At 41.6% G+C, this 131,807-nt stretch overlaps 1 protein-coding gene across 3 annotated transcripts; it reads left to right on the forward strand.

Moving 5' to 3' along the window:
* Window positions 1–55,701: 55,701 nt before the first annotated feature.
* Window positions 55,702–115,977, forward strand: NUDT14 (nudix hydrolase 14). Of its 3 annotated transcripts, none has more exons than XM_027458513.3 (5): window positions 55,702–55,878; window positions 83,846–83,889; window positions 98,460–98,524; window positions 102,935–103,172; window positions 114,365–115,977. In XM_027458513.3, exons 1-5 carry the CDS (start codon window positions 55,798–55,800, stop codon window positions 114,603–114,605), a joined length of 669 nt encoding a protein of 222 aa, XP_027314314.1. In that variant the 5' UTR covers window positions 55,702–55,797; the 3' UTR covers window positions 114,606–115,977. The 3 variants fall into 3 exon arrangements, with proteins under 3 accessions (XP_027314314.1, XP_071894318.1, XP_071894319.1); XM_072038217.1 differs by lacking the exon at window positions 55,702–55,878 and adding an exon at window positions 79,865–80,026; XM_072038218.1 differs by lacking the exon at window positions 55,702–55,878 and adding an exon at window positions 80,090–80,155.
* The last annotated feature ends 15,830 nt before the right edge of the window (window positions 115,978–131,807 follow it).

Here is a 131,807-nt window from a genome sequence, read left to right on the forward strand (position 1 = left end):
CCAAAGGGTTTTAAGCTGTGTCAAACCTTCATGCAGCTATGGAGCCATTTCAGAGCTACCTTGGTGGTTGTGAGAACAGGGCTTGGCTCTGGTTTTTCCCAAATGCTCCCTCCCTTTGCACCAGCTGCCAACGCTGTATCTTTGTCGGTGAGATAATCCAACCATGTGCTTCTCTCCAACATTGCCGTCAGCTCTGTGACTTGTACAAAACACCTGTGAGCCGGTAGCTTCCTACGTAAGGTTGTGCCCATCTCTCCTAGGGAGCAGAGCACACCCTCTCCTGAACAGGGAAGGATGCAGGAGGGGTGACCAAGGCCTCTTGGGGCAACATCCCCTTTCTGGAGCTCCTCTCTGCCCTCCACCCCATCCTCGTGGATGGGGCAGATGCAGTTGCTCTGTTTGATCCAGCTGCGGTTGTGCCTCTTCACCTGGCTGCCGAGACGTAGCTCTCATTCTTCAGGTGAGAGCAGTTCTAGAGTACATCATCTTCCTTCTGCAGGCAAACCAGCATGTAAGCAACATCTCTGCAACTCAATAAAATGGGGAGTTCAACCCCTTGGTCCCTTGTTGTTCCCTTTTTATTTTTATTTTTTTCTTCCCAATGAGAGGCTCAATTGTGGCCTTTCATCTTGACAAGTGATAGCTTGGCTGCATGTCCTCACCTTCACCAGTGTGTTTGCTGTTCTGATGAAAATGGAGCAACTATTTTGACATTTCTGAGTGGTTTGGAAAGATTCAGAAGTTTCAAAAACATACTCTAGCATAACTGATATCAATACAGACGCAGTTTGGTCTATGTCCTCCCACGGTACTTGTAAAAGGCATCTAGAAAAATACATGAAACTTGTAAAGTCATTTCATGGTTTGATTCAACAACCTTTTCTATTCTCAGATTCATAGTTCGGCAATAAACTCAATGTTTGCGTATCACTGAGAATCTTTAAAATACACACGTAATAATAGTTTAGCAGCACTTTAACAGTATGAGACAGACTGCCTTCTCCTTTCACTTTCTAATCCCCTCTGCTCGTACATGATGTACTACCATAAAGCCACAGAGCAGTTTTTCAAAACATTCTAGTTCATTAAGATCTCCCATTAAAGGTTTAGGCTCAAGTAAAGATTGAGGACTTCATTCAGGTTTCAGTGTTTTTTTGGCCTATAGAAAGCACAGGCTAATGTATTATTAGCAGTGCTCTGGACACACAGAGCTCATTTCAACTAGCAGCAATATTTCCTTTGTAGTACGCAATCATAGATTTTGTTTATGTTAAAATCTGCAGAAAAGGCATTTTGGGGATGTTTTGCAGCATTCGGAAGCAGAGCAAAGAACATTATTTTCCCCCTTAGCCTTCAGAACTCAGATATCTAAGGGCAGCTTAAAGTGAAAGACATTGTGAGGATGTCATAGGGCTGCCCTCACTCTAAAATAACAATAATACACAAATAGTTCTGCTATTGAATAGGATTGGGTAATCCTTTGTACTTTTAGTATTTCACCATCTGCCGTGTCTAAAAAGAAGTACATGTAGCCAGGAGCACTGTGAAAGATAGGCAGGCGAGGGATCGCGACCCCTGCTTTTGACCTTGATGCTGAGAACTCACATCTCAAAGAGATCTAGGACTGCAAACCTGTCACTAGTCCTGCCCTTCAGAGGTAGACAATTGGCAGGGCATAGATTTGTCTCTGTAAAAATGAGAAACTGTTGTGGGGGTGCAAGGAGGGGACACCAGAGAACAACAACCGCATTTCAAAGTACCCAACTTACTCCTCGCAACCCTCCTATCAGCATTTCCCTTCTCTCATTTCCATACTGAAGGCAGATGTAAGGCTGTGAAAGATGTTCAAGATGTGGCATCCATTTGGAAACTTCCCAGGCAGTTGTACTAACATGTTTTTAAAGACTGCCTGTAGGTCTTTCATCTGGATTAGCTGCACATTCTTTCCTTGACTTTTTTTTTTTTTTTTTTTTTTTTTTGTACTGAAGAGCTCACTCACTTTTATCCGCTGCAGGACAAAGTTCCCCTTAAATCCCCACCTTAGAACTAGCTAATTTACACAATAGAAGAGGCTTGCTTACCGCGGCCTTTGCATCTGTATTTACACACGCAGGGCACCTGGATCCAAGTGAAGCTTCTTCTGGGGACTGACTTCCCTTTTGCCAATCAGAAGTACATTCCAGAGCTTCACTCACTTTAAGTTCACACCAAATATGCAAGTTCAGCTGTCTTATTCATGGGACTAAGGCAAGCAAGAGCTGGCCTCCTACTTGACTTCACATATGAACAAGACCTGTCTTTTTTTTTCTTTCTTTTTTTTTTCTTTTCAAGTGCTAGAACATGTAAGCAGAGGTTTCTGCTTTCAAAGAAAGCATTGGTGGATGCATCACACCACTCATGTTGTCCTGGGCTACTTCTCTTTCATTAGGTTGTTCTTTTATCATAGAAGAGGAAAATAAAATAGATGGAAAAAATTCAGGAAGATCTATGCCAGACACATAAAGCTGAGGTGTTCATGTTTTGCAAATTGTTTCTTCTCCTGTCTGCTCGTTGATAATGGAGTTTTTGACACTGAGCCACAAGAGAAAAAAAAATATTGCCTGCCTTGGCCAGCCTATTGAAACACATCATCTCCTCTTTCCGATCTGTTTCCAGTCCCCTCATTAATCCTTCTTTCCTGCCCAGCTTAACTCTCCCATCCTGTTATCTTTGCTCTGTGAGGTTTCACAAGACAAAGGTGATGCCTACCATCCTACATTCCTCCAAGAAACCTGGCAAAAGGAGAACATGGCAAGAATCTGCAGGTAGACAGAAACATGAATGGCTGGCCTTAAGCAATACTGATATTTCTGTAGTGATATATAAAGGAACTGCAACGGAAAGCCAGACCTTTGGCTCAGTGGGGCTAGTAACTTGTTTTTAGATGTGGCTGCTAATTAATCTTTCAAAATAAGATGAAAAGTACTTGTATTACATCTGAGCCACAGTGTAATGCTATACAGAGGAAATTTTTTGTTGACCTTACAAACTCAGCAAGATATGTCATTATTATTATGGTATTGTCTGAATCCAAATACCTACAAGTGTTATCAATCAACATCAAATAAATGAGTCCTACACAAAATCCAGGTCAACAGATTTGTGTATGAGACTATGTAATTGTGTCATTGGTCATGATATGCTGCCCCTTAAAAATTTTAATTTCCCTTCTTTTTGGAAAGATTGAAATAAATGATCTGATTGTCTTTGACCCAGCAAAGGGAAATGAAATAAGAACAGCTGGGTAGGTCAAAGAGATGAGTCATGCTACAGTCAACTCATCAAGAATGGCCAGAGATCTGGACTACAGGAATTTGGACAGCTGAGTGGGAGTAAAGCAATTTCAAGTGTATTAGAGTGTTATCCAAATCCCTTAAAATGGGCTTTGGTTCTTGCAAAGCACCGGGCCAAGTAGAATTCAGAAGAAAACTGGTGTTATTTTGTTGGAGATATTTGACTAAAGGGGAAAAGAAATCACTTTTAGCAAATTATTCAGTGGAAAATATCAATCCTTAATTTGAAAATATGGGCTGCTGTCTGAAAGCCTGGAATGTTTTAGCAAAAGAATTGCAGCAAAATCCAAACTAATTTTGGTGAAACCAACAGTCTATCAGAAATGGTTTCAAAAGATTTCTTAGTCTGCCTTGATGCAAACTTTTTGGATTGTTTTTCCTGAAATATATTATACAGATCTAAAAGAATACACCAAAATACTGGCAAGCATTGCAAATAACACATATGCTTTCGTTTAACTATTAATGGTATTAATGCTAGAAAGAGCAAAATGTGCTCTTTTACATATATCTGATTACTTCCACTTATAAATCTGGATTTGCTTTAATACTGATCTTCTAGAACAGGACACACCCTTGAATGCTTCACACTTTTTCCCCTATAAATCATGTGTGAACTCCTTCCTTTGGCCCAAATCATCTGTCTGCAACACTGTCCCTGCTCTCTTCCACCATTTCTGCTGTTTACCTATTAAATTCATGCTAGTGTCCACAAATAATGTCATAGTGATGTCTCAAACCAAAACAAAATAATTGAGGATGAGAGAAAAAAGCTTTTGAGCCCACAGGACCTCAGGTAATGCCATAAATACAACCATGCAGCATGCCAGTGGGATAGCTGAAAATTCTCTTCAGGTCAATGGAGATCAGGTAAAATTGGAGGCAAGCAAAGGCAGGCAAACAGTCTTTGGATTAAACACACAGTTTTTTGCTCCATGATTTTGCCTCAGGTTCATTTTCAAGTTTATAAGTTTTTTTTTAATTATAGCTGCACTGTTTGAGGTTTTATTGGGGCTTTTTGTGTCTCTCTTTTTTTGGGGGAGGGAGGGGGGAGTGGGTAAAAAGAATATCAAAATATGATAAACGTTCAGACAATCTGGTATGAAATATTTCCCAAAACCAAGAAAAACAAAGATGAAGAAAGAACTAGCATCTCACATTGCCCTTACTAGTCATTCCAGTGTCGAGGATAATTCTTTTTTTCATGAGGAACAAGAAGGAATGCACGTGCAACAGCAACATCTCTGAAGAACCAAGACATATCACTGTGTTGACCAGTACATGAACTCCCATTAGCTCATCAGATAGCTGCATGGTGGGCTGTATTTAAGTATCATGCAACTTCAAGAGAGCAATGAGTGATTCAGATCATTGACTTGTGGAGTCTCCATCGCTGGAACTACTCCAGTCTCAGCTGGATCCGACCCTGAGCAACCTGATCTAGCTTTGAAGTTGCATCTGACTTTGAAGTTGGCTCTACTCTGAGTGGGCATTGGACCAGGTAACGCTGAGAGGCCCCTTCCAACCTAAGTTTTTCTATGATTCTCTCCAAATCTGCTCAAATGAGTTACTTGTATAGCTAGAATGACTAAATAAGCATGGTAATAAGTGTTAGTACAGCAGCTATAGGCAGCATGTGAGTTCTGTCTCTGTTTCCAAGGGTGAAGACAAGATGAGAGAGTTGCTAAAGTCATGATGATCTAAGGATATAAACAAGGCAGTTGATTGGAAGGTACGATAGTATCTTTTTATTAAGCCAAGTGATAAGGATGGAAAAACAAAGATAAGATTTGGGGCATGTAAGCCTTTTTCAGGTCTGCTTTTTCATGTCAGGTCATCTTCAGTTGATCTTGTAAATAATCATAATTACTGCAGTGCTAAATTATGTAGAGATGGTGACTCTATGCATATAATTACTCAAGAAAATGAAGAATGTAAGCTTAGGCTTTAAAATCTATGTTAAGGAGATGTACAGCCTGAAGCAAAAGGAGCATTGAGTTAATTTTGAAATGAAATATAGTGTAAAGGTAAATTCTACAAGTTGGATTTCAAAAGTCACTTTAATTTACAGGTTGAAGCTGATTTTCCTTGGGATACTCTGCACAGACTGCAAAACTACAGCTCAGTTCATCGGAAATGGTGGTGTCTGCTAAGAGAGGCCCTGGTTTTGGACAGCAGAAGACACTTAGGTCAGAAGAAAAAAAAATCTTCACTAGTAGGGATAGGGTGCATTCAAAGAGCCTCCCAGTGCTGTGCCTACCTCATGCCAGCCCTGTGAGTCACTTTATACAAGCAACAAATTTATCCAGATTATACGTCTTTAAAGGAAGAAGACAGGCTTTTTTATTATTTATTTATTTTTAGAGAGATGTCCTTTTTCTTCAACTGTTCAACATTAAGACAAGTACTGCGTGGCAGCTGTGTGTATCTAGCATTCATAGAGCTGTCTGACCAAGTCAGGGCTGGTCTGTACCCTGGATAAATCCAAGCTTCCCATATTTTTGCCCTCATAACCACCCTTAGATTATTTTCTAAAAAGTCCCTGTCTTTCTGCAGCAGAGTTATTTGCCTAGACTCTGAGGGGAACCCCAAAGCTCCCTCTCCTTCTGTTTCCTGAATGCCTCCACCCCCATGCAGCTCAGTCTCCATCAGCACTCCTCCTGTGGCCCCTCATCCTGGGGGTTAACTAAAGGTGAAGTTACCTTGGGGAGGGGAGGCAGGGTTGTTGTATCTTGGACTTGTTTCTAAGTGATGGTATTTTTAAAGAACCCAGGGTTATAGGAGGGGTGTCCAAAATCAGACATCAATTCTGAGAGAAGTCACAACGTGGAAGTTGGAAACAGCACAAAGGACCCAAAGCCCACCGGATCAATGGAAGGATGTGCAACAGCCTAATCTGATGAAGCACAGGGCAATGAGACTCTCAGAAGCTGAAGCCTTTGATACATGAGCCCTGTAGCAAAGATTCCCTGGATGCCATCAAGGTGAACTGAGGTTAGCAGGGAGCAGATAAACACAGGAGGCTGCAGACTTCCATCCACCTGATGAGGGAGCACAGTTTGCTTTCATCTGAGCGGGGCCCTGTGTTTTCTAAACATTTCAGATGCTGTGCTCTTGTTTTGGTTTGGTTTTCATTATTAAAAATGCAGCAAATGAAACCCCCAGAAAAGAAGCGGGAGGGAGAGCTGCTCCCACATTTTCACCTCTAGGTGGATTGCGTGACCCTGCCCACTGCCCCACCTCGATTGACTAACGAAAACATAAATCCCTGCGGGACACGGGAAGATGCTGTTTTTATGTACCAGCAGAGCACGCCTCAGGAAAAGGTATGAAATCATCGCCGAGGCATCTCAGCATTTGTACGCAGCTCCAAAGTAATCTCCATTTTCTGTTTAGTGCCCAGGTAAATCCCTTTATTTCTTGGGTGCTGCATATTCGAGTTCCTACTTATCACAGACACAACAGACATTTTATTCTTGCAGCTGCATCCTGTACACTCAGAGGTGCCCCATGCTCTCTCAGATTTTCCTTTCTATTCTCTTTATTGGCATCACTTTCTTCACTGAAGGACTACAGCAATATTTTGTTTGCACAGGAAACAATGACATATACCAGAGCCACCATGAACATCCTGTTATCTGTAAGCAACGCTCCCTATGCTTATTTTTCACAAAGAATAGTTTAAAACTCCCAGACAAAAGTGGATTGAAAACTCATTTAGTTACCATGAATCTGTCCAGTTTTTATCAGGGCTGCTATTTCTCTGAGCCCTGTAAGCCTCTGAAATCCATTCTCGGTGAATCAGTATGGGGGCATCCAGGTCTCCACTGCAGGAAGAAAAGCTCCCCATGCCTTGCAGCTCATTATTTAGGCAGGGACAACTGTACCAGGTGCCTGGAGACCAGTCAAGCAGTGTACACGACTCCATTCCCTGCGTACATCTACTACATATGTATTTTTTTCAGTCATGCACCAGGTCAGCACATTTTCTGCAAAACAGCAGCTGATTGGGAGCACCCTCTCGACACCTACACAGGCTCCAAATATTTAATGCTCAGTTCGGTATGAGGTGAGAAACAGCACTTTTAACTGACATGTGACTTGTGGGTAGCACTTGGGACTGTCAGTCCTTGTGTGCCAAGACAAGTGGCATGCAGGCTGGGGAGCTGTGGCCATCACCCTGCAGACACCCTCAGTCCAGGCAGATTACCTGAGCTGAGGACATCATGGGGAGGATGTCTGTTCCTGTGAGCTATCCAGGGTGGACCTGAGAAGGGTCCCTAGGTGCCATGGCACAGCCCATGGCTGTACTCAATGTCTGTACATGGCTGCACTCCTGCTCATGCTCCTTTCTGTAGGTGGCATGACTGCAAAGTGTTGCTCAATACAATTCATGCCACCTGCAGTCTCCCTCTCTGACCCTGCCTTTTCCAAGGCACGAAGATAGGTTTGTTAACAGTGCTAGCTACCATGAGGTCAAAAAATCACACCTTTTGCCTTGTGCTGGGAAATCTGTGGGTGTTGGAGTTAGATATATACATATATAAATACACACATGTGTGTGTATGTATGTGTGTATATATATACTGCATATCTATGCATATATACGCATCTATATCTACTTACATATATGTGTGTATGTATAGCTTAAGCCTTATCTGTAGAAGCAGGTTAATATGCCCCTCTTTTTTTTTTGAAAAACAAACATTTATTGCTGACTTGTCAGGCATATTCCTTTTTTTTTTTTTTTTAACTTGGCCAGTTCTTAGAGTACAATAGTACATTGGCCATCTGTGCAGAGGAGAAGAGGGTTTTAATGAATAGACAAAGCAGCGAATGATTGACTGATTGGGACTGTTTCCCAGTCTCATTCATACCAGCCATACAATGGAATCACTCCCCATTTACACCGCCAGAAGTGAAAGGAGAATCACGTCTGTTTTGAGTTCATTCCTCAGAAGCTCGGATCATCCTCCTGGGCAAAAGACTTTAAAGCACGTGCTGCTGAAGCCAGGCTATCTAGTTTATTCAGTACATACCCAAGCCTTTTATACTTGCTAGTAAAATTAGCTTCTCCTCGGCCCCTCTGATGGTGTCACACAGCAGACGTGGCCTTTGTATAGGGCTAGGACAGTTTGTGTCCGGACAAACTTGTTTATGCAACCCAGTATGCCCCTTCCTTTTTTTGTCCCCATGTATAATGACAAAGTTCTAGGCACGTGGGCAGATCACTTTCTTTCCCCTTTTGTCAGAGTACAAATTTACAACAGCCTGTTTGCATACCGTGCGCTGGATTTTAATCAAGTTCACTGTAAGGAGAGATAATAAAAATGAGAACCATGATTACTTCACAGTTGATTTCATTTGAATAAAGAGCTGCTCAATGACAGATGGTTTCTAGAGCTGCTCTATATGTGAGCTGCCATGATGTTGAATAGTAAGAAGCACAAGAAAGTATGCTGCTGTGGTCTTTGGATCCTTACTTTGTCTTATCTATATTCATGTTTTATTCAGGGAGGAAATTAGATTCCACACCATTTTTTATTCAGAAGAGAAGGTTGGAAAGGGATAATACACAGTATGCAAACCTGCCAGCTTCTTCGGATCAGGTCCACAACCCTCTACTCTGCCAATACAGCTTTCAGAGTACTCTCCAACAGCAAAACACCTTGTAGTGAATGTAGCTCATATCAGGAGAACTGTGCTTTTTCCAGTGTGACTTGTTTCATCTGCACCCTCAGCCCAGGGGCAAATGTATTATCCCAAAAAAGCAAAGCGAGGGTGTCCTGTGTGAGGACAGGGCACCTCTCTGAACCGCCTGATGCGGCTGCACCTGCAAATCTTTGCAGCACAGACATGAACTGCAGGTCTGTATCCACTGGCTTTGCACTTGGGTACTTCTGACAGTTTATTTTGCCATATCTATATGCTCCAGTGTTACACAACATTCTTGAGGACTTTATTTCCAGAGCTTCATTCTGTGGCAGCCATGCCCTTCTGGCATACAATGAGGGAGTATGTAAAATATCCAATACGGACTGGTGCTTGCAAGTTTTCTTGTCTGTAAAACCACAGGTCTGCTGGTCACAACTTTCATTTGTTACCTCTTCTTGCAAAATCTTGGTGACATTCTTGTTGGAATGAGTAGCTTTCATCAGCAAATTAGAATAAAGTTTTTCTTAAACACAGTATTGTTAGCCCCCCATACACCCTTTCTGATTTCTCATTGACTGCATGACACATTATTCTGATTGACTGTCTTCTGAGCTGTAATGGAAAATTGTTTACTATATCAAAATGATAGACTTGCTTTGCATTTGGAACCATTTTCCCAGTAAATTAGAAAAAAACTTCAATTTCGGAACATTCAGTGAATTTTTAGGAAGGTCAAGTTTTGTAGGGAGAGAAAGCAGCTTTTACTAGAACAGCTGCTGCACTTGGAAGGGTTAGATACAAGTTTTTTGAGCTCACCACCAACCTGTTATTCAGAAAGTACTGATCTTCAAAATTAAATACAGCTGAAAACCATTGCTCCGAATGCAGGTAATACATTGGGAAGACCACTTGAGATAAAAGGTAGTTGGTGCCTGTGGCTTGTTGGTGTCAGAAGGGACTGCCAGTAAAAGCAGGCTGCAGAAGGGCGTTAGCTCATGGGGCTCAGGGAGAATGAGGCAATTCATCACCTGAGGAACACAGACTCACTGAGAATAGTTAGTGAGGGATTAGAACATGCCATAAAACACATGCATCTTTACTGCATCCACAAATTTTGCATCCAGTAACAATTAAATCCGAGAGGTAAATATTTCAGCTCCTAAGGCCTCATCAATGGGAGTCTTTCCAGTGGCTTTAACATGCTTTGAATTGCACTCACATAGAGCACATTCATCTCCTAGGCTTTTGGACAAAACTTTTTTGGCTGTTGAATCACGGGTTCAGCTAGTGACCACCTGTGACTCTTGAGATCACTGTGATTATTAGCTTAGGCAAATGCACTTGTCTTCCATTCCTCCTTCCTGTCTCCATTTATCCTACCGGGGCATTCACCTGTTGTACATCGTCTAAATCCTTGATTAGGAGGTCTCCGGGTCAGGGCCTGTCTTTGTGTCCTTTGTTAGATCTCTTCAATATTAATCCCTTTCACATTGGCACTATATGAAAGGTGGATTCCTCGCAAATTCTTATTAAGTACCCAATTAATAAGAGCAAGAGCGTGTTAAGAGCATAGCACAGAGACAATGCTCCATTCAGATGCTGCCTAAAATCTCGATGCTGATACTGTCATTTGAGTGAAGCCTGTCTAGGGCTGGGGGTGAATCCCATGGTGAGCACTAGGAGAGGATTATTAGCAGGACTGCATTTTTTGTTGTTGCTGTTTTGGAATTCAGGGGTTTTATGTGTGTGATTAAATAAAAATAACATTTTTTGTTTGTTTGTTTGTTTTCTCTGTGTAGCATTTATATAGATTTTATTTTAGAAATTTAGACAGGAAAAAAAAAAAAGTTTAATTGTCCTAAACATTAGCCCTCAAACCTGACCATAATGAGGAGCTTCATTCCGCTTTGCACCTTCTTCAGAAGCACACTACAGCACAGAGTCTTTTATTGTCACTCATGGCCCATTTGGGGAACAGCCCATCCAGCGTGCTCTCCTGGGATATCCGTGTTTCTAAGTGACTCATCAGCTCCCCTGTGCCAAAGGATTAATGAAGTTAGATGATGTCAGACCCCAAATTTGAGTAGAGCAGAATCCCTAGGAGCATCAGCAAGGAACCTCGTGGCAGATAGGCCCTGGTAAAAAGGGAGTTGTTTTAGTCTGACACAAGGAATTGTCAAGGGACAGCCAACCACAAGGGCAAGAAAGATGAAGGGGAAAGTTGTGGTAGGCCTGGCTGGGATGGCAGGTTGAGAGAAAACCCTGTCTTTTACTAAACTGAGGTGCCAAGAAACAATATTTTTTTCAGTGTAGAGGGCTCCAAACTTCTGGAAGGAGGCTCGTATCTGAAAAAAGTCTCCACCAATGCAAATGTCAGAAAACACAGGCATGTGTGGAGTGCCTTGAGCTTCTGGCTCCACCACAGCAGCGCCTTAAAAAACTATTCCCACGGTGCACCTCCGGCCATGGACACGAGGTGATAAAGGCAGGCTTCTGTGAGCTCCTAAAGATGCTGGGTGCTCATTTTGCCATTCATTACCCCGTAGAGCAGCCTTTAGGCCGCTCTGAATGGTAACAGGTGCTTCTGGCCCCATTGTGCCGTCCCAGCTGTCAGGGATTTCTGGGGACCAGAGAGTGAGATTGTGTAGGAGTTGCTTTAGTGGCTCTTTGCCATTCAGGAATTCTTTTGCGCCAAGGGAATCCTCCAACAGCTGTTTGGGCTGGCTTGGTGACAGCTTTGTGCTGCCGGAGCTGGGCAAAGCAGCCCCAGCTGGGCCAAGGATCTGGCTCCTTGCATGTAACTTGCTTATTTAGGCCTGTCGCCCTGTTTCGTAGGTAATCTCTGCTACTGTTAGTGAATGCAGCGAGCTGCTGAAATCGGTGGCCTTTGCCAAAGAGCAAAATACCAACTGATGTAATTGGAATGTGAGATCTGCAACGCTTGAAAATTCTGCCAGAAGCTAGTTAAATGGAGATGGCATCTCATTAAAGGGAAGAATGGGGTCTCTGTGCATGTTTTCTGTCCTCACTCTGGGCAATGGATCTCCAGCAAGTTCCCTCTGCAAACGATAAGCATCTGAAAGAGGAAATGTAAAAAAAGAAGCTGGGTCTCTGGGCGAGATGTGTAGGAGCAGGCCTACAGTGATCAAGGATGCGATGTCCAGGTGCAACAAATGAAGACCTGGCTGAGAGCTACACGTCCCTTGCAAACAAAGCTATGTTTTGCCACGCCATGCTCTTGGTTTGTGCATGTGCCCTGAATGTCTTTCCTCATCCCTTTGTGTCACTGCCTATTCAGGAGCCACGAGGAACATATCATAAGGCCAGCTAGCAACAGTGTCTCCGTATCTACTGAGTCACGACTGGCGACGCAATCTTCGAGGATCAGCTGTTTGATTATCCAGAGAGCATGTGGCTTTACTCAGCTGCTCCAAGCAAAAAAAGGCCAAGAAAGACAACTGACCAATTGTCAGGAAGTGTGGACAGTGAGGCAGGAGGGGGAATACACGTGACTGCTTTCTGAGTGTGGTCCTTCAGAATCCAGTCAAAATAGAATTTGCTTGAGCTGTCTGATGTCCTGCTTTATTTATGTATATAAATATTTTTATATTGTCCTTACTCAAAAGGGAGTGGGACACCATATACTGTGAATGGAACAATGCACGCAAGCACTTGGAAATCCAAGAAGTGCCTTGTAGCTAATTCATATGACATGATACATCTCCCCCAGTGCATTGTTGATGGGCTATCAGATCCCAACAAAGCTGTGAGGAAAGTAAGTGGCACGAAGCAAACCCCATGCTACTGAGCAAGCCCACTATTTGCCTGATGCTAAATGTGTAAATACTGAAATAGATTAAGCAACTTCAGCTTAGAATAAGATTTTTTTTTTTCTGTTCTTGCCTGTATTTTGTAGCCTAATGGATTAAAGTGCAAAGCTGACAAGCTGCTTTAAAGAGATGTTCCCTGTGGGACATTAAAAAGTCTTCATACGTTTCACTAGACAAAACAGACAACCACGTCCCTGTCTTTGCTCAGAGCAAAAACGGGGTTGTGTTTTATATTCTGTGCTACTAAAGGATATGCTTCATTCCAGTAACTGGACGGAGGAAGGATACTCAGTAGATAGGCATCATCTAGAAATTACAGTGTTTGCTGTTATTTGAAGTACATTCCCCTTGGGAGGATGGTAAGAGCATTCACTTCCCTCTGTTGTAAATGGTTGCAGAATTACGTGGCCTGGATCCATCCATGAAATTAATGCCATGAAGGAACCTTCCCAAGGGAAGAGAGGTAAACATGATCCTGTGGTTTCCATCTATTTCTTCCTGGCCCTTAGAGAAGATGCTGCTCATAGATCGTGCCCCAATGGGATGCCAGGTTGGACACCAAGGGATTTTGTCCCCCAGACAGCCCCCCAGAGCTCACCTGGAAAAGCCAGACAAGCCAGGAGCCCACCATGTGCTGTCTCCAGGCTGTCTGCTGGGGAGCGGGTGGCAGGCAGGGGGTGTTCCCTAGGAGTGGCCACATCCCCAGAAAGAAAACTCTTGGCTGTGAACCTCCCTCCTCCATCCCTCTTTCCTCCAGCACCATCACATGAGGCTTCCCCACATCAACCACATAATGGATGGGGCCTGGGCTTGGATGGGGGGCACCCTCCAGACGCTTGCTCGCCCGGGGCTTTGGCACCCCTGTTTCCCACTGCGGGGGAAGCGAGTGCCTGCATCCGGGGAGCTGAGCTGCGGGGCACTTTCCCACAGGAGGGAAGAGGCTGGGTGGGTTTGGAGCCAGGGCTTGCAGCTATGTGAATGCTGTCTGTGTCTACAGACTGCATCTTCACCCTGAGCCAGCACGTGGAGGGGCTGGCGGGAGGGATGGACTCCTCCTGGGGGTGATGTCCTCCCTGCGAGGGACTCTCCAGGGATTTTTAAGCGTAGGCTGCAGAAATCTTTTTGATTTGTAGATGCAAGTTGATCTTCTTTGAGAGAAAACAATCCTTTTTTTTTTTTTTCCCTCCCCAGGCTACTTTAAAATCTTCTCCCACAGGGGCTTTATCCAAAGAGAGAAGACACCTCGCTGCATTAAAGAGTGTGAGCCATTGCATTGAACCCAAAATAAACCTGGAAAACATTGCCAAAAATAATAATAATGAAAGAAAGTGTCTGTGTGCTGTGAGAAAATATTTTGCAAGTAAATTAAAATAGGAAAGCAAGGGGAAGCTTTCCTGAAGTGCAGCCCAGACAATCTTTTAGGGTGAAGCCTGAGAGATGCTGACCCCGCTTCTGCCCCTTCTGCTGCCGTGCTGCAAAGACCTCTCAGGCCTCATGGCTCTGCCCCATCACACATCACATCTCCTTTTCCATGACCCAGCATGCTGGATCCATCCTGCTGTCCCCCCTGCACTACCCCAGCGAACACGGCAGCTCTGTGCATGAAGCTCGGTGCAGGATCAGGGCCTGGATTTACCCAGCTCTGAGGTTGGAGCATAGTGCAAGTTAGGAAAAATATCTTCAAGCTCTTCTGAAAGTCTCAGCTTATGCCATCACGACCTGTTTAAACAGGAAGAGGGCCAGCTATGGCCTTTTCATGCAGCATTTTTTTGTCTGCTTGAGCACAAGTAACACCAGCTCATTGATATTTTTCACATTTTAATAAAATGCAACAAGCATTAGGAACAGCATGCTTTTACATTTTCTCTTTTGGTCTCAACCACCCTAACAATTAGCAGTGCAGAGTGCTAGGCAGTCACTAGGATTGACTTATAGTTGCTGCTGCTGATGGACCAGATAGGAGGGAGAATACTGTTTTCTCAACGCTACTTTTATCTCATACTTTAAACCCCCATCAAAGAATTTCATGCATATTTTTCTACATATTGCAACTTGTTGTAGGGGCTGGACTTGGATACACTTTTTAGTTAATTGCTGCTTCACTTTGTATTTTATTTAAAATACACCAGTTCTAAGAAGTTCTGCTAGGAGGTTATTGTCTTAGACACTGCATAAATGTCAGCTATGTTTTCATTTGCTCCTTTCTTTCTTTATATCTTTATATATATATATGTATATATATATATATATATATATATATATTTTTTTTTTTGGGGGGGGGGGGGAAGGGGGTGTAGGCTTTTTCTCTAGGCCATTCCCCTTTCTTATTCAGTCCTCAGACTTCTGTTCCAGCCCTCCTAGCTTCCAGCTGAGCATCCTCCTACCATTAGTGATGTAGTTCCAGAATGCACACATTTCTTAGGGCTGAGATAAGAATCTTTGGGGTTTTCTTTCAGCAGCCTCTCTTCCTCTGGCCTCAATTAGAAATGTTGTTGCTGACTGTCGCTGTTCATAAGCAACAGATCTGCACCACTTCGATTCACAAATTCATCTCCTGTGTCCCCGTGGAGCTAATCCTGTAATTGGATCCAGACACAGAAGCCACATGCACACTGATAAATTAAACATGCCCAGTGGTGCTCCTGGGCACTGCGGCCAGTTGGCATGGAGCAGGCAGCATCTGTGCTGGTGACCCACCTAGTTTTAAGGTGTTTGCATGGTAGCTGTGTACGGGAAATGGTTCCTGGGCTGATCTAAGAGCTGTGTCCAGGGTTAGTGTTAGAATGGGCCAAATTCTCACTGGGGATGCTCTAACAGGCTGACTGGCTCAGCACCTGGGAATGCTTCTGGCATACCTGGACTTATTAACACTGTCGTGGCTGCCTGAGTGACTCCAGAGGCAGTGCAAGCACACGGATCAGTCCCCTGCTTCACCTGCAGGAGCCATCAGCACTGTGGTGCCACCCACCCCTGCAGTTCGTAATGGCATAACACCACAACTGGTGGCTCAATTGCACGTCAGGGGACATTTCTCTTAAGTACTGTAAGATACACCGTGAAGCTTAAGGCACTGCTGAATGACACACATTATCTTGATAGGTAGGTAGGTAGATAGACACATAGATAAATAGACAGACAGACAGATCAGGATTTTACATCCTTTGTCTCTTCTCGGATGTCTTGTCAGAGAAGGTACAGTAGATGGGACCTCCAAGAGACCTCACACTTCACTGCAGAGTACTGACATAAAAATCCCTAAACAAAGGCAACCTGTGCCCCAGGACCCTGTCTCTGACAGTGACCTGAAGCAGGTCTGTAGCAAAGAGACTCCAAAACAGGACAGGCATAGTGACCCTCCCGTGGGCATGGCCTCCTCCCAGCTTTTATCAGTCAGTGACTGCCTGAGCCTTTGCATTCAATACACACTAAAGGAATTTTTCCTCATCAATGTTTCTGTTCCTTTTCTGAAACTAGTTATACTGCTGGCCTCCACAGCACCCTGGGCAAGGAGTTCCACAACTCCATTAGATGTGGTATGAAATCATATTTCTTTTTGTCTGAAAGAGTCTGCTGCTTGATCATTTCTTTGCATGTCTCACAGCTCTTCTATTGTAAGAACAGCTGTCTTTATTTACCTTTTCCATGCCATTTGGGATGTTAAACATTTTTTCTCAGATGTTGCCTTTCATCATCTTTTTTTTTTTTCCATCAGAAAGGTTCTAGTTTGCATGTTCAGCCTTTGCACAGAATTTTTTCATCCATAACTATCATTCCATATTCTGTCAGAGTTACAGATCTAATCTAGTGCTGCTCTGTGCTTCTGAGATGGGGAGGACCAAGCCTGCTTCAATGTACTTGGATTTAATTTATGGCTTAATAATCTTTACTATATTTTCACTGTTCTTTTCCTAATAATTACTAACATCCCATTTGCCTTTTTGACCTTTACTGAGCACTGCTATGATATTTTCATAGGACTGTCGCCAGTGGTTTCAGTGTCCCTTTCCCGATTGGTAACAGCTATATCTGAAGCCCTCATTTTGTATGTAATATTCAGGTTGTTTTTCTCTGCAGTGCATTACTTTGCACTTTCCAACACTGAATCCATTTGCTGTTTTATCACCCGGTAGCTCAGTAAAGCCAACCTCTTCTGCAGCTCTTTGCTGTCAGCTGTGCTTCTGGCAGCCAGGTGCCTGTGGATTCAGTGGAATCCCCTGTGCTGACCCTTTATTCCACTTTTGATTCCTCTCTGTTAAAAGAAGCCAATTCACACAGGAGCCCATCCGTCCCTTTGCTAATTCTCTGCAACCTATACACTTTGCTGTCATCCAAAGAGAAGTCTTGCCATAGACCTGCCATTCTTCTCCAACTGATGTTGAACTAATGAATTAAATCTCTTATGCATGTTGCTGGGAATGAGATTGGACTTCTCCCACTCTATAAGCAATACACTGTGCTCCTTTGGCCCCGTGTAGCAGTTTTCATCTCCACATATCAAAGTACTTGCAAAGATGGGGGAGTATCAATGTCTCCAGGTGACAGCCAGGGAAACTGATACCCCTTTTAGCAGTAACAGTATGCAGTGTTCTAGAGTGGCCTGAATGCTATTTGTTGAATAAATTAGTTAATGAGTAACAGCAATAGTTGCTAATTAACATACTCAATGAATATTTATGCTGGCATCTCGCCAGTTGTACATCTTATACAATGTGTCTTTCACTCTCACTTTCCCCTTATTTATTTCATACCATGGGCTCCCATCGGAAACGACCTATCCTGGCTCTGCCTCCCTGGCATCTGTCACGAGGAAAGCTGACTTCTTCCCACCCAGCAACAGCCAGTCACAATTAAACGTGAGCCTCAAAAGTCATCCCCAGCCTCATTGCATCCCTGCTTCCCAACATACCGGTCAATCACTGGGTCCCCCACAGCACCCCTAGGATTTACAGACTCAAATTTTATAGGGGAAAGAAGATCCCATCTTGTGGGATGAGACAGAACCAATGGACCAGCATCAGAAGAGATGTGCCTCCCTAACACAAATGTCATGGAACATTTAAAGCTTCACAGAGAAAAGCAATAGCTTAATTTCAACTTGGAATCCAATCTGCAGCCAGCATAGCTCCAGGCCCATCACTGTACCCCGCTGCCTGGATCAGCTCCAGTGCCTGGAATAGCCCCAGGCGTGTGCATTACACTCATCTCACTAATCAGGCATTTCAACTCAGCACTCCCTGTAGGGTGGCGAGGTAGGAACTGGTGTTTGTAATTCAAGAGGTGAGGGACTCTCTTGGTATCATCTCTCCTGTTGAGATGTCCAGCACAGTTTTGGTCCAAAGAAGAGCATCACACCAGCACAAAACCCAAACCCTTGTGTCCAATACCAACCTTAGTGGTGGGACTCTAAGCATTAGCCTCTATTAATCTTGTACAGATTAGTCAAAAGCTAATCATGACTTTGAGCAGTAAAAAAAAAAATGTAATTCTGGTTGTGCAGAGTCACAGAAAATCTCACACGGCCAATGACTGCAATCTCCCATTAGTGGACGATAAAGTAGCAAATAAAAGTTTCATGTCAACAAATGCAAACTCATGCTTACAGGGGAAAAACAAAACAAAACAAAATAAAACAAAAAACTGGCAATGTCTATGCAGTAATGGACATTGCATTAGCTACTACCACTCAGGAAAGACAGACTGCAAGCACTGTTGATAGTGCTATAAGTAATAACTCGGGGTGCAGCAGCATTCAGAAAGAAAAACTGAACATCAGGAATTATTAGGAAAGAAACTGAGAAAAAGGAAGGTGCTGTCTCCATCCCTGTGTTTCTGTGCACATTGGTGGTGCATGCCCTCTTCTTGCAGTGCCTTGGAAAAACAGATTACGACTAGAAAGGTTTGCAGAAGATCAACAGGAATGATCAAAGCTACGGAAAGCCTTCAAAATAAAGAACTATCATATGGGCTGGAACTGTTTAGCTGGAAAAGAGACCACTGGGACAGCAGATGAGAGGGGTATGTGAAACCAGGAATGGCCTGCAGAATGTGATAAAAATGCGTCTGTCCCAGCGCAAGAACTGGGGAGCCTTCACATGATTAAGTGTCAGATTCAAAGCAAACACGCCCAACACATAACCACATTGTGACACTCGTTGCCGCAGGATGTCGTGGAGGCCAAAAGTATAAATGGGTTCAAAAAGCAATTAGAAAATTCTTGAAAGAGAAGTCCATCAAAGGCCCCTAGACTGCAGAGATGAAGATACTGCCCTGGCTCAGGAAGTCCCTAAACTCCAGATTGCCAGAAACTGGAAGGATGAAGTGGAGGAAATATCGCTGTGCTTGCCCTGCTCTTGTACTCTTTTGCTGAGCATCCGCTCCTGGCTGGCCAGAGGCAGGATATGGGCTAGGTGACCCCTCGGTCTGACTCAGCACTGCTGTTCCTGCAGCCTGGCTCTCTTCCAGCTGGGCTAATTCACCCCATGGCTGCTTGGAGGCTGTGTTTCTCCATGGCCGGCTGTCCTGGGTTATCCGGAAGGGAGGACTGTCTCTACCAGCGAGGGCAGACCCTCGCTGGGATTGAGTCAGAGGGACATAAGGTGTAAGACACAATGACCAGAGCTGAGGAACTTGGTACTGTGAGGTCCTGACAGTAGAGAGGTGACAAGGACAAGGACAATGAGCCTTGGGTCTGCCGTGGCCAGACTAGCATCAGCTGCGAGCATCTGGTGGGACATCTCTGGGGTGTAGGGAACAGCACTCAGCTCCATTCCTTCTGAGACAGGCCCTATCTCCAACCCGTGCAGCACAGCGTGGGAACACGGCTGTGTAAGGGGTTTTGGATCCACGCCGTGCTTTAAAGGCTTTCTGCCGACTCCGACTTCCACCAGGGCGTAGCAGCTCTGGGCTTTGCATTGCACCAAAGAGACCCGGGGTGAGGGTTGCTCCGGGCTCCTGCCAGCCTCTGCTCCCAGCCTTCCCATGGCAGATGCACAGTGCTGCAGGAGGTTCAGATAAGGCCTCGCTCCAACTAAACAACAAAACAAAACAAAAAACAACCACTCGAGCACCCAGGTAATGAGCAGCACCTGTGCACCTCTAGGCACATAGGCACATGGCACTTCCCAGAGGAGCCCATGGAGCTGCTCCACATGCTGAAAATTGCACCCATACTGCAGGATTTTTCTGTATCGGGGCATTAAATTGAGCAGAAAAACCCTCCTTTGCCTCGTTTTGAAAAGCTGCAGTATTTGTGAATGCCTTGCTGCCGATAAGCATTTTAAGTGCATTGTAGCACTGTGGCTGTTTTTGAATTACTAAAAACCCAGCACCACAAGCTTTGTCTGTGATAAGGCTAATCTCCTCTTCTCAGCATTATCATGCTAGAAATCACGCTGCAGGCCTGTGTAATCTGACTTCATTTTGCATTAACCATAATTGTGAGAACTTGCTTTCTGCATGCGTGTTTGGGCAGAGATTGTTTGCCAATGCCTTTATACAATTATTTTACTCCCCAAAGTATGCCAGAATTAATTTCTTTTGCTCGACTTAAATAAAATAAAATAAAATAAAATAAAATAAAATAAAATAAAATAAAATAAAATAAAATAAAATAAAATAAAATAAAATAAAATAAAATAAAATAAAATAAAATAAAATAAAATAGTTATCCCAGGGGAAAAAGAAGAGAAAGAAGTCCCTGTTGTACAGCATGACTCTGAAGAATACAGTAATGGCCTTAATAGCACAAATCAAGAAGTCAGAGGTACCAAATAACCAGGCTTCACCAGTCAGTGTGGCAGGCATTGCTTCTGTGAATGTCACTGTGAGAGATGAAGTCCCAACACCCCAGCTCTCAGTGGGGGCAATGTGTAATGGCATGCATTGCAGATATACCATCATTGTTGTTACTGTAATTAATACAGATGCAGCATTGGGATCAGACCTCCTTTTTTATTCCTCCCAAAATCCACACTTTCTGTTCATTCATTTCCTTTTCCTGTAGGGACTGATCCTATTCCTATTCACCAAGAAGAGACCTCACTGGAGGTGTGGGTCAGGGCGGGAGTCGGGATGGGAGCCCTAATGCAAGCTCTGCCTGCAGACTGTGAAGACAGAGCACAGGCTAGCAGCTCTCCAGAGTCTCCTGAGAGCTACAAAGTGCAAAGATCACAGCGAATATTTGCAGCTGCAAAGCAGACCTGATGCTGATCCCAACCCTTATAGATCCTGGTCTGATATGAGAAAGAAAATGATTTCATAGTCTTTCAATTAAACACCTTATCAGTGATGTTAAAGCATCTGCAGCGACTGAGTGCTAAGGAGGAGAAACTCAGCATGAGAGGTTTATAAAGAGGAACACCTAGGAACATGAAACCAAAGGTTTTATTATGGCTAACAAAACAAAGGCATTTGATTAATTACTGACATTGCAGCTAAAGAATTACATTTTAAAAAGTGATTACTATGAGTAGAGATGTTGAGGGCGATAATATGCACGAAGCAGACAGTAGGGCTGTAGAAGATTTATGAGATTCCCCTGCACCTTGGCTGTAACAGGGTAAGCTTGCTGAGTCCCAGGAGCTCACAGGAAGAGACCTGAAGAGCTCTGATTCTTTTCCAAACCCCCAGAGAGACACATTAACCAACTGGGTGTCAGTGACATGGACAATATACCCTGAGTCATCTGAGAGGGCGAGAAAAAGGCAAGGGCATTGGGCAGAGGAGCTGTTCCCAGTGCAGGGGTACAGCGACTTGGCCCTAACCAGAGTGTGCAGGGGGTGGTCTAGTGGGCACGTGGAGGTTCCCATGGAGTTTGGAGGCAGCAGGGTGTTCTGCCATGGAGAGCAAAACCGAGTTTTCCTGAAGATGTTCATCATGGGAAAACCTACAAGGTGAAAACGTCTGCTTTCCACCACCTTGACCAAGGCATGGTGGCATCGTACTGCCTCCCTGATCCTCTGTGTTGTGTTCCAGCACAGTTCACTCAGGAAACACCATCACATGTGGGCATCATGCCCCACAGGGAAGGGAAGGCATCCCACCTCCATCAGCTGCTGCATCCCCAAAGGGGTGTGGAAAAAAACAGCCCAAGGAGGGGAAGACCTCTCAGAAAGGGGTCTTCCACCCTCCTGCTTCCAGATCAGAACACCTCTGAAAGCTGAGGGCTGTCACTCGTGTTGTAGATATAAGTGCTGGAAATTGAGTAGCTTTTCATCGACATCTTATGCATTGCCAGGTGCCACACCTGGGGCAGATTAGTCACTGGTGGCTAGCAGAGCTGTCTGGGGAAATACCACTATCTGCTGCTGTTATTACCCTCTTCCACTGCCACCAGTCCCTGGCTGCTCTCAGAGAGCACCAACACATACCCAAAACTCGGGTCCCATGTTGCACGTGTAATTTGTGCACTGATTTTGCTCTCCTAGCTCTATTTGTACTCTGGCTCTGAGCTTCTGTTCATACTCAGAGCTAGCCATGCATATTCAGACGTGGTGGTGAGGAGGGCAATGCTCAGGACAGGCAGGCAGCCCAGCCTTTAATGTTTCCACCAGCATTCACATTGAGGACAGCACCTAGAAACGCTGCTCCTCGCTGCACTCTGCACGGAAGTATGGCTTTATTGATTACTCATAGGGCCGCAAACAAAGCAGTTCTGGAACTGGAAACAAATGGTGAGCACAGAAAGAAAAACAACTTATAAATGTACACTAAAAAAAAAAAAATCAGATATAAAAAGGCAAGTTGCAACAGTGAGCACTGGGGATTTGTCTAAGGGCCAAAAACTAACCCAGTGCTGGTAGGTGCTCTTGGACAACGGCAGGGTAAAGGTTTGGAGCCAGGTTTTCTGCCGGGGTAAACAAGCGATGAAGTAAATTGCACTAATCTGATTTATAGCAGCAGAGAGTCTCTGCCATTAAAAGCATAGATCCCTCCAGAAGAGCAAGGGGCATCTTTTATGAGTTGCTGCATGACAGTAATTCCTCATGCACTGAAGGAATATCTCAATGATTTCACTGGCAGACATGCCCATAAGGATGTTTCAAAAGGTGAAAAAATAACAATATCCTTAAGCTACCTGCAACAATTGCTAATTTCCAGCTACCTTCTTTTTTCATCAGTGAGACAGGCATATGTTGACATTCCTTTATCACTGCTATTAATCAGATCTGAATATCTCTGTTTAAATACCACCTCCATATGCCTCATGGCACTTTTTTTTTTTCCCAATTTGTATGACAGCTCCATAACCTTAACTGTGTTGCCCTACACTAATGACACAGAGTGTAATGCGATAGCTTCAGATAAAGGTGCTAATAAAATACGTTTGCAGATGCCCTTAACATAATGACATGTAAGGAACATTATAGGTCCTGCCCTTGCCAGTAGAGGTCACTGCAGAATGGATGTGTGAACATTCACCCAGAAACCCTCTCACGTCTGATACACAGTAGGGGTTTTTTATTATTTATTTATTTATTAATTATTATTATTATTTTAAATTTAGACTCATAGAGATCTGGGTCCAAAGAGCGCTGAAAGACTCCATGTAGCATAGTGAATGTCCACAGTGCCCAAGTACCAGACACAGAGCATTTCTAAAGCTCTCCTTGGATAATAGTGGTTTTAGCTAAGGGTAACCACTGTAACCAGAAACAATAAAACATTTTCTCAAAATAGAAATATACTTTAATATAATTGCTATCAGATCAGTCACTTTTGATAGCAGACCTATTGTGTAAAAAAAAAAATAATAATAATGAAAAAAGAGTATTTTTTATTTATTATTGTTCTTTATCTCAGTTTCTGAGGCCCTATGTTGAGTGCTGTAATCTCAGTGAGATTTAATTCTGATTACCCAGTATGGAAACACTTGTCTCATTCATCTCTCTGGGGTGTATGAGCACAATGTGAATATGGACCGTATGGATTTCCCAGTGCACACAGGGTCACAAGAGGGCTGCCAGACTAGGGAAGAACAGGGTTCAGCATGGAAGATCTACTCTGCTGGAAATGCAGTTTTGTCATGGGAGCTGTCATGATGATCGTCTGACCTGCTGTATAACCCCAATGTAAAATTATCTCCCATGAACTCTTCTCCATCTTCAGACCTTGCAGAGCAGCTTTCGGGAAGTCATCCACCCTTGATTTAAAGAGAAACTGAGAATCCAACTTTACTCCAGTAAGTAGTGGTTAATTGCCTTCAATTTTTACTTTACTTCTGTTCTGGATGTGTCTAGCATCAACAACCAACCACTGGATTTTATTATGGGTTTATTTTCTGTTTGAAACATCTGTTGCATTTTCCCCGTGCTCGTACTTGCAGACCACAATCAAGTCACCCCTTAGCCTTGTTTCAAACAGACAAACTCCGCTGGCTTTTTAGTCTCCTATTATAAAGTTTTCCAGATCTCAGATTGCTCATGTACCTTTCCCTGATGCCTTTCCAACCTGTCAACATTTTTTGAAGCATGGACATGAAAACAGGACAGAACGTTCCTGCGGTAACCCCCTGCTTTTGCGCACAGAAATAAATCCAGGTCACATCTCCTCCTGTGCATGCTCAGGACATTCTGCACAGCAGGATCACACAAGGAGCTGACATTGATCTGGTTACTTCCCATCACCCCTACAACCTTCCAAGTCCCTTATGAAGTAGGAAATGGAGCCCTCCTTTTTGCAGAAGTATTTTTGACCCCCCCAGCTCCATATACTGGAATGAAAGGCTGGCCCTGAGCTCAGGGAAGAAAATGGCTCCCCTGCTCTTTGGACCATTTGGCTTAGGACCAAGCCCAGGTTTAAGTTAGAGCCTCAAGGGAGACTCCCCAGCTGCAGCAACACAAAAAGGATGGAGCTGGGAGCAAGGGTGGAGCCTGCATTCCTCAATCTAAAAGGAGACTTTTAGTCTCTTCCTCGCCTCCCTTTCTTTGAAATGTCTCTCAAGAGATGGTTAGAGAACAAAGGAGAGGAATGAATAAAACACATTATCAGCACTTTGCATGAGTCCTGCAGGGAAAGGTGGCAAGCTCTCTTCTTTTCTTCTCCCTTTCTTGTTCCTCCCTTCCCATAGTGACTCTCTCACTCTGTCTGGTTTGGCACCCTCCCCTTGCAATTCTTTGCAGATCTCCCATTGGAGTTGCAGGAGATGCTGGCTCCCTTCTCTGTGGGCCTTGCTGCTCTGCTGCCATTTATTAGCATCCCTGTTAGAAACGCCTTGATTGGAATGATACAAATGGCAGCAGCGGAGGGAAACCCACAAGAATGGGAACAAAATGCTGCACAATGTTCGATGAAAAGCCAAAAATGCCAGGGAGTGGTACATGCCACTTACTCACTGGGGAGCAAGGCAGAGCCATATCACTCTCCAGTGCCAAGAAAAACTGGACGGACCAATGTTAAATCCTAGATCAACATTTTAAAAATGAATATATTCTTCCATTACTGTCTACCTAAGCATACCTTTGAAAACTACATTATCTGGCACTGCACCATACTTTTTTTTCATTGAATTTTAATTGAAATGATTCCCTTCCGATCCAATCCAATCTGTAGAGCTTTACATGCAGTTTCTTTAAGTGTAAATCCATTAGTGTCATGCAATGGAAAACCAAGCCCTACATCTTGTCCTAATTGCTCAGAGTTATTTGCATAGGCCAGAAAGTCCTCTGAATGCATTCTTCTATTAGTTATTAAAGGTTTTGTGCCTTTTCCAAGCAAGTTCTGCAGAAGATAAGCGTTTGCTAGCCTGGAATATGTCAGCAGAGCTCCAGGAACAATGTAAAGCCAGATCTGAATAATGCTATTGGTGGTAATTTGCATGATCACTTAACATAATCACAGAAAAGATGGATAGGGATGGATTGTCTATTTTTTTTCTTTTTTTTTTTTTCTTTTTTTTTTTTTTCTATACAAGATATATATAATATTTAGCTAGGTTCAAACCGAACTAGAGGTGCTAGTTTTGCATGCAAAAGATAGTAATCTATGGAATTGATTGCCAAAGGATGTTGTGGATGATAAAAGTTTATAAGGATATAAGCAGCGACTGGACAAGTTCATGGTAGAGAAATGCACCGAGGTTGCTAAACACACAGAAACCACACCTAGCTCAGGGAGTCCCTGAACTGAGAATACTTGGATGCTGGAAGAGTATCATGGGAAAATATCTTATAGGTTTGCCCTTTCCTTACTCTTCCCAAGGCATCTGCTAATGATTACAGTCCAAAACTAGATGCTGGGCTGGATGGACCTTGGTCTGACCTGGTATGGCTACTCTTCTGTTTTTGTTTGTGGTACAGATAGTTGTGATAAGGCAGCTGTAGTTGTGCTTGCATTTCCTGAAGTGTTTAGTTCTTATGAGAAAAATGACCTAGAGATTTGTATTTCTTTCTACCATTGCAATATGGTTTAGGTTATGCATAGCTTTCAAGATGCAGAGTTGCTTAATGGCAGTATCATATTTTCTGTGCATGAGTTGTGTCTTCTTTATTCTCAATCATAGAAGAAAATCAGGACAGTAGGAAAAAAAAAAAAAAAAAAAAAAGGAAGAAGAAAAGAAAAGAGAGTAAAGGAAAAGAAAAAGAAAAAAAAAAAAAAAAAAGAGTACACATATTATCCTGACCCAAAACAAGTCCATGACAGCTTAATACACACAGACATTTCAACAGGCATGTTGGCTTTATAATCCATTTTTGGCGTCAGACTAAGTGATGAAAGGTAGCCATGTGTCCAGATAACTCCATATGAATGATTAGAAAACCTGGTCATTTTTTCCAGTGGCACAGGCCCCTACCTGCCTTTTTAAAGACAGCCTTCATCCAAGATGCTTGATGAATGCCAGATTTTTGTGGTATTATCAGTAATGTCATATACCTGTGAACGTGCAGCCCAGCCCTGCAAGAAGCTTGTGCCAGGGAAGAGGATGAAAAGCAGCCCCTAAAAGCCTCAATACTCCAGATGGGCAGACTGTCCCCGGGGAAGGGCTCTCCTCTTGTTTCTATTAGCAAGCAGAGGGAAACAGTTAAAAGAGACAGGCCTTGTTTGCATTAATATTTAGAGTGTTTTGGCCAAAACGTAGCTAAATAATGAATCTGAAGGTACTAAACACTGTTGTGTGAAGTTGGAGCTCAGACCAAACAGAAAACGAGAAGTGGCAGGAAGGCATCCTGGGGAAGCAGAGACTCTGCTTGGACCTGGGTGTCCTCAGGTACTCTTTGGAGCACCCCACATAGATCACACCAAACCTGACAACAACCCCATGAGGAAACATTGGTGCCAAGTTAATGGCCAGCAGAGAGGTTTTTTTGAAGCAGCAAGGGACTGCAGCTTAGCTGAGAAGATCTGGTAAAGACTTGTCTATCCAGAGAACCGGGATCACTTTGGCTGAATTAATCTTTGAAGCTTTGAAAGCAGGCAGGGCATCGGTTCCCTGAAGGGCTGGAGATTGCCTGAACTTCCCTAACGCCAGTCAACAGGAATGGCGAAGAGGGGCAGGATCTGAATCAACACCATCATGCAGGATGTTCAACCTACAGGTGGAGAACCAAGCTCAAAAACTACTGCCAAGAAGCTGCTTGGAGTGGGAAACAGTGAATCTCACTTAGCTGTCGCAGATTAGATCTAGATGCAGACACAGATATTGTCAGTTTATTAATGCACCTATTCTCAAACTGGGTGGCATGTCTCCCCGGGGGACAGCTGGAATGCAGAGGGTTGAATAGTTTACTTCTGTGGGGGAAAAAACGTGTCTGAAGCCAATCCCTCAACCCGCTCCCCTTCGTGTGGCTGCCGGGATCACCCAGGTTTGCCCCTGTCCCAGCCTCCACATCTGACGTCCCTAGGCCAGGCATGGCCGGGTGCTGAGTCCCTGGCTCTGCACCGCCTGTGCTACTGCTGAAGGGGCCTGATGCTGGGGACAGGCATGATTGTGGGGCCAGGCCTGATGCTGGGGACAAGCCTGCTGCCCTCACCATGGCCTCCATACAGGCCTGGCCCGGCCCCAAGCTGAGTGCCCCTCAGCCATTCCCCCACTTCCCCACATTCAGGTTTCATCTTCTCTGGGGCCTGCAGTCTGTGTCGGGTTTTCCCCATTGAGGCCATGCTAGATTTTCTTCCCCTTTCCTTTTTTTCACATGCTTATAACTCATGCTTTGTCCACAGGAAACTTTGCCTTATAAAAACACACTGAGTGTACTAGTTTTCCTATTTTAGGGCTTAGACTGATGGAATCCATCACACCTGATGAAATCATGGAGCATTTAAACCTCTCTCTGCTTCTGCCCGTGTCGCCTGACAGGAAATCTGCAATATCAGGTTCTGCAATAGCAGTTTATGACAAATGGCTGGTGACTGGCTCCGTGCAGGAATGCCCCTTGGGCCTCAGTCAGGATGCTCTCGGTGTTGTTGGCCACCAGTCCCCCTGAACCTCCCTTCCTCTCCTGGTCCTGCATGTGTGGACAGGGAGCAGCCCCCAGACACGGGCCTCCTGCAAGCAGCAAGGACCATTCAGGTCCCAGCTATGCTGCAGAGTGAAGATGATGGAGATGCCAGAGTGGAAATTTGGAGAGGGACAAAATCCCAGTGGGGCTTGCATCTGACCTATGCTCAAGGCGAGTAGGTTTTATTGGACAAAACAGCTAAATCACCTTACTCTCAACAAAGTCTTGAAAGAAGAGGATTTAATCCTTACCACTGCCATGATCCTCATGTGTCACCAAACAACATTGCTTCTCTAGGCATCAGTTCCTTCCCCATGGAATGAGGAATTTCATCTTCCTTCTCCCATCCTTTGCTTTTTTCTGTCTACTTACACTGCAAATTGTTTATGCAAGGGCTGTTTCCTATAGGGTGTGCATACAGTGCCTAGAGGTCAAAATGGGTATTTAGGACTGCTATAAAATGACAAATCCCAATAAAAATCCTGCTCATCCCCCAGGCTGCATCTACCAGGCAGCAGCATATGTGGTCAGTGCTTTGAGAGGTACTATTCTAATATTTCCTTGTATTCTCCATCTCTTTGACCCCTGTGTGCTGTCAGACATACAGGCTACAGCAAGTCTCCCTCATTACTAGCTGCTGGCAAGTACTCAATCAGTCACCAGCTACTTCTGAAGCATGCCAGACACGTAGTGGAATATGTGCTCCTCTCAACCCATCTGCACAACAGGCTACAGATGCCAGCTGCTTTGCTTGGAATGACATGGAAGACAGAGAAAGAAGGGAAAAGGACAAAACAGTAACCATGAACCATGTTCTCCACACTTTTTAAAATTCATTTCCCTCTTGCCTGAATAATCTTGTCATGTTGTTTCCTAAATTCTTCTCTCCTTACCATGTTTCCATTGTCTATTTAGGCTATAAAGTTAGTAAGTGTAGTGAGTTTTCATTCCATGACAACAAAGTATGAGATGTTCTTAAAATACCTCTATAATACTGGTCTTTGAATATACAGAATTTTTATTCAACTACTTGAATATTCAGTTAATTTAAATACACTATCAGGAGACACCAGTTCTGAGAAGCCTTTCTTCACAAAGAGAATTGGTTTTGCTTGGGAACATTTCTGATTCACAAAAGGGTAAGATACAAAAGAGCACTGAGGATAATAAGCCTAACCTTGTTCTCTTTTATACTTTCCCAAGGCTACTCTGGTTGACTGTGATGAGCATATTCCTGGTTGATGCTGGCCAGCAGCTGAAAGGGAAATTGGGTAGTCTGAAATGAAGATGAAGCTGGTCTACAGCAGGTACACAAGAAAATGCCAGTGCCAAGTTTTGAGGCATGGTGGTATGGCAAACTTGTATACAAGTCTATCCAGTAAGTAGTTGCTCATCAGGGGAAAAAAAAAAAAAAAAGTATACAAGGGGAAATTATGTCACCATGACTTTTGAGCAAGATCATATTTTCTACCAGCATTTTAGGAAGAAAATCTGCTTCTTAACATTTTCATCCTTCTGGTGCAAGTCTACAGGCAAATCCTTTTATTTTAGAATAAATATAGCTAGATATGGTTTCATGCACAAAGGCACATGAACATGGCTGTATTGCCTGAATAAATTCCTGTTCAATGTGATCGAAATGGCAATACAATAAATAAATAAATAAATAATCCATTGGAGGAGTTAGGCATAGGAAAAAAGAGCAAAGAGATCTTCACTGTGTGCAACTTTTCCTTTTGAAAACAAAATGAATAAAAGCAAGCAAAGGTTAATCATTCCAGGTGATTGGTGAAGGCGAGAAGTCATCCTGGGAGCTTCATTTTTGTAGCACACAAACTTTTGTGAAATTCTGAATTCCGTCAGCATCTACTACATCAAGCTCCCCAGCTTCTCTGGGAGCCCTACCGACCTCTCTGCCTGTGTAATGAATAAATAAGACTGTGAACAGCAGAAGCCCCATTTCTTCTGGGTGAAGTCTGCACAGACAAACCAGATGAATGAAACCATTTTCAATTCACAACTCTTATTAATTTGGTGACAGAGGGGGAGAACACAAGCCTGGTGGGAACAATGGGCTAATTGGATAAAAAGCATGTGAAAACACTATACCTATAATGTACCTTGTTAGCATATGCAAATGAGATAATTATATGGGCTGATAACAGTTAGGCACAGTAATACACAGTCCGTGTGAACTGTCCACAAATACTTCTGAGATCAAGAAATGAAAGTAAATTCTTTAAACATCCTAATTGGTTGCCAAAAGGAAATTCATTCCAGCTAGAACGTTATTCAGTGTAAAGCAATGTAACTCATTTGATCTCAATGAAGATCAAAAAAAGACAACCATATCCAGACAATCTTGGATTAAGGTGCTTTGTTTGTATATATTTACTACATAAAGTTGTTATGCAAAAACAACCTAAATGAGATGAAGGCTCTGAAATCATTCATTACTATTTCTCATGTGTTATTAGTAAGCTCAACAGTGTCCTGTTTGTGCAAGGAGCCTCTAGATCTTCCTAAAATCTGGGCTTGCATACAGGACTTGTACAAGTTTAAGTGGATAGTCAGACATTTCTTATTCCCTCAATTGCTCTTAGTGATTTTGCACTTCAAATGCTTTTTGCTTACATAAATTTAGGCCAGCTTCTCACCTCTCATACTATTAATGTACCTCAGAGACATTTTGTAGGGAATTATTCAGGTAGACAACATTTTTTCTACTTGATTTGCTATGAAATGACAAGCACTGTTAAACCAAAGGTTAATCATTGATTAAGTTTAATGACACTAAAAGAAACAGGTCATGTGAGAAAGCAATTGCACTTTCATTTTTGCTGTCACAGGTCATTTATAGCTTTTGATTCAAATTCCACCCCACGCAAAGAGTTGCTAACAACATCCTACTTCAAATTCTAATGTACTACAACTGCAGAGCAAGCATGTGAGCTGGCAGTAATCAGGCCATTTGTAAAGCACACACAGATTCTTTCATTCATCCTGGCCATTAAACTGTTTGAAAAGATTATTTTATTGTTCTGCATTAAGAGGCAGTGCTTTTGACAACTTGTTTAACAGAGAAGTGCTCCCTTCTACTTGCACACAAGACTGTTCTGTCATTTTGGTGCATTTAAGAACCTCAATTTCATTGTCACCTGCAGTTCTTCCCACCTTGCTATGGACTCAAAAAAAAAAGAGAAGAGGAAACAAGCTCAAAAAGAGAATATTGATTTTCTCTGTTACCAATACCCTTGTGCCCCAAAATATGTGTGGAGCTGAAAAGTCAATAATTTTCTGTGAATCTTTCAAGGACAGCTACATCAGAAGGGAGATGCTTTTACCAGTAATAGAGCTCACTTCTGGTCTCATCGTCCTTTGTATCACGGTGTTTCCATTTGGTTCCAGGACATGGCTCTTCCTTTACACCAGCATCAAGCTGATCAGAATCAAATCTTCCACCTGCTGAGGGACAGTTAATGGTGATTGTTAATCCAATATGCATCTATGCTTTGGCCTACTAGCCAAAATAATTAGTCCTCTAACAAAGAAAGGGCCCTTTGAAAAGTTGGATGTGGGCAGGAAATAAGCAATAGAGGTAGATCGTGAGGCTTATAAGGCTATATAAAGCTTTCTTTTCTTCCTTTTCATCTATGTAATACGAAAAAGAAGGACCCGTGTGAGGACCCACGTATTTTATGCACAAATGTTAAATTTCAAAACTGACCTAATTTAAAATAGCAGACATAAAGTCAGCAATATTAGTGTGCATGATAAAAACACTTCATAAAAGTCATGGTTTCTGTTGCAAAGAGCATCTGTAGGCAAAGAGGAGCTGTGCTTTGAAAAAACTAATGGTGGGACAAAAGAGATGAGGTTGCTGTTATGTGTAAAGTATACCGGAACTCAAGGATGAGTCCAGCTTTTTGGAACAAGACCATTGAACAGATGCAAAGCTCCTGAGAAGAGCTTGTCGTTGAAGCATAGCAATAAATTTGATGAAAATGGGCTGTTGGTATAGATTTATTCCAGCGTATCACCGAAATTGGCATAAAGAAATCTGCTTTAAAGTGATAGTACAACTGATTCAACAAAAGGAATGCCTCAAAGCAATAAGATATTTCCTTCTCAAAGAGTGCAGCAAACATTATTCAAGCACATAAAACAAGAAGAGTGCTCTAATTCTGGTATATTGGCATGATTTTTCCCTTTAAACTTAATTCAGTAACGATCATTAAAAAAGTCTGCATTAAATATTCTCATTTTCAGTGCTGCAGTGCTGGAGCATTTCCACAGCCTTTTTGAAGAGCCACTCCACATTCAAATCTATTTTCACCCTTTCATCCCAATTCTATATTGTTATTGCTGACCAGTGAAGTTGCCTTTGAAAACATACAAAGTAGGTGATTTTTCAATTGTGTAAAGCCATGTTTGGCTTTCGGCATTTATGTTCATGGGAATAGCCTTTCCAAAAGCCTGGTCCAAAGCATAGTGAAGTCAATGGAAAAACTCCAGGTGACTTCACTGGGCCTTGGATCGAGCCCAAACTCTGGAGCCTCTAAGTCTGGAAGTTTCAACCGGGCACGGAGTTAGCCCTAATTGTTCAAAAACAGAATAAGAATTTTGCAAGGTCAACCTCCTCCACACACGCTGCGTCTGATTTTACAATGAGTCTCCTAGAAGGCTGTAGGCATTCAGCACCTAGCAAAATGAAGTCCCATCTCAGGATAAAACTTCTTATGAGTAGATGTGCAGTGGATCCATCATGTTGTCTCATTCCTTCTCTGCCAAAATGCATCCCGCTGTGCTGTTTAGTCATCTTTAGCCACAGGTTGTGGTCACGACTTATCTGCTGAAATTAGAAAGCTGCATGGAAATTCACTTCTAGGAGACCATTCCCACCAGGAACCAGCTAAGAAAAATAAATAAATAAAACAAAAATACAAAAATTTAAATTAAAAGTGTGATCTGATCTCCTAAACAATTCTTTACCCATAAAGTTCCCACCCAAGGAACCAGTTACATTCGTGTTTCAAGGAACTATATTGTTTAAAGAAACTGTAAATGTCACACAGTTAAAAGAGAAAGAAGCAGCTAGATTTAGTTGAACAATCGGCTAATAACTCAGTCAACAATATTCTTATCCTAGGTAGTAGTTATCAGCTTAGACAGCTGTTACAATCTTTCACTGTAATACTTAAAAGGCAAACCACCAAATTCAATACCATATTGTTTGTGTAGTAGTGTTTGTTTAAAGGTAAATCACTCATAAAAGTGTAATTTCCTGCTGATACATAATGGCGGACAGTGACAGGAAGCTGGTCCGAGCCGACTGAAACCCTGAGATATGCAACTCCCGATCGCCGGCAGTACTTTACCCCCGCTTTAAAATGATTGTGTTTTTACACCCAGTCACACCTAAATTAGCACCAGCATATTAGGCCTTCTTGCGGATGCCTGTTTTCATTTGTACAACAGCATAAGATAAGAAAAAGTGCTACAATCGGCACAATGAAGTCATGTTTCTCCAAATAAAGATTCCCTTCCTGCCAAGAGACCCTGCTGGGTAAAATTCCTTTCCTAGTCTGCTTTTCTTACTGATATCTTACAGAATCATACTTACATTTTAGGTTTCCTTCTGCTTGCATTCTCTGCCTCTTAGGATTTCATCATTTTAGGAACTGCTAATTGAAGTTCCCAAACTCACAGTATTTCATTCACTGGTTTCTGGGCATCAGCAATATAAAGAGAGATCAACTGTTGGAAGAGTTACTCTATACTGATGTCAGTATGAACAAGAACCAAACTAACCTCTAGGCACATACTAACTCTTCTTTCAATGGCCCCTCAACCTTTACAGGGGCTGGCAGTATGAAAGTGATGGGGATGCTGCCAGGGATTAGTCCCTGCACACCGACTGCACCAGAATGGGAGGAAATGTGCCCTGAGAGGAATCACCTGTTGTTCCCATCTTGGTCCTCTGAGTGCAATGCCTTTTGCCCATCTTCTTCTGCCTAAATCTCAGCTTGCTGAGAGCCAGCACTCTGAGGGATATTGTTTAGATGATAGCCAATGGAAAGAGATGCAGAAGACAATCAGCATCCATCTCTCAGATAGTCCCCAGATAGTCCCCCATACAGGTGCATATGTATTTTACCTTCTTTCATTTTCCTAAGGAGTTATAATGGGAGATCAACATGCTTCAGCCTGGTGCCAGAGCACTCTCCATGTGCCATAAGAGCTCCCTGCATAAAATCTTACAGCCTACATCCCAAATATACGCAGAGCAGGGAGGAAAGGATTTGCACTGTGGCTCTCACCCTTTCTGTGCCAAGAACCTACTTGCTCAACCAGGAGATGGTTAACATTAAGCCAGGAGGTTAAGAAAGGAAGAACTACTTGCATCCTCTGTTATCTGAAGAGTCAGACCCAGGCAGAGCTGGACCTAAGCCACAGTGCTCAGAGGAAGTTTTGATGTGCTAAATTTAAAATCATAAAACATTAATAGAAGACAAAATTGGAAATCAGTTTCATCTTCGTCTATCTGCCAAGCGCTGATTTCTCAGCAGAAAAGCAGATAGCTCAGGGAAATTCTCCCATCTATCTCCATTAGGGTTTGAGGTTATCAGCTTTTTCCTGTCACATACAAAAAAATTACCTTTAATTTAATCTCAGTTTACACCTACACTACCCAGCCTTGGAAACTTGCTTTAGGATCTGAGAATCTAGTTGTCTTCTCAAGTGCCTTATGAATCATCATCAGCAATGAACACATCAAGGTCCTTCAGCTCAGATGGGCTGTCTCTTGCCATAACTGAGGCCAATACCTAGTCCTGAAGATGGAGCTCCATTGAACAAGCCATTCCTCATGCACAGTCCCCCATCCATTCTGGTTCAGCCATCACTGGTCCTAAGCTATCACAACACTGAGCGGAACAAGAGCAACAAACTGCCCTGCCTTCCCATGTCAACAAATGCATCCCAAATTATGACTTAGGTAGGTCTAGGAAGATCTACTTGCCTAAAAGTACTTTTTTTATTATTATTATTTCCTTTTTTTTTTTTTTTTTAAATACAAATGCTGTTAGGAACATGAGTTTCCAGTGTTGTGTGAGCTGTTCTCATTCCCTGAAGTTCATGTTGTTAGAAGCAAAGGGGGATTCGTTTCCTGATAAGCTGGATGAAATCCTTTTGCAGGTTGTATAGTTCACAACTAAATATAGCATTTGTCAATGCTTTTCTTGCCCAGAGGAAGAGAAGATTGTCTATTGGTTTCCTCTTCATTACATGGTTGCTAAAATAAAACATCTTTGTTTAATTGAATGCCTCTGCAGTCTCAGTCAGGTGCAACTCCTATTTCTTCAAACAACTGGATAACAAAGGAAGCATGCAACTGCCACATAACCTTGTCACTCGCTTTGAGGAGAGGAAGAGCTACAAGCCAGTCATACACTTCCCTCAGTGCTTCAAGGACAGAGGGAACAGCTGTCAGTCTGGGGGCAGCAGGGCGGAGGAGGATCACACCCTGTATAAAAGCAGAACAGGAACTGGAGCTAAGCTGCACTCAGTCGGGGAATGGGCTGGAAATGAGTGCGAGGGACATTCCCCTTGGTACCGTGGCAATTCTTGCTGGTGGGCCATCAGGTTTCTGTTATGGCAAGTGACTTCATTGAGGAAGTTCTTTTGAAACCAAGTGAGATATTATAATGAGCCTGGTGTGAGTGAAGACACCATAATTTGGCATCACTTGTACAAATGGATATCTTTGATAAATGAGGATCAAGTTACCAATCTGAGTTAAAGATTGAATAAGTGTCTCTCCTTTCAATAAATATTATTTTGTATTGTTTGGGCTGTAAAGCTGACTGAGAACAAGACCTGTTTGTGTTAGACCTGCTGCATATCCACAGAGGCAGACCCTCCAGACCTGCATTTGAAATTGGTGACAAGTATGTTGTGTGACAAGGGTAACAAAAATGGAAAGGAAAGGAAGAAATTAGGTGGTCAGAAATCACACAAGATGTTAGTGGAAGTGCCCGAATGCCAGTTTTAGAAAGCTAATGATAAATGGTAGGAATACTGGGAAATAATTAAGGAAATCTTCCAGGAGCTCGCTGCTTAGCTGATGATAAAATTCAGGCTTTTGGAACACCACTCTGTTATTCATAACAAAAGAACTCAGAATAATACAGTCCATGAATAACATCCCTAGATCCATGGCTCTGTGCTCTATCCTCTGAAGAAAAACATATGAATCTCAGGCTTGTCTTTTCTAAATTCATCAGGTCTGATTTCACTTGTCAGAAACTACCAAGTTCTACCAGAGTGGGATTCAGCAGAGAGACAAAGAAAAAAAAGTCACCTGCCTTGATGTCGTAGTGAGAGTCAGCATGCATTGCTCTTGTAGGACATGTTTGCTATCCAGTAAACTACTCCCACACAAACATGAACCCATCCCCTTTTCTCTCTCTCCATATCTAACGTGCTCCTCATGCTGAACGCTGGCTGTGGTTGCTCATGCATTCACTTCTCCTCAGGCCTGAATGCCTTCTCCTGCAGTAGAAAAGTAAGTCTGGGCAATGACTGCAATTCCCAGATTTGTAATCCTACAAGTTTTAAGGCCAGAGAAGCTGTCATGATCTCGTGATTGTATAGTCTGACCTCTGGTGTAACCCAGGGCAGAGAAATTCATGCAGAAGCTCCTGCACAGTGTTGTGGTCTCGATTTGTGGTTGGTGGCGGTTTAGAAACTACAGCTTGCTGCAGTCTCCTGATGACGGAGAATCACCACATCCCTGGTCAGGTATTGCAGTGGTTTGCTCACTCTGAGTCACCATAACACAAATGCTGTTGAGCCTCACAGGCCTCCTATGGTTACAATACATTTTGCAGTCTCTCTTTCAGAACAACACAAATAAAAATCTCCTATTGCGTCTATTGCTCAGTCTAAAGCATCCAACAGAAGTGAGAGCTGGTGCTCAGGATATACACAAATTGTCTATAAAGTGTCTGATGAGAGGAAAAGCTACTTTCTACCTACGTCACTAATTTACAAGCTGGTGTATTATCTGACCCAGACATTGTTTTTTAAACCTCTCTTGGCCTTAGAGAGAAGGCCTGGCTTTGCCAAGAGGCTCCTAAGGACATTGAAACAGAATTTCTCTTCCTATTTGAAAACATCTCTCGTTAAAACACCCTTTAAGGGAAATCACAAACGCAGGAAACAGCAGTTACAGTGAATCGTGTTTGTCCGAATAGAAGGAATGTGATGATATCATTTTGGAATGTGCTTTCTTTCTCAGGTTTTTGTTTTGGTGGCAGGAATGTCATTTTCTTAAAAAGTAAAGCACATTCTTGGCCATTCTCTCCCTCTCCCCCCCCCCCCCTTCCAAATTTTGCCTACAAATCAATATTCCCATCTCCTGCCATGTGTTTTTCCCAAATTGTCACATACTGTTCTCATGTTACCAGTACAACCATCTGATGTCAGGCATCCAGGCATCCCAACAAGCAATTATAAAAAGTCATTTACTATTACCTAGAGAGCTTATTTCCATACATAAAAGCTTGAAGATGTTCTTTGCTATTTTAACTTGAAGGTGTCATTTTTTGCATTTGGGATAGAGGATTTGACCATTAAAAAACATGTCCATTTCCATCATGCCATTGCAAAACCCCAGCTAAGATCTTGGCCCTCTGAAATGAATAAATACCTCAGATGGTCCATTTTCAGAGGAACCCAAAGGCATCTGGTGCCCCTTTCTCCATGAATCTGACTGGGCACCTCTCTTACAGCTCTGCCTGAAAGTGCCCATTTACCAGAGGACGTATCCCCAAAGCCAGATAACATTCCTCTGTGTTGATGAAAACATGGAGATCTTTGCCATGGCTTTTCTGTGAACCATATTTTTTTCCCCCATTCTGACCTAATCCATGTCCTATGCACTTCTGTTCCATCATGCTTTTATGTTTCTACTTCTGGTTGTTGACCTGATCAGGATAGAAATTAATTCAGTGTCCCATTGAGGAAACAGTACAGGGAAAGCTCTGTGTGGTTGGAAGATTCCCTTTCCACATGGGAAAGATGTGTGTGGCTTCCCCAAAAGACAAGGCTGGTGCCCCAGGAGCTTGTCCTGCAGCAGTCTGGGACCTCTTCAAATGGAAAGTGGATCCCTGCTGGTTGGAGGGACAAAATGAGCTGCTTGTCCACCCTAGCAGCCAGATTCAGTGTTTAATTTTTGATGTAGAGTAGGGTAATGTGTAATAAAATAGTGAGTTACAAAAATCGCACCAATAACAATTTATGAAGTGTGTGCTTCAGCAGTGAACATCCAGTACACAGTAGAAGAGTGGCGCTGCAAATAGAGGAGTCAAGTGAAATGTAAAAATATTGACTCCTGTGCCAATAAAAGCCAACCCCAGAATGCTGACTCTAAAAATTGCATTATCCTAATACATCTCGTGTCTCAGAGATGATGTGGTGTGTTTCCTAGGTCTTTATTTCTCAGAGATCATTAACATTAACAGGTGTCAAACTGCAATTTCTGACCAGGATCATCGTGTGTATAATAATGAGCTCAGCACTACTGAAACCCAATTCATTGTCCTTGCTCTTCAATGTTCCATCTGATCTCCAAGGTTGCTTACAATGAATGTTACTGCATTATTTATTTATTTATTTATTTATTTATTTTAATTCTAAAAGTCTTTTCTTTCACTAAGCAATGTTTAACAGAATGCTAAGGATCTGTAATTGGACAAAGAATCAAAATTATCCAAAACAATCAAGGACACTTAAAGATCAAACATTGACTTTACACTAGCAGAGCTGTCGCTCCAGAAGAATTAAGTCTGGCTGGGCAGATGTAATACTGCAAGCATCAGTTAATGTATTTTCTTATGTTTTTTATACTGGCTACAAAATGATTATGCAAAACCAGAGGCTTCCTACTGACTTAATTCAGGATTGTGTGTGGGTGTAAGGGTGTGCCTTCGCTGGAGCAGTTTACATGACAGGGGCCAGAAACCCAATTCAACACGTCTCTGTATTCTTTAACAATTAGATAAACCAGTAATAAGTTCATAATTGCAATTCCACAAGGTAATTTCATGTGCCTGGGAGATGACAATATGCATGCAATTAAAAGAAGAAAGCTTTTCATCCCTGCAAAGTACATTACTGAATACTCCGTCTTCTATTTGCATCATGCAAGCAGAAGGGAGGGCAGGGGTCACCCTGAGCACGGTGGAGGTACCAAGAGGGGAAGCGAGAATCCTTCTCGAAGCTGTAAATTCACTCAGCTCAGTTCAACAGAAAATATGGAAACTCAGCTCCCTGACATGCTTGCTCTTCTTACCAAGTTTCAGCTTTTCAGTTGTGTGCAAGAGGAAATATCTTGGGATAAGGCTCTTAGGTCTAGTACAACAAATAAGGTATAAAAATCCCTTTATCCTGACCATCTTTTAAATTAAAAAAGCAGCTCAATTTCTGAATTATTACATTTAAGCTGTCTTTCAACTTTCCTTTTTCCCCCGACAGCCTTAAATCTCTTTGTGGGTGGAGATCTAATGTCGGCACATGCAATTCTATACTTTAATCATTTTTTAACTACAAGATCAAAGCAAATCGGTTTTTATTACTCCAGTGTCCAATACTTCATAACTTAACTATTGCATGCCAGGCAACAGGTCTTCTCAATAAGCTGCATTAAAACAAATCTTTCCAGATGCATCTGCTTTCCACCAAGAGATGTATTAGAGGAAAAAAAAAATAATATTTTAGTAATCTTCAGGTATGTAAATTAGTAGCAGTACAAATGAAATATAACAACCTTGTTCCTGCAATGACTCTGGGGCTGTGTGAGCAGTGCACTGCCCAAGAAGAAACCCATTGGCAGACCTCGTTAGCATCTTCACCTCATTTTCATTTCTAACACTTTCCTTCACTTTCCCTACTCCCACACAGGAACACAGAAAAATTAATACCTGGCCCTTAGCCAGGCTGCTTGGGTGAACGGTCCCCTGCAGTGTGACTCCTCTGGCCACAGCACAGGAATGATGGCATCTTTTTCCACCCCGATGTCTATCCATCCCTAAAAATGCCTGAATCCTGTCTGTGTTACTGGTCTCACCACGATAATTCCTCCCATGTATTTGCCAGTGCCTCACTCTCATGGGTAGGTATGAGGGGAATAAGGTTTTCTGGGAGAACCTCATACTGCCTTTGGTGACACTGCTGGCTTCAAGTTTGGGACATTTCGATCACTCCTTTGTGCTTCTGGAGAGAAGATCTCACTTAACATACCACCTGACTCACCAACATGCTCCCTGCTGCTCACAGGGAGGTGACTCAAGCTTGCTCAGCAGCCCAGGGAAATTTCAGCAGCATCTCACTGTGACCAGGGTTTAAGCTCGCATGCAAACCCCTGCAGACCCACAGCTGTGCCACTTGCCATTCGGCTGTGCCAGACATGGATTCGCCGGGCTGCACTTCCAGGCGAGCAGGCGCAAGGCTCACGCTTTGTTGTTGGGTTGAAATCCTCCCAAATACTTCTCTGTCACAAGCCGTTCCAATTAAGAAGGCATGCAATAATGCCCCTAATTACATTTTTCTTTGATGAGAGATCTAGGCTATTTTTTTATTATTATTTTATTTTAAATGCATGTTGTATAGCGTTAGGAGAACCTTCATTTCAATTCTTTGCATACCTTGGCACCGGCCTTGTCTCCGCCCGACGGCGGGCTCGGGGCCCTGCAGAGGCACGTGCAGCTCCTCTGCTCTGGCAATTCAGGGTTTTGGGTGCCAGCGGCTGGCAGAGTGACCCGGTTTTGGGTTCTGCTGACTCACCCCTGTGCTAAGTCCACCAGCATTGCCTGCTCCAACACGAGAGGGAGAAAGACCCTTGGCTCTCAGGGAGCTTTGGTGGAAGGGTCTTGCTGCAGAAACCCTCTCTCAGTGCTGTCAGGTTCAAGCCAGTGCTGAGCAGGAGATTTATATTTTGTTGATTACAATGGTAATAAGCCACAAACACAAATTCAAAGAGTAAGATTCAACCAAACCCATGTTCTCTTTGAGCAAGATAAAATCTCTGCCTTTTACACGCCTATCTATTGATGTGTTCCTGGATAAAATGTGTAATTTTAATTAACTGAAAGTACCTGCCTTTTATATTGAACTTGGTGCTAAAAACAAAGAAAATCATACAGCAAAAACGCCACGCTGGCTGGCTGAGTGCAAGAGAGATCTTTCTTTTGTGCTGAGAAATTGGTATGTGCACTGCTTTCCTCTCGATCAATACACATTAGTGTGCAACTGATGACTACAGAAATACCCATATCACTTTGCTAATCCTCTTGCTAAGCATTTATATGTTCAGCTCCTCAGATGCAAGTTCCTCAGATGAATTTCTATTAGTGGAACAGCTATGGGGAATACAGTTATTGCTAAAGTAAGGAGAAAAAAAAAAAAAAAGAAAGAAAAAAAAGAAGAAAACCTAAAAACAAATGCATCCATACAGAACTGGAGTTAAGCACAAGGACATCAGATTCTTTGCTGTAACTGTTTAATGCTGTTCTAGTACAACATATCTGTCTCTATTACTTAAACTGTTGTGGCAAAACCATCTCCATTTAACACACATGTATTTAAGTATGGATGGAGGTGTAGGTATATTTACATATATCTCAAGAATGCTGTGCTTTTGATGGATCTCTTAGGATTATTTGGTCAGCACAGATCCTTTGATAATACTGGAGAAGAATTTTAGGTCAGGAATTTACAGTTACACTGAACTAAAACCCCGAGCCAATGGGTATTTCATTAGAGCTAACTTCTCATCTCCATCCAGACCCAGGTCTCAAACTCCCCTTCCTGGATATCCTCTGTTGTCTCTGCCCAAGGGTTTTGCCATCTCACTCTTTCTTTTGACACCACCCTGTTGTTTGGCTACCGGGACGCATTGTTTCTCTAACTAGATCAAGGATTTTGCCAAGTCCTGTTGCTTCCACTTCTGTAGCATATTTCGAATTCCTCCAGCCCTCTCTATCTCAAAATTCTTGGCCCTGCACAACTGTTTTATTTTGGCTGCTAGAAGCCCACAGTAACCTAACCAGATTTTGGCTGGCAACACAGATCTTTGTAACCATGTCTGTTTTTCCCTGGGCACATCTTTGTTTACCAAGTCTGGTGGTGGTGGAACCAGTACAGTAAAACTCAGTATACACAGACACAGAGGAAAATCCATGGCTGAGTCCTTAACACAGATAAAAGTGCCACAAAATAGAGCTGAGGACATGGCTCAGCCTAGGTCTCTGTTTTCAATTTTTTTTTTTTTTTTTTTTTTGTGGATACCTGTTTCTGTCAACTAACTACAGCCTCTTTTTAGTGTTTCCATAATGTAAGCATACGATGCGCTATTTTAATTTTTCATGCCCAGTTTGCACACAGGTGAATGCCCACAAGCAACTGTCTCTGGGTAATGGCAAACACGATGCAGAGACTCTCGGATCCTCTGATTGAATTAGGCTGTTGCGGCTAATAATGTCTGTTAATTACATCAGAGGATCACTAGCTTAATGTACACCGGTGGATAAATGTAGATGCTGATATTGGTGATGGCAGTGATAAAAATGTAACAGTACAAACCCACTCTCTTCTGCTGCAAATCACTTCCTCCTCTATAAACTTTCTCAGGGTTTTCAGTAAAATTCAGCTTCAATTTTTGTAGCAAACCCTTAAGCAAAGCTCAGATAAGATTTATCCTATAACCATTTGTATCAGTATTATCTTCCTCCCCTGGCAGATTAGCCAGAGCACTAACTACAGCAGTTTTCCTATACACAAAATGCACAAGATCGCTTTCAGGATTGCCTCAGTGGTTTACTAAAAGACAAAGTTCATCTTTTTCTTTAAGCTTTTTATAAAACCCATTTTGGCTGAACTCAGAAAATGTGACTATACAATGGGAAAGGGCAGGCCCTCCTATTTCTTTTTTTTTTCCTTTTTTTTTTTTTTTGTATGAACACAATGGCAGGATAAGGGAGGCACCGCGCATTGCGAGGAATACACTTTAATCAAGTTGCTCAGCACCAAATATTCGTCTTCTGCCACTCTAGATGCCAATGTTTGTTTTCTGTCTGGGAGAAGGAACAGACAACACTTTCCATTTTAATAAAAATCTTTCAGAACGAAGCAAACAGAATTTGGAGGATCTGCTTCTTTCCTTGGTTTGCAAGTGACTTAGGAGGTAAAGATGACTGCAGCCTCTCCCGTTACAGCCCGGCTGGAGGAGGTTTAACGCTTTCCTGCTCAGTTTGCGAGCTGAGACACGGGAGATCCATTGCGATAGTGTTTAATCCGACTCTTCCCCCCTTCAACAACACTGCCATTACTATCATATACAGCTTGGCTTGAGTGGGAGCTGCAAAATGTGCTGCTATGACTAAAACTGCAGTCGGGAGGGTGGAAATCTAGTTTTATTAAGCACATGTAGGCACTTCCTAAAATTATGAGTGCAGCTAAAATCAGGACTTCATCTTTAGTCTCACAACAGTCCCGTTCTATGATATAACAGCATCCAGCACTGCCAGTTTTAAGGACATAATCACAAGCCTTCTGAGAGGTTTCTTTAAAATTCCCAGCTCCTACAGCGCTGGACATGTAAGTATATCCAGGCAAGAAAACATAATCATAAGAAAGACTCATCTTTCACCTAAATAATTCATTTCCAGCCTCCAAGTTTGCACAGGAAAACATAAAAGCCTTAAAGACTCGGTGCAGTAAAACTGAAATGCTTATTTATTTATTTTGAACTCTCATTACATCATGGCCAGTCTCCAGGACTTTGGGGCTTGAGCATTACAATTTTTATATTGTGGGCTGACAGCACTTGAGCACTACAAGCATCTCATCCTGTCTGCACGTAGCATCTGATAACAGCAGACCGACTTTATTATCTGTGACAAGGTAGAAATAACGGCCTGAAGACTCCTATTTTGTTTGTGGATTCTTCTCCTCTGAAGCCAGATCTCCTGCCCTTTTCTTTCAGCAGCAATTAATGCCCCAAAACCAAGGGAAGAAGAGGTAAGAGGAAGGGTGAAGAGGCAGAAACATGAAACCTATGTCCTCCATCCCTAAAATTGTGCCCCTTGGAGTACCAGAGGAGCAGCCCTGTTGTCACTGAGCTGCAGGTAGACGAGATGCCAGCACTGTAAGCTGTCCTGACAAGACGCCAGGCTGGAGCAGAGCACAGGTGGGCTGCATGGGAAGGGGAGACAGCAGGCAGTGGGGCACTGCAACCAGCACCTTTTCTGCCATGTGCCTGTCCCCAGTTGCCTTGCCTGACACAGGTAGCATCTCCCCGTAAGGGTCAGTTAGGAAAAAAGGGGCACACACAGGTAATACTGCAATTTTTTTGTAAGCAGGAAATGGGGCCTGCTCTTCTGTTTTACCTTTGCTGTCCTTTAGGGCAGTTCCCCTCCATGGGTTCTGTTCATTCTGGCACCAGCTGCCTACCTGGTTTAGCCATCAGGTGCAACCAGGTCTGCACATTCACTTGGGAGAGGTTTCACTCCTGAGCAGGTTGTTATGGTCACAGGCATTTTCCTGTGCTGGAGGGGCCAGGAACGATGGTGCTTTCACATACTTTAGTCTCAGACCACCTCTGTTGACCACGGAATATGCATCTCCCTGAAACCACATCCCCTGTTCCCTGCTGACATCGGATATTCATCCAGATTTGAAGGTACAAGATGTAACTTAGCATGTACTTTTCCTCCCAGGCATTGTAAACCACCTTTCCTCTTGGGATTTTTTTATTTATTTTTTACCATTTCAGAAGTGACACACAGAAGACTGCAAGGATTCATCTTCCCCTATCAAAATCAGCAGCACTGTGAGAGCAGAGAGTTGCCCAATGAGCTGAACTGGAGCTGGCCATGCAGCACTCCTGGAGACATGAGCAAATGATTATTCTAGAGAGGTTCTGTAGAAATTGTGCCTTAGAAATCCCACCTCCAGGGAGGGACCAGAGACAAGAAACTGGGGCAAAGGCGTCACTGGCTGGTGACCAGAACTACGGCTTCCTGAAGACATCACAACACATAAAGAAGCCACTCTGTTTATCAGCTCTAACACCAGGTTTTCATTTAGATTGAAACAGTTGAAATCAAAAATCTCATCACTCATTAGACATGATGATCTCTTCTCTTTTTCTGCTGTTGTGAGAAAATGTTTTCCTTCTACTCAGAACTTCCAAAGCAGTTTCATTTAGCAGTCTGTTGTCCCTGCTTGGGAAGTACAGAAAACAAGAGACGAAACACAAATTCATAGATTGTAAATCTTTTTCTTTTTTTTTTTCGTTCTTTTTTTTTTCCAGTCAGCTCCGTTATTGAGTCAGCTATCTGTGTGCACTGCCAGAGGAAGTAATGGGAGTTGCCTATATAAAACGGAGGGAGCACAAATCAGCAGGAGAGAAAATTGGGTTTCTCTTGAGCCACAGTCAAAAGCAAACCCATTGATGATGTAAAACAAAGCAGGGATTGCTGCAGACTTGCAGATTCCCTGCACTGTAGAGATGCTGTCTATGTTGCATGACTGCTTTGCAGCTCTTTCTCCTTTAATCTAAATAGTATCAGCCGTCAGACTGCTTTTCGGCGTGTCTGCTTGCAGATATTACTGCACTGATTCCCATCTGGTGCATCTTTTAAAAGTTTTCTTCACAACCTTAAGGATTAACTGCCCTTTTTTATTATTATTTTTTATTTTTTAACAGAAATTTAGATTCTGAAGCTCACTAAAGAAAACAATCACTGCTAAGAAGTACCAAATCTCTTGCAAACTCTCCCTGCTCGTTGGGCATTCAAAGACCTACCAGCAGCTGTTAATGTAACGTTATGGGTGTTTAGCAGGGCTTCCTGTATCTAATGAACATAGCTTTTTCAGCGAGGAGACAAAGTGCAACGTTGTCCCAGGAAAATCAAAACGATGTAACATTCAGTCAGGAATGCACTTACTACACGGCCTGGAATCATGAATTCATCTCATGCTTCTCTAACAAAGATCTCATCTGTAGTCCCAGGCACTGCAGGCACTGACACGGCTTCAGAAGGGATGGGGTTATCCTGCTCCCAAAAGGAACTGATTAGGAGAGATGTTCCACAAGCTATTTGATACAGGCAGCACAATCCAGAATGACATTTGTACAGTGAGTCAATAAAAAGGCAGTAATCTCCAATATTTTTACGTCCAAGAATGCTGACAGCATTGTATAACTGACAGTGAAAATTAAAGCTTTTTAAATGCTCCGGATTTTAAGAGAAATTAGACGTGTAGGTGTTTTTAAAAAGCTGCTGTTTATTTCTCTATACCTAATTGTTCACAAGGATATGGGAAATAAAATATGAAGTTGTGAGGTGAGCCGGGGTATGAGGTGGAGGTGGTGTATGAAACGAGGACGATGCAACACAGGCGACCTGTAAGAAAGGCTTTCGGCATCTTTTGCCAAATATCCAACTCGTGGAAATTGTGTGAGCAAGGGAGTGAAAACGTACAAGGAGTTTTGCTTCATCAATACTATAAAATAAACTGAAGTTGAAATGGGTGTTGCCCAATCCAATTGTCAAACATTGCTGCCGCAATACAAAGACAAATGTTTATTGGCTTAGCTTTGAAACTGCAGTAAATGCTCTTCTATTCAATTAGATAAACAAATACAGTACTGAGTATATAATAGGGTCCTTTCAAGTAAATTATGCTTCCTAACTCATGTGTAAAAGAAAAATGACTTTTAATGTTTATATTCCTGTAAAATAAGAAACCATCAAGGCTCTCCTTCTGTTATATTCCAAATACATAAAAAAGGAGGTCTAAATGATGTCCATTTTATGACAACGTGAGTTAAGGGGAAAAAAAAAAAAAGTCAATCTGACATTGCAGCTTTTCTTCTCACTGGTATGAAAGGGAGGAGAAAAAATTCTCCATTCCGTTCTCATTTACAGTAGCACAAATCCCCAGGAACTGCACTGACTTCAGTTGGTTATTTTGGATTTAGGGCAGACTGAGAGAGATTAGAATTTGGTCACACATGAATGAAGAACAGAACATCTACATTCACTGGAAATACATTTTCCTTTCTTAGGTACACAGAAGAGCAATGCTGTCCTTAGCAATGACAGATTATGTGCTTTTGGTTTACCTAAGTAGTGAGAGAGATTTATCCAGTTACTGAGAGGAGCATCTCAGGGAAATAAGTACTTTGCCACTTTCTCCAGCAAGTGCTTCCATTTTATGTCCAGAAAGAGCCACATTCTCTGCAGGATCAGGGCGTTAGGCAAAGGCTAAGTGCATACATACAGCATTATGCATCCAGTGATGAGAACCACCTGTTTGTGAGTCTGTTCTATTGTTTCTGCCAACGATTGGCTCTCAGTCATGGCAATCTCTCATGCAGATATATTAGCATACATGGATTGTATATCTTTAAAATACCGAGTAGAAAACCGTAGTAGTTACTGTAGAACACTGTTGTTAAAACAACATGCAATTCTTGATCTTGATGAAGGAAGGCATTTTCTTCATACAGCATACCCAGTTATGAGAATCTCAAATCTAATCTCAGCAAAAAGAAAGCAATACAGCAAATAGCTATAGATCTACAAGCAATAATATCCTCTGCACAGCATGAGCCAGCTTCGGGTCCCAAAGTCCCTGTGCCTTGCCTTAGCCAGCCAAGGTGCAGCATTGCCCTGCACAAGCAGGTAGCCAAACAAAGTGTCTCTTGACAGCTACCAACTTTTAATACATCTGCCTCTTCCCTTCTGCAGGATTTCTAATGAGGAGGCTGCAGGCAAGGAAGAGGCTTTAATAGAAGGAGCACTGCAAAAGTAAGGTGAAAACAGACTGCTCCGGGAGATCAGCAGAGATTAGGGATGGATATCCTCGCGCTCAGTTCTGCTGCGAGCATGCTAATGCCCAAATCTCCACTTGAAATGCACTGGATACCTTCTCTGCAGCCTCTAAGGCCATAGTACAAAATAATAAATCCAGCAAGATGGTTCACAAATGGGAAAGGTGTTTTTTTTTAATTCTTTTTTTGGGGGGGAAAGTGGGGGTGGGTGCTGCTAACTAGAACCAAAGACTTGCTATTGTCTAAATGCACACAACATTTATTAAAAAAAAACACTGCCAAGGTTTCAAAGTCAAGCACTCAAAAGTTAGGAAATGTCAATGCCAACAGTCTTGAGAGTCCGATTTAAGACGGCTAGGATTTCTTTTTTAGAACTTCAGTTCTTACAGAGCCCTTCATGTGATCAAAGAACCGGTCTCTAACTTTCCGGCAAGCTCTCAACAACAGATCAGCTCAGCTACTTCCAAGTTCGTTGCCAAACCACCTGAATGTAATCAGTCTGACCCCTGTTTTGCTTCCTGACTTTAACTCTCCAGCACTTAAATCCAGCTGCCCACCTCCTCCACTGCTGCAATGCTCCCAGATCCCTTCTCTACGCTGCCTTTCACACACTCACACTCGGATGAAAGCTACGCTCCCTTGAATTAGGTTGTGCAGAGCTGAGCCTGCCCTTCCCCAGAGCCCTCCTCCAACTCACTTCTAACCACAAGAATCTCTCAAAAGCATTTCGGCTGTTTTGTTCCGTTTTGATACTGATGAGCACAATAAAGCTTTGGATTCCTAAGCACTGCTGCAATACAAATAAATATGAGAATATGATTGTACGCCTAATGAAGAAGAGGCAGGGAAATGGCCAGTTGTGACTCCTTACCATTCTCTCATAAATTACATAGATATTTATGTCTATATATGTCAGAATAAAAGCCAGCTACCTGCTCCCTACATCTGGTAGAAAAAAAAATAATAAAATAATAACTCTCCAACTATATTTTTCTTTTGGAATGTCTCAATTTACCGAAGAGAAATGTTTCATACAGACAAGTATTCAATTAAATTCCTTCGGAAAACAGGCAGGCTTCCACTGGAGCTATGCCAGCCCCCGGCTTCTGAGCAGCCCAGCTGGTAGTCTCCTGAGGACCAGGGCTTCCAGCTCCCACAGCTTCAACAAATCTTGCTAGGCAAACTGCCTGAAGATTAAGGACCCTTGGGCTTTTAATGCCTGCAGTCCAAGGCAGGCTACCAGGCACAGTGTCACGGTGACTGGAGAGCTCCGAGATACCACGGTCATGGCTGGAGCCACGGCCAACACTCAAGCATCCAACAGCTTGGGCTCCAGTCCTTTTCACAGACAATTTCCAGCTATTGGAACATCAAGGTTCCCGGAGAAATCAAAATACTTTTCTCCTTACAGCTCTATTGCATACATACGGGCCAAACAAAAGCAGATTCTTCTTACTCCTTTACCCGCCTTCAGCTGTTCCTTATTATGTTATGCTAGTCTTGTTTGTTCCTTTGTATAAATTAGTTTGTAGCTCTTTTGGGAAAGACACCATTTTTCTACCTGTATTTGCACAGTTTCTGGCATAATGAGACCCAGACTGTAGCTGTGCGCGGTACTGTAACACAAACAACAAGGTGTTATCATTTTCTTTTTTCCCTCATTAGAGAGGAGCTTATTGAAAAATCAAAGTCTTCTCTCTAATCATTCTCACTCTGCTAGCTGTAGGCAACATTTGTTGGATAGTAATTAAAATAATTAAAAAAGCATCTGATTTTTGCATGCATATTGTTTCTTATTTTTTCACAGGCTATGTGTTTGTTCTTCCCCCAGCTGAAAAGCTAGGAATCAGAATTTACTTCCCATGTTCTCACCTCCCTCTCTCTACTTTATACCATATTGCAACTTGTCATATTTTATTATGAATATCTTATGAACTGTCTTACTGACATATTAGTTACATATTTATGTTGAAGAGTTTTTTTCCCCCCACTATTTTTAGAGACCAATTTTACATGTCATGGTATCTGTATCTGTATTTATATAGAATACATGTCTTTTTTTTTTTTTTTTTTTTTTTTTTTTTTTTTTTTACTGTATTTTGTACAAGAATTTTAATGACAATATGCACTGAAAAAATAAAAAAAGCTTTGTATCAGCCATTCATTCCCCTGGGAGGTAGATAAATTCCAGCTGTTTTGGAAAATGGCGCTGTTCTCCTTGACACAGGTGAGCTTTCCACTATAGCCACAAGACAGTACTTGACTTTGCAAAGTACAGACCAAGAAGGTCATTTTCTCATTAAAAGAGACACATCTTGGTTTTCTGAAAGCAAACAGTAGCTAATGGTAAGATCTAAGGAAGGCAAACTGAAATATTCCCCTAGCTCGGCGTGGTGCACACCAGCAATACCACACACCGTTCCTGTCTTGCTCACGCATTCAGTCCTTATGAACCAAATTCTGCAAACCCGTACAGGAATAATTACTCTGGGTTCTTCTGACTGGGGCTATTCATGTGATTAAAGCACCTCTGAACCAACTGATGGTAAATAAAATGGTTGGAACATACTGTTATGTACTGCAGCGCGGACCTCTGATTTTATATTTAGTAATGGAAATGTAAATTATTTAAAACAGCACCAACAAAAAAATAAGTCTCTCAGAAAAGTTACTACTAAAATAAAAACAAATTTCTCTAGGGCTCTATTTACAATGCCAGAACAATTGCATAAGCACGATTCCTGACTTTCATGAATGTAACCAGGGTGGTTATGCCCCAGAACTGAATAATAATTAAAAGCTAGATATTGGCAGCTTCAGGCTTGCTTTTCTGCAGGAGCCTAGGGGGTAAACTTCAGAAGGCAAACTTCAGAACAGCCACTTCATTATGGAAAGAACCAGCATCTGATCCCTGGAGAGGTGCTCACAACTAAGCTCTCTGTGGCAACGCAAAGATGGCCCACATGAAGAAGACAAGCTTTCGTGATGGCAGCCGGAAGGATCCCCAACAAGAAATTACAAATTATACCGGATTTTGGACATTTTTATCCACCTGTTGCACTAAGCGTTTACAGCCAAGGTGTCCAGCCTCCCTGATACCATTATCTGATCTTAACAAAAACTGCATGCGGTCCAGGGAGCTGGGGAGGAGGGCGTTCTGGAAGTGGTTTCCAGGCAGAAGACAATGTCTCTGTGGGCATCCCAGCTGCCTGAGGCTGGATGGTGCTGAACCGGGCATGCAGCTGGGTCCTCAGCAGCCTCTGCTGGCTTTCTTCTGCCCGGAGTCACGGGCTCAGGCTATCTGTCACCCCGACATCAAAGCCTTTCTACTAAATACGTGCCATCTCCTTGGCACAGGACCTGCATGCAATGGCTCACAAACCATAGATTTACCGTAGTTTACATTTCCTGACTTTTTCCTGTAACCACGAGAGCTGGAAATAATTTATAAAAATGAGAGCTGAGAACTGCAAGTCAGCTGGCCTCTACTCGCTGAGGCTTTCATCCTTGCAGTATCTTAGTAACTACAGTACTCGCAGATATCAAAAGAAATATAAGATTGTATATATATAATGATACTCTGCAATATCTGGAGATAAAGAAAAGCTCTGGATGTGAAGTTTATTATTATTATTATTATTTTGTTAAGCGATGGCCATGTCATGGTGCCTGGTAAGGACAGCCTGAATTTACTAGCACACACACACACTCACACACCAAAATCACTATGGGAAATGTGCCACCTAACTGGGCACGAAGGAGCCCAGCAGCTCAGGCGCTTTGCTAAGCTCCAGCAGGAAGAGGGAAATACCACGAGGGACATTCCCCAGTGCACATGGCAAACAGCAGGGCTGCTGCCTGAACAGATGGGCTGGGGCAGGTGGCAAAGGACAACCCCAGCTCCCTGCACGCTGATCCCCAGGCACACAGGTGGAGAGGCTCCACGAGGTGTGCGTGGCTCCACGAGCTGCCACAGGTAGAGGGGACAGCAGCACCAGCCCCATGCAGGAAACATTCCCTGTTCCGTCCCAAAGCAAACAGCAATAAAACAAACTGCTAATAAGGATGCAACCTGACCCTCTGCAAAGTACATGCCCAAGGTCTGTGTGTGTTTAAAGGGAAGGGAAGGACTGTGTCTGCAAAAACTTCAACCTCAAGGGGATTTTTTTTTTTTTAAACAACAACAACAAAAAAATTTGTTTGGATATTTTGCTGGTAATAAAAGTTACTCACAATGTAACACAGAGCAAACATTGCTTTGAAGGAAAGAGAAGTCTGTTAAACAAAGAAGCTTACCCTGAGGAAAGAATTCCTTTTTAGCACTAATGTTAACATTTCATTTTTTATAAGAAATCCCAGTGAATCTTCCCTTAAGACTCTTTAGTTCCAGACAGGACACTTCTTTTTTCTTCTCTCTCTGTTAACCTAATCTGCTGATCTTTCTTTCCAGGAAAGAAATGAACTTGCACTCGTGTTTTTGCACTTTACCTGGCTGTTTGTCACACAGTCACACAAAATGTTCTCAGACCTGCTAAGGCCCATGCCCGTAAACCATCCATACTTTAGTAATTTACAATAGATCAGATCCAGGAAAACACTCATTGCAACTTTACATATGTTATTTAATAAGTGAGAAAACATTATATAGTACGGAAGCCACTTCTAAGGAAGATAAAGAAATATATTTGATGCAATGAAAAGCAACCTGTCATTCTGACACCTTCCTAGTTTTGGGGGGAGTCAAATTAACAGTAACTTAGGAAGGATGATGTGATGGCACAAGACAATCGGTCTGTGGAAGCATACCATCTGTACCTATTTTAATTAGGAGTCTAATGGTAAACGTGGGTAGTAATCTGCAAACAAACCGTGATAGCAAAGAGCAACCTAGGATGTAAGAAGTTTGGGAACCGATAATCTAGGGACAGTGTCAGAGAAAGGGAAATGATACTTTACAGGGTATTACTAATGGAAACCAAAAGTTTTTGCAAGCAGTTAAACATCTGCCTCAACTTAAGCATCAGAGTCATCTAACTGAAAGTAATAGACACGAGCACAGCACTTGAACACCTTGGAATTATGAATGTCTATTTTCTCAAGCTTTTGGAGGAATGAAACCACCAGTTTAAAACACAGACAAACATGCAGAGATGTCTAGTAACACACAACAGAGTAGTATGGAGATCTGCAAGGTGATAGTTATCTGAGGTAATAAATCCATATGGGGCAGCGCTCTGAGCAAACATGCCCACCCTCCCAATGTCCTTTGGAATCAAGTTACCCCAGCAAAAGTCATGAGCACATGGTGGGGGCACTTCTGCTCTGGTGGAGCTTTGTGTGCACCATGTGAGCAGAGCTATCCTGACCGCAGCGCTGAGCTGCTGTGCAGTATTTCTGCTTCGTTATTTGTTATTTGCTTCTTCTTGTGAAGTCAGTGCATTTACAGCCAGGTCGGAGTCACTGCACCGATTACCATAGGCAAGCTACATGAGCAGTGCAGGAAAACAGGAAAGCAAAAGTGCATCTCACCCATCGAAAGGTAAGTTATTCCCCTTGAGTACTGCTCACGGGAGTAAGTAGGAGCAGGTCATTCCCTTCTCAGGATTGTTCCTGGACTAGCAAAGTCAAAGCCACTTGCTATGTGGGATATCTAAGCATTATTGAAGAATTGTAACAAATTCATGTCCAGTTGCTCAACAGTAGTCTCACTGCAGGGCATATTTTTAATTTCTCATTCAGATTTCACAGGGCATATTTTTGATTTCTCATTCAGATTTCACCTGTAAAATGGTAGCACCAAGCCAGCTTCTCAATCTCAGACTGTCAAATCCTTAGTTCAGCTGTCACATTCAGAAAGAACACTGTCCGATAAAGGACTCTCTAACTTTCTATCATGATTGCAATGCTAGAGCACCCCAAAACGTTTTTTCCTGTGACACTGTGCTCAACTGCTCCAGGTACATTAGCAAGATCAGGTCTGTGACATATCACAACCCCAAAAGCTTCCCACCTAAGACTAAGAATGGAATAAAACATCCATCACACACTATGACATGTTCCCAAAAACACACACACACTGAAAACCTTAAAGTGGTGTCAGAATGTTTATTGAAGAGCACAATCTCACTGGCTGAGCCGACCTGGGTACTGGGTAACTTTTAACATAAGCAAACAGAGATACTGTAAACTTGCTATGCATGGAAACTGTGTTTATACTTAAATTGGGCTTGGAAGACTGAAATAATTTAATAGCAAAATATAGCTTAAGTTCCCAGGAGCTCTGAATGACCTCAAGATCATTCTGAAAAAAAAAAATAAAAATACAGGGACATATCCAATGACGCAAATATAGAATTAAACCAATATTTTTAAATAGTCAGATAATAAAATACATTTAGTTGTCTATTTATCATGAGAGATTTACAAATATGCTTTTTGGAACACAACACTTTTCAGTCCTACAAAACATTTTATTATTTTGTCACTTGTGTTATTAGAACCAATGGTAAACGTTCTGCAATGTAAGTGCTATCTCACTTACTTTTTATTGAGCTTTGTAATTGCTGAATATCTCCTTTTTAGCCATGTTGTTAAGATTCTGAGTGCTACATTGGAAAACAATAAACTTTCTTACTGGTGCAGTGGTAGTAGATTAGAAGAGAAAAAAATAAACAGGTGGGAGGGGTTTCAGATTATTCTCAGTGCAGTTAATATATTGACCAAATAATTAAATTTATACAGTAACTAAAATAGTTGTACACTGGAACTTCTGCATGTGAAGTGAGCACAAACCAGAGAGAAAATAACCACAACAAATTGTGGGCTCTGTTGCTCAGGAATCTATAAAAAACATTATCAGGAACATTAAAATACCAAAGGGAATCTAACCTAATGTTACATAATGATGATCAAACTCCAGAAAGTCCAGAAGACCAGAAAGTTATTAAATCTAATAGTGATTTGCTTAAAAAAAAAAAAAAAAAAAAAAAGGCGGAGAAAGTAATTATCTCATAACTTTGTAGCTAAAAACTGCCAGATGGGCCTAATAAGGTGGTTTTTGCTCTTATGCCATGGGCTGCTTGTGTGGCCTTGACTAGAAGCTGGTCATGAGGACAAGCCTAAGAAGCACTGCCTTATATGTTTTAAGGTACAAATGAGCATGTATTCATACCCATGCTTTCCATGGCACTGATATGATTCCATTTTGACACACAAACACCACACAGGTGAATGTAAGGGACTGGGCTTTTAACATCAAGGTCGGCACCCTGCAAAGCCTGACACACAGCCAGGACGGGGATGCGATTTGGGCAAAGTCCCACATTTATTTCAGTTCTCCAGAGGACGGGGCCCAGTTTCTGTTTAATGCCGGAGTCCCTCAGCAGTATCAATACCCCGTTTGGAGATAACTGTCACAAATAGTTTGAGAAAGCACCTTTACAAACAGGTATTTTAATATGTCAACGCGACAAGCCCCCTCTGCGCCCCCGTTTCAGGGGTGAAACCGCTCCCTGCCCTGCCTGCTGCTCCCAGGCCGGCCGGCAGCGGCTGCGCACGCCTCTGCCCTTCCTCCTCTGCCCTTCCTCCTTTTCCTCTTCCTCCTCCTCCTCCATCTCCTCCTGCCGGCCGCTGCCCCCGGCGGGATGGAGGCCATCGAGGAGCTGGCGATCCAGCCCTGCACCTCCTCCCTCTACCTACGGCCCTTCCGCCTCTGCTACCGGCAGGTGAGTGCCGCCGGGGGCTCAGGCTCGCCCTGCCTCTTCCCCTCACAGCCTGCCCGTCTCTCCTCCCCTTCCCTCCGCCCCACCGAGGCGGGAGAAGCCCGGCCGGAGCGGAGGGAGGCCGGAGGAGAAGGGCAGGCTGCCTGGGGGGCCCCTCTGGTGCCGTGTCCCCCCCTTCCCCACCCGCCGCCCCCGCCATTTTGGGCTCGGAGCCGGGTGCGCCTCAGGCTCATGGCGCCCTCCCCGCCGCCTGTGCAGGGCATCGAGCCCCGGCCCTCCCGTGGCATCCTGCCTGCCTCAACCCCTCTCTTGGGGGTTGACCTGCAGCAGGGCACCCCCTAATTTAGGTTTCGCTTCCCTGCCGAGGGTTGCGAGCACAACCTGTTGGTTGGCAGCCCTCGGTGTGCAGGGTTATTGACGTGACTCCGAGTTGCACAACTGCGCCTTACGGCCAGCCTCGCCGCAGGCACGTGGAGGTGGTGGAAGGAAATCCTCTTCCTTATAATGTTTATATCAACATGAATCACCTTCCAGGGGATCCCAGAGAATGGGAGCCTTCAACAATGGAAGGAATGCGAGGCGTAACGTGGAAGTCCTTTCTCGTGGTCTAAAATGCCGAATTTTCCATGAGGGACGTTTTCTGCAAGCGAGGTCGTGCACAGAACTGGTTGCTTCTCTACTTCACAGTGGGGGCTCCAGTGTCACAGAAAGGGAGGTGGATGAAAGTGGAAATACAAAAGAGCTTGGACAACCCTAGAAATAAATGTGGACCACGTTTCACTCTCATTCACATTTATTTGTTTTTTTCTTTGCTCCTGAACACATCAGTTGGAAAGGTAGAAGAAGGAATGCACACAGCAGAGGTGTTTAAGCCCAACAGTGAGATGAGATGCAGAAAAGGTTGAGCAAGGGTTGAAATAGTTTGCATCAATACAGGTTAACTGACTTTTTTAACTTGTTTTATATTTCACCACATTTCCCTAGAGAAATCTCTCTTCTCATTGATTGGTGTAATGAAAACAGAGATTTGCAAACAGCTGTACATTTTACACCAAGTTAACTGTTTCTTTTTAGGTATTAGAAGGAAACTTGACCATTTTTTCATATTGTCAATTTCTGCTGGCTTAGCCAGCAGAAATTGACAATAGTGACAAGTCTTACTTGTTAATGTTGATTTCATTTTTGTTTGAGTTGTGCTTTATTTATTTGGAAAATGGGATTCCATTAAAATGTACGGAATAGTATTGTAAAACTAAATTTAGTTGAATACAAGTACCTTAAACATGATGACTCTGTTAAGAAATAAGGATGTACTTGTTTGCATGCTGTGATCTGACAAGAGATGGCATTGCCACCAAAACTTGCCCTTTCTGCAAGTCTTGCTGCTTGCTCTGACTTCCTCTCTTTTCCTTGTGCAAGAGTTTGTGCAGCAGCACGAGGAGCTGGGCTGGGGAGCTGGTCCAGATCAAACCTAATCTGACCAAAAAAAACCACGTTAACTTTTTCCTAAACAAGCGCTTATGCTGGCAGAGGGGAAGTGGTAATATGGTGGTTAGGGATGAATGTTTGGGGGCTGGTTGAGGGCAGAGATTGTTTCTCTTGGCCTCAAAACTCTCCTAAAAAGAAGGTGAAAGTACTGGTTATACGGCACTTGTGCAGAAACTGCCTTGGGCCCAGCCTCCTGAGAGCATGAACTGAATGAGCACACAACTGTCTGCACCTGACCCAGGAGACAGGCCCTACTTTTATTAAAAACACATTTTGTATTTAAAAACTGACTTACTAACCAAAGGAAATGTGAAATATTTTTAGTTATTTGACTAATTGTTTCAAAGGTGTTTGGGCCTGCCAAAAACCCCAGTAAATACCTAAACTGTTTGCCTAAAATGTAAGGGAGTTTGGTGCCTGATCTGCTTAAGAATTTTGAAAATTCCACCGCTTATCTAAAGCTGAAAATGATTTCAAAAAATAAAGCCCTTGATCTTAATGTCTTAATGGTTTTATGATGAGTGGATCTTTTCTTTCTCCAACTTTTTTTTTTTTTAATCACCATCTGGAAAAAGTAAATTTAAAAAAAAAAAAAAAAAAAAAAAAGAAAAAGAAAGAAAACCTTTCATTTTCCCAGTTCTTAATTGGTGCTCTATCTTAGAGTAAATTAGTTACCCCTCTCCACAAATTTCCTGCACCTGCTTGCTGAACTTAACCCAAATCTAATAAAAAAGTCTTTGTGAATAACAGAATAATCTAAGTGAAGAAAGTTTAAATAATAGCATTTGTTACATTATGAAAACCGAAACCAGTCAGATTCTTAATGCAATACATGGCATAGTGCTGTAATTGGAGGTGGTCTTTTGGGTGCTGTTTACAAAACAATAACACGTCCCCTGTAATTCATTGTAAACTGAAGAAGATTCATTGATGCTTAATTTTTTAAATATAATTTTGATGAACGATATTTTAGGCCTTACAGGTCATCATTTTGTAATCTATTCTCAAACAGATACATTCCTGTAATAGATATTGATATTTCAACAAAATCCTATGTCTAGGGAGGTATACAGATAGAATCGGTGTTTTTTACTTTATTTGTTTGGGTTTTTTACAACTATTTTTTCTGTACAGTGAGGAAATTGAAAGAATTTTTACAAACAGTATATGACTTGAAGATTATTTGTAAACATTCATAGATACTTAAGTAATAGCATGGATTCTTAGATATTTCATCTGAAAATTACACTACTTGTTCAGAGGTGATTTGGATCGCATCACAATACCTAAAACAGTTAAGTCTTTAAAAGTTAAATGTAAAATTTAAGTACAGATGAGTCATATCACAGTTAATTCTGCAAGTCTGGTTTTATCTATTAAGTCTGTAGCCAACTGAGTCGTAGGCCACCATTGCTGTAGCTGGTTTGCAGACCACCAGAAGTTTTCCAGAAAGTGATCCATGAGAGGGGTTAAATCTAAACTGGTGAGGAAATAATGATTGTAAGCATGTCCAGGTTGAAGAAGATTGTGTCACACCTGATGGAGAGTAGAGCCAGAGGCTCAGGTGGCCTTCATCTGTTCATCAGAGGCACTTAACGCATGCAAAACCGTAGGCCAAAAGATCTGATTAGTGTTCTGGCCAGGTGAATTTTCTGCCTGGGTATCTGGATGTTCAGACAAGGAGCTGTGGACACATGCAGGAACAGAGTTATGTGTGCTTAGAATCGGGCCTGGTGGTTACTTTCATGTTACTTTCATGTCAACTTCTTAGACTTGTGTGCTAGTCCTAAATCCACCTGTGTTCTGAAGGCTTGAATCATCTTTTGGATTGAATGTGTTATATTTGGTTATATAGAAATACTCTTCCAAAAGATCAGGAGAAGAATGCAGGATTCTGGATGGAGAAGGGTTTGTCGTAATTCTTAGCAGTTCCCAAAATTACCGCAATTTGTGCCCGTGGCGGATCTACTCTCCCAACGGAAGGTCATGAGATGTTTTTGTTTTCATATGAGGTCTTTTTTCTTCTTCTGCCTGCTGATAGTGTTTTAAATGAAAGGAATGGTCTCTGCATGTTTCTCAAAGAGAAGACAAGTTTTGAAAAAACTGTAGGCTTTGAATCATGCACACATAGAGGCAGCGTGGTGCTAGACATCCACAGTGTGGGGAGGAGCCTGGCTCCAGACACATCGCTGTACCAGCCACTTTTTTTAAAGGATTTGTTCTGTCTTCGTACAGTGCAAACGAAGAAATAAGTGCAGCAAAGGAGTCACAGAAATCAGCAAACTGTAGGCAGGGTTGGCTAGGACCGATGCAGAGGGGGAAAGTAAAGTTTAAAAGGATGTACTTCAGAATAGGCACTTACCACCTCTGAACTGAACAGACCTCACTTTCTGCTTGGGATTTTCAGCTGTAAACCCTCTTCTTGACTGGGGACCCTCAGTCAATTAATCCAAGTTACTTTAAGGGGGATGTGGTGCTTGGAGAAGGGTAAGGCACCTCATGCAGCCTAATGAATATGCTGTATGTTTTGTCGGTAGGAACCCTGTTTACATATTTTTGTTCTGCTTGGTGCTGAAAGAAAAGAATTCATTTATCTCACATATAGGATAGCATCTGGCTGTTATTAATGCATACTTGCCCCCAAAGTGCAAATTGATTTGTTGCCTAAAATGGCCCTTTTTTTTAAACATATATCACCTCCCAGAGAATTGGCTTCTCTACCAGGAACTCCATGGTAAATCTCTTTTCACTTTTTCCTATTGAAGTTTTTCTGCTTTTCATAAATAATTTATTCAAGAGACCAGAGGGATGGCTAATGAGAGATTAACTCTATGCCCAAGGGCTAGGGCATTTCCCTGGGATGTGGTAGAGTCAGGCTGCAAGATCTTGCTTCAATTAATATCGCTTCCCACATCACAGGAGAGTGTTCTCACTGCTGGGAAACACATTTGTGTGTAAATCTTCAGCTCTCTTTTGTGTAGGTTAGCCAGACACTGGCCTACATACCAGATAGACACACGCATGCACACAAAAGGTTAAGAATCCTGCCGAGTCTCAGGGATGAAATAGACCCTGAGTGGTAACAGTTGAGCAGTTGTCAGGATTTTGGGCAACTCTGAGTACCCAAATGGGAATCTGGATTCACTGTAGTCTTAATAAATGCCTGAGCAGAGACTTTAGTAGTTCTGAGCTGTAGTAAATCTTCCTGTAGTAATAGAAGATGCTACTGCACGCGTTTGTTTGTCTCTGCGCTAATGGTTATTACCCTCTGAGGCTTAGCAGAAGCAAAAGTGTTTTCGCTCCAGTTCTTGCTCTGCTGTTCTGGTTCAAACCCACCTTCATTAGCCCTTTAAGCAAAATTACCAAGCTTTGCACAGGACTAAGTGACATGGCATGTTCCTGTTGGTGACCTCTGTGCTGGGGACAGCATCCTTCCAGGGGAGGCAGAGCATCTTGCCGGGGGAATAACACCTTGAGCACTTAAAGAAACTTCTGCCCAAAGCTCACATACCAAAGCCTTTGTGGATCTAGCCCAGACTCCTATAGCCTTGTTTTTTGAAGGTTGTTCTGGCAAGGGAGCTCTTGCCACTGTTTCCTTGCATTGTGTAAACATAAGCATTCATTCTGTCCAAGAGCTTTTAGAAGCTTGCTACTAGGCTAATAGCAACTGTCATTAATTCTCCCAGCATCCACATGAGTGAGGCTCTGTTCCAAATCTTTGGAATGGTGAATGGGCATCTGCTTCACTGGTGTAGGATAAACCTGAAAAACTCTGCATATAGATTGAAGAGATGACCAATAATGGTGAACTGAAGCTCTTTGCTCCTGCGAGCCTCATGTCCCTTCTGCAATTCAGTCCTGCTCAGTGCCTGAGTATCGCGTTTCTTCCGTCAATTTAATGTTTAGAATAATTTATTTTGAAGTTAGACACGTGAAAAGTGCTCCCTTTGATTTCATTTTAATGCAAGGTGTTTTCATTCTGTGTTAACAAAATTAAATTATAATCTCAAAGTTTTATGGTCATTCTAAAGTAATTTTCAAGACTGTGGTAGATTTTAACACACAATGAACTGTATCATGTACCTCAGGAGTAGCGTGCGATTCATCAGTGAATAAGGAATGTCTTATTTCTAATCTTAGATTTGATACGTCTTTCTTTTGTGACTATAAGCAACCACTCTGCTACCGTGCCTTTACAATTCAACTGACTTGGAGATGTCATGAAGATTAAGCCCCTGATTCTGTGATAAGCTGTATACATGCAGAGGAGAAGCAAAGGCTGTATCATTTATGTCATGAAAACTTTGAAGATGAAAAGAGCAAAGCTGTGCAGTGTTACAGCAATAATAACAATCTGATTTTACATTCAAAAAATTTTTACATGGTAATAGCAACATGAATGTGCCCAGCTGCCTGAAATATTCTCTGGAACTTCTATCTGCTTTTTTATAAACATTAAACATTCTTTCCTATTTTGACAGTTAAAAATGATGCTGTTGAGGGAGTAAACAGATTTTTAAGTTACCTGTTCAAACAAGTAAGTCTGCACTTGAATCTTCAAAAGGCTCTAGCAGTAGGAAATAAGCAACCCAGTAATACATTTATTTTGCAGTTCATTTTTTCAAAGCAGTAGTGCAATAAAAGGTGGTGCTGTTTTTGCTGCGAAATTTGTCTTGTTTTCTTCAGGTTGTCAAGTCTAATATGTCAGTATATAATATTAATCTTAAACATACTGCTGCTAGCTCAGGAAGTTCCTGAGCTGCAAATTGCAGAAGGCTGAGTGTGTTTTAACAATATATTCTTCCTCAGGCATCTTGGCTTCTGTCAGAGGTAGGATCCTGGATGAGAAAAATTTTTGATCTGGCTGATATGGCTGCTGCTGTTTTGACCGGGAAACTATGCTTAAAGTGCAGAATGATTCTTCTGTATGGGTGGAAGAAAAGAATCATGGAGTTTCTGCAATAACAGCATTAGGGAATTAAAATACTGAGGGAATGTAATTTGCTTTGAGAGGAGCAGTTTTCTTTGCAACTAGGGCACAGGTTTAAGAAAAGAAATTAAATTAAGGAATTCAGGTGTATCTGCTTCTGGCTGAGCTATGTACATGGAGTTCAACTCTGGAAATTTGTACAAGATATTTTTGAATGAGGTGTTTATGAATTACCACAGCGGGAAATGGGAAGCATTAGTAAATAAAAGCTAGAGTTGAAAAGAAAACCAGTGCTTCTTTTTGTTTCAGTGAATATTGTGCTATATTAGTCTTAACATCTTTATCCAGCATGCTTTGAGAAGTGAATATAGGGTTGTTTGAAGTAAATACATTAAAATTATTTGGCAAAACTTAACATTTTTTGTTGCGTTAATGAATTTATGGCAGCAAATATCACTGGGAAGAATAAGATTGTGTTGCGCATCTTTTGTATCATCCTCGCACAGGGCTGAAATGTTTGCACCTAGAGAAACGAACATTAAACCAGAATGGCGCAATTTAGTTGGAAGGGACCTACAAAGACCATGGAGTCCAGCTGCCATGAGATTAAAATCTCATTTAATGTCATCAGTGGGTATGCTAGGTGGTTTACTGTGGAATAGCAATGAAGTTGAGAGCAAGTTTTAGGAGGAAGTCCATGGGGTGTAGTTAGCTTAAGGCAGTGCTTCTCAAGTTCTCGTGAAGTGCTCAGTGAGGGCCGTTGTGCTGCACGTGGTCCATGCGTCAGCTAGGAGAAGCAGATCAATCACCAGCAGGTTTTCATGTGCTACCAAAGGTGTGCAGCTTCACTGGAAGATGTTTCCAGGTTTCCAGAAGATGAAGAGGTTGAAAACCACTGGCTTTGACAGTACCACTCCAGTAGCCTCATCTGCAAGGGCTTGTCTACACAGGACCTTCCCGATTAACTCCACGTCTCATTCTACAACAAAGAGTCTGGTACTGTTTACATTAAACCACTTTCAAAGTACCACTGCACTTTGAATTCATACCCTACCTTAATCCATGTTAACTTTCCCGTGCATGCCCTAAGGGAGCAGTAAACTCAACTGAATGACTGTGTCCACACAGGGGTTTAATGGGGTTTAACTAGCAGAATGCAAGTTCATCAAGGTGCTTGTTTCAGATGCGTTTTCTTGATGTCCTGGTAGAGACAAGCCCTAAGAATTAAAGCGGTTTAGTTCTAAGTGAATGAACCGCGTTATAAAATCCATCATTGAGATTTTATTTTTATTTTTATTTTTTTTACATGTAGAATATGGCGTATAAAGTGGGCTTTTTTGACTTGTTTGGTAACGTTTCTTTTGTAGTAATTGCAGTTAGATCTGAGAAATAAAATAGTGTTCATGTAGTTCAACAACTAAATGCTGTATTTGTTTTTCAGTTTGGATCAAAATACATATGTTTGCTTAAATAGCAGATATTTCTTTTTCCCGGTACAAAAATCTGTCATCTGAATCATTATTTCATTCAGCTATGACATTATGTGTATTTGGTATGTTTTAAAGCAGATGAACACTGTAACATTTTAAGTGTTTACAGCAAATCTGAATATTATGGAAATGAGACATTCTCCGTAAGTGGGAATATTCTCTAAAATGGCTTGGTTTGATGGCCTGTATGGGATGCTAGTATACTTTATTATATTCTTAAAATACAATTGCATTTTAAATACTGATTTTACCTCAACTGCTGCTGTATTTAGAAAATATTTTTATCTTCATCTATAACTCGTGAATGGTCAGCTCCTGTGCTTTGAAAACTCTCTACAACAAGCTGATGTTGCATAAATAAGCATGTTTTACACTGTGGGCATATAAAATTCACCGCCTCTCTGCCTTGCATTTGGATTAATTACTCTTCAAAACTTTAAAACAAAGCTTTATCATCTCCAAGCTTGGCTTCTTGGTATTGTCCTCCAGACATTGATCAAAGTCTTGTTAGTATAGTAATACTGAAGTTTACTAAAGTTTAAACAAAGTAAAGCTCAGTTTTTCTTCGTGGTCAGCTCATGTCACACTAAAGCCGCGATCGCTGCTCAAAACAGCATTAATTATTGGTTTCACGTCGTGGTTGCTGTGTCAAAATCCTTTAAATACCTCATGGAGCTGAGAGGGAATCTTAAGGCCTGTGACAGAGCAGCTGGCCTGGACATGGGCTGATGCCCCAGTTGACAGGTTGTTGGATTAGAAAGAATATCAAAGGCAGCGAGTAAGATTAGGGATAAGTGAACATCTGACAGCAGTTTGCAGCAGGGGAGAACAGATGATAAACAATGGGAGCGGGCGGCGTGGGGGGGGAGAGGTGAGAAGGCCATGGGAAAAGTGTGGCGGCAATCACTAAAGCTCCAGGTTGCTGGGCCTCATGAATAGAACAGGAAATGGGATTTGCTAGGACAGATGTGCTGAGTGGTGATGAATACATTATAGGGAAATGAGGCTAAACTCCTAAAGGTGAGGGATGTGCTGTCCCTGAAAATAGAAAATATGGGAAAAGAAAAGTTTGCCCTCCCGGAGACATAAGCGTGAATACTTTAATACAGAAAGGAGAAATGTTAGCAGTAATTCCAATGAAATGGTTATCCTGTGGTAGCATTTGTGACAAACTCTAGGTCGTGTACTTTTAGCATAACAACAGTACAGTGATACTACATATATAGCATAGAAACTATTAATTTTAGACCAAAAATTGCAGAAATAACTGAATAGTTTCAGTGACAGAACAGCCTGAACGGGAGCTCTGGATGAGGAATGCTCAGACACACGCCGTATCTGGCATGTATTATATAGATCTCATGTAACATATGTCTGATCCTGCCACCGTTAAAAGAGAGTTGAGCTGGGTGATCTTGTGAGGTCCTTCCAGCTTTACGTTCTTCTCATTTTGTGCAATGATTGCATGCTTCTGAGAAATTACACCTAACTGTTGGTGTTCTGAGAATATTGCTTCTGGTGTCGTGAACTTCTTTGTTTTCAGGTCTTGCTGGATCCTTTTCCTATATTTATGATACAGTTATCTCAGAAAGCTACACTTCTTGTGTGTTCACTGATGGGATTCTCTGTCAGTTCACAAAATTTCTACAGTGTTTTCTATTCTGTTTTTGATCTTCATTTTTAAGCAAACTTCAACAAAGAAAAAAGTAGATCTCATTAGCACTCTTGGTGTGTTTCTTTAGCAGGAGGAGATGCAAAAAGCCTGACTGGTGATGTCCATCTGACAAAGCACTGATAAGATCTGTTCTCAGAGATAAAGGAGGTTATTCCATGATGCATTTTCATTTGTAAGAGGAAGTAAGAGCTTGCTAAAATGAAGTAGAAACACAAACTGTAAGAGTCACCAACTGTAAAACATAGAGCTCAATGTAAGGACAAGAGGTGACAGAGCTGCAATGGAAATGCCCACCATCTGTCTTCCCTGACCTCAAATCTCTCCCGAGTGCTGCCTCAGTCCTAGAAAACAGGGTAGAACGGAGATCTGGCCTCCTTCAGACCCAGTTTCTGCCTAGCCCTGTGTACTGTAACTGTACCTCTGATTTTTAAGATGGGCAACTGTAACTAGAATCGGGGCTGCTTGGGTCTGTCCCGTGCCCTAACACCAGGTGCTGTGTTTGGACCGCAGCACTATCATCCAGGTATAGCAGCTGCACTACCAGGAAAGCGCTGGAGTTCTTGGGCCCAGAAGTTTCCCAAAGTCAGTAATCAGCAAAAAATGTATTTCAAGTGGCCACAATAAGGAAACGAAATGTTTGCACAACAAAACATAGATCAAAAAGAGTATGCCCTACTGATTCTGACTGGCTTAAATACTATCCTAATAGTTCTGTTTTCTGTAAAACTAATTTCTACATTTGCATGATGCTATAACCAAAGAACTGAACCATCTGTTACAGGCGGTTCCCATTTTTAAGGAAAGGTTAAAGATTATCTGCAGTTGGCTTGCATAGTTCTTTGGTTTAAATCATAAGTTTTAAACTGTTCCAGCGTTGCTGTCATTATGAAGGTTTCCAAAATAAAGTACTAAAATGCAGAACTGTGTGTAAATCACCAATCAACTCAGTTAATCGCTAATTAATTCAATTAATTGAATGTGAGTTGTATGTGGCTTTTAAGCAACAGGTACATTTCTCTGTACCCAGTGCTCCCTTCAGAATAGTTGACCAGTTAAGAGATGTTTTGGAGTTTTTGGAGTTCTTCGATTTTTTTTTTTTTTTGATGGGGAGGGTCTGGCCACTGCTATAATCCCATCTCAGTGGAGTCTTTCTCAATTGAGAGGTAAAAGTGAAATTAAGAAAACAGCAAAACCTGGAGCTGGTTGCATCTGTCACTTTGAACTAATATTTGGGGGGTGGGGAGAAAGGAGAGGATGAAAAGCCCTGAAGATCTTTGTGAGGAGGGTCTGTGAGAAAGTCTTAGGAGAAAAATCTAAAGATTGTTACTAAGCCTTGGCTTCTATTAGCCCCCTGCTGCTGTTCTTCATCAAGTTATTTTAATGGCTTTCAAAGCAAGTGAGTGGAAAATGGTTTCTCTGGAACTTTAAGGAGACTGAACTGAAAACTGTCATTGCTTTATAAGTAAAACACATCAAAGATTGATGGAAGAATTGCTTGTTAAACACGTAGATTTTAATTAAAAAAAATGGGAGATATCATAAAAGAGACATCAAATCATCATAACTACCTAAAGGTGAAAGTTTAATGGCTTGTCATCTGCTCAGGATCCTATGTGAAGTATCTCTTTCATAGCTTTTGTGACCCTCTGTGTGTGTGCATGTGTACAAGATTGGTTGATTTTTTTTTGAAGAGTTTTTTTCTTGTATGCAGAAAAAAACACACTGTAAAAAATGAAAGTGGAGGTTATTATGCTTTCTAATTTTATTTTGCCTGCGTATATGGATGTCTTCCGATATTTGTAATATTTAGTATTTCAAATCCTTATGTCTATCTTAAATAGTTTTTTTTTCTTTGTGCGGTAATATATTCTCTAAAAATACAATTTATTTTTTTTGTGTGTGTTCAGTTGATGAAAAATACATTTGTGTATCACATAGGAATTGCAAGAGCATCTCTTCTGGAGTCTAGTCCTCTCACTTTCTTCTCCTTTCCATACCTTCTTTTCCTTCCTTAGTCTTCCCAGTCGATAAATGGTGTGGATTTTAGAGTTGTGTAGATTTTCTTCCATAAGATGGGTAAAAAAAAAATGAGTGTGCATAGAAAACAACATAAAACACAGCATTTCCACTAAGACTTTGAGCTCTATACTTTCAAGCCAAAACCTTGTTCTGGTATGTCATGCTGCTTGTGATCAAGGTACATATTTAGTAAGCAAAACAAAGAGTTGTTTTCAAAGACTAAAGGAGCTCCTCAGCAAGCTGATACAGCACAGAGGGCATTATTTACTAGTCCATCTTAAAATTTCAGAAATGTTCAATGATGTTGTTTCATGAGTTCTTTCTGGAGTTAAACAGCTACATCTATGCATAATTGGGACCCTAGATCTGATTTATAATGAAGAAAATTGTTTTTCGCAAGAGCCTAGTACGTGATTATTGCAATTACTTGATTTTCTGAATGATAGCATAGAAATGGTACATAGCATAGAAATGGTATGTATCATCAAAAAATTTAACTTTGTGTGAGTTTGTAAGATGTTCATGATGTACAAGATCATTTTAGATTAGGAATAGGAATATTGACTATGCAATTAACTGCATAGAATTTGATAACTTGATGTTATTATTTTAATAATTCTTCTCAATTAATTTTGTCGTTTTACCTGGTGTTTTAGTTAGCCATAATAGTTATTGTTATTTGTGTACTTGGAGTGGTTATAACATCATGTTTTGCTGCATAAAAAGGTTCTAGACTATAAAAGGCTCCAGGCTATGAAAGGCCAGGTATAGAAATCTTTGGTATGTGTTTTTACAAACTTTTAAAATTCTGACCTTGTTGAATGCAATGTTGGTTTTGGTCCTTATATTGAGGAGGCCAGGTCTTTACTTGCATTGTTTCTGCTTGATCCTAATTTAGGCGAAGTCCAAAGCAATTTGACTAATGTTGTTTTTATGTAGAAAGTAAGGTAATTGCAGCTGGAGCAATTTGGTGCTTTATGACCAGAAATTACACATTTTGACAAACTGAGTTGGAAGTCAGGATGTGGAAAATGCAGGGGGAATAGATAACTTTGGGTATTGTGTGTAACACTGTAAGTGATTGCAAAATTTATTTAGTGTATGAACCTATATAGCTCTTATATATGTGCTTATCTTGAGTTGTTGAAGTAAAGTATGGCTGCGGGCTTCATTAAGTCCTGCTTTGGCTTTGGGACATGTCTTTGTTTCTGTTTGGCCAATTAAGCTTGGTGACCTTGAAGCAGCAGCATTGGAAGAGAAGCTGGTCGACAAGTTTTGCAGCAAGTTTATCTTAGAATTTCATGTGTATGTCTGTGCTTAGCACTGCTTTCAGCATTGCAGTGTTTCTGGCACTTTAAAATCTTGAGCACAGGTGCAGTTTCTGTAGGTATGTTTTTAGCAGAAAAACATTTCGGCAATGCTTTAAGGAATTGAGTGATGCCTCCAAATTGAATTTTTCAGCTTTTAAATGGCTGTGACTTAAGAAAAGGAAGTGGATACCAGCATGTTTTGCCTGCAAGGCTTGTGTTGCTCTTTGAAATGACATTTCATAGCGCTGCAGTGAGTATGGCCTGAAGTTCGATCGGTAACTCATCCCACTTACACTGCTCTGTCACGTTAAAGACGAATGTGGGAGCACTGGCCTCCTGTGCCGTGAAAGCAGTCAGTGATCATCAGTGAAGAGCTGACTGCTGTAGTCCTGTACAGGATAGTTCCTCCAAATTTGACACCTGCTTGTTCCTGTAAGCCACCTTTTCTGCCTCGCTGAGGGTGGGTGGTTGACCTGTCAGTGTGGAGAACCCTGCTTCTTTTAATCTCCTTATTTTCTGCTTGATCTGTCAAGAATCACTGGAACACATGAGCTTCCCTAGAGCCTCCTGGTGCCCTCCACAGAGAAAGATTAATTTGTAAAAGTAATAATATAGATGTCCAGATTTAAGTGTAAAAGTTATGCTCAGAGGGGAGTAGAGATTTAATCATACCCCGAAACGGAAAACATGGCAATCAGTGAAATTTTTTCCCTAAACAGAAAAACATTGAATTCTTGCTTTTGAAGCGTTTCTCAAAATAAATTAATAAATAAATAAAACAAAATAAAAACACAACGAGTGAATGCCATTTGGTGGTGTATCTTCCCTCCCCTCTGCATGTTTGTTACAGCCCTTGTGATAGAGGAGTGGGATGACAAACCATTCCTCACAGTTGTGCCTTAGGGAGAGGGTGTAAAGGAAAAAAAGCAACTTGCTGCAGTGCAAGTTTTGTGTATTTATTATTTTTTTAGTCATAACAATGTGTCTTGCTCTTGCAGTGGAAGACTTGTAATTGTAGTATTTGTGGAAGGTAATTCTTCGTTGTCAGTCCAGCCCTGCTGAATCTGGGGAGTGGATTTATGAACTTCATTGCTTGTCTAAGATTTTAGTCACCTCTGTGTGTGGTGGGTTCCTGCCATCCCATGTTTGGGTTAAGGTCTTAGAGCTTATGGTGGCCTGGTATTCTGTTGAAGGAGCCAGCAGAACCAGCAATAAATAGATTTAAAAAGCTTACAGTGCTCAGTATTACTGAGGTGACATGCTAAAGCACCTGTAGACCTTGTCTACAAAAACACTTGCGGTAAGTGGTAACCTTGAGCTCCTGTGAGCCTTCAGTGGGTAGGAGGCGTCCTTTCCTACTTCTGCTTCACCATGGAGACACCACAGTGCTGCACCTGGCTTTCTTCCCAACTCTGTTGAAAGTTAGGATCTCCCGAGCGCTGCTTGCTAACCTTGGTTAATCTTGTTAATGCTGGTTCTTTGTTGGCATGTACCAGATTGGTGTGTGATGCAAGGTGTACAGTTCACTGAGCTATATTGTTCCTGCATTGACTTGACTTCTGCATCAGAAGTATGTTGTCCTTCGTAAGTTATAAATAAATGAATAGATTTGTTAATTATATTTTAAAATCATATTTATGTGATCTCCATTATTGCTTTACAGATGTATTTGTAAAACCAAGTAACTGAGTTTATGCATAATGGATTGTTTTCTGTGTTACTTTATTTTAATCTAGTTTTAATGATACAACAATCTAATACATACACCAGCTATTTCTTATCAGTGTTCTGCTTCAGGTGACATAGTTGGTAGGTTTTGTTTGGTTTTGAAATTAGAATGGCATTCATCTAGTGCATGGCTTTTAATGCAGCTTTATTATCTCTCTGGAAATGGAGTGGTCCGGCACGCGGTAGGAAAGGGCTCGGTTCTTTTTCTGCTGGCCCTTTGTCAACCAGAGAAGATTTTAATCAGACCGCGTGTAAGTTGCAGTGGAATTTGTTAGAATGACTAAAGAGGTAATGAGAAATATTAGACAATTGATGGTGGTGATTAGCATTTGGCTGGAATACCAGTGGCAACTTACACTGTGGTTTTATGGTGTTGTCAGTGTTGTTTTCCTCAGTGGCATAGCTAAAATAATGATGAAAGGACAGTGTCTTTCCTTCCTCTTTTGGATGAGGGTCATGACCTACGGTAGCAAAGAAGAAATTACACTTGTAGGCGTAGTGGTTGCCTTGGGACTGATGATTTTAAGATTCATTTTCTCTGACTACTCTTGTGTTTGCCTCTCTCTGCTGTACCTGCAGAGATGTGATGAGAGCGCTAAATCCTGGCCAAGTCAGTGGGGTAAATGTCTCCTTTTGATTAGGGATTCTAAGTTAGCTTGTTTTCAGCAGTCCCAAATCCTTCAGGATGGCTATACCTGTAAAGAGGGGAATGGAGAATTGCAGGAATGTGATTTGGACCAAAGCAGTGCTTGTCCACCATGTATTTTTAGAAGAGTCCTCTCCCTCAGGGGTGGAAAGAATATTTTGAGTAGTGAATGCACAGAATGAGTAGAGGAAAGAGTACAAGAGTGTGAAGTGAGATTTCTTATCTACTGTGGGGTGTCAGACTCTACAGACTTGCAGTGGGTCCTGTATGTGGAGTCCCACTCTATCCTGAAACCACCGCTGCAGGCATAACAGGCCCAGGCGTGGTAGGCCGAGAGCAGGCTTACGTGGTAGCTCTGGGGCCAAAAGAAGTCAGCTGCCAACGGACCAAAAGAGGTGAAAACAGATTTCCCAGAGACATTTTCATTCTTTCAATCTATTTAAATTTTTAAAACAAAGGTTTTAATAAAGATGTTTCAACATTCAGGGATTCAGGTGTTTGCCTGAAATGGTTCAAGTAAAATCCTTAAATTCAGATCTTCTCTTTCTGAAGTGCCTTAAACTGGAGGTTGTTGAATGCTACAAAGTGCTTTCTTAAGTCTCCTCTTCTGGAGGTGTTCAGGAAATACTAGAATTGGAGAAGGGTTTTGAACGCGTGTCTCTTGCTCCCCACATTTGTTTCTTTGTTAGAGAACTACAAAGGCCTCATGTGTGTGTGTTTGTTCCTGACTCAATGAATATGTAACGATTTATACAAATCAGGAAAACTCTACAAAAAGAAATTAAATGCGGAACACCTAAGAGTTCCCTGCAGCCCTCTGTTTGGGTATTTCCCTGGCTTTTAGTCTCTGAGCTGAAGCCAGCAGATGTGCCTCCTGTAGCACCAGAGAGTGCCATTAGCATCTGACTGTTTGTGCTGATGAGCAGAAGTTTGTATGGTTTTGAGTAGAAATGCTGTTCTGAATCCAGAAAGAGTTTTGATGAAACCTAACTTTATCCTTTTGTGGTTTAAAAAAAAAGGGTGGGGGAGAGGAGGGAGGCATTATTTTGATTATTTTCAATTTCACAACTGTCGAGCTGAAAATCTGAAGTATGGTATTCTCCTCAATACTGAATTAATTTTGAAAAATTGGATCTGTGTTTCTCAGCCTCTTATGTCGTTTGGGGAATTTTATTTTTAATTTCCTTTAATGTTCACTGAATATGTAAAGTGTACAATAAACTAATCAAATACTCTATGCTGTTTCTGCACAGGGATGTGCATTTAATGGTGGAAACACTTTTGCTTGTCCCAATAAGAATCGAGGAGACAAAGTGTTAACAATTTCTGATCATGATGTACCCAGGACAGTTGTCTCAATTGCTTCTAACATCTGATTCTCTTTAAGTTACATATCTTAATCTCATTGAACTTCATAAAGTCTAATATGTCTTTAATTATTTGGTAGATCAGGACTGCAGAATGTGAGAGATGAAATTGTGGTTACGCTGGTTCCCTCTTGTGTGGCACATACCTTTATGCAGGGGCAGCATGACTGGCGATGGAGAAACTTTTTTTGTGTTGAGGTGCTTTAACCAGCTTACATCTTTAGTGTGGCTCAGTGTGTGGTTGCAGAAGTGTTTGTGCTGTTTGCATGCCGGAGACCATGCAGGAAGCAGAGAAAGGGAGGGTGATGCTATTTTGTTGGAAGTGCTGACCTAGGTCATACTGGGCAAAAGAAATCTTAGCGGTTTAAATTTCCTGAGCTTTTCCTTTTGTCTCTTTGATAGTGATTTTGAAAAAAAAGGGGGGAGGGAGAGCAACAACAACAAAAAATAAATCAGGCAACTATTGCAAATTGTGTGATTTTTTTTTTTATCAATAACATAAAAATACAGGTAAAAGATTCTAACGATATTAGTTAAATGACATTTACTTTGTAGATTTTTAACAAGTATGGGTGTCACTGGCTGTGTGAGATGTGTATTAAGTTTGTTTCAGAATACAGTGCTTATTTACAGGAAAATACTTAGCTGCCACATCAGCTGAAAACAAAAATTGCAAATGATACCACTTTCATGTTTAGGAAGCTATTTCTTAACTATGCCCAGTCAGAGTTTCAGATTTCATGCTTTACTATAGCTTTGTGAAGAAGTAGTGTTAGTAATTTTGTAAACGTGGAAGGTGTATAGTCAGCTTATCCCTGCAAAATAAGAAAAAGTGTTACAGACTTCTAATTTAACGGTATCATAGGAATTTAGGTAAAACTTGGAGCATTTGAATACTTGCTTTAAATGTAGTCTTCAAAATATTCTAATAGCTTATTTTAAAAAATCTACCTAGTAGATTTTTCTACCTTTCAACAGAACTTACTGGAATCAACTTGGTACTGGAAAAAGCCCCATCTGTATCTCAAGTTATAACCTTAAACTATATGCTGACCTGGCAGTAAAATGATGTTAGTGAGAAAAGTCATAAATTTGACCTTTGTGCATATTGTGTTTCCTAATGCAGGCACCGTATCCTTGCTCTTTGTAGTGTAGATTTCAGTATACTGAAAATACACTATAGCTACTACATATTTGACTTCTAATAAAGCACATTTGATATGTATATGTAATTGCTCTTTGTAATAATGTATAATAAAAATGGAAAAAAAAAAAAAACACACAACCAAGGACAGAAAGGGGATTTAACTCAATTTAGTGTATTCATATATGCTTAATTCTCGTGTTTCATAAATTTCATTCAAATGTAAGTGATCTTACTGATAGCTGAATGCCAAACTAGACTGCAACAACTCCATTGTTGAAAAGTACACACAAAAAACAAACTGTGACCTGAAAAGTAAACTTCCAGAGGATTATATGAGAAAGTTTACTTACACATCAAGTATCTTAGCTGTAATTGTTCTGGCAGTTGATGTACATAAAATGAACAAAGTGGCTTGGCCCAGTATTGCATTAACAGTTGAATAAATTAGTGTGTTCTCCATTGTTTATTTTACCTCCTAAAGTGTGAAAAAATTGCACCTTTGAACAGTAACCTCTATTGCCATAACCATCTGTTTGCAGTTTCATTACAAACTCCTACCAGAATAACCCTCACTTTGAAGAGAAAATTGATACGGGTTGTAAAAATTCTAGTCTATGACCTTAGGTTTTATGTCTCTTTAGGTATCCCTGGTGTGGTCTATACTGGTGTGTATTATGATTTCTTCAAGAAGTAACTTTGTCTTCCAGCTAACTTCAGATAAGAAGTCAAATCCGTGCTTCAGAGTTTGCTGTCGCACAGAGCTCAGCACCTTTATCTCTCGTTCAAGATCCTTAGATGTAAAACAAGTGTAGTGGAGACTACAGTAACTTTGCCCTTCCCTGCCCAGAAATGCTGTGTCAGCTGGAGCTGGCATGCTGTTCTTTTTAGTGAGTAGCTTTGTTTGTCCCTGTGAATTTTGCTAGACTTAGTCTTACTTACAAAATGGTTAATATTGTCAATTAAAGCCAATTAGCAGCAGTAGATGTAGTACTTTAGACACAACATTGATTTTTAATGTAATTGAAAAGTCATCAGTTTGTATATTTTTGGATGCACATTCCACAAAGGCACTAAAACCAGTCATTTCTATCTGAAATATTTGAATAGTGGTTAAGTTAAAAACTGCAAAACACCATTATTAGTAATCACGATGCTTTTAAAATAAACATTCCGGATAGTTTAGTAATGAAATCTTACAGGCTTTGTTTAAAAAACAAACACCTCCCCCTTTCCTCTGGAGCTTAAACAGTGGCTTGTTTAAAAAACAGTAAAATTCCATAACACTTAAACTCTTTTGAAGTAGGTCTTCAACATCAGCAAGTAATTCTGCAAATTGCTTTTGAAGATGAGGCTTCATTTACTCCAGCATGTGCAGTCTGATTGAGTGGATTAGTGGGTGTGGACTGAAATTGTAATTTAGGCTTTTTTTGTGTGTGCATGTGTCTTTCTCTCAAACACTCCTTATCAGATGCATCTCTATATTCTTGCAATAATTTTGAGTAGACCCAAGAGTACTCTTTTTAATAGTCGTTGGTGAAAATTTGGTGTGTGTATAATGGCATTACATTCATGTTAGCTACTATTTTTTTCCCATCAGTTTTTATTGGAGAGTGTATTTTTTTTTTTTTCAGATCACTTTCCAGAACCAGCTTGCTGTATGGTTACACAAATGCTAGTGGTAGGGTAGGGGTAGAGCAGAGTTATGCAGCTGGAGTAGAAAAAGGGGCAGCCTGGGTTTAGATTGACTTTACAGTGTTACAGGACAGCACCCCTGGACAGTTTAACAGAAACAATTCACATTTAACTGAGTAGTTATGTAATAGGATAGCCAAGCGTAAGGCGGTTCAGTAGTACTGATGTATTCCTTCGAAAGGAAAAGAAAAAGGTCCAGGCACTCAACTCATGAAAATCAGAATGATTTCATTACTTTTTTTTTTTGTCCATGTTTTTATGCTGTCTGAGAATACTTCTCTTCATTTTAAAAGATACATAATACTTTCTGTAAAATGTGTAGTTATATAAAGAGAAGACAGCTACCTCCCTGCTTCTCACAAATCAAACTGTTGAAATAGACAAAAAAATAAAAAGCACAATTGCTATGTCATTACTTCAAACAGATTTTATATGCAAAATAGCTGGTTCGGGATGATTGTTTCTATACGAAAAAATTGAAAATAAATTGACCTTGAATATTTGACTGTCCATTTGCATTCTTTTTTTGTGGATGAAAAGGATACTTTTATATAGCAGGACAGCTCTCTAGCTCCTATAAAGAAAAAGAGATGCTAAACACTGCCCTAATTTACTAATCTAACAAAACAATGGGGAGCAATTAAACTTCTAAAGCATATGGAATGGCTATTTCATTTTATTCTTAGTTGGAAAACTGCACAAGTCCAAACATGTTTTAGCTGTCTTTCTCTGTATAATTTCTGTTCTTCATACAGGTTTCACAATATTATGTTGATGATTTCTGCTTTATTGCTCCAAAATAATCTGAAACTATGGGGGTACATGGATTTTCTGGCATCCAAACTGGTGGTTTTCCTTATTTATTTGTTTCTTTAGACAACTTATGTGTTTGGCAGTGTTGAAAATACTACACAAATATTCAGGCAGTGTAAGGTAATTTGATCACTAGTTGTCTGATATGAAAGTGAAAAGCGTAATGTATTCAGTCCTGAGTTTGTTTTGGCCTGGAAGCACAGCTCATGTTGGCACATCACTGTGGACACTGGAAACATCATGTATTAATTATATATAGCAAAGAATTATAGCATTAATATTTCACCTGGCAAGAAATGGTATGCACGAGGTTATAAATCCTCATATGTTTCCACTAAAAATTGCTACAGATATGACATCAGATTCTATTAAAGTGAAAAAAGAAATGTAACAGGGAAATTTGAACTGATACGGGTGCTTCTTCTGCATTGAGGGAGGAAAGAAAGGGAAAGGTTCATTTCCAAAAGGGTGAGGGTTTAAGTGGCAACATCCAGCATCTCCTGTCTTGCTAGGTTTACCTAGCAAGAAGTCCACTCTGTGTAGCCCAAGAACTGTGGCTGATAGAGAAGCAGTAGTTAATGCACATCTCCAGGACATATTTACCATTGTAGGAACATAAATTTTGTAAACCAAGATGCACTGAGTTACTGAGTTGATGTAATTGCAAATTTACCTCTGGGCAGTTATTATTGATCATAAAAAGCAGTGAAAAGCATTAAGCTAAGACCACTTAAGAAAATAAAAGTAACAAGAGGTTGCAGCAACTGGCTGAGTTGGTGCAGATTTTTGTCTGTCTTTAGGAGTCAGTTACTTAATAAAATGAAGAGTTTGCTGTTCTCTTGCCATGTGGTTCTGGGCAACGAGGAGATACCTCAGCAAAAGAATGTGTAGCAAATTTCCAGATAGAGGTTACGCTATGTGCTCTGGTACTAAACTGGATGAATTTAGAGAAGATTGGTTGAATATGGGAAAGTACGCAATAGAAAACAGATCTTACAAATGCATTTAATGAAAAAATACACTTCTAAGATTTTTCTTCATGAGAACAGAAGGCAAAATTTTATTGTTCCTGTAGGAAGTTTTACAGTTTTGATACATGTAAATGATTAAACAGGGACTGCACACTTGCTTGACACTGCTGACTCTGGTTTAAGACCGTTATTTGCCAAATAATTTTTTATTTTAATTTTTTACCTGTAATGCTGATATATGATTGCTTGAAGAATGGTCATAATCCCTTTGCATTGAGGGCATTAACTGCTTTTCTGTCTTAGAACTGTGGTAACAGACAAAATGGAGCAGTGAGGATAGAGTTATTTTTATGCTATAATTGCATCAACTTCAGGAGTTCAATTTTTTTTTCACAAGCATGGAACATTTATGTCACGGATAACCGCTTTAAACCCAGCCCAACTGGTAGAGGCTAGGGGATCGTTACTGTTGTTTCTCATTTTAACCCTCATAACCTGTGCATGTAGCTTATCTATACCATAATGTATTTGCCTTTCTTCCTTAACTGCCGCTGTTTGTTTACACCAACTGTGTCTGGGCTCTAACTGAATTGTAAGATCATTGAACAGGAACTGTTCCCACTAAGTATTCTTAATGCCCATCACAATGGGTCGCCAAACGTCTGGTTGTCTCTCCTGTTATGTAAACAATAAGAAGTTAATCATTGTCATGGACAGATTTTTTCTTTCCTCTTTGAATGGCATAGGTGAAGCTAGTTTGCTTATTTTGGACGTATGTCTCCAACATTTAAATTATCTGCTTTCTTAGCCTGTTACCAGCCTCATCAAAAGTGTAACCTAAGGTATGAACCCCTTTTACTGAGGTGGCTTTGGTGCAGCTGTACAGTTCGTGGAAAATTTGGCTGCTGTCTGTCCAAGCAGCGCTTTTCTCTGGATAAACATAGGAGATGCTGCTGGCCAATGTTTTCAATTCAGCAGCTGTTTAAATTGTCATACTTTAAATAATGCAAATTTAAAAAGAGCTTTATGTAGAGTCTGAACAAATATCTTTACTGCTTCGGTCATGTATTGTATGTACAGGGCTCCTTACGAGAAGTTTTTCTGTTATTTAAGTTGGTGCAATTCTAATGTAAGGTTTGTCTTTTTGAATGGTCTGAACTCCCAACAATCACTACAGGAAATATGTTACTGTAAACCTTCATGATGAGGATTTGCTTTAGATAACCTCAGTTTAACCGTTGTGTAACGATTATTACCTAATGTTAAAGAAACATTTAAAGAGAGATTTCTTTTTTTAGTGTTATTGCACCTACTACACTAGCATGTTTTCTATTTACTCTTAAGAATAAAACTTTACCTAGCCTAGATTGTATTAAACATTAAATCAGGATGTTTTAAAATGTATATATACAATGCAGTTTGTACCACGGGTTCCTCAGAAGGAGCCAGTTCAGTGCCCAGGTAGGCCTTAGACTTTCTCCTCAGGTACCGAGCAATGACAGAGTCTTCTGTATTATAAGAAGTAGTGAACAATTATTTTATACTCACCATCACAATGTCATTTGTGTTTTTTAAGAGCTGCCGTGCCAGCCCTTAGTGTGGCCCTCTACATAGGTTACATTAAGCTGCGTGGCACCACCAGCTCTTTTTCTTCCTCACCATCTCAAAACTCAGTAGCACTGGAAGAGCCCTGGTCCTGTTACTTATAACTGCAGCACCACACCACTAATTCACTTGTGTTATCTGTGAGCAGATCCCATTCTTTGGGAGGAGCAGAATGATCCTTGGGAGAAGTCCTATACCTGTCTCTCCAAAATCACATCAAAGTGCTTACTGCCTCCATCTGAAGAAGTCACATCTGCACAGAAACCCATGTTGGGGGTCCCTATGAGGCTCTACACAATGGTAGAGACCACAGCCAAACTGCAGGGGTTTTGCTTTGTGTTTTTTTTGTTTATTTTTTGACAGCTGGGGATGGTATCAGTGCGATGCTGAGCTGAGCGTTGCTATACATGGAGAGACGTTTCCCAAAAGCACGAGCTGTGTGTTGGTACTGTCCACAGCGATGAGAAGGAGGAATGCATTCCAGCTGCCCCCAAACTACTTCTGGTAGTCTTTATTGGCTAGACTGGGCTAAATCTTACAGGAGTTTCTCTAGTGAGCAAAAGTTATCTTTTGCACAGGTAACCTGACAGCAATGGGACCACATCGTTCAGACACCATATTGCATAAGATGGTAGAGGAAAGCAGAGGACAGTTATATCCCTGGTGCAGTGAGTCTTACGGCATTTTATCCAGAGACAGAAAGAGTGTAGGTGGGAAAAAGAATGGTATTCTGATCAGAGGCTGTAGACAAGTCCAATTTATCTGTCACAGATGGTGCGAACAGGCTGCTGCCTGTAAGTATGGCAGTGAGCAGGTGCAGGAAGGGTCTTAGGAAATGGTTTCACGGATAGAGGAAGGACAGAGAATGTGGAGATCAGGTATGGGTGGCATCATAAACAGCGCCTTGCTGGTAGGAGCCACATCTGCTGAACTTGTATCCACTGTCAGCACTTGTCTAGCAAAGAGCTCTGTGCAGTGCGTGGTTGTCCTGCAGTCGCTTGAACGGAAAGGGATCGAGTTCGCTCCACGTGGACTGGGAAGCTTGTAGTATGCTGTTGTAATTCTAAGTTGTCAATGCCGTTATCAAGTCAGTCTTACAGACAAAACGAGCAGGACTTGTGACATGCTATTGCACACTCAAGCAGTGTATAGAAATGGCTATTTGTGCTTGCTTTTCTTGGAGGGGGAGAAGGAGGAAGGGACTGTGTTTAATTTGGATGCCTTCTGGGGGCATTGTCTTCTGACAACCTTCAACTGCCTTCTGTCAAAGGTCTGAAAGGGTGGTCTGGGGAAGCATGGCTCTATGCCTCCTCTATTCTTAAATTTTCCTTTTGCTGTTAAAGGCAAGATGGACATCTCGCCTGACCTGATACGGCTTTCTTACGCAATTTGTGCTTATGTAAGTAATCTGTCTTCTGAGTAACATGAAACGAAGCTGTCTTACATGCTGCCCCCCCTGGAATACAGCTTTATTAATTTACACATACTATATGCACTAGTTCATCATTGCAACATGACAGAATCTGATCACTGAGCACAGAAGTAGAGTGTAATTACTTTGTAATTAAAGATTTACCAAATCAATTGCGTGTTATATACTGCTGTGAAGAGTATCAAAACTGCTATTTCAAAGAGATAAAAACTAATATAGTGTTGACATATCTCTCTTTAATAGAGACATTTCTTATTTGAAGGACAGTTAAGTCAGTTTTACACGTAAAGTGTTAAGTGTCCGTGTTAAGATCTCACAGTGATCTATTTTGCTTACTTCTCACACTTCAATGAGAAATGCTTTGATTGTTCCTTAATAGACGTTGGAGAACGGACTACTTAATATAAATATATATATATTAAAATGAAGAACATTAAGTGTTTGAGAGAGCCTTCATATTTCACAAAGATGCTTCTGGTTTTTGGGAGTGGTGTTGACCCACAGATACCTTTTAATTCTTTGCAACTGTCTGTAATTGTGGTGATAAGAGAACATTGTCAAAGGTAGAAGACAGGATATACAGAATGGGATGGTTAAATTTAACAAGTAGTCATGGCTACCTGGCTTTTAAAGGCATGAATCTTGATGAGTTCTGCAATTAATATTTTTGTCTTAATGATAAGATAGGTATATTATGTACAGCTTTACATAGTTGGTTGGAAACTGGTTAGAATTAATGTTCTGTAAAGTATGTAAAGCAGCATAAGAACCATTGGTAACTGTTTACATGCTATTAATAATTAGCAACCTTCATACTAGTCTGTTAGGAAAGAACCATGCATTGGGTACAATAGAAACTCAACTCCATACGGTTGGGTTCAAATTACATTTGACTTGGACAATAGGGCATGAATGGTGCTCATTTGAGTTTCTGCCATTGTAAACAATGAGATGTTGGAATGTTTCATTTGTTTATTGATTTATTTATTTGGACAGGTGCAGGTTGATCATATGAAATAAATTCGTATTCAAATATAGACAGACAAGACCTTAACAACGTTGTCCAGACTGAGTATATGATCATAACCAGCATCTTGAATGGACAGATTAAAATTAATTTAGCCTGTGGCTGGTTTTGAATTTGGGATTTAAACTAACCGAATTATGTTCTAGAGAAAGTGCTTATATGCTGTCCAGCTGCTTAGAAAATAGAAAAAGTAAAGTATTTCCTGATTTTTATTTTTTGAAATACTAAGTTTCTTCTTTTACTTTCTGTTAAAAATAATTTGCACGTCTATGTGGTAGGTTCTGTTAATGTTAATGGGGCTCACCCATGAGAAGAGGGCATTTGAATCTGATGGATCCCATCTGGTTGAGGCTCATTCTCTAGGGTGTAATTTTCCTCAGCTATTTGAAACCCTTTCATAAGTGCTCCAAAGCAATCAGGTTCTATAATTTGCAAAACGATGGCAGGAGGAAAAAGTCAGGACGATTATTGCTGTGATCACACCATGGGAATTAGTATCACAGGACTAATAGCCTGAGTCAATTCTAGGATATCTGTGGTGCAGGCATTTCTGTCTTCTCCATCAGCTGGACACTCACATTTCTCTCAAGCTGACACTACAAAGGGAGAATGGATGGGAGCACATCTTACTGTGTAGGGCAGAGGAAGGTTAAAGCTGGAGAACCAATGTGAAGGTACATGCAGAAGACATTCCCAGTACACACTTTCCCAAATTGCTCATGCCAAACAACAAACTGCATAGCAATCTGCAAGGAAGAGAAAATCCCACACATTAATGTCTTACAGGTAGTAATGAATCTACAAAAGGATTGAGCAGACCTTATGAATTTAATACATTAAACCATATTGCCACACAGCATTGCTCTGTGCTATTGAGTGTTGCATCTATGTGTTGTCCTAGTCCTTTCATAGTTCCTCTGTCTCTCACCAGGTGGAACAGATTGGATGTACACTCAGCTTGATGACCAAGGGTTTTAATGTTTCAGTTCACACAGAATTTGCTGTCTTTATTTCTCTTTCAACATTATGTTACGTTTAAACAATGAAACGGCTTCTCTTCTGATGCATGCATTTGATTCCTGTCAGTGCTACAGAAGTTATGCACAGGCACCGATGGAAGAGCAGACTAGAGTTTCTCTTGAGGTGGACAACTGTTTATAATTAGAGCTGTGGGAATGAAGGCAAACGCTGCTAGCAAGCAAACAGTCACTCTTCGAAAAAGCTCGGTAAACTCATAAAGCTCAGGAGCTTAATCTCTGAACCAGAGTGCTTGTTATCTAATCCCCACCAGCTGTTGTGTACTTGGTAGCCATGACATCTGTAATAGAGCTGAAGGGCCTGTCTATATTGGTTGGCACCTTTACCCACCAACTGAACCTGATTCTTCTTTCATTGCTTGCATTTACCTGCCTTAAATCATTAACCAGTTGCTCAGGGTTTGACCATCCGTTTAATCATACTTTATAATAGAGAGCTTGTGCTGCTCTTCACATTAGGCATGTTTTAGGTTTGTAGGTCTTCAGCTGGTCTGTTACTTGCCTTGCTAATACAAGAAAGGTGTCAACCAAAAGAATTTCCTCAGGTTGTATGCTGAGTCCTTATACAGACTTAAAACTGACTGAGGAGGGAATTTCATCAAGCTATTCTTCATCTGAAGAATATTTCCACACATCTAATAGATAGGGTACAGAATTATATACTGTATAGTGGCCTTCCAGTACCTAAGTGGGGCCTACAGGAAAGCTGGGCAGGGACTCTTTGTCAGGGAATGGAGTGATAGGACGCGGAGTAATGGTTTTAAACTAAAAGCAGGTAGGTTTAGATTAGGCATCAGGAGGAAATTCTTTACTCTGAGGATGGTGAGGCACTGGCACAGGCTGCCAGAGAAGGACTAGCGTTCAAGGCAAGGCTGGATGGAGCTTTCGGCAACCTGGGCTGTGGAAGGTGTCCTTGCCCATGGCAGGGGGTTGGAACTGGATCTTCTTCAAGGTCCCTTCTAACCCAAGCCATTCTGATTCTATGTATGTCTCTGTTACCTGCTGTGTACGAACTGATGAAGGTGGTTACAGAACACAGAATATATATGCAACTGTGTGTGTGTACTGTTGAAAAGTGGTGGTTTTCAGGTGTTTGTTTCAGCCGTGTTACCTGTGGTACCTGTCATTTATTAAGATAACAGAGGTGTGAGTAGTAAACTGTGACACAGTACAGGAGGTAAATGCTGAGCTGTCCTGCAAAGCTAAGTCTACTTCAGCACATGTATCATGGAAGAACTTAGACCTGTGGGTTATTTTACTGGTTGAAAGTTAGCTGTATATAGCTTCCTAGCACCTGAATGAGTAGATTGGGGTTTGGAGTTGACACCATGGCCAGAATTGGGCTCAAAGACTACCTCAGTCGTTCATTAGCTGTCAGCCTAATACTGTGGACTAAAGCTTCAGAAATCCCTAAGATAGTTCTCACCATCTTTAATACTTACTGTCAAAATCCAGAATAATGACATCGTAAGTAAAACCAGTACTATCAAGTGTTCAAAAAATACCTTCTAAAATTTTGTTCAATTTCATTGTAGTCAGTTTTTATTTGGAATTAATTTTACTGATGCATTTATATATTTTTTTTTTCCATAGAATGGCACTAAGAAGTTCTGGGACTTTATGAGGACACATGACAGGTAACAGATGGAATCACATTATTTCCTTTTTTCTATATGTTGTATTTCATACTCTTCCACTGGTCAAATCTTAGTATATTGAGTTTCTTGTTTTTCCTCCAAATTCCTCTTCAATTCTTACTTCTTGCATAATGCAGTTACTTCTTTACTACTTTAAACAGAATTAGCAGAAATTTTAAAATCTTCTTATGGTTCGTTATGTCTTTCAGTATGTTTTGTCTGTGCCTGACTTTTCAGATGTTAAGAGTTTTGGCACGTGATACATTGCATATGATGTAATGATACAGAAGATGGAACTAAAAGTTTGAATTGTATGAAGCTTTCTTCTTTGAGTGTGGATATATTGACTGAGGGAAGGACTCCGTCCGCACATAGTTAACCCTGTTATTTGTGTCGATAAACAGTCTGGGACCAAATATGTGACCGCGTTCCCTCACCTCTGAATATACAAGCCCAAATATTGCCCTACAAAGGCTCATAAAAAGAGGTCTAAAGTTACAGTCATACCATTTGATTTTGTCACTGGCAATTTTTTGCAATGAGGTGGAGATTATGTTTCATGTTTGATCAAATCTTAGTATTGTGCTTTTTTATTTTGTTTTGTATTTTAATCCTCTCCATCACTGCTATATAATGATGTTTCAGGCAAAGCCTAATTCAAGTGACTTTGCAAATGTCTGAAACCTTTCAGCCCATGCATTCTGTAGACCAAAATGCTCTCCTAATCACACAGGAAAAAATGGATGACCTCTGACTTTATTCTGTCTTTTAATTGTATTTTTTCCTATAAAGGAGGTAAAGTAGTTTACTCCTGATGCTAAAGAATGAAAAATAATAACAACTAGGGTATGTATGATGTAGAGGCAGTCTCAGAGTTACTAAATTGTAAAGTATTTGTCTCTTTTTAAATGTATAACAATGCAATCTAGTTACTGAAAATTCAGGTATTGGAAAATAAAAAGCAGAGGTACCGACTTTTCCCTAGGAAATAAAAGGATTTTTTTTAATTTATTAATGTATAAAATGTAGAAAGTACTAATGGCAAAAGAAATTGTGACACAACCAGAGTCATGTAGAGAGAGAGAGATTCTTCTTGTGTATGAGGTAAGTAGGTAATATCAATTGCATTTTCTGAAATTTTGCTCTGCCAGAACCTTCTAAATCCTTACAATGAATGTTTTTGTTTTAGGCTCTTGAAATGGATTTTTGTATCTCTTCAGTGATAACATTTTTTATCAATATAAAGATTATGAAGGTAAAAGTTCCAAGAAGACTAGGAAAATATTAAATTGATTAAAAATGCCTGTACTGCCTGAGGTTAAGGGAAGAAAAAGGAGTGATATTTCACTACTGAACTTCACACTTGCTTTTGGAATTTGCCTGGAAGACAGTTCTGTCTTTGCACTTTGTCTGTCCATATGGGCATGTGCCAGGATTTATGAGCACAGATACAAAAGCTGAAATGATAATTGATTGCTGGAAATTTAATATGTGCCTTGTACTTTCAAGCAAGTGAATCCAGCCTCAAGTCACTGTGCTGAGAAGAACATATCTTCCAGAAGAATAATTTATGTTATTATTTTTGTTTTAGCTTCAGATTATCACTGTGTGATAATGTGTGAGCATATGCAACTAACTGAGTGGGGTAAATATTAAAGGATCAGTTTTCCATGAACTTCTTGAGAACAGTATTTCTGAAGGACTTTTGTGAACATTTTTAAAATAGTTGAGTACATAACTGTATAAAAAGGCTACAGCCACATGTCATGCCAGTCATCTCTGGTCACATAACATTTGTTAGCTTCAGATGTACAACAGCTGCCATCCTAACTTATTAGTGACTACTGTTGAACTGCAGAATGCCTCGCGCTCTTTCACAAGTCAATTCATTGCAACTTCTGAAACCTAAGGTAATAATATGAACCCTCTGTATATGAAAAAACATGTTTTTCATACATTCTATTTGTGACTGCAAAGTCAATTATTATCAAAAAGATTAGTTAGGTTCAGAATTCCATATAATGCCTTGAAGCCCTACATTTTACTGTACTTTAGTAAGACAGCTGTTATATGGAAAGATATATGCTGTTATATGGAAAGTAAGACAGCTAGTTATATGGAAAAGTCGTCTTGTCTAGTTGCTGAAGAGTGTAGAGAACTTTGCACTTTGAGGGCCCGTAGAGGTTCATTGCTCTTAATGAGGGATAAAATACTGAGGGAGGAGGGGCTTCCAGGGCATGTGTCCTGTTGGTCAGGATTTCCTAGTGCATAAAGATAGGAGATAACTGTCGCCTTCAGAAAGATTGTGGGAGTTTTCCATAACTAAGATAACTTTTCAGAAGTACTTCATATTTGTTTTATTACTGAAAATGCTATAACACTGGTAAATGCTCCTTTTTTTTTTAAAAAAAGAGATTGTTTACTTAAATAGAACATATACATTGGAACAACAGATCTACAAAGTATGCATATGTGTGTATTATATACTTACATAAAATTGATATGTGCAATTGATTTAATGATATTTAATATTAAAAAAAAATAATTGTTAATTGCATAAAAACAAACGTTGAGCCTGATTCATGTCTTTATCTGTTATCCTCCTTCAGCAGCACAAGTAGAAGTGTTTAAGACTGACTTCAGTGCCGTGTGACAGTAAGCTCAGAGCTTGTCTTTTCTGGTTCCTCTGGGACCTTTGTGTTTTTTCTCATCTTGAATGAGGTCAGCATAACCCAACATTCAATAGATTGTACCAGAATTGTACCTGATACAAGAAAATATTTAGCAAGAGTTGAAGTTATTTCTGTATAAACGTATCCTTTCCAACTGTTCAGATGAACAGCTGAGTAAATAATACAATGACAAAAACAAGAGGACTGCAGTAGTCATTTCATTTGCCTTAGGTGTGAGTCACCTACTTATCTCAATGTATTCCAGTAGGGCTCAACACAAAATCATTTATCTGTACACATACTGGCGTAACACTAGTGCAAGCTAAAATAGGACAACTTTTAATTAGGTTTCCCTTTTTTCTTTTTTTTTTTCCCTCTCCTTTTTAGTTACTGCAGATCTGTGTTTGAGCCCCTACTGTGTGGCTCCTGAGCTTTCTTAAGAGCATTCAAAACTAGGGTATGTCTGGAGTCGCCTCTGCTTTATTTAGTTTGTAATTTATGCTTACTCTTAATTCCTCTATACCATTTAAAGACCAAAAAGAAAAAAAAGAAAAAATTGTGAAATTATTACTGGTCACACAGTAAACTGTTACTAAGGCAAACCTTCCAAACCTGTGCTGCCAAAAGTCAGTTGAGAATTACTGTAGACAAAAGAGGCAGCATTTCCTACCCTATTTGGGTTTAAGTTGTAATAGAAGGAAGACCCAGGGCACAAAGACATACACGTGCACACAGAGAGTAGCTAAATCTGGGAACGTTCTGCCCAGAGAGGCAGAGGAGTCTCCATCCTAGGAGGAATTCAAACCTGGAGTGGCTCTGAGAAGTCAAATCTAACTTGGAAGTTCACCGATTTTGAGCAGGAGGTTGGATCAGATGATCTCCAGAAGCCTCTTATAACCTGAAAGTTTCTATGACTTTATATGAAAATTAAATATACTTGATGAAAGTTACAGTTCTCATCTGATAACTGTCAAAAAAATGTAAACTTGTCTAGAAATCTGTCAACTTGAAAGCCAATTTTCTATCCATAAATAAGGTGTTCACTATTGTTCTGGTCCTTTGGAGTCTCATTTGTTAATGATTCTTTGACACATGCAGTTGAAGAGTATCAGAGCTCATTACAGGTTTTCATCATGTCTTTAGAAATAATGCTGAAATTTACTAAAAGTAGATGAAGAAAAAAAAAATTTTGATTACCTCTTCTATTGAAAGTATTTTATAAGTTTATTGAGGTAGTGCTCATAAGTGTTAGATAATTATGGCTTGTTGTGTCAGGCAATTAACACACAGGAGAAGATGTTTTCTGCATTAATTTCATTGTGCTTTTTTTTTATAGTTAACTTTATTTTCCTCTGAATACTGAGGTGAATTTTTTTTTCCTCATTATTAAACACACCCTTAAGAGAATCACGCAGAATACAAGAGATGAAAAATTTAAATCATAGAATCATTAATGCAGGGTGCTTCTTAGATTTGAGTCTATCAAAGCTACTTAGTAATTTCTGGGAGGAAGGGTTTTTTGTTTGTTTGTTTTTGTTTGTTTGTTTGTTTTTAAAGATCACTGCTATTAAAAGTAAAATACCTGATCAGGAGTGCACTTTAATTCTGCAAGTTTATAGTGATTTTCTGTCAGAAGTAGAAATATGCCAAATATTACAAAGTAATCATCCATGCCTGTAACAAAAAAAAAGTCTCTAAAACCGGAGTCACGCTCCAGTTATATTCCCCCCTCATCCTAATTTTGCTATATTTAGTACCGTAGGAGCCTGAAATGTAATACTTAAGATTTACATTCATCTACTTTATAAAGCAATAGACCCAGTTCGTTTCAGGTTTCAGCAGCTCCCCTTAAACAGATTCAAGGCTTTTAAAAGACATAATTTGGGAACAGATGAAGGTCAGTGCAGAGTCATGTGCTTGCTTTTGTGCTTTGAGTAATAATGTTCAGGAACAGGAACCTTTTGCTAGCTGACAAGGAAAAGGACAGCTTGTGTTGTGAAAGGATATTGAGCAAAATGATGGCTAGTTGTCTAAAAGAATTAAACTTTCACAGGAAAGTACACTACTTCAAAAGGGAAATAAATTGAGGAGACTGAACTGCCTGTAAGAGTGTTGTGTGAGTTCCTCCTAACCCTGAAAATACCATGTGAGAAGGAAAAGGCAGTAGGACCCCAAAAATTAAACTTTTGCTTGTGCATTGCACCCTTGTTATACTTTGGTTTTAAGTACAAAAACATGTGGCTCAGGAGTAGTTCTCAACTTAAAAATTCTTAATGGAAAAAACTTTCTTTTCTAATTTCTGTAAAAAGAAGGAAAGTAATATTCCTGCCGCATGAGATAATTTTATTTAGAGGATCGACTTATTTCTCGTTTAAAGCAACTTCATTCTTGCTCGCTCAGAAAAGATGCTTTATGTGCTGCAAAGACAACTGCAAAGCACGGGTTGCCATCAGGAGGCGGTTTGCAGGCTGAAGGGAGCGGAGGACACCTGCACGCTGGCGTGTTGTCCCCTGCAGGGTCTTGAGACATGGAGTGGGAGGACGAACGCCTTGGGAGGTACCTGCATCACGCTGCCATCGGAGCTGCCGCGTCCCCGCTGCCCTTTTTTGCCTTGCCGGGCAGCTGGCTGCTCTCGCGGCTCAGGGGCTGCAGCAGGCAGCTCTGGAGACGGGGTGGAAGTCATGTGCCCTGACCACATTATAGGAGTGGATTAAATTCCTTCTCCTGTTTCATATGCCGGATCGTTTGGGCTTTATGGAAATCTAATCCCGTATGTATTTTTCTGGTTTATGTCCTAGTGTATTATAAGACACCATGAAATTTAACTCAGATGCTTCCTTTGCGCAAGAATTATCACAGTAGCTTTAAGATGGGTAAAATACAGCCTTTTAGCATCTTTTTAAGTTAAAAAACAATCTTTCTTGGGTGGCAAGTGCCTTTTATGTGTAATGATAGGCTGTTGTGGTGTAAACCTTGTCTAAACCTTGTCTGCCTTTGTAACATCTCCTCCAGGGTGTCAATGGAGTGGAGTTCTCATGATTATCTTCAAAGATAGTGCAGAAGATAATGCGCTGTTTAAAATAAACTGGATGTAGTTCAACAAACAACAAAAATGATGAAAAGTTTAGGGAAATAATAGCTGAGAGAAAAAGTAATGATAGCTGGGCATGTTCTTGCAAAGGATAATACAACCGAAGAGAGAAATTACTGCTTATCACAAAAATTGAAAGGAATGCTCTAAAGCAGGCCAGAAACATTTAATTTCATCAGTAATCAATGACAGAACAAGAAAGAATAGTGTCATACAGAAAGTATTTCATAAACGAAACAAACCATTTTTAACAATGGGCAATAAGATGATCTGGGAAGGCATGTTCTGTAATCGCTGTCACTGGAAATGCTCAGGTCTAGACTTGGTATCTGGTTATCAAGGATGCTATCAGGATAATGATATTTTTCCTGCCATTAAAAGGAAAAATCTTAGAAGCCTGTTGATTTCCTTTCAACCCAAGTAATTACACGATTTGTTTGCATATGATATTTGCAAATAAAATACATTTATGCTTTTTTTTTTTTTTTCTGTTGTTTTCTCTTCTTTTTTTAAGCAAAGGTTTGACATATCCTCTACTGGTGTGCCAGGAATTCTGCAGGCATGTTTACTGTCTTTTAGATGTCTTATGTTGTTGTTACCTTAGGATCTGATCTAAATAAAATTGTAGCAATGAGGCAAAAATAAATGTATTTGATGCTGCAAAGTTATCAGAGACAAACACAAGATCATAAGCCATGTTCTGATTTTCCCCTTTCTAAGTATCTGCCATTAAAACTCCGTATAGCATATAAACTCAACTATGCCCTATCACCGAATAGGGTAAAATGGCAATAAAATCTTTGTTCAGGGCATCGATTCATTACAAAGTTAGATGTTTGTCTAATTTTAAGAACCAAATCAATAGAAATATTTTAAACTAAGCAGGTATATAAGTTTTGGTTGGCGAGTCACAAATTTCTACATACAGGCTTATGGTGGCCAAAGTAAAGACATCTAGTTTTTACAACGTGCAGAATTTCATTTTTCAATATTTTTCAATATTAAAATAAGTGGACATATTAATTCTATTCTAGTCACTGAAATCAAGAAGAACCTTTCAAGAAGAATTTCCTTCCATGTGGTTTTGGATTAAACCTGTTTGTCTGAAAGGAGTGTCAAAAGTATTCACATGGTCTAGAGACAGTAACACGGTCATGACCTGCATCTGGGATAGTAAAAGTAATTTTATGAAAACTAGGAAATGTTTTCTAATCTGAGTGCCTGTGTTTTTGAATTTTATCAGAAAACACCTCGTGGAAAAGGTGGATTCCTCGTGGAGGTGGATTTTCCTCGTGGAAAAATGGATTCCTTGAATCCATTATTTCAGAAATGGGGAAACTAGGAAAAATGTGAATAACTGACATTATCAGTTTCTCACTCATGGTGGTGAGACTATACATTTATACTTGGAAAAAAAAAAGTTGCTATTCACTTCATATTTGATTTTTGATAGGTATGAAAGAACGTTGCTGGTTTGTCCCTTACTTTAGCTTGGGCAGAACACTTGAATTTTTTATTCCGTGCACTGTCCTTGAATTCTCAAGTTGTTTTAAAAGTTTTATTTTTGCCATTTCAGAATGAAGTCATATTTCTGCCTTTTAGATAGATCACTTGGTGGTCTTATTTTGTGATAGCATTTGTAAGCAGTAGTTTCAGAAAAATAATTAGGAATTGGAACAAAAGCCCATCAGATTCTGACATCTGTTGTACGTAATGCCTACAAAGATTTATTTAATGAAATAAGTTAAGAATAAAACCTGAATTTATTTATTAAAATATTTTGTTGAAAGAATCCCATTAAGATGCAGTGTGTCATTTCCAAGGGTATCCTGGGATACGGGCCAAGATATGACACTTAAAGAATGTTATTGAAGGCAATGTGCTTTGATGTCTCATTTATTTTGCAGTTGAATTTACTTTTTAATTTTTTTCTCTTTGTTAGATGAAAACAGGGTGCTGGGAGGATTGTTTATTCCAAACAAGTTGTCCCGCATCTTATTCTTTGAATAGGGGACTAATTACTGCTTTACAAGGACATAGGGAATGTTTTAGAAGTGCATGTGCATGGATTTGTTAGCACTCCTTAATTCATTCTTCTACCAGGCCGATGATTAACCAAACATATGCTTCCTGCTCTATGGTGTCATGAACAACTTCCTGCTGCACTTCACTTTTCTGAAACCAGCCTTCCTTTGGATTTTTCCCAACGTAACGTTTTCTTAACTATATGCATCTCACCACTTTATTCTGGTTTTACTTGATATTAAATATTTAAATCGTAAAGGAGGAAGCTTTCACATTTCATCTGAATGCAGAAGTCTTCTAGACGTCTCTAATTATCTTTTGCCAAATCCACTTTATCTGTGATTAGTATGAAAGGCTGAATGTTTTTGTCAGGAGCTTATAGCTTTGCTTTTGTAATAGGCTGCATTTTAAGCAGCCAATTGGATTGGTGCTGGCCTTTGAAAAATGTAAAATGCTTTGAAGGAAGACTTAAATGAACCAATAAAGATTGTGCAAGCCCACGTTTAATCTCAGGACTATCTGCATTATAGTTAAAGCTCTGGGAAACTAAAGGAATTGCACTGGAGAATAATCAAAGGGTACAGCTTTATTACATGTCTGTTCTGAAACGAAGGGCCTGGCTTACAATACTGTGCTTCTCTGATAAAAGGAAGACGACAGCGCTTTAGGTACCAAGTTGTAAATTTTCAGGGATGTGTCCAACTGTGGATGGTTAATTCGAATACAGAATTAACACAGGGGCTGTATGCAATTCTTGCTCGTGGTCACCAAAAATAATTTTGAAGTAACTTAAGATGAAATAGGCCCTCGTGGAGGATGAATCCTCCCTTACAATTACTTCTGATTGTTAGCTCTCAAACAGGTTTGTTTATTTGCTTGTTTGTTGCTTTAAAATGGAAAGTTCAGTCATTTCTGATATGGAAAAGAAAAGAATGCTTGCTCACTAGCATGCTTTAATCCTGATCTACGGTGTTTCTCAAAGGTAATAATTTAAAAAAAAAAAAAAGACTAAATGGAGTTATAGATCTGACACAGAAAATAATGTGAAAGATCATTTTGTCAACTCTGTATAAACAAAGAAAGCCAAATTAATGTAACTTAATGAAAAAAAAATATACTTTAAAGGTAAAACAATTGTAGTACATCTAAGAGATATTTTTCTCTTACTTCCATTCTTGAGAGATTTATGAATCTTGCCATTTGCTCCTTTATCAAACATACAAGGCAAAAATACTACGTGTATATTTTGTATTCATGTGCTCTGCAGCTGAGATGAGTACATCTCCCTAAATACTTTTATGGTTGCACACTGCAATTGATTATTTCCTTCTGATTGCATCTAGGGGATTTTTAATACCAAATATGCTGGGAGTTGAGGGGACTTAAGTCAATTACTTACTTTTATTCTTGCATGCCATTTTTGTATTTCTTTTTGGAATTTTGTTTTCATTGTCCAGTCTGTTTTCATTGTCTTTGAGACTGGCATTGAATTAGCACAGGCTCTGATAGTGTTGTGGGGGTTTGGTTGAGTTTTTTTTTTTTCCTTTTTTTTTTTTAATTAATCAAATAACGTTATATTTTTGAATTTCTACTATGGTGCAGGAGACTGTCATTCCTAATATTATGGACTTTCAACTAATTATGTGATAATTTTTAGCCTTTAAAAGTAGATGGAAGGAGCTGGAGTTAATAGCTGGGAAGCCCTGGCTTTCAGTGTTAATGCGAGTCTTTTTAGGTGCTTTATCTTCCATTATTCGGTTTGATCAGAATGTGTGTGTGACACACACATACCCACAGTAGACATCTACAAAACAATATCCTGACTTGCTCTTAAAATGATTAAAGAAGGGTCAGTTTCTTTGCCCTTATTACCCCATCAATTACTTAGCATACTATAGTATTAGTGCAAGATTATCTTTAAAAAGCTTCATCTCCAGTCTTGAGAGTCTTATTTCATTCACAGAAACACAAGAGAATCTTGTCCTTTTCTTTGCTGTTACTAAACTGTGATTTATTTATTTACTTATTTTGCAAATACACATTTGTAAAGCATGCATTAAGGTCACATGTAAGAATAACGAAAGGCTGAATGAATCTTTTTATTAAGGGATTCTAAAAGTTTGTCTCTTGAAAAGCAATTAGGAAATGTTAGCATGTGCTTGTGGATTAACTGTATGCCAGGTTAACAACTGACAAATCCTCAAGACAGAAAATGACAAAACCAACGACTACAAAGTGAAATTCTATTTCTGTCCCCCAAAAAGCAACAACAAAATACAAAGCATGTAGCTCAGCCAAAAGCAAGCACAATAACATCCTTTAAGCTCTGGATCTCAAGAAGTACCTGTTCTTGTAGCTTTGGCAAAGCTCGCTTGCTGATCTTAATTGCTGGGATGTAATTCAAAAGAATTAACTTTCTGTCCTTCCATATGCGTGTGCACATTTTAACAGGATGTCAGTTTTCGTCTGTCCCCTACCTCGTACCTGCTGTGGTCACGTACCATGTTTTTTACATGGCTCCTAGAAGGAAGCATCACCTTCGTTTTTCAGCCTCGAGGGTGTGAAGCTGTAATATCATTTCTCCTCCCATGTCTGCTCTGCTGAAATGTCACAAAGCATCAGTTACCACGAGCTCAATAAATACAGAGGTGTACTATGCTGGGGGAAAGAAAAACTTGGAAGTGGTTTTCTAGGTCAGTGGCACACAATGGAGTCATTTTCTAAACTCCTGTAAGAGTTGTTTTCAGCTCTCAGGGAAGTATTCTGCTGGAGATCATCGCTCTTACTGAGAGTCTTAAAGGTGGAAGAGGAATTAAGATTCTGGATTCCTGTGTTGTAGATGGCCAGGGGTGAGCTGCACGTGATTTCTGCACATTGACTTTGACATTTTAGGGAAGCCTGACAGCCATTAGAGAAGCCTAAAGAAAGCTTAGCTATTTCAGTCAGGCTTTTCTTTGAATTCTGCTGGTTAACTGCTAGGTGAGTCCCTGGACTGAACAGTTCAGTCCCTCTAAGAAAATGCTCTATTAAATACCAAAACCAGGCACATTTTTCAGCAAACAAGATTAGAGTAAAAGCTTCAGCACAGCCTAGCTTTTTTCTTCTAGATACATCTTGCTGACATTTTAGGTATTTATCTTTCTTAAAATACTTCAAGGCTACACTAATTGTTGCTATATTTGTAGAAAGAACAGTGTCCTGCCTTACAGCACAGTGCCCTGTTTATGTGCGTGCCTTCTCTGGGAGAAAGCCTCTGGTCACTGGAGCAGTGATTTATTGTACGTCTGAAGCGAGGAGGAGCTGGCCTGAAGGCTGAGCAGGTCTGTGGTCATCGCCAGCCCTGGAAGACACTGTACAGACCTGTGGCATCTCTAATGCAGTTTGTTTCTGTTCAGTGGAAGTCCTTAAAGCAGCCTATGAGAGATGCAGTACAGGAGAGCAAGGGCTCCACTATTGCTTGAACGTGATCCGTGTTTTACAGAAGCAAATATATGTACAGGGTGTTTTGGAGGGTGTTCTCCTTTGCCTCCTCTTGCCTGCAGACGTGTACCAAGCCCACCAGCAATGGCAAGTACCCCAAGTGCTCCCTGCAGACAAAGTTTTAGCCCAGTGTGTCCCAGGTGCAGGTCTGTGGCTCCATGGCATGACATTTGGCCTTAATGGCCTGGTCTTTTGCACCAGCTGTTTGCCTGGGTGTCAGCTGCTGCAGGGATAGCCAGCAAAGATTTACAGCTGCAGAGGATTGCAAAAGGAGTGACCTGCTACCCGGAATGAAAAGGGTGGCAAGTCTAAGCTGGGGCAGTGTTTTAGTTGTGCAGCTTGTTTTTAAAGCATGGAGGCAAGTTTCAGATACACCTTGACACTTCTATATTAGACAATATTTTTTTTCCTTTGTAAAAAATGAAGAAAAATGTGGCACTGTGCAGCTTTTTAGATCTCGTACACCTGAAGCCTGTTGTTAGGTTAGGACGTTTTGATACCCATGTCAGATTAAAGTCTTGCCAAGGATTTCTGCCTTTTTAGGAAATTCAGCTCCCCCACCATCACCAGTGGGCTTGTGTGATTTTTGTTATTATTTTTCCCTTTTGATAACACACAAGCTAGGCTTCATTGATCTTCCATATCTTTTATTTGTGGAGATGTTCCCAAGAGTCATCATGCAAGTTTTAATTGCTTATTTTAATATGTATACTCTTTTTTGATCACTTTAACATACATAGGTGCCTATATAATACTTAAAAATAGGATCGGTTGTAATATTTTATAGGGAATTGCCTTGAAACATCAAATATTCATCTGATATCCTGTGGTGTGTTACCACTAAAAAATGCATTTGCAACTCTTTTGTAATAGGGCTTTTTGGTAGCCGGTATCATCTGTAAAAATAGTAATTTTGTAATAGTTTTGTAATAAATTCTCTGTGTGGTGATGTAAAACTCTGGAAGATAACTTTCCTAATCTTATATGCCAGACCAAAGAACATCCTTGGGTTCTTGCAGCAGTAAGGAAGCTCCCTGAAAGCTGTGGGGATCTTCCAGTTGGATCAGTTGAATGGCCTTGCCCTAGCTTTATGGGATACTCAAATAATTCTCCTGAATTCAGCTTTAAATGACATTTTGTAAGTTACAAGCATAATAACGTGTGGAAATACTTCATGTTATCTTGTTTCTTGTGGAATAAAAAATACCAAATAGTATTTGTAGGGTCACACTCCTCTTAAGAAGGTTTGATTTTGAACTTTTCCTCTCCAAGTCTGACAAGAACTATTAGAACTTGTGTGTTGCGGTTTGTTAAAACATGTAAATTTATGTTCAAAATTGTTTGTCAGTCTCTCAGAAAACTAAAAGTAATTAAATAGAAAGTTCTGCAGATTTGTGCCATTTCTGTACCCTCTCATCTCAAGATGGTGTGAGAAGCAGACAATTGTAATAACTTGCTGCTACTCCTTTCCAGCTTAATTTGATCCTGTTCCTTAATTCTGACAGATTGTTTTTAATTTTCCCATCTGTTCCATAAAAATCTCAAGTGATTGACTCTTAGGAAAAAAAAAAAAATAATGTCTAATAGCTGAGCCATTTTTAATGAGTTGGTATGAGTTATTTAATGAGACATGCTGAAGAAGGCATGCCAAAGGAAAAATTGGGCCTGGGTTGGTGGCTGTGAAGAAAGGCAAAGGGCATCTGCATCCTTTAGAAGTCCCTACCAGTCCCTTTAACCTTGGACTTGGACTGCTGCTGACTCCAGTTTCAGGCAACATATTCTGCCTTGGAACGATGGTCAATATATATATATGTGTATATATATATATACATGTACATATATATATATTCAGTAGCAGTAATTCCTTATCTCCTTTTGTGCCATGTCTACCCTCAGACAGTACTGCTCTTGCAAAAATGAATGGCCACATAAATGGGGAAATAAAGAAAATAATTAAAAAATAATTTAAAAAAATAAAGTAAATTTTAAAACGTTATAGACTGTAGTTTAACTTCATCTCTTCTAGCAGCCCACAGTGCAGCTCCCAGATACTTTGGGGTTGTGTCAGAAGGAACCCCATTTCTACAAAAAGAACGAATACTCACTTTCAGTGTCTCCAAAGGCTAAAACCTTTGCTTGAAAATTGCCTGCAAATGACATCTCGTGGGGCAGGAAGCCATCAATATGCAGTACAGCTCTTTGAGAATAACAACCATGAATATAAACGTTAACATCTGGACTTCCCCCTTCTGTTTTGGTCTTTCTATATTATTATAATAAACATTAATATTATTTTTTATAATCATCAAGTAGCAGTTACTCTGGCAGCTTGAGACTGCATTATAAAATCAAATAGTGAAAATAAATATACAGCTCTTTTACAAGGAAGGTTAATAGTTTGACTAAACTCCGCAAATATGCCATTGTTAGTATAATCTATTGTAGAATTCATAGAATAATGAATTAACTTTCCGATTGCACACAGTGAGGCATAACAAATGACAGAATGCTACTATGGTAATAAGCATAATACATGCTTGTTTTTGCAGGTTTTAATGGGCTACCAACTTAGGAGGGAGAGTTTTGTCTGTTTTCTTTTTCTTTTTAACTAGTAAAATCAAAGAGTAATTTTACTGGAAAAAAAGAGTGGGGAACTTCAGTACTTCACACTTTCTGAGCGTCTCTGAATACTCAGCCCGTCGGGTTTCCCTATGACATTTATTTCAAACAGTCGGGAGGATGGGGAAAGATTAAAATCTGGCTTTTAAACCATAGAATGTGGTAGCAGTTAGACTGCTCCTGATTTAAATTTGGACAAAATTGGACTTGGTTGGTATATTTTTTAAGGCACAAGTTCAGCAAGTAGCCACAGATAGGAGATGCTCCGTGCTTATACAGAAGTCTGGGTGTGAATGGGGCTGGATTGTTCCTAAAATTTAGACTATCCTAATATGGGCCTGATAGGAGGGAAGAAAATGGTTTTAAGAAATTCTTTTCTTGTTATTGCTGTCTTGTAGCCATGTCCCTGGAATTGGTCTGTCTATTTTTTCCTGTTGGAGAGAAGAATTGATTGGCGAGTTACTTTATATGGCAAGAGACAAAAGTGACTTGCTTAGGGAACATGACCCATTATCTATTCCTCTTGATGGATTTTGGTCAAGGATCTTGTTGCATTGTGTCTCTAGTAATAAATCTTCTATGTATTTATGTAGTTAAAATGAAATTCTCAAGATGTAAGTCTAATAGTGCTGCATTAATCCTTCATAAAGCATTGATCTTTTGTTTTTTATCTTCTTCCTCAGTGTGTCAATCCTGATCTTTAACACTTCTCGGCAGTGCTTTGTAGTGGTGAAGCAGTTCCGCCCAGGTAATCCTCTTTTTTTAGATTTACTTTTGCTCTCTTGTGAAGCAAGCTTTAAGGGTTTAGCAGTTAAAAGTTGGTGCATCTGTGGTGATAAAATCTTTGTTCTATATTCTGTTCTTTGTACGATAGCCCACACTTTTCAATAGGTCGGAATTTCTAACCAAGGAAATTTCCATTACAGATGAAACGAATGATGAGGGTAGCCTCACATTCTGCTTTTGGGCTTGTCATTGTCTTCTTTTGGATGAAATTTCAAACACCTCTATGATGATCATGCAATAAGTTGCCTTTATTTGAAGTTCCTTCTTTACCTATCTAGTATTTAGTTGGGAGCTTTTGTTCTGAACCACAATATTCCTTTTTTTCTAAAATAAATAAATAAATAAAATCAGATTGTGTTATTGTGTGTTATGTACCTGCAAATTTAAAATGGGAAAAATTCAGGACTGTTTATGCTAATGTTTCACTAATACATGGACAGTTTCATTTTATGAGATATTACGAATTTAAGTTAATATGCTGTATTTTTCAGTCTTTTTGTCTTTTTTTTTTTTTTTAATTCCAAGCAATATTTACTTTTTGGAAGTTAAAAATGAAATGCATATTGTTTGCATGCTAATTAAAAAATCACAAGATATTTCACTGACTGTTGCTAAGAAACCATTCCAAGACTGTTTATGGTAGACTTTATTGAAAACTTTCTAGGGTGGTGTCATGCTGTCCTTGCTTACCAACAGAGCTTGACAGGCTCTGTTCTGTGCAGCGCTGTTATAATAATAGTGTATATTTATCATGAAGCACTATGTTGGCTATTACACGGAGAGTTTGTTTATCTGTTTATCCATAGTTCAGTGCCTTTTATTTGCCAGCTGAATAAAATCGCTCATATAGCTGTTCATCAATTTGAGGCAGTCTTAGGCAAAAGCCTACATGTATATGCATACATAAATATATATATATATGTATGTAATAGCAACACAGACAAGTCCATTATATCGTTTCCATGGAAATGTCAAATCTGCCTCAGCAGACTGGATTGTTCTTGGAGTTGAACTGTTCCAGAGGCTGGAGCTGTTCAGAATCCTGGCCATAGGGACCGGTGGTGGGTCAGACATCCCATAGCAGCCCCATGAATGCAACAATGCCCCTCCATGACTCACATGGCTATTATTACATTTCCATCGGCTGGTTATTGTCTGCCTTGGTGCCTGTTTCACAGAGCAGAAGCGAAGGCTAAGGCTTTCTCGCTGCTTGCCCCTGCCAAGGTCCCACCAGGCAGGCGGTAACGCCGCCCTTTTCTGGTGAGCAAACAGCTGCAGCTCAGGCACCAGGCACGTCCCCTGCACGCCTGGTGGTGACATCTGTGCTCGCCTTTCCTTCGGGTGTGGTGTCACGGTCAGGTTTTCCCATTTAAGTCCGCGCTGCTTCTGCAGGCAGTTGTCCCTCTCCGTACGCGCATTCCCACCCCGTTTCCTTTGGCGGCACCAGCCCTGATGCAGCCCCAGCAGAGGTCTGATACGGCTGCAGGCAGATAAGGTGGAGGGTTAGGCAGCTTATCTGACTGTCCTCGAAGATCTCATGGTGGCTTGAGCAGTGGCGGGAGCACACAACCTTGGTGAGGCACACAGGACTGTATTTTTCAGTGTACTGTAGACTTAGGCCACCTTGAATGGTCATAAAATGGGATATTTGGAAAGAGCACGGAGAATGGAAAGTTACACGTATATCTCAGTAGTTTCCATATTAATTCATCACACATTACTTGCTGACCAAGGACTCAGACAATGCTCGTTATAGCAGTTAGATGACCACACACTCTTAATTTTAATAAAATTGTATGTTCTGGGGTAAGGCTAGCCTTAATACCTATGGACATGCGCCCTATTTTTTTCACTGTAAGAATAATTACCTTTTATTGGATTGTGATGTTTGTTTTTGCACTGACTCAAAGGAAGCAGTATCAAAGATTTGAGTCATAAGCCACGTTCTGTTTCAGGAGATAGTAAACACTGGTGTAATCAAAGAGAAATCTGAAGGTTACATGCAAGCTATCACGTTCCCCAGTCAGCTGAACCCCACTAACCCCCCCAAGTCCAGGCTGTTACTTTATTCTCTCTAGCAAGAGCAACAAATCCCTTTATGGATCATCTAAAAAGACTGCTCTGAATAGGTGTAACCATCTTATTCAACCAGTTTGGTGGAGCTGTCTTTCCCTTGTCCCCCACTTGCAGAAGTAACTTTATGTCCCTTGGCGTGTCAGCCGTGCAGTCAGTTTTCCACCTGCAGGAGAGAGATGGGGGACTCCTCTGTTCCCTAATATTAGCAGGCAACTTGGCCTTCTGGCTTTGCTTCTATATGAGAGAGAAATTGAGTCTGAACCTTTCCAGGAGTGGTGATGATGGATTCACACTTGATTCTCTAGTGAACACTCTCTAATTTTTGTACACTTCTAAAGAAGTGACGAGTACTGCTTGTTTTCTTCCTTATCTGCAGAGAAAAGCTGTTAGTGTGCTTCGAGCGCTGGCATATTCCAGGGTTTTGCTCTGAGGAGGACTGCTCGACTGGGTCCTTCCAGGAATGTAACTTTGATCCACATGGAGCCCAGTTGTGCTGGGGGAGAAGGAGAATGGCAGGTGCCTGCTGGAATGACAGGATGGGTTTCAGGGATTCAGCAGGCTTGTAACAGAGAGTTACTGTAATCACAGTTTCATATTTCTGTTCCCACACTCTTACCTGCATCCTGGTTTGGTGCCTGTCCTCTACTGGAATGTGTGCTTTGTGCCTTTCTGTATTTGCTGATAAAGGCATGGCAGTACTGACAAGGCAATACAATCTTCAGAGTATTCTGCTCATCTCAACGAGATCCTGGAGGTAGTCATTTGTGATAATTGCCATAGCTTTTAAAAGATTTTTGGATTAACAACAATATTCACTTTTCAAGGATCTGTCCCTCAGGCTCTGCATGGACTACTTTTTTTCCTCCTCACTCCATTTTAAGAAGAAAACTGAGCTATACCCATGCCATCTAAAAACTGGAGGCTTTTTTCCTTAAATCCTTGCATCTCAAGGGCCTAGGTGTACCTACTGCAAACAGCTTTGAAGGTCTTGAGTGCCAGACAATGATGAATTTTTGGACACTCTTCTGCACTTCATGTTTCTATGTAGACTGACAGCTCCCATGAAGTGCTGGTCCACTGTACGACCCTTCTGAGTTGTATTACAGAAGAAGCCTAGGCACCAATTTCTGGGATACAGAAAGTGCTTGAGAAGTTGTCACTGTGCTACTTTTATGCTACATTTCTTTAGGGATCTGATTGTGTACCACAGTTTTAAGAAATAATGAGCTAAATGCAGTAACTGGAAGAACAAAAGGTTGTCCATTGAACTTGAGCTCTTTTATATGCCAGCTGTAGAAGATTTAGAAGGGGAAATAAAGGGTGAGCTCATTTGAAAACCATGTTACACATACATGAAATATGGATGTAAAATATTTTAATGGAATAAAAATTGTTTCAAATTTTAAAATAGTTTTATTCAGGGTGTTTTATAACATCCTCATGGTAACCTTTCAAGAAAAACAAGGGGGTAGACAAGAAATTTTAAATGGAATTATACCTGTAAATTAAAGTTACCGTCATCTGGAATTATCAACAATGATTCTTTGTGTGTTTGCATGAGTCCTGCAGTTCCAACTCAGGCAAAATTTCTGCTGACATCAGTGAGAGGTTTTGCTTAAATGAGGGCTAAAATCTGGCATTTGCACTTTCTTTAGGAGTCCATTACAGTGGCAGCTGTTTGTAGATTAATTCAAGAAGTCTTTTTCAAACTCCACACAGGAATCTGTGCAAGGAACTATATGTTCAAAAGAGGATTTTTTTTTTTTCAAACAAACATACATGCTTTTCATACCCTTTCTAAATAACAGCTGAGTTGACAGGCTGAAAGACTCATCATTGTGCACATGGTACATAATGTACAACCCAACTTTCCTGCAAAATAATTGCATAGTTTAAATTAAATCCTGATATCCACATTGCCCAGCAAATGGAAGCTGTTTGGAGCTTCTGGGATGTAGACTTCTTGGATGAACTACCTTCCTATTTTTATTTTTAATTTGTTTTAAAGGTGTGCATGATCTCATTCTAAATGATAAAAGCACAAATAGAGCTCAAAGAATAAATTTACAGAAGTGGCAAAATAACCTTTATTCTCTAAAGTTTTCGGTCCATTTTTAGTGTGTGATAATTTTAATAGATAATTCTACTGAATATTTGCTGCTCTTGATGCTCTGATATCTGTAAATTCCCAGGCAAAATTCATATGTTATATATATATTTTTTTCCATTAATACAAATAAACTCAAAAACCACTTCATTTATTTTCTTTTTTTTTTTTTTTTTTTTTTTTTTAAAGCTGTTTACATGTGCGAACTAGAAAGACATCATCCTGAGCTCTTTGAGAACCAGGACAAGGAGGGTTTATCTCGTGTAGAGGATCCCTTACCTGCTGTGGTAGGAGTGACTTATGAACTCTGTGCAGGCATTGTAGACAAGCCAGACCTTTCTTTAGAAGAAATTGCATGCGAGGAGATCTTAGAAGAGTGTGGCTATCGTGTTCCCGTTACAAACCTACGGAAGATCACTTCTTACAGGTAAGTAACAGTAAGTAAAAATACTGCATTTTTTGTGTGTCACAAATTTCTGAAGTGGCTTGAGTGTGAATTAATGTTCTAAGCAGTGTGTTGGAGAAGCACGGGCATCTGAAAGTATGTGTAAGGTGTAGTTTTCAGCAAGTAAAAGGAGTATTTATTAAGAATTTAGGAATGAAATACTGATAATTACAGAATGGAATTCCAAGTAAGAATTCAACTATTGTGATTTATTCCAAAGGCTGTTAGAACTGGACAGAAGTAGCGTTGGGCTCTTAAGAGCAGTTTGTTACAGCACCAGAGAACTGCCTGGCTTTTCTGTGCCAGGCTTGTTCCACCTCTGATTCTTACTGCTCTGCTATAAGTTGCTCATGATGGGCTCTTACATTCTATTAATATGAAATATGAGAACTTGTGCCATTTGGTCTCTTCATATATTTAGGGCATAATTAATGCTTCTTTTAATTGAATGGTAATTAATGTTATATATTAAGATTTTGCTGATTTGACTGTGGAGTTTTTTACATAACGTTTGCTGCAGTATTTTAAGTAGCTATTGAAATAGATTTGAACGTGTTTTAAAATCTGTATTAGGAGTAAGAGGAAAATTACAAAAATATGAGTTACTTAAAGGAAAGAAAAGAAAAAAAAGCTCAGGAGAAACTTTGCATGCAGCTTTAATCCTGTTATATCCCCTTCCCAGCTTTCAGTACTGCTATCAAAAATGTATGTATCTTTGTATTTTACAGAGAAAGCAGCAGGTTTTTTTACTTTCTTCGTTTTGCTTGACATCTCCATTGAACTAGGCCCTGTCATTGGTTTTTAATTTGGGAATTGAATACAAATCCACAGCTGTCAATCCTGGCAAATGTTATTTCCTGCTGGATTAACGAGCAGTGCTTCTGTTGAGGGGAGGGGTGAATCACAGGAGCTGTCTCTTACAACTCCTTGAAACTAGATTGAGGGTTTGTTCTGCTGAAAGAAAAAGTGCCTTCCAGATTTCTGAGGAAAAGCTGTCTGTAGCATTTCATATGTTGGGTGACACTGATGGGCTGTAGCATACAGATATATACACATACCTACAAAATAGGAAGAGTAGAATATAATTTCTGTAGCTGTCAGTACAGAAGTTTAACTCAACAATAATGATTCTCAGCTTGCTAAAATAGCACACATTTTGGATTGGTAAGTGTCTGTTAATCTTATAGGTTGACTTTTTTTTAATTGCACTGAGAGCGTACAACTAGAGTTTTCTCTGTTGAGACCCACGCGAAGGATGCTTAATATGTTAATCCTCCAGTCCTGCTTTGTCTATCTGGGCACAGCTTTCTGCCCATAGAGATCCATGCAGAAGTCAAAAGGCTCTGTATAGTATTTACTTTTTCAGATTAATGTGAAAGGTTGAATAATCAAAAATGATTTTTTTTCAGTTTCTTTATTGGACTTACTGTGTTCTGTATTAAAATTTGATTCTAAATGTTATGGTCTCTCCATTAGCAATATCCTGTTATTTTTCCTTCAGCCAAAGACTGGTATCTGTTTGATACTTGTATTTGATGCAAAGAGAGGAAATAATTGGTCCCCCTAGACTCTGCTGAGGACATTTTTTTTTTCCATAATGGCTATGGTACATATAAGAATTTCGGAGCTTTTTCGAAGTGTAACAGGTTTTTACAAATGGTTTATGCTGGTGTTACATTAGTGCCCCATGCATGTCATTAATAGTTAAAATGCATCATGCAATTCTTCTATTTTTATCTGTTATCCCAGTGATCTGTGTAATAGTAGCTCTATATTATTAATTGTTCCACTGCAGCAGGTCAGAGAAAAGCCTTAGCAAATGCAATTGGAAGGAATTTTGGGAGGATCTTGTCTAGACTGCTCCTCTTCCAAAGATCAGGATTTAAATAATTTCTGACAAATGTGCGTCTGTGCTTTCCCTAAAATCTAATCATTTCATAGCCTCTGCAAGCATTCTGTTCGAAGTGGCTAACTGTCCCTGCCATAAGCAAGCTTTTCCGCATATCTTTTCTGAATTTCCTGTTCTTCATTTCAAGTCTGTGATTTATTACCCTGTTCCCAGTGGATGTGAAGTACTTCTGCACCTTCCGTGCATTTGTTTGAACAGGTCTCCTCTTGATTCTATTTTTGTCTATGAAAAGCTATCTTAGTTGATTTAAGCTTCTTTATAGACTATGTTTTTTTGACGTCTGATCATTCCCTCTGCTGTCCTCTGCCTTCTCTCCATCTGGTCTGCATCTTTCTTAAGAACATAGCGCCCAAAGTGGAGCACAGTATTTTAATAGAGGCTATACCAGTTTCAGATTGAGTGCACCCATTATTTCCCTAGTCATACAGATGATTTTATTTCTATGCTGTAGTAAGATGTCTTTTGCAGTTCCATTATGTTGTTGACTTTTGTCCATAATGCCTCTCTTATTTCAAAACTATTTTCTGCAGAAGTACTGGACTGTCATTCTTTGAATGCAGGGCTCTCTGTGTGCTTTTGTTACTCCTGCCTGCACACCGGACCTTTAACTTGTCTTTACTGAATTGCATCCCATTTTTTCAGACCAATTCTTCAAGTTGTTGGGATGATTTTGAATTTCAATATTAATCTCTAGCTTCTCACAAATAACCCATCCCAGCTTTGCTACCTGCAGTCACTCTTCCAACATGCAAGTCCTAAAACAAAATATTGATTCATACTGAATTGAGGATGATGCACAGTGGAATTTGTTTTGGTGTGTGTTTCCAGTTCAGCAGTGATACCCACTCCATGAGTACCATTTTCATTCCAGATTTACACCAATTTCACAGTTTCTTCAATTTCTAACTATATCATTATTTCCTAGCTTCTTAATGAAACAGTCATGTTAAATAAAATCCAAAGCCTTAAGAAATAGAAGTTATATTGTTTGTATTGATACTCCTACCCACAAGAGCTGTTATCCTGCTGTAGCTGGAATTATTTGACTGCATATCATATATTCTTTACAAATCTGTTAGCTGTTCTTTTCTTGATGCAAAAAATGCCACACTGCGAATATTGATAAAATATAATGCAGAATTACTGAGTTAAGTCTATTAGATTTTGTAGATAAAAGCTGAGAATTGCATGCAGTGAGAAGGCTTTCGTACAAGCAGGAGCTTCTGTGATACATCCTTTGCTCTGAAAGCAAGGAGTTGTCCTGTATGCCTAATGACACCCAATTCTAGAATCCTGGTAATGAGAAGGAAATTGCCTGACTTGAATAAAAGCAGACCTGGCAGAAGGATATGGAAAGCAGAAGACACAACAAATGTAAAGGGAGAAGCAGTTTTGGCCAGAACAGTAAATACAGTACTGTGACTAATGGATGGAGAAGGGGAGGGACATGGACAGTGCCTGGGGAGAACTTAGACTAGGGGGAAAATGGAATAGAAGTTCCTCAATTATAAATGAGAAGAAGAGATGAAGCGACAATGCAGGGAAAGAACATGAACTGAAAAGTAAATGGACTCAGGAAAAGTACAATCATTGCGGTGGAGAGGAATTCGTTTAAAGAGATGTGGAAGGTTCCTAAACTTTAAGCAGAACTTCTCTCTGTTCTCAAGAATTGGGTGCAGTAAAGACCGAAGGTAATCTGAAAATAGCATTTTCTTCATATTTATTACCAGGGTCTGCAGTAGTGTTTTTAGAGGATTTATTATTACTATTGTTGTTATTATTATTATTATTATTAAAGTTTCTCAGCTAACGGAAGAAGTTTACTATACTGCTACAGGTATTTCAAAAGCATTTACAAATGAGCTATTGGACTCCATTTTTAAGCTCTGTCAAAGCTCCTGTGACATGATACTAATCAGATAGAAGTCAGGCACTGAATTAAGCAGAAACGTAATTACCTTGAATGATCCACAGAGTAGCTGGAGTCGGTGAGAAAGCCAGGAATTGAGAATTTACACTATTTGAGCAAGAGTCTTTGGAACAAATTGTTCCAACAACAAGGACACAGCATGCTGTGGCTGAACGAAGGAGACTGGATTGGAAGCAGAGCATAAGAATGACAAATATATTCAGAGGGGCTTGATTGCAGGAGATCAAAGGACTTGTATTTTTGAAAATCAGAAATATCTGATCTTATGATAGAATTACGCGAGCCAGAAACTGGATTTGAATGTACGTGGTTCACCTCTGTAGATGGAGGCAGGAATCATTCTGAAAAATATGTTACAGTTTTCACCCTTGTGATGAGTTTCCTCTTCTCAGCATGGCTGCAAAAATTGCTACATTTGTGACTGGCACAAAGTGAGTAGCCTCATTTTGCCACTACAGTAATCTCTCTCTTTTTTTTTTTTTTTTTTTCTGTTCTGTCAGCAACTAATCCACTTTTGGAGACTTCATTTTCCATCGTGATAGTTTTGACACCTAGCGTTGTGTTGAGTTCTAGTCAGCTATGTGTATGGCTTCAAGTCAAAAATTGAATGGATGGTAGGTGCTAATTCTGCTGTGTAACTGTAAACTGGGGCTTCGTGAAAATGGTTGTCAGTGAAATTGTTCATTTTTAAAAGCTTGAAAATGAATCTGTGAGCTTTCATACGGTTTTGGTTTCTTAAATGCAAAAATTTGAAAGTGAACTAGCCTTACTCGTATATCAGATAAAACAAATTTTCTTTCTGTCGTCGTATCCCAGCAGTTTTTGGTTTGAATCCCATGTGGAATTTAGCTTTGAGTTAGTTTCTTATGTTGAAATATTTCCAGCTATCTTCCTTGGGACTTGTTTCATTACAAGACAGAGACAGAGAAATATGTTGTTGTTGTTGTTATTACTAAATATGTTGTTATAATAATTGTCATTGATACTTACAGTATTTTCTTCTAGTTCTCAAAATGTTTGGTCATCTTGAGGAGTATTTAAAAAATTATTTGGACCTTGATAATATGATAGATCATCAGGAAAAATGTTACTTAGAGCTTCTGGTTCATCTTCCCTTCCTCTTCATCCCATCTTCATTTTCTCTCAGTGGTTGTACAAAATCTTGGGATATGAATTGGATACAATAGGATCTGCAGGTTCCCAGCCCTGCTGTAAAAAATTCAGATGGATTAGTTTAAGGGCCTACCTATATTAACATAGGTACTTACTTTAATCTTCCTACATTTGAATTTTTTCCAAAAGTACACCACAAAGGAGGGTATTCACAGAATTAATATTGGATGTTCCAATTACCGTGCTACGGCTATTAGTCCCTGTGCAATGAGGTAAAAATGGTTTGTATTCACAGGTTATTATGTAGAAAGAATAACGGCCTTCAAAATGCTGGAGTGCATTATAATTAGAAAGATCACCTGCTAGTACACCTGTTGGGTGATGGCATAATGTAATATAATTTTATGTTAATTACTTCTCTGCTTTTTCCCTGCACCTGCTGCTTATAATGTCAGAACTGTACAAAGGTCCTAAGAAGTGACAATAGGAGCTGGATGTCAATGTTCATCAGTTTACATGGGGCATGCCTAAATAGATCTTGATCAGAGATTTGTGTCACATTTATATGTAAACTTGAACTATGAATTCACCATATATCCAAATACTGCATCCAAATGGTTAACATTTTATAAATAGATATATTGCATTAAGGGTTTTCACATTTACTACATGATATTAAAACCAAAAAATGTATTTCTATGTTAATAGGAGCACATAAAACTAGTTTTATATAATTTATTAAAAGATGAGAGATTTAACTTTTAATTACTGTCTGTCAGAAATCTGAGTTTAACAAATACATCTTCCCAGTCACAATTTAGTTTATTTGTTCCCCACATTTCAGCAGAGGAGCACGGTATGAATCCTGTTTATTTTGCCGTAGATGTTTGTCTGTTCCTTCACATTAAAATATTGAATGTAAAATTTGATTTGCATAGATGAATACGTGACATGAGAAAAGGGGAAGTCAAACTGGAGTACACACTTTGAATTTTGACCCTGCTTACAAATGTGCATGTGTGTGTACACAAGAATTTGAAGCTGAAACTCTTTGTTAATGAGCATAGGCACTCATAGGAGGTGGACTCAATCTCTTGTAGCTTGTGGGAACTACTAAACATTTTTTTTTAAAGCACTATGATTCTGCCACCCAACTCTAATCGAATTATATATTTTATGCTGATGAACTTAGACTTGAGCAATGAAAAGTCCTGTGTTGTGAGCTCTGGTTCAGGTGCTGCATATTTCCTCATCTATTTGATGAAAGGGAAAAGCTAAACAAAGACTTTGTGATAGCTGCTATTGCTGTGCTTCAAAGACAGATTGCAGTGACAATCTGCCTCTTGTGTTTCCCTGGTCTAAGAGGGAAGTAGAGATAAAACACCCTCCTTACAGCCTCGTCCTGCCAGCCAGTCCCACCCCTGGGCAGGAGGTGGGGAAAAGCACTTTGCAGAACTGCATCTCTGTTGTGCTCTTGCCTACAAGTCATAAGCATGATTTGATCCCAGTATTTGGGCATTTTATTAAAGTGAAATGTGGAACAGCAGCACACAGTCCGGTTTGGTGTGTTAAACCTAAATTGAAGTTACTGTTGTGATGAAAACCATACGGCATCGGTATCCTCAGTTTGATGTGCTTACATTCTTAGACTTGCTACTGTCAAAGGTAGTAGAGGTTTCTTACCATCTTTGAAGCAATGCTTAAAGTTTATTGCTAAAGATTTTAATTTTAAGTCTATCTGTCGAGGTTACAGGGTTTGTGACCTTAAGCCCTAATGATTTGACAAAGAGTCTCTGTCAGCCACGTAGCTGTTAATTGAAGTAACTACGAACTTCTCAGAGTATCCTCATGAGAAAGGGACGAGTAAATCAGAGCTGTGTTTTGTATAGATCATTTGCATTTGTCCCACAGTGGTAAATGAGAGGCAGGCACATCAAAATACATCTGGAACAGTGAGCCGAGTCAAGCCAGGTGGGGTAGGTCTGGGTCAGTAGGAGCCATGCCATGCCTGATCCGGGCAGCTCGGTGCTATGCCTGCGGAGTGAGGCTGAAGCTTGAAGTCCTGCTGTGGGGCAGTGCGGCGAGTTCAGACCCTGCTTGCCCTCCCCCAGAGCAGGTCCCAGTGTGCTGGAAGGGGGGACACCTTCGTCAGGGGGTGGTTTTCCCAGGGTGAAACTCATCACTTGCGGTCTGTGTGTGCTGACCCCTGTGATTTTCACAGATGCAAAGCTAATGAATATAGTTGTAATCTGTTAATAGGTGACTCATTTTAGACCAAAAGCATTTTATTTGTAGTGTGAAATAGTAGGGAAAAGAAAAACATATGTCACAGACTCAGGGTAGAGGAAGAAGGTAGCAGTAAGCAGAAGTAATGAAACCATGAATAAAGACACATCAACGTTCCTTAAACAAAGGGCTCAGAAAGTGCAAATAATTGTGCAAAAGTAGAGGAAGGTTCTCATGGCAGATAAACCTGAAAGCATACTGAAAACGTAATTGTAGCCTGTTGCCTCTTTAGCAGGCAGACTCACTTTCTCTCACTCCCCTCTTTTCCTCCCTCTGCTGAAATGTATACACATTTTCAAAAGTATATTTTAAAACACGTTATTACTTCATCCAGATGGAGACTTAGATTGGCTTCAAAGCAACAGACCTGCTAACTTTTCATTATATAAAAAACAAAGGTACTAAGACAAATGGATTGGCAATAGCACTGGGGTTTGGGTTTTGTTGTTGTTGTTGACAATTTTCTAAGGACAGGCAGAATCTAGAAATATCTAAGGGTCTGGAAATGTGAAAGACAGCGGTAGACAATATTGGAGAATGTTTAATTTAGTAAGGGCATTCCACATGGGTCCATGCAAAAAGTAGCAGAGTAAGCCAAGGTATTTAGATTAAGAAATATTAAATAGAAAGGTCTTTTTTTTATGCATTACAGGATGTTCCTGCGTCAACCTATTACTGAAGAGGTTGAACTAGTCATGTAGTTAGACAGCAAATGCAGTGAATATGTGCATAAATAATGTAATACACTGGTCTCCAAAGTTACCAATCTAAATAGTGAGGGGATTATAAGTAGTCTTAGAAATGTCAAGTGTGCCGTTTTGGGGCAAAAGTAGAATAGAATAGCATGAATATTAATACCAGCACTCTTTGATTTTATTCAAAGCTCATTTGGAAGTTCTTACTAGCCTCTAATGCATAACACACAGCAAAGTTGTGCCAGAAGAAGGTAGGTAATCAAACAGAAAGGATGAACATGTGGCTGTGTCCTGTCTTGATTATGTATTATTGCAAATTTTTCATTGATTTCCATGGCAAATGATATGCCAGCATGCATGGAGAAACCCCACTTGAACCGGCTATAACTCTGGGCATCGTAACAAAGAAAGACTTTGATGTCCAGTGCTTTCATCTTTTAAAGTGTATTCAGTACAGTAGCCACTCTTGGTGTGTTCAGTTCATAAGAAAAGAAATGCTGGTTTATTATAAGTGTCATATGAGTAAATAACACGATGGAATAACAGCATATGGAAATCACTCGGTGCTGTCTGAGCTAGAGTGACAAGAAACTGAGTCTTAAGGTATAGCCACACAGCAAGCATTTGTCTTTTACTTGAAAGAAAAGATGTGTGGAAAGTGAACTCCTGTGATTTCCACAGCTGCAGCTATTTCCTAAGTAAATTGTCACAGGTGGTTATAGGCAGGAGATTATACTGTAAATATTCAAGCTAGAAAGTTCTGATAGAAGGGCTTCTTCAATAAAGTCTCTGTTTTTTGTATATAGCTCTTGCCTAATATCAAGTGGATGTTGGCATAAGTCCATTTAAGAGCATCTTCATTCTCCAGGTGGGGCACCCCAGATGAAGTTCAGATTTGACACTTAGCAGAAATAATGTAACATTAAATGTATTGTGCACAGTCCTGTCCTTTTTTGTAGTACCTGTAGAGACTAGCAAACTTCATTCTCTGTGTTGGAAGTTTTGCAGCATAAATTAACATTTGCTTTTTATTTCTTAGTATCAGTTACCAAAGAACAATTGCTGAACCCCAGGCTTCCTATGTTTATTTTACTACTAAAAATACAATTCTTGCAGAAACAATAGAAGAAAAAGTATTGCTGTATAGAAAGGAAAACAGATCTGGCTCTCCAGTTGATTAAGAAAAATAAAATCCTTTCTGACTTCTCACACAAGAAAAGAAGGAAAAGAGCCAAAAAGTGAACAAACACTGTACTATTTCATCAAAATATGTACTGTCAGTGAGGCTCCTTGCATGGGCAGAACTCCAGTAGTGAGGAATGGGCAGCACATGGTTCAGCGGCCAGTGGCAGATACCAAGGTGAATAAGCTGGGGCAGATCGCTCACTGAATGACCAGAGCGTAAATGGCCAGCAGTGATGAGCTCTGAAAGGGATCTGTCTGCTCCTCATCGGTATTTCCAGTGTTGCTCTTTAATATTTTATATTACTGCTTGATAATACCAAGAAAATGCGTTGTTTTAACACAAGGAGAATGTGGTAAAGTGTGCCGTCACCCCAACAGCAGAGAGGACCTATCGCACATCAGCATAAAAAATGGCATTCCAGCTGCTGGCAGCTGGTTGCTGATAGCAACTTGACGAAAGATGAGTCTACCTTACTTTTGTACTGAGGTTAGGACAATTAAGCCAGCACGGTGGGCCCAGTGTGCAACTCCTGCTGCTTTCAGAGACTGCAGTTTGTGCTGTCGGGTCTTTGGTCGTGGCAGGATGAGTGGCAGCACGGCTGATAGATGGCATTGCTCTGCCAGGCAGCTTCCCCTAAGAGCAGGGGAAAGGGAGCATGGCACAGGACAGAGAGTGTGTATCAAAAAAGTACTACAAACACTGAACTATAGTGATGAGCCCAGAATAAAAGAAATCACATAGTAGCCTTCATTCTGAGTTCATGGAAGTGTGGAAGATGCTTAAGTTTCTCTAGCACTTCTTAGAAATAGAGGAACGATCTTGGAGGGGTGAAATGCCTTGCCCAACTTTGCAGAGTGCATCAGTAGTGGTTTTAGGAAAATAATTCACTTTTTCACTCCCTATACTATGTTTAAAAAAGGAGGTGTGTATTGGTGTAAGGAATCAACTTCAATAATCACTATTAATTGACCAAACAGAATAATTGTCAGCATTCATAGAGAGACAAATGATGACCTTCTGGTATAGAGGTATTTATGTTGGATTAGCTGGGGGACCTAGTTGACTGGTGATTGGGTAAGTGTGGATACACACTTTAGGATTATAACATTGCTACAAATCTTAGACTCCTCAGAGTGTGTAATAATTTAGAGGCTAATTTTTCAGCTTTCTCTAAGGCCTGATTGATAGCTTCAGTGAACCTTGGATCCATCTTCAATATGCGAAGTCACTTGTAATTATACAAAATGAGGAAGTTGCAATTACAAAGTGATTTTTTTTTTGAAGGACTAAATGAGTGGCTTATGTGCTCATCCCTTATTTAAAAATATCTAAATGAAATTGTCCAAAGGAAATAGAGGATTAACAAATAAGTATAATGCACAGCAAGTGGTCTAACTGAAGAAAGACTACATAATCTAAAATAACTAAATCCACTGTAATAAATTTAGCAGGGAGACTGAATTATTTCAGATACATGCGTGCTTACGGTGGTCCATTTGGGTCAAGGCTAAAGTTCAGGAAGGATAGAGAAAGACTCTCAGGCTGCCTTTCTATTCCTGTATCTATCTATTCCATGAGTAGAGGCCTCCAGCTGTGAATGGACGTAATCTTCTTAAGTAAAAACTCTAAATATTTGTGTAAAAACAAGTAAACAAATGTAGCATAATAGCACACAGATACACTGAGGAGCTTAATTCTGTTGTTTGTAGATCTCTGGTGCAGTTCTGTTCTCACCAAGATCAATTGAAAAAAACTTCTGTTGACTTCAAGTATATGTGTAACAACTGTTCATCAATTTCAAAAAAAGTTTATCATCTTCCCTCAAGCTAACATTTTCCCAAAGTTGCGGAATATATTTGAAGACAGAAGTATTTCATATGCAGCTGTTTTCAAAAGTGTTGATATTTCAGCATGAAAGTTGCAATCAATTACATTAACAGAGGGTAAGGACATATTTTGGCATTGCTTAGGGACGCAAGTTAAGGATCGAGGTTTCCAGGTTCCTAGCTACCATATTTTTATCTAAAACCAACTTTCCTCTCTGCTTTTTTCCAGGTCTGGAGTTGGTGTGACGGGTTCTAGGCAGACGTTATTTTATGCAGAAGTAACAGACCAGATGAAAACTGGTGAAGGAGGTGGCCATCCTGAGGAAGGAGAGCTGATTGAAGTTGTAGAAATACCTTTAGAAGACTCCATGAAGTTTGCTTATGATGAGACTTTCCCGAAGACAATGGGTGTTATCTTCAGCTTCATGTGGTTCCAAACCAACATAGCACCCAAGCTGCCAAAAAAATAAGATCAAAGCACTGTGACTTTCAGAGAAGATTTCTTGCTGGTTGTGGGTACAAAAAAAACCTGCCTTGATCAACTCAATTCACCACAGAGTTCTCAAATGTTTCTCAAAATAAATTTGGAAGTGAAATCTGAAGTAAAATCCTCACTCGATTTCCATCATTAGCAGAACAGTAGTGGGTGTCTCTGGGACCAGGGTTTGTCTCTGCGAGGCAAATGTTGATTCTCACTCAACAGCTAATAAATGTGCCCTCTTTTCATGGCAATGCTCTACCACTGTTTTGAAGAGATACTCAGGGCCTCGGTGCAGCTGCTATACCAACCTGTTGCTGCTGTCTGTAGGGTCTGGTAGCTGTGTATTCACTTTAGTTCTCATGGATGTTTCTCCTAATATTTTTTTTTGGGGGGGAGGAAGCAAACTGTAGTAGTTACAGATACCCTAACTACGTTGTTGAGCTCTGCACAGCTTCCAGGGAGCAGCTTTCTCTGTGATGTGTAGCTCCTCTACCAGAGAGAAAACATTTGCATTTCTGAACATGCAAACCTTTATTTCATAAGCAAACATGCCTGTAAATCCTTCTGCTAATGTGTCATTCGGACAATAGCCCAGCTGTAAGGCTATGTACTTCCCTTTGCGCCCGCTAGAATGCTGAGCAGCCAGGATGGGGATGAATGATGGGGGCTGCGACTGGAACACATGCTTCTTTGTTTGTTGTATGGATAATAGTTGCTTAATTAGATCAAACTTTGTCATCTAGAGCAGGATTTGAGTGGCCAAATTCTTTTCATTTGACTCTGAGGTGACTAATACAAGTGATTTCTCGGAGGTGCTCTGTGGTCTCGGATTCCTTATAGCCAAAATGGGAAGAACGGGACCTACCTCTTAGATAGTGCTCCTTGAAATCCCACCATCGGAAGTGCTTTAATGAGAGGCTTTATCATCATTTGTGCAGTTTCTGTCGAAGGCTGTGCATCCTGCACAGACACACTGAGCAACGCAATTTGATTTAATAAAGTGGTCTAATTAGAACGTATATTATTCTATCAGCATGGTTTAGATGTGGACGATTTGTCATGTGAAAAACTGTTAATAGCATGAATGAGAGAGAATCAAGTCTGGACATTTAATTATGCAGTTGTTTATGCAATTCATTGAGTTAATGTTAATTAAGATGACTACATTATCTGTGCCTGTAGGACTACAAGGTATTTTTAGAAGCCGAGCACCAGGAATGTGCAAACTTTCACACAGCGGCTGGGATGAACGCAGCGCGGCTCAGCTGGAAGCGATCGTGTCCGCCAGGTGATTTGAAATTGCTGCGGATCTAAATCGGTGTTTAAGAAATAAATGCATAAGTAAAAAGACTTTAAAACTGGCACTTGCTTGTTCTGCTGAGAGGGAGGAAAGCTCGTTGGAGAGTCACTGGAGAAGGAGCAGTTCGACACCTCTTATGAGAGTGCAGACACATTCACAGAACTGTGCCTGGTCCGCAGAGCCGACAGCTGAGTTATTGTGAAAAGTAAATAAATCTCGTCTGTCTGAGGTATTTACATTAGAAGGTGTTTTAGGGTGGGGTCTCTGCTGCTCTGCATCCTTACAGGGCTCAGTACGATGTGTCCTGATGGATGCTGAGGCGTTTAAAAGCTAGTAGAATATAGATGATAGATAATGTCTTGCCTCCCAATTGTGTGTGTGTGTTGGGTATGAGTGAAGGCCCTGCTGGATTTGCCAAAATCCAGCCCAAACTGCAGCTGCTGGGCAGCAGAAGGCTGTTCCCCATCACCAGAGCAGTCCGTCCCGCCCCTGGCTGCAGTCATCAGACAGAAGCAACGCAATGTGATGCACACAGAGCACGGTTGTGCCTGGCGTTGGGCTGTGCAGTATCAATACAAAAGTATTGACATCCTTTTCCTTCTTCCCTGTCAGTTTTGGTGGTGATTTTTGTAAGTAGTTAGGAAGGCTTGAAAATGCAGGAGAAAGGGTTTGAACTTTTTTTCCAAATGGAAGATGATTCATATATATAAAAATACAACCAGGGCAATTCAGATACCACTTCTCTCATCAGGGCTCATTTCAAAGATCATAATTAGAGCAAATCTGATATACATCAGCCAAGCCCAGGCAGGAGAAAAGTGCTTCTAATGGAATCTTGAAATCATGTCTGCCTTTTAGATACATCCTTCAGACGTGCCACCACACATGTATATGGCCGTGGAGAGCCTGCAGTTTGGAACAAGAGAGTCCCCATTTCGCAGGATGGCCGAGGTCAGAAGGGACATCTGGAGGGCACCTGGTCCAGCCCCCTGCTCGAGCAGGGTCCCCTAGCACAGGGTTGTGCCCAGGTGGCTTTTAAATATCTCCAGGGAAGGAGACTCCACAACCTCTCTGGGCATCCTGCACCAATACTCAGTCATCCTTGCAGGAAAGAAATGTTTTGTTGTGTTCAGACGGAGCCTCCTGTGTTCTGGTTTGTGCCTGTTGCCTCTCGTCTGACTGCTGGGCAACGCTGAGAAGAGTCCGGCCCCATCCCTGTGACATCCTCCCTTCAGAAATTTGCACGTTGATCAGGTCCCCCCCCAGCCTTCTCCTCTCCAGGCTGAGCAGGGCAGCTCCCTCAGCCTTTCCTCGCTTGCTGGTGATGAAACCTGTGCAAAAGTCGCGTCTGATCTCATCCACCCTGCCCGGTGAGGTCAGCGTCTTCCTTCTGCTGAGCAGCATCGATCGGTCCGCATTTAGAAAACAAGTCTTAGCATCTCTTTAATCTTTTTGATATGGCTTTGGGATATAGAGATAATCTAATGAAATTATGAATCAGGCTTCTAATGAAGCCTGAAATTATAAAATTGGGATGTAAAGCAGCTGTCAGGCTTGCTATGAGATGGCAGAAAAGACATCACCAGCACCTCGCAGGTACACAGATGATGTTTATTTTTGTTCTTTATTGGGATGGTTGTAAAATAATTAATTACAAGCCCCAAGCTACTCCTACGAGTAGTGATCTGATAAAAATGCCTTCTCTAAAGGGCTGACAGATGAACCATGGGGCTGTGGGGAGGGGGTGCCCTGTCCGCGGGGATGCTCCTGCCGTGGCCCCGCTCCCCTGGCAGGCAGCCGCTCGCCTTTTTGCCCGCTGCCTCATTACCATCCCTCCCCGCCAAGGACAAAAGCGGCGTGCCCTGACTCCCCGCGGGGCCGGGGCCAGGCCAAGGGCAACCGATATAATTGCTCCTGAAATACACACGCGGCCAGAGCAGGGCGACCCACCGGCCAAATCGGATTTTTGCTAAATTAGGACAATCGCCGCGCAGGCTTCATCCCCCTCGCCGGAGCTCTATACATAGATGAAAGGCACACCCAGTTGTGAAATCTGTTGAAATGGCACACCTGGTGCTGTCTGCAAGTCTATTCACAACCGTCAGCAGGTGCGACTTGGCCTTTGTGGCCATAAAAGTCTGGCTGCGCGGCCCCCGCTGTGCCCCCCGTGCCGCCGGTCCCTGCGCGTGGCGAGGGAGGCTGTGGCAGATTAACGCCCTCGCTGGAAGCCGCTCGCAGCCACCTCCCGAAGCGTGGAGCAGCTTCACAGGGGTCAGGATGAGGCCTGTGCACACAGGGTGGGCTTGCAGCTCCCATTTCCGCGATCCCAGGACTGCTGCCGAGCGGCCCAGCCGGCATTAAGCACGATTTACAGCCCCTGTTTGGGCTCAGCCTCTCCAAAAGGCTCTCTGGAGGCAGCACAGCAGCAAGGTGGAGCCCTCAGAGCCCCCAGCCCCAAGCCAAATTCACATTTGAGATAAGGAAGGTGGTGGGTCAGGTGCCCCGTGGCAGTTTTCCTTCCCGCTGGGTCACGCGTGGCTTTGCTTGATAAAAAGCAGGAAAATGTTCATACAAATCCTTCTGTGCTGCTTCGAATGTTACCCCTCAATTTGTATAATCCTTCAGAGCCAGTCTCGCTCTGTAATTGGGAACACATTTTTACAAGGGCTTTAATTGCTCTCCAGATAAATTACGAGGCAGAAGTCAGACCATAGCGGAACAGCCCAGACTTGCGGTGCTCAGAGCTCCCCGGCCTGCCTCAGAATTGGAAACACGATCGTGGACTTATTAAACCCTGCCCTGTATTGCTCTGCTGGTGGAGGATGTAATATCCTGTGCTGGCTTTGGTCTCTAATAAAGCATTCAGAAGCAGTAAGGCTCAAAAAAAAAACCTTTTGGACACTTGGTCAGGATGAAAATGGGCTGGCAGTGGGTGATGTGGAGACGTCCATCAACCATTATCAATGAATGGCTTCCCTCATGCCTCAACCTCCTTTAAATAAAAGGCGCTGGCTCTGCTTGTGCCCACTGTGCTTCAATACGGGGCTGCAGGTGTGATGACTGGAGCAATTAACAGCAGCATTAACATGATTTAATCATTCTACAAGAGTGAAACATTGCAGCGATCATGCTGGCAGCCAACTCCAGAGCACTTTATCTCGTGCAGCAACCGGTGAAATAACCGGACAAGGTGCAACCAAGCACTCGAAAGCGCTAGAAACAATTTAAGAAATGTTCTTGGGACAAGCAGCAGGCGCTGTGCAAACAGCTCCTGGGCTTTCCGAAAGCGGCCTTGGCTGCCCGGCCCCGCAGGAATGCACTTGCAGCGATAACCTGCAGCTCCTTTCGTAACCTCCTCCTTCGGGCTCCTGCCCCGGGGTTTCGGGGTGCTGCTGTGGCAAGGGAATCAGGAAAATGAATCCAGAGGTATTGCAAGTCCATGCTACACTCTTCACTATTCAGTATGAAGGGTGGGGGTCTTAACAGGGACAAGGCTTCCCAGTGACCTCCCCAGGACTTGAAGGCTGCTCTGCCCTTGCTTCTGCTGCCGCTGCCCTGACTCCACACATTGATCCCAGATGAGCACAGACAAAGTAATGCCAAGGCACCCAAAGAAAAAGATCTGGATCGAGGGGCTCTTACACAGCCCAGCACTGAACGACCTCGGCTGTTGTACTCATCACAGCCGTGACAGCTCTCTCCAGCAGAGGATTTAGCTCCTGGATGGACACTAATGTGTAGATTTATTTTTTTTCTTGCTGGCAAAAGCAATGTGTAAATATTCTGCTGTCATCAATATAGCTCTGCTCCTAGCTAGATTAACAGGGAAAGCATCAGCAAATGTCAAAAAATAAAAAGAATAAAATAAAATAATAATAAAAAAAAAAAATTGAGGCAACAGTCCTGCTTTCCAATGCCCTGTGCCTGATCCTAATGCCCTGTCCTTCTTCTATCAATCAAGGCTGATTGGCAAAGCTTTTTAATTCAAGTCTCTAAGCAGGATGATCAGCGTTTACTTAGCCAGTGTTGATTTCCACTTGACCAGACTGCTCTGCAGCACAGTATCATCTTATGGCACAAACCTTCTTACAGGGGATAAAGAAACTGAGACCTCCCCGATCCTCCTCGTTACCTCTCCAGACCTAACGAAGGTGCCCGTCTCGAGGCCTGCCCTCAGCGCTGGTGTCGTGCCCAGCCTGGGCTGCAGTCCCAGGTCTGCTGCAATAATATAAAACAAGCCTGGCACCGGGAGCGTGCAGCCCGTGGCACATCTCCCCTGGCTATTTTTAGCCATTTTTCCAGAGAAACGGGGCTTATGCAACCGGCTGCCCATCACAGGGGCTCTGGCCTTCACCTACCACCCAGCATTGCCATGTCCCAACTTGGGCTGTGGAGATTGGGACTGGACAGGGCAGGAGCTCCGGGATGAGTTTAAGGATGTTACTGGGTGCACAGCCCCACGGGGCAGAGGCACCAGCACATCCCACAGCCCCAGCCTCCGAGCTCCACCACGCTCAGGACAATCTGTTCCTTGCATCGCTTCTCCTGCCACCTGCAGCCTGCAACTCAGCAGGGAGGGAGAAGACGTAAATTTGCAATGCAAGTAGTTTAACACTAAACAAAGTGACTCATTTTTACATAGTAAAATTGTTTCGTAGTAAAACATGTTGTTCTGGGAGCTCCTGCTCCTGGAAGAGGTCGGAGAGCGTCGCCGCAGACCTGCCTGGAGCCTGGGGTTGTGGCTGGCTGCTGCTCATTGCAGGACTGGTGCTTCGGGAGCTGGCTTGTCCTTGTGAGCTTCATGAAGCACACTGAGGGTACGCACGTGGCAGCACAGAGTTAAGACAGAGCATTTGTTCTGGATGCAGAAATGAGGGCCGCTTCATTCCTCAGGTGGGATTTAGATCTTTTATGCAGGAGGCTTTGGTGGGGGTGGGTTCCCAGGAGCAGACAGGTCTGGGAGCAAGGACTGGTGCTGGGCAGGGCCCCACCGCACGCTCTGGGGCCTCAGAACCCTGTACACAAAATATTCCCTTCCCTTTACCCCAATCATGGGTGGCCGGGTGTTTGAAGAAATATAAATGCTGAACAATAAAATATTAGATTATTTCTCTAAGCCTGTCTGCACACTAATATTCCTGTTACTGAACACAGAAAGACTATTGCACTAATGCCCCTTATAAAGCCAGCCGGAGTTTTAGTACTCAGAAAGCTGCTTATCTTCTCCTTTGGACTAAGAAGACTCAAGTGCCTTTTAATTATTAAAAGGGCTGAATTATGTCTCGGTCTAAACCTGGAAGTCGGAGGAGGCAGAGACCTCTGCAAGACCTCTAAAGGAGCCAAAGTCCTTTAAACCCAAGCTCAACTTTCCAGAAAGAGCACGTGGCCTCAGGAGAGATCCCATACAATTTATTTGCTTGTTGCTTTTGAGCTGAGCTCATTTCCAAGCCGTTCGCATTTAACATACTTCATGGGCTTGGGCTTGCCAGCCCTCCAAGGAAAGCCCCAGCCTCTAGGACTTTGCCATGTGGACAGGGAGGGACTCAGCACCCAGCTCTGGGTGTGTGGGCCCAATTCCCTCCCCAAACCATCTCACAAATGAGCCCTTTACAAGGAACATCATTTTAAATGGGATGGGATGCCAGAGAGCGGCCCCAGTGGCTATGATTTATGGCACGGGACCACCCAGCCCAGGCACTTGCCCCCAGGGTGCCAGGAGGTGTTGCTCAGCTCGGCAGCAGGCAGGAGAGCAGGCCCTGCACTCGCTGGGGCAGAGAAAGCATCTTCCTCCCCCCCTAAAATTCGGAGACTGGGAATTTAAATTGACAAAGCTCAATCTGCTCATTCGGTACAACCTAATACAGCGCTGTAATCCTGGGAGATCTCGGCATCAAAGGCAATCATTTCACTTGCAAGCTGTTAAAGCTTTGAAAATGGAGTTTTTCTTTGTAGAACAGCAGCCCTGGGTAAAAGCCAAGGTCCTCAAGGCTAAAGGACGATAGACAAAACCAACAGACCTACAGGGATACTGGATGTAGTTTCTATTTGCAGATTTATGTGTCTGTCCTGGCTTTTGTCATGCGTGCAGCACGAGCGCTGTATTTGACACTTTAAATCAAGGAACAAAGGACTTGAACGGCAGAGGGAACTAAACTGAGTCGAATTAATTTGTTTATCCTGCAAATCAACATCTGCTAAGACCTATTTCTTTCAACTCCGAAGTTGTCATAATGGAATATTTTGCCTTCTGCTCAGTCTAATTATAGACGCGGGAGCCGAAAGCTCTCATTTTGCTCGCAGCCGTCAGCGGGGGCTTTGCCGCTGCACTCTGCACGAGCCAGGGTTAAACCAAGCTGCGTTTAAAAGTCTCTTTTTCAGGATGGAGCTTTCCTCAGTAAGCTGCGTGTCGGTACCCAGTTAAGCTGATGTGTTTTTTTTAATGCTGAATCAATCATACGGCTGATTTTCAGTGCTGGTGGAAAGCCTCACAGGAGAGGGCCGCGGGTGCCAGCGGACCAGGCCTCACGGGCAGGGCCATGAGGGGAGCGCTCGGTGCCACCGGGCTTTGGGTCCCCCTCAGCCCATCGCTGTCCCTCACAGGCTCCCCTTGCCTTGTTCTGCTGCTCTGCCTGCAGGTTACGAGTCCTTCAGGCAGCGTTATCTTCTCCAGGTCCTTCAGCACAGGAGCCTCGGCCGTCTGTGTGCTAAAACAACCAAGCATCACCAGCAGAACCAGTCCCATTGCTCTGTGGCTCTGGTGTGGTCATCAGTAGATGACTTTAGGAACCTTGGTCGCATTGCTGCCCGTCTGGACCAATGATCCTTCTCCAGCTACCACCAATAAAGGTCTGGGTGTCCCACACTGCAGTGATGAAAGATGGTGGCACAATCCTTCTAGGTTTTGTGAGGTATTTTTTTTTTGAAATCTGAGGCCAACCCCAGCAAAAGGCCTCCTCTGACAGCAGGAGAGCTCCAGGGAACTTTTCAGCTGCTCCCTGTCCTGCTGGCCATGACACAGCTCTATCTGCAGCCTTGGGGCCAAACCGGTTTGGATGGAAGTAAATACAGATGCGTTGTGGACAGAAAGGGAGCTGTGCTGACGTACACCGCACGGGAAGATAGCATCATTTTTCTTTGACTTGATTGTTTTGGCACGGATCCTGAAGCTACGTGTCCGGCTTACAAGGAACTGTCAACACTGAACACAAGATCTGCTGTTGAGGAAAAGGAGCACGCGCAGGGTTTCCAGGACTTCTGACCATGGAGCAGAGTAGAACAAGGGTACGGGGAGGGAAACATGCAGAGAAATTGATCTTTCCTCCCTCCAGGATCACACCTGTCTCTGAGCTCCCCCCAGGACCTTTTTCTGGTCAGGAAAATGTCTCCAGCATCTGTCGGTGACTGCCTGCAGCGAAATGTTGTCTTCCTGCCCTAAAACCCCACTGCTTATCAGCAACCCTGGCTTGAGGCTACCCCAGTAATCCTTGGTTGCAATGCATGTCCATTATTTCCTTTTTAGAGCTGCAGAGTTGGGTGAAACAGCCACCTTCTCCCCATGTTTGATATTCGTAGCTGTGGGTTGCAAACTAATTAGCTTCCCTATCTACATTCATCTTCAGCACACCAACTGAGGCTTCTTCAAGAAAGGCTTGTTTAAAAAAGAGCATGTCTTTAGCAGTATTGATCCTCAGACATTTCAGGTTTTCTCAGAGACACTTGGGGAAAATAACTATATTCAAATTTGAGTGCTTTGTTCTCTATTAGAAATATCTCTGAAAACACAGCTGCTAAAAACAATCCCCGTGTGCAGGTCTGTGTTGGTGTCCCCATGGGAGGGCTCAGCAGGGCTGCTTAACTTCTCTCCGTGGATCAGTTCTGTTGCCTACGGCACCTTCCTTACCTGCTCTCTCTGGATCCTCTTGGAGCAGTTGCCTCAAGCATCCCATGGATTTCACCCCAGAAACAACACAAAAGAGCAGAGCTTATGGCAAGGTAATACAGCCATTTATATATTATGGTAATATTAAAAATCATGTCCTCTGAAGATCATCCCAGGAGGTAGCTCAGCTGCAGGCTGAGCCTCCACAATCATGGGAGAGGCAGAAGTCCCTTGGTGAACACAAATGCAGGGGTGGCAGTGGCTGGATATCACCACTGTGTCCCAGATATCTGCAGAGCCTCCTCTGCCAGTGACAAAGGTTTCCTCCAAGCTGGAAGGTTTGGAGAGGGAAAATGAAGGTAGCACCTAAGCAAAAGCCTCGCCCAGAGTCTGAGCAGGAATTTGGAGCACTTGAATTGTCCATCTCCAAAGAATCTTTTCCAGGTCTGGCCCTGATCCTGGTGCATGCTGAGGCAGGACTATGGGATTTGTAATCAGTGCTGTAGACATGATTTAAGACCCTATAATATGTATCTCACTATCACATCACAGTGCTTTGAATTGAGGAGCTCAAAGTATTGTATTTTCATGCATATAGCCTGCATCTCAGATAACTCACACCACTGTAAAAGAACTGTCCTTTGCAAACAAGTACTTAGCTAATCTGCATCCTCAGATAACCTGGGGGTCAGCTCAGAGTATCAGCTCTGTATGTGAAAGCGAGGGTGCAGGATGGCAAGCAGCCTCCCCTCCTTCACGGCAGCCACCACCATCCTTTCCTGCTCCCACCTCACTTTTTCTGCAGCCCCAGCTCCCTCCCAACCTGCAGCAGATGAGGATGTGACATCAGGGCCAGCAGCACCTCATGCTGCTCACACCAAGTCTGCGTGCGAGCTGGGCTTAGGCTTGGTTTCCGCATGCAGCTCCTAGCTCTTGGACTCCTGGTCCAGGACACAGTGGCAGCCTGCAGCAAGGAGGGGTTTGGCCCCAAAACTGTGCTGAGAAACAAAATAACCAATTCTGCCTCTTTTGCATGTGTTGCTGCATCTTATTTTCTTATTCCCAACTCGTTGTGCAGACAGTAAAACCTCCCTGATGCAAATTTCCCCTCCAGCCTGCAGAAGCTTGGCAGAGGAGCTGAGCATGTACAGGGATGCTTTCAGAAGCCAAGAGCCTAAAATTAGACTTTTAATGCCACAGTCGGCACCCGAGAGCTGACCTGATTTTCAGAAGTGGGGGGATATTTCACAACCTGCTCCCTGTATGGCTTCAACTTCCATGGCAGCGGTGAGTCTGCAGCAGCTGTGAATCAGCTTCCTAAACCTTGCTTTGCACCTCTCGGGCTGGTCTGCAGCACAGGAGGATGCCACGCATGCAAAACCCAACTGCGCTCTCATTACAGAACTTACCTGCAGAGCTTACGCATCAAATTTATTCACCCAGCTTGCCTCCTCCAAATTCTTCCCACCTGTAAAAATGTCTGGTCATCCCTTTCAGGTTCTGCACTTGAGCAACTTTGCACATGCATTTATTCAGCTGATAATGGCATAATGCATTTGCAAACATCAGCTCATGGGCAGAGCAATTTACCAGGCGAGGGCTTTATTTAAAAGCATAAATATATTTCATGGTTTCAAAATGAGCCAAAGAAATAGCTGGTTTCCCAGCTAGCAACAGCTGTGCTGCTGGGTGTACACAAGGCCAGCCAGCTTCAGCAAGACAGCGACGCACAAAAACTTTGTTTTAACAAAACCTGTGAGTGTATCAGCTCCTTTGCACATGCTGCACCTTGGGGCCTGTGTTTGTTTTCGACCAAGGTCATCAAATGAATTATATCCTCATTGCAGGGTTTGCTAGAAAGGGCTTTCAAAGCAAATGGGATTGTGAAACACTCTTTTACTACACCTAATGCATTGCAAATAACATTGAAAAAACTGACAGCAGGCTGGAATGCTGAGAAAATTGCTTTGATAAACTAAAGTGTTTAAAATAAACTTTAACGTTACTGATTTTAACCCATGTCGGGAAGCTGAAGCAATAAGCATTCTTGCTAGAGTAACTGAGTTTAGCCTGAAGTCTCTGTAAAACTGGAAAAAAACAACAGCACAGGGAGCAAGAATTAATCAGTGAAAAAATAGAGATGCTTATGTCATTTCAGAAAACAATGCACGCAGGCCAGGCAACCCCTGAAACTTGCTCTGGTTTTATTATTTTCCTCCACACTGGAAGATGAGCATCCTAGCCCGTGCTGAGTGCGTACATCTCAGGAAGGTGGATGTGGGCAGCTGAGATGTGCCACGGGACACTTCTGGGCATCACCTTCTAGAACAGGACCCTTGCAAAGCCACCTCCATGGCTTTGGTTGCTTCTGTATGGCCACACAGAGATGGCATCCCGTGGTTTGGTCTCTGAGCTGACACAACCACGTTCACCACCTGGCAAAGGCAATATGAAAGCCGGGACGTTGTGAGCCCGTCAAATTGTCCGCTAATGTTGTGGAACAGAGTCAGCATTTGCTGGGGCAAGGCCTGCAGAGAGCTGCTGAGCCTCTGGGCCCCGTTTCATTCCAAGCTTAGGGACAGGAGGCCCAGCCTGGGCATGGGGATATCCCTGGTGCCAGCTGCAGGCATCCTCCACACCATCCCTTGCCAGCAGGCCGGCACTGAGGGAAGCTGCTGGGGCTTCCCCAGCCATCGCTGCTTCTTATCAAGGTGACTGCACGCCTTTGGAGATCAGAGCAGAATGTTTTACCCTCTCCCAGCACCTTTTTATGCTTCTCCCCCGTCCTCTGATCCAGTCCCTCCTTTCTGTCTGTGCAGGCTGTGTTTCTGCTCAAGCACTGGGTCAGGCCCATGCAGCGCTGTTCTGTGGTAGTCTGAGCAGAAGACACAGCGGTAGGCCAAGCAGAAGACAGAACCTCTCAACAACCAAATGAACACTACTGGCAGAACTGGGAAATGCTACTTCCAGCCACAGAGCTGGGCTGGGCTGGAGGTCTTTGCACTGACCCCAGATTTCAGGCTTTTGTGCCTGAAATGCCCACATTTCCTCGCACGGGCCCTGATCTGAGCAGACTGTCGGGTTTGTGAGGGCAGGATTGTAAAGACTGCTTGCTTGCTGCTTTTTCCTGGAAATCTCCCAGCCAGCTGCTGCTGTGGCCTCATCTTGTTTGGCTCACGAGGTTTGATAGGATCACAGCGCAACCGGAGGCCAAAATGACTGGTGTCACCTGCTCCTCACTTGCTGCAACAAACCCCCAAGGACCTGGTGGTCACTGGTCTGTACGGTCCCTCTTTGGGGTCCTCCTGCCTGCAGCACTCTTCTCTGCAGAGTAGATATCCCTTAGCCACCTTCTAGGTCTCTTCTTTCAAAGAAATCCAAAACAATCCTGCACTTGTCTGCAGGATTTTAATAGATATTATTATCTAGAGCTGCTTCTTAACCCCCCTGCAGGCCCTGAGCTATCCTTTTGGCTCAGACTGTAGAAGCAAGGAAAAAAGAAAAAAATCTCTTGATGAAAGATCCCTGCTGGACGCAGGGACTGGGGACCCACAACAGGAGTGCAGGAGCCCCAGGTCTGGCCCCAGTTTACCACAAGCAACACAGAGCTGTCAGCTGCACGTGCCTTGATCCTCCTCTGCCATAACCCGCTCACTTCCCTACCTACAACAGCTGAGACTGTGACACTTTGCTTATCACACAGACCAACAGCACCCCTCCGGGCATTAAATTCTACCTCAAGTCCAAGTCTTTAAAGTATATATACCAACACGCACCATTTCTGAAAGTTTGTTAGCACAGGCAGAGCCCCTGGTGTTGGATTACTGAGGTATTCGAGGGGCAAATAATAAGAGCACTAAACTTGAAATGCACAGGCTTAGGACCGTGACGGTCCCCGTGGTGGCCACCTCTAGGCCCCAGGTAGCCATGTCTCCCAGTCCCGCCCCTGCCCAGCTTGTGCTGGTGGCCGCGGCACTGCCTACGCTTGGAGCCCAGGAGCCAACTGTGGGCCAGAAATGGCAGAGCCTGGCAGAAAAGCGAGGGTGTGATTTGGCCCTGTGGGTGTATTTTTAGACTTTCTATTTCGGACTACTCCTCTCCAGCAGAACATCTGTTGGATCATTTTATAGCCCTGATTGTTTACTGGAGACTGACTGACACTGACACCGCAGGGATATGATAATAGTATTTTTTCTGTGTATCTGTAGATCCATGTCACTGGAGGGACGGGTAAAAGAGCTGTGTTTAAACACCACGGCGAAGGGAATTTATTCTTAAAGCAATCATTTTCTTGCAACTTGTGGGATCATCTAGTCTGTAAAGAACAAAAGCAAGCTCTGGGGTAATGATTGCTGTTCAGAGATTACCTTGAATTTGACCCTTCTGCTCAATTTACTCTGTAGAAGCTGCTGAAATGGTCATGTCCAAATGCCACACGGAGTCAATTGATCCGGGCTTTGCAGTTGCAACCCTGTCCAGGGACTCCATGGTTTCTGTGCTGTCAGTTCCTACCAGAGACTTATCTGCACAGTACATCAAAGGAGAGTGAAGGTTTTTAAACGATAAAATTGTGGTTTATTCCAATTAAAAAAAAAAAAAAAAAAAAAAAAGTGGGGGGCAGACAGGACGCACGGTTTCCATGAGAAGAGAATCAATCCGGGCAGAATTTCCAGCAACGCACATTTAGATGTGGCGTGTAATGGAGATTACATTGATTTTCCTCCATTTACTGTAAGGTAACTGCGAGTGAAACTGTAACAGGAAACTTAGAAATGCTCTTCACAGAAGCTATATTTAGGCAGACACACTGACATGATACCACTGAATAAAATAAACATGCAGGAGACGAGCAGTCCTGAGAGACTTTCAGCTCCATTCGCATGACATGCAGCAAAGGGGGTGAGTTATCCTCAAGCCATCTATGCGACCTTTACTGTAGAAACCTATAGAAGGCCAGCAGGCTGCTGGGCAGCAACCTGGGTAAACTGGGGGCATCTCCCCTAAACACGAGGATTTTGCCCCTCCCTGCTAAAACAAGCCCCCTGCTATGTGGCTGGGGCACAGCTCCTCAGGCCGCCGGTCCCTTTTATATAACAGGATAATTTATGGCTTGTTGTCAACAGAAAGAGCAACAATTTGCTTGCCACACCGCCTGGAAGAGATGAGTTTTCTCAGAAGTCCACATCATTTCTGGAGTTAGGGGGCAGCTGCTGCTTCTTCAAAGGCTCTGGCACCACGTCCTGCGTGAAATTAAGCCGTGTGTCTCTGTGATGCCACGGTGCCCGCAGAGGTTTGGTTTTCCATGGGGCACTCGAAGCTTTACCCAGCTGCCCATGTTGAATTCCTTATTGCTCCTTCCCCCGAAACAGCAGCTCCCAAGATCCCCGGGCAAGAGAGTGGCCCTGTGCCCAGGGCTCTGCTCACTTGTAGGTCCTGCTAGGGTCTTTCCAGAGAAACCATGGACAAGTCACTTAACTCCCCTGTAAGTGGGAGCAATGATGCTTTCCCTCCTCGCAGTCTGCACGTGACACACGCTATGTAAATATTTAGTATTTGAGCCAACTAATGCTTGCCGGAGCGGCACAAGTGAATATCAGATCTGCAAACATTACGTCCAGGAATGCAGCAGAGAACACTGTTTATTTTTATGAGCTAAGTGCACACCTTCTTCCCTTAGCTGCAAAGGCTGCTCTGTGATGGGAGGGGAAAGCGCGAATGTCTGAGTACTGTCCCAAATCTGAGTTTATTCCTCGTTGTACAGCACACACATTGAAGTTAGCCTTGCAGATGTTACGGATGGTGTAGTCAGAGATATGAAATGACCTCCCCAACAAGCAGGAAAGCCTTGGGGTGCCACCCAATAGTTGGGGAAGACAGAGTTTCATCAGGTAGCAGCGATGCCCTGCCCAGGCTCTGAAGAAATGGGTGTTGAGGGAAGAAGCCCTCAGAGATGAGAGTACAAAGTCAGAGGATGGTGGGGGCTGGCAGGGCCTGCAAAGGAGGCACAGGGAGCTATGCTGCTGGCCTTTGCCATGGTCCTGCATGAGGGATGGGTCCCGGAGCAGCTGGGGAATAAGGATGAACCACATAGGCAGAGGGGTTTCAGCCCAAGAAGGTGACCCATGTAATCTACTCTTTGTTATCAAGCACACCCATTGTTTCCGATCTTCTCGTTTATACCAAGTGCCAAAATGATGGACTCATTTGTAAGAATCAGCCATGTGAAATCAACCCCTTGTTTTTGCGTGCCTGGTGTTAAGTCGCTTCTCTGTGCATTAAAGCACATTTCGTCTGTCTGCCCACCAGCAAATAAATCATCACTCCTGATCCAGACTGACTGCCAGGTTGGCGGGGTCGCACGAGCAATGCCTTGCCCCCTTTTGTGCACACACTTGTTTGGTTACATTAATCACACAAAAGTGATCACCAGGCCATTTCTTCTGCCAGGCAGAGGCAGAAGCCTTGCACCGTGGTTACAGACTGCAGAACACGCTAAGTGCTAAAGCCACAAGCTAAGATAAATATGTTGTGTAGATATTTCAAACATTTGCAATGGCTCAAAATCCAACTGCTCCCAGGATGAGTTTCTGTACGAGTTTCACTTGGTACAGACAAGTGCCTGTAAGGCATCTCCAAGGCTTTTATCCTCTGCATGCTCCTTCTCTCAGATGACTACCGTGGTAAATCATCACGAGACATCTACTGTAGAAATCTACTGCACAACAATTAGATGTGCTTGCCGGTGCCACTCACCCTCGGTATATTTAGCAGCATGAGCACCAGGTGGGTTGGTGAGGGCTGACCCTCTGCGAATGGATGAGCTCACCCCACCGCTGCTCAGCGGTGCAGGAGGGAGGAGGAGGCTCCAGCAGAGGCCAAGGCAAGCAAAGGATAGATGTCATCTTTCAGTCACTCTGCTGTCTTTCTTACAGTTTGGTGAAGGTTAGAAGGGGAAGGTTGGGGGACCATTTCTCCACAGCATCAGTAGCACAATCCAAGTGGTACCCACTCACTGGGAGCCCGTGTGGACAGGCAGCAGCCGGGTATCTTCAAACATGAGACAGGGCACGCTCCAGCAGCGGCACCCCAAGGGAGGATGCAGTGGGGCGCGATGCTAGGGGTGGGAATTGAAGCCCTGGAGAAGGGTGAAACGTGCGCGAGGCATCGCGGACACAACACAAGCCGTCGAGTGCCATCTGCTGCTATCTGAAGATCATGTTAGCTCTGCGAAGGGCACGACACTTAGGGGTCTGCCTAATATGGAAGGAAAAGCAGGAATGAGCTCAGTGGTGCTGCATCTGCTCTCCGAGGCTAAGGACAAGCAAGGAACGGGTCTGGAAATTGTATAGATCCGCTGGCTGGCTCAGCGCAGCCCCGATGCAGAGCACAGCCATGCCCCTGTGCTAGGGAGGAAAGTCTTTCCCAGTGATGTTTTTCTTGCCACAAAACGTTAATAACGTGGTGTGAGGTCCTTGCAGACAGGCGATTGCTCTTCCAGCTGCAGAGCTCTCTGCGGTGACGTTCTGCCCTGCTGCGTGGATTGCTGGGAGGGCAGAGCAAGGCTGGCAAGCTGCTGGCGGGGGCTCTGGAGCAGCTGCAGCTCCTGAGCTGCAGCACAGCATGGGAAGCAGTTGGGTTGTCACATTTTGGCCCCAGCAGGTCAAAGCCAGCACCCAAGTGGAGCGATCTGGAATCTGGGCAGCATTTGTTGCTTCCACAACCTGTCCTTGTCCTCTCCAGAGATGGACAGCGCTGCCACATGGGGATGAGACACGTGGGCCACCAAAGGAATGATGATGAGAAGAAAGTGCAAGCATGACAAGTGGTCATCTGCCCTCTTCTCCCATGGCAGCCCAAATCATGTCCTCATCATGGCAGGGCTTTGCAAGAAGGCAGAGGGTACACCCTGTGACAGCACAGCAGCCAAGGTCTCCTTACCCATGCCTCACTTAAGGAAATGCAACCTCCTCCCTCCGTTTTCTCGTTGACCTCTCCCTAAACACGAAGTGAGG

This window comes from Anas platyrhynchos, chromosome 5, assembly GCF_047663525.1.
Source record: "Anas platyrhynchos isolate ZD024472 breed Pekin duck chromosome 5, IASCAAS_PekinDuck_T2T, whole genome shotgun sequence".
NCBI classification, from domain to species: Eukaryota; Metazoa; Chordata; class Aves; order Anseriformes; family Anatidae; genus Anas; species Anas platyrhynchos.

Excerpts from the sequence above, each read along its gene's own strand:
- NUDT14 (XM_072038217.1), top strand. The coding sequence starts at position 79,880 with ATGCTATTGCACACTCAAGCAGTGTATAGAAATGGCTATTTGTGCTTG. Across the intron at positions 98,525-102,934 it reads GGTGAAGCAGTTCCGCCCAG|CTGTTTACATGTGCGAACTA; the intron begins GTAATCCTCTTT and ends TTTTTTTTAAAG. Across the intron at positions 103,173-114,364 it reads CGGAAGATCACTTCTTACAG|GTCTGGAGTTGGTGTGACGG; the intron begins GTAAGTAACAGT and ends GCTTTTTTCCAG.